This window comes from Brassica napus, chromosome C7, assembly GCF_020379485.1.
Source record: "Brassica napus cultivar Da-Ae chromosome C7, Da-Ae, whole genome shotgun sequence".
In the NCBI taxonomy this organism is placed as follows: domain Eukaryota; kingdom Viridiplantae; phylum Streptophyta; class Magnoliopsida; order Brassicales; family Brassicaceae; genus Brassica; species Brassica napus.
Window position 1 is genome coordinate 32,272,181 of NC_063450.1, and position 142,028 is coordinate 32,414,208.

General features: G+C 34.2%; 16 protein-coding genes, 1 long non-coding RNA gene and 2 other non-coding genes across 25 annotated transcripts in view; 7 read left to right on the forward strand and 12 right to left on the reverse strand.

Moving 5' to 3' along the window:
* Positions 1–3,705: 3,705 nt before the first annotated feature.
* LOC106409021 (mitogen-activated protein kinase kinase kinase 20) lies at positions 3,706–10,504 on the reverse strand. Its single transcript, XM_048762334.1, has one exon. It carries the CDS (start codon positions 6,149–6,151, stop codon positions 5,249–5,251), a length of 903 nt encoding a protein of 300 aa, XP_048618291.1. The 5' UTR covers positions 6,152–10,504; the 3' UTR covers positions 3,706–5,248.
* A 4,078-nt stretch (positions 10,505–14,582) lies between these two features.
* Positions 14,583–18,831, reverse strand: LOC125589811 (mitogen-activated protein kinase kinase kinase 20-like). The gene has a single exon (XM_048762335.1). It carries the CDS (start codon positions 17,040–17,042, stop codon positions 16,140–16,142), a length of 903 nt encoding a protein of 300 aa, XP_048618292.1. The 5' UTR covers positions 17,043–18,831; the 3' UTR covers positions 14,583–16,139.
* An 11,488-nt stretch (positions 18,832–30,319) lies between these two features.
* LOC125589812 (mitogen-activated protein kinase kinase kinase 20-like) lies at positions 30,320–34,190 on the reverse strand. Its single transcript, XM_048762336.1, has one exon. The coding sequence runs from the start codon at positions 32,689–32,691 to the stop codon at positions 31,777–31,779; it is 915 nt and encodes a 304-aa protein (XP_048618293.1). The 5' UTR covers positions 32,692–34,190; the 3' UTR covers positions 30,320–31,776.
* A 121-nt stretch (positions 34,191–34,311) lies between these two features.
* Positions 34,312–35,379, forward strand: LOC106409031 (mitochondrial amidoxime-reducing component 1-like). Its single transcript, XM_048764157.1, has 5 exons — positions 34,312–34,429; positions 34,547–34,636; positions 34,707–34,758; positions 34,854–34,959; positions 35,242–35,379. Exons 1-5 carry the CDS (start codon positions 34,312–34,314, stop codon positions 35,377–35,379), a joined length of 504 nt encoding a protein of 167 aa, XP_048620114.1.
* On the reverse strand, positions 35,161–37,232 carry LOC106391110 (haloacid dehalogenase-like hydrolase domain-containing protein 3). Of its 3 annotated transcripts, XR_002660277.1 has the most exons (6): positions 36,992–37,232; positions 36,368–36,651; positions 36,070–36,276; positions 35,662–35,977; positions 35,493–35,549; positions 35,161–35,371 (listed from the first exon to the last, which is right to left on the reverse strand). XR_002660277.1 is itself a non-coding variant. In XM_022707294.1 (5 exons), the coding sequence occupies exons 2-4, from the start codon at positions 36,638–36,640 to the stop codon at positions 35,684–35,686; spliced, it is 774 nt and encodes a 257-aa protein (XP_022563015.1). In that variant the 5' UTR covers positions 36,641–36,651; positions 36,992–37,232; the 3' UTR covers positions 35,161–35,549; positions 35,662–35,683. The 3 variants fall into 3 exon arrangements, 2 of the variants coding, with proteins under 2 accessions (XP_022563015.1, XP_013687132.1); XM_022707294.1 differs by having other exon boundaries at positions 35,161–35,549; XM_013831678.3 differs by lacking the exons at positions 35,161–35,371; positions 35,493–35,549 and having other exon boundaries at positions 35,586–35,977.
* A 595-nt stretch (positions 37,233–37,827) lies between these two features.
* On the reverse strand, positions 37,828–41,777 carry LOC106391119 (DNA polymerase eta). 3 transcript variants are annotated; one of them, XM_013831696.3, is made up of 14 exons: positions 41,569–41,777; positions 41,219–41,339; positions 41,018–41,129; positions 40,758–40,928; positions 40,511–40,675; positions 40,329–40,432; positions 39,961–40,080; positions 39,643–39,766; positions 39,450–39,563; positions 39,135–39,350; positions 38,932–39,031; positions 38,720–38,850; positions 38,412–38,516; positions 37,828–38,318 (listed from the first exon to the last, which is right to left on the reverse strand). In XM_013831696.3, the coding sequence occupies exons 1-14, from the start codon at positions 41,642–41,644 to the stop codon at positions 37,968–37,970; spliced, it is 2,010 nt and encodes a 669-aa protein (XP_013687150.1). In that variant the 5' UTR covers positions 41,645–41,777; the 3' UTR covers positions 37,828–37,967. The 3 variants fall into 3 exon arrangements, with proteins under 3 accessions (XP_013687150.1, XP_013687142.1, XP_013687158.1); XM_013831688.3 differs by having other exon boundaries at positions 38,412–38,528; XM_013831704.3 differs by having other exon boundaries at positions 38,412–38,528; positions 41,518–41,692.
* A 200-nt stretch (positions 41,778–41,977) lies between these two features.
* On the forward strand, positions 41,978–48,625 carry LOC106391142 (DNA repair protein REV1; the record flags this gene model as incomplete). The annotated part of the gene is made up of 22 exons (XM_013831717.3): positions 41,978–42,069; positions 42,256–42,391; positions 42,481–42,596; positions 42,676–42,752; positions 42,899–43,359; positions 43,498–43,641; positions 43,883–44,015; positions 44,115–44,203; positions 44,280–44,330; positions 44,410–44,613; positions 44,778–44,897; positions 45,223–45,315; positions 45,456–45,515; positions 45,614–45,700; positions 45,843–45,926; positions 46,058–46,130; positions 46,590–46,658; positions 46,790–46,888; positions 46,976–47,786; positions 47,944–48,004; positions 48,137–48,261; positions 48,360–48,625. Coding segments are annotated over 21 exons (3,105 nt in total), but the record flags the coding sequence as incomplete, so codon positions are not given.
* Positions 48,626–49,451: 826 nt separating this feature from the next.
* On the forward strand, positions 49,452–52,537 carry LOC106391150 (multiple organellar RNA editing factor 4, mitochondrial). Of its 2 annotated transcripts, XM_013831738.3 has the most exons (5): positions 49,468–49,875; positions 49,953–50,050; positions 50,131–50,196; positions 50,275–51,923; positions 52,045–52,537. In XM_013831738.3, exons 1-5 carry the CDS (start codon positions 49,523–49,525, stop codon positions 52,054–52,056), a joined length of 2,178 nt encoding a protein of 725 aa, XP_013687192.1. In that variant the 5' UTR covers positions 49,468–49,522; the 3' UTR covers positions 52,057–52,537. The 2 variants fall into 2 exon arrangements, with proteins under 2 accessions (XP_013687199.1, XP_013687192.1); XM_013831745.3 differs by lacking the exon at positions 52,045–52,537 and having other exon boundaries at positions 49,452–49,875; positions 50,275–51,935.
* Positions 52,538–54,329: 1,792 nt separating this feature from the next.
* LOC106391164 (protein OSB3, chloroplastic/mitochondrial) lies at positions 54,330–57,614 on the reverse strand. 2 transcript variants are annotated; one of them, XM_013831757.3, is made up of 12 exons: positions 57,129–57,612; positions 56,915–57,053; positions 56,673–56,784; positions 56,362–56,526; positions 56,058–56,170; positions 55,811–55,958; positions 55,658–55,722; positions 55,401–55,566; positions 55,245–55,309; positions 54,990–55,155; positions 54,835–54,899; positions 54,330–54,712 (listed from the first exon to the last, which is right to left on the reverse strand). In XM_013831757.3, exons 1-12 carry the CDS (start codon positions 57,470–57,472, stop codon positions 54,587–54,589), a joined length of 1,674 nt encoding a protein of 557 aa, XP_013687211.1. In that variant the 5' UTR covers positions 57,473–57,612; the 3' UTR covers positions 54,330–54,586. The 2 variants fall into 2 exon arrangements, with proteins under 2 accessions (XP_013687211.1, XP_013687219.1); XM_013831765.3 differs by lacking the exons at positions 55,245–55,309; positions 55,401–55,566 and having other exon boundaries at positions 57,129–57,614.
* A 5,529-nt stretch (positions 57,615–63,143) lies between these two features.
* Positions 63,144–65,181, forward strand: LOC125589813. The gene is made up of 2 exons (XR_007325994.1): positions 63,144–64,595; positions 64,734–65,181. It is a non-coding gene; the product is annotated as an uncharacterized LOC125589813 (long non-coding RNA).
* Positions 65,182–66,092: 911 nt separating this feature from the next.
* On the forward strand, positions 66,093–79,148 carry LOC106391176. Its single transcript, XM_048762337.1, has 2 exons — positions 66,093–73,882; positions 74,021–79,148. Exon 1 carries the CDS (start codon positions 66,193–66,195, stop codon positions 71,779–71,781), a length of 5,589 nt encoding a protein of 1,862 aa, XP_048618294.1. The 5' UTR covers positions 66,093–66,192; the 3' UTR covers positions 71,782–73,882; positions 74,021–79,148.
* On the reverse strand, positions 66,703–66,809 carry LOC125590845. The gene has a single exon (XR_007326847.1). It is a non-coding gene; the product is annotated as a small nucleolar RNA R71 (small nucleolar RNA).
* Positions 79,149–87,727: 8,579 nt separating the features above from the next.
* Positions 87,728–90,501, forward strand: LOC106419118 (probable polygalacturonase At3g15720). The gene is made up of 10 exons (XM_013859879.3): positions 87,728–87,757; positions 87,880–87,999; positions 88,736–88,873; positions 88,973–89,116; positions 89,222–89,251; positions 89,338–89,545; positions 89,644–89,725; positions 89,847–89,955; positions 90,058–90,171; positions 90,274–90,501. Exons 1-10 carry the CDS (start codon positions 87,728–87,730, stop codon positions 90,499–90,501), a joined length of 1,203 nt encoding a protein of 400 aa, XP_013715333.2.
* An 8,454-nt stretch (positions 90,502–98,955) lies between these two features.
* Positions 98,956–100,063, forward strand: LOC106409061. The gene is made up of 2 exons (XM_013849751.1): positions 98,956–99,110; positions 99,436–100,063. Exons 1-2 carry the CDS (start codon positions 98,956–98,958, stop codon positions 100,061–100,063), a joined length of 783 nt encoding a protein of 260 aa, XP_013705205.1.
* Positions 100,064–111,313: 11,250 nt separating this feature from the next.
* On the reverse strand, positions 111,314–115,338 carry LOC106391183 (copper-transporting ATPase RAN1). The gene is made up of 9 exons (XM_013831781.2): positions 114,910–115,338; positions 114,127–114,741; positions 113,623–114,049; positions 113,227–113,537; positions 113,091–113,149; positions 112,669–113,011; positions 112,391–112,585; positions 112,035–112,292; positions 111,314–111,954 (listed from the first exon to the last, which is right to left on the reverse strand). The coding sequence occupies exons 1-9, from the start codon at positions 115,204–115,206 to the stop codon at positions 111,478–111,480; spliced, it is 2,982 nt and encodes a 993-aa protein (XP_013687235.2). The 5' UTR covers positions 115,207–115,338; the 3' UTR covers positions 111,314–111,477.
* A 222-nt stretch (positions 115,339–115,560) lies between these two features.
* On the reverse strand, positions 115,561–115,632 carry TRNAK-UUU. Its single transcript has one exon. It is a non-coding gene; the product is annotated as a tRNA-Lys (tRNA).
* Positions 115,633–125,600: 9,968 nt separating this feature from the next.
* LOC106391205 (uncharacterized protein At4g15970-like) lies at positions 125,601–127,722 on the reverse strand. The gene is made up of 3 exons (XM_013831809.3): positions 127,355–127,722; positions 126,387–126,752; positions 125,601–126,198 (listed from the first exon to the last, which is right to left on the reverse strand). The coding sequence occupies exons 1-3, from the start codon at positions 127,577–127,579 to the stop codon at positions 125,716–125,718; spliced, it is 1,074 nt and encodes a 357-aa protein (XP_013687263.1). The 5' UTR covers positions 127,580–127,722; the 3' UTR covers positions 125,601–125,715.
* A 231-nt stretch (positions 127,723–127,953) lies between these two features.
* Positions 127,954–131,292, reverse strand: LOC125589814. The gene is made up of 2 exons (XM_048762338.1): positions 129,673–131,292; positions 127,954–129,573 (listed from the first exon to the last, which is right to left on the reverse strand). The coding sequence occupies exon 2, from the start codon at positions 129,512–129,514 to the stop codon at positions 128,690–128,692; it is 825 nt and encodes a 274-aa protein (XP_048618295.1). The 5' UTR covers positions 129,515–129,573; positions 129,673–131,292; the 3' UTR covers positions 127,954–128,689.
* A 10,108-nt stretch (positions 131,293–141,400) lies between these two features.
* Positions 141,401–142,028, reverse strand: part of LOC106391197 (uncharacterized protein At4g15970-like) — a 1,430-nt gene continuing 802 nt past the window's right edge. Inside the window, exon 3 of the mRNA XM_013831798.3 lies at positions 141,401–141,974. Coding sequence (XP_013687252.1) covers positions 141,492–141,974 — 483 coding nt within the window. The 3' untranslated portion in view covers positions 141,401–141,491. The remainder of the gene's footprint in view (positions 141,975–142,028) is intronic.

The following is a 142,028-nucleotide window of genomic DNA, read 5'->3' on the forward strand; positions in this document are numbered from 1 at the left end:
ATTATATTTTACTATTAAAGATACGCTATCATAGCGTTTTTAAATAAACTACTTTATCATAGCGTTTCCAAATATACAAACGCTATCTAAAATTAAGCGGTATGTCAACCATAGCAGAAAAACAAAAAACGCTATCCTGTACTGCTATCAAAACTCTTTTTTCTTGTAGTGATTTTTCATAACAGGGAAAAAAACCACGATGCTTTTGATCAAATAATCAGAGGAAAAAGGCTTACTTTATTGTATAAGATGTTAGCTGATGAAGTTTTTAAGCAGACATTGATAGAGTTAAAGAGAATTAGGTTTACAGATAGTCAAGTAATGAGAGAGAGAGAGAGAGAGAGAGAGAGAGAGAGAGAATTCGCCATTAGTAGAGTTGATGTTTAATAGTGATTGACCTTTGGGATTTGGTCGAATTGAGGCTGTTCATCGCAGGGACGGAACACATTTACGGAGCTTCGAACGGTTACGTTGGTGGATGATGAGGCCGAGTTAATGCGAAAGAGTGGGAGGAGTGGCAGGATCGACGTTAATGCTTGAGTAAATGGTATATGTTTGCCGAAAGCTGAATACGTTACAGAGCCATTGTTTGGTGTTTCGAGCTTCAGAGAGTGAAGGTGCTGGTGATGAAGATTAACCAAACCAAATAACAACTGGGCCTAAGAGAGTGATAGCCCATCAAAGTATTAATCGTTTCAACATCGAAATCGAAACAAAATGAAAATAAATGAGGACAGGTGTCACAAAATGCTCCAAGCACATTGGTGAGATGGTTCAAGGAGGAGAGAGGCAAGCCAACTTTATTGTATAAGATTTATGAGAAGCTGAGTCTGTTACAAGTTGTTCACTATTTTCTTTTTAGTTGTATCTTTCCCTTTTTCTTACTCCTCAAAATTTAAATTGATTTTAAACTGATTTTTATTGCTTTTTAGGTTTTGGTTTTTGATTTAGTTTTAAGATTTTGGCTTTTTCAATTTTTAGTTTCTGATTTTTCTGTAGATTTTAGCTTTTCGAAAAACTTGGACGATGATTTAGATTTTAGAAAATTTTAGTTGAAAAAATTTAGATTAAATTAATAAAGAATAAAAATAATAAGAATAATAAAAAAAAATTTAAAGCAATTAAAATACAGTATATTATCACCAAAAACATACATACAAAGAGAATTATATAAAACTGCTATTAAAAATTTCAATTTTATTGAATATTTCGAAATTGATATTTAAAAATACTACAATATGTTATTTAAGTAATTAATTATTAAAAATAAAGAATTAAGATCAGACTGTAATGGATTTGGGCACAAATATTTCTATGATTATTTATTTTCTGTAAGTACTTTCTATAAAAGTTAATTAAAATAGTAAGGTTTAAATCAAATTTTCTTTTGAAATTTTCTGAATTTATTTAATTTATAAAAACAGGAACTTTGTTATTGTATATAAAATGATACTTTTCTAAAATCTGAAATTAATAGCAATATTAAAAATTGAAAAACCGACATAATTTGATGAAAAACTTAACAGATGTAGTTTTTGGATTTTCTTTAAAAATTAGGAAAAATAAAATAAAACCAGTTTCCTTTGATTGAAGGAAAACTATTTATCTTTTCTTCTTTTTTTTGGTCAAAGGAAATCTATTTATCTAAGAGTTTGATTGGGTAAAAGGTGGTTATTTTCAAAAACATACCCAAAACTACTTCAAGATCAGTACATAATCAACACCTTAACCTGGCTTATGAACTTGTGTTTGTACCAATAAACGTTTTACTTCACAAAATCGTATTTTAATCCTCAATCATTAGCTCACTATACAAGTTTGAGTTACAAACCTTTACACCGGTTCAATAAACCACATTCATTTAAGAAGAATCCAAAACTGATATAATAGATGGCTCGGCAGTAGATGCAGCCCTGACTCCAAGTTTTGAGTCTTTGTTTTGTGTTACTAAGTTTCGAGTCTTCCACTCCAAGTCTCAAGTAAACTAAAAAAGGGAACCTTGGGGTTTCATTCTGAAGACAACATGCAAATTTGCCATTTCTAGTATGAGAGTACAACACAAAGTTTTGGTTCATTACCTTCATACTGTGGACAAACTGAACAATACTAGACTTTGCTCAAATGAGCTTTATTAAGATAGAAAAGAGATATTGAAATAGCTCATGAGAGCTTTATTGAATGCAACAAACTAAAGAGAGGGAAGCTTAGATTGTCACCAAGATAAGAAGGTTTTGGATTAATTCATAAAGATAAAAGAGAAGCTGCTTGAAAGGCATCCAAAGTTGCATACTAGCAAGTATTCTAACGACATATATAGTGGTTTATAAAACCCTAGTTACATAGTTACAAAAGCTTCTTAATGGATCATAAGTTGGGCTTCACTATGGGCTTCAATATCCTCCCGCAAACTTGGCATCGGGTAGTGAATCAAGCAGCTGAGCCAAGTTTGAAAATGCAAAAGAAGCTGGATTTGAAGGGAGCATAAGCAGTTGAAGGTCCATGGCAAGTAGGTAGATGACTCTATTCAGCTTGGAGAATAGACATAAGTGTGAGAACATCTTCAGGTTCTTTTTACCTATTTGTCTCACAACAAGTTGGGGATTTTTTTTTTTTTTTTATCCTCTTAACTGGACTAAGCTATCTCACAGCCAAAGAGAATATCCATCCTACAACAGACTAAACCTCAACTCTCTATTTCCTATCCATATGCCACCAAAACTCCTCGTTCTCACAATCTGTTTTTCTCTTGGACATTTAACCAAACATCTTGTGTGCACTCATCAAAAAAACATAAACTTGCTGCCACTAATCTCATTATAATCAAACCCAAAACATTCCAGTTGCAATCTATAGCTTCATGAGTTCAATCCTAATATCTAAACCATCAGCAGACAGCATCAAACGAACCATAAAACCATCGAGTTTTATCCCCTTAAATCAAAGTCTGATGTGTGTGCTGTCTTCAAAGCTTTTCAACTTCAAGTAGAAAACCTGGCTCTGATACCATGTGGACAAACTGAACAATACTAGACTTTGCTCAAATGAGCTTTATTAAGATAGAAAAGAGATATTGAAATAGCTCATGAGAGCTTTATTGAATGCAACAAACTAAAGAGAGGAAAGCTTAGATTGTCACCAAGATAAGAAGGTTTTGGATTAATTCATAAAGATAAAAGAGAGGCTGCTTGAAAGGCAGCCAAGGTTGTATACTAGCAAGTAGGCCTGGGCGTTCGGGTACCTGTTGGCATTCGGGTCGGGTTTTTCGGATTTCGGTTCTTTTTTATAACACCTCATAGATCTCATTCTTGTAAATTTGCAAGTACGGGTCGGGTTCGGATATAACACATCGGGTTAGGATCGGTTTTGTATCACATCATAGAACCCATAAAGTAACCATATATCATTTGGATTCAGATTATATCGGATCGGTTCGGATATACCCGAAATGAAATCTAAAATTTAAAAACAAAACATAAGAAATATATACTTATTTATATATAATTAAGTATTTAAAGTGGTTATTTAAAATTTAAATACTTATTGTTAGATACCATATCAAAATAAATATGAAATTGAATATTTGAAATATATATTCATGTTTCATATAATTACATTGTATACTCCCTCCGTTTCATAATACTTGATGTTTTGCCTAACTGCACAAAGATTAAGAAAATTAATTTTTTCTTAAAAAAAAATTTAAAGATATAATTTTAAAATCAGTTAACCAATTATAAAAAAGACGGTAAAATCTAATTGTTTGAACAGTTTCCAATAAAGTTAAAGTTAACCTTAAAATCTCAAAACTTCATGTAAATTGAAACAAAATAATCCTTCTAAAACATCATCTATATTGAAACGGATGGAGTAGTTTGGACATTCGGACCGGTTTCTTCGGATATCTTTTCGGATTTTTTTATTTTTCTTTTTTTTCGGGTTACCCGTTCGGGTTCGATTAATAACACTTCGGGTTCGGATATGTTTTGTACCACCTTACAAGATCCATTCGGGTATTTTTTACATTTCAGACCAGGTACGGATCAGATTTTTCGGTTCGGGTTCAGTTCGGATTTCGAATTATGGATTTTATGCTCAGACCTATTAGCAAGTATTCTAACGACATATATAGTGGTTTATAAAACCCTAGTTACATAGTTACAAAAGCTTCTTAAATGGATCATAAGTTGGGCTTCACTATGGGCTTCTATACATACAACGGGTTCGTGTAATATGGCATCGTTTATTGTTTTCTTTTATAAGTTTTGTTTGGTATTAATATATGCTGCAATTATTCAACATAAATCATGGTCCTACAGTTTTAATATCGGAAAAATACTAAAAAAATATGTTTCATATAATATTCTTTAGATATCATTTTTCTTCTTCTGTATGGTGGAAGTGATGGACATTCACTGAATGGGGTTAGTCCAGAAAAGTTAAAAAAGAAACGAATTTTTGTATGGTTGTTAACTTGTTATAAGCAATAAGCAATGTATTATTGAATATCAAAAGTGAATTACAATCCCAAGGACCTTTCTCCTTGAGTAAACTGAATCGCAGAGACAAACCCTCTCACGACTTCAATCTTCTCTAACAAACTTTCATGAGAAATTATCTACAACAGACTCTCATTATTTATACTTCTCTCCACTCACCATCAATTATCTTCACTTCCCTCCAATTCCTCTGCCACGTCATCTCATATTAAGCCTTTTTTTCTCAACTCCTCTGCCTCTCTTCCTGATGTATACTCTCAAGGGTCTATCAATACCCCCATCCCCCCTTCCCCTTCAGGTAAAATCTGGTCTCTCACATGGATCAGCCGATAGGATTTATTGAAAAAAACACACATAGAGCCATGATTGCTCATAACCAGGTAAACCTTTCCACTGGATTAACGCCTCCAAATGAATGTGTGAATGTTTTTCTGTTTGACTAATTTAAACTGTGTAATAATACTAGTATATATTAGATTCTTTTAAACATTTCAATAGCAATCATCAGGCAAAGACAAAGATACATTATAAGAATATTAAGTCAAGTACCAAAACATGAATTATACTGTTCTTAACTGTGCAACAACAATCAAATCAAGACTCAAACTCAACTGAATAAAATTAAAGACAACTTTATTTAACAACCGAGACCTAACGGTTGAGAACTCAGCAGATCGAATCTCTAGCTAGATCTTGGATCCATCATCATCGGTCTCCTCCTTGTCTTTTACCACAATATTCTCTCATAAACATTATTGTGTCTTATGACAGGAGGAGGAGGACAGTACTGAAGCATATGATGTAGCCTTGGTGCAAACAAAAGGATGTTTCAACAGATCCGCTGCGGTGGCTCTGCGTGAGGGCTGCAACGCCATGCACCGCCTCAAGAAGTCGTTGGCCAGCGGAGATACTAGTCTCGGAAGCCTCCACTTGTAACAACATTCTCCCATCTTCACTGGACGGCCTCCATACATCTGAAGCACAACACACCCTAGAGCCCACATGTCAACAGCCGGTCCAATCATCTTCACTCGGTTGGGTCCCAAAGACTCAGGGGGCATGTACTCCTTTGTACCGCCAGACAAGGAGGACCTTGGATTCGTACAAGAAGGCTCCTTAGATAGACCGAAGTCAGCAAGCTTGAGATCCCACGGCTCTCCGACAATCTTGGAAGGAAAGAGGAGAACGTTAGCCGGCTTGAGGTCGCAGTGAACGTAGCCGTGAGAGTGAAGAGCCTCGAGTCCTTGAAGGATCATGAGAGCAGCGCGTCCGATCATAACCTCAGGCATTGGTTGGCCAGAGAAGTGGGTGATGAAGTTGTGGAGAGTACCTTTGGAGGCAAACTCCATGTACATGTAACAATGGTCGAGGTTGATACCTATGTGAAGATTAGGGTTTGTGGTTTGGACGATGCGTGGATGGTTACGGAAACGAAGCATGATCCTATGCTCTTTCTTGAGACTCTCCATGTAAGCTATCGGAGATGATTTCTCAGCGTGTAACCGGTGTTTGGAGTCTCTTATGAGAGTGACCGAACCAAAACTACCTCGGCCAAGTACACAGACAAACTCTAGTACTGAAGAAGATTGGCCAACAACATTCGGAGCTTTGCTGATGTTGTTGTTGTCTTCTCTAATCATCACCATCTTAGTCATTCTCTGTAACTAGGGTTCTTGACTCTATTGTGTTTTGTTTTTGGTCTGAGAAACAAGTAATCGAATCAATGATAGCTAGAGGAGTCTCTAGCGTTCTTATATATATGAAGCTACTTGAGTACGTTGTTCACTATTCGCTTTGGGTTTTCACTCTTTCCTTTTGTTTTTGTTGTTTATCGTGTTTAGTTTTTTAAACTAAATTATCATGTTTAATTTCCTTTTCAGTTTCTTATTCCTTTTTTTTTGGTTATTCCTCAAAATCTAAATTGATTTTCAGATTTGCATTCTTATATATCTTACTAGTAGTATTCCGGCGCTGCGCGCCGGATTTGTTTATTTTATTTTTACTTTAATTTACAATTTATTTTATGGTCTTAATAAATGTTCAAAAATATGAAAATGAAAATATTGCAAAAGAGTGATATTTTCCGATCCATTGGTTAACGACTATAGAGTATTAATTTATTTTGAAGTTGCTTAGTTCAAAGTGGAATAGCATAAGTGGTAGTCACTAATGGATTCAATAAAAGTAGAATAAAAGCCGATAGTTGTAAAAAAGTTAATTTAGTTGAAATTTAAATATAAAGTAAAGTTAATATTTTAAATAAGCAAATGGGCGGGTGAGCAAATGAGCAAATAATATAAATATTATTTAAAGTTTAACAAAATTTTGAAATTTTAATTTATTTTAATTTAGAGATTATATACTTGTTCGACCTTTAATATTTTTCATTAAAATTATTTTTTTTAATTTTTAAAAAATGCTTTTCTAATTTGACTATGATAATAAAAATAATATTTAAAAAAATAATTATTGTGGTAGATTGTGTTAGCATATATTGTTTTTCCTTTTATATGTTTGTTTTACCTTTTATTTTATACAAATTTTTTTTTATCAACTTATACATTTTTATTTAAGCTGTTGCTTTATATGATGTAGCTGATTCTTTATAATAAAAAAATATTTCTAGACATTGATAAACAGTGTAGTAATAGATTAGCTGGACAAACTTATTAAAAGCAGTGACATGGTTTAAGAAAAATCTCTTAGTTCATAGAAAGTGAATTTTTTTTAAAGAAAGTCTTCAATGCAATGTTCATGTGGGCGCGTTTTCGTTGTCGATGAGTCTTCAAACTTGTTAATAATCTCATTGTTTCTATGTGGAGCGCTCTTCCTCCAGAACTGCTGCATCCTCTCCTGTATTCTTGTCAGTTACATGTGACTAATTTAGATCACTTGGAGCAGCTGTTTGCCCATCACCATTCCCATCAGCAGTGCTTCCTCTAATGTCCGAGTCCGTCATGTTCTCACATGGATAACTTCTTTTCACAGCTCCACCACCAGGCATGTAATCACCGGGTTGTCATTGCCACCTTAGTGCATTAACAATATTAAACAATGATCAAAAACTTTCGTAGTTTCCCGACAGAGCACCACCAAAACATAAAGATGACAAAGGTTGCCTCACCACCACCGTCATCACATACTTTAACCTCAAGTCAGTAAAGTACTTGGGTGTAAACTTATTAAAGAATTTCTACGATAGCTAACCCCTTTGCCACCTTGGTATCTATCAACCAGTTTCAGTGCTGCTTAAAGATGACAAAGGTTGCCTCACCACCACCGTCATCACATACTTTAACCTCAAACCAATATCTATATATATATATAGCACACGATTAGTCGCATGACTTGCGAATAATATATATAAGACATAAAGGGGAGCTGTAGATTCATAGATGATGCTAACAGAACTGTTTGAAAACACTTACGTGGAAGCTATTGATAGCTGCGGAGGAGCTTTTGATAGCTGGTGTGGTATCTCCATTTGCTCCAAACCTAGCTCGAACATGGTTGAATATGAAATGTGTTTATATAGAATTAATTTCGAGAGCGGTGGACGACGACATGGTTTGGCATTCATATTTTAGTACTTATAACTGGTGTGACGGTGGAGAAACATGCTGACCAAAACTAATGAATAGTGGTGGAGTATGAAGCATATATAGTGGACACTCTGAGGATTTTTTTTTGGTGAGAAGGGAAGATTTTTTCACGATTACCTTGATAGATATTTTTCGGTCACACTGCCGTCGGAATCAAAGAAGAGTCGTGGGGAATCTGTGAAGCTAAGGGTTACAACACCTGAAAGTATAGATGGAATGGTATTAGTAATGATACACATCCGTAGAGAAGTCTTTAAATGTGTAACTTTTCAAGTCTATGAATAACTACAATTACTATATGAAACATAAAAATGGAAAGAGACGTACCTCCAAGTATTTTTTTGAATTTAGAGTGGTTAGCAAGAGTATTGACGTTTTTGTCTCAGTATCATTCCACCTACCTCGGAAAGTGGCTGCAAAACCAATCTAGACCCACTTTTAATCTTCTCACAGAGTCGGAACTTCTCTAACTGCATTATGATTTGTCTCGATGCTTTCTCCTAAAGTATTCACTGTCTAAATAATAGAACTCGAAGCAATGCTTATAGCTTCAACTCTGTCCATGAAAGCAACCTTCGGGAAGAAACAGATATTGTTTGAATCCGCAAGAAGAACCCATAAGCTTTTCTCTTTGCGGAAAGGTAAGCCGAATGAAGAATACCGCCTAATATTCCAGTGAGGCGTTTCAGAGTGGTCACTGTCGTAAAGTTGCTTTCTCGAAAACTTCTTCACCTTTTGTTTTGCAAGTGACTTCTACATTCAGAGAGGTATCATTCTCGATGTCCACAACATCGCTCTCCATCAAACCAGCAACCTCCGTGAGTGGTTAAGAATGTTCTTCCAGGTGCACCTCTTGAAACTCTCAAAATAATCCAACCTGCAACCCTATCCTTTTAGCATTAAATTTATTTAAATAAGGAAGTTGTAAGAAAGGAGCACTGAGAGAAACATCCTACAATCAAAGAACAACATTAATATACCTGAAAAATCCTTAAACGTTTTGGGCAAAACTGCAAAAGTATATTTGCAGAAAAAATCTTAATTCCTGAACAATGCACTGAGAGAGCTCCATTAATCAGAGTTGAGGATTTAACCATCCATGGCCTTGCTTATAGCGGGACTAACCCACCATTTGCAATAAACTCCATGATCAAGCTTCCGTGCACCTGATAAACCAGAGATAATTTCACAATTTTTTTGATTTTCAATCAAACCCATTCACTACAAGAAAAATGGGTTTTATTAGCGGACGGAAAACGCTATCTAACGATACGATAGCGGTTTTAGAAGCGCTGTATCATCGCTCGTCATAATAGGTCAAGTACATTAGATAGCAGTTTTTTGCATTGCTATCATATTGCGACAAACAATAACGTTTTATTGCAAGCAATTAAATATTTTATTATAACGTTTTTTTATTGTTATTATTTATCTTACTAAAAATAAAAATAAAAATAAAAAAATTTTAAAAGATATTTATAAATCGAAATTGGTTACAAAGTTAAAGACCGGTACACCAAATAAAGCAAACTTAACCAATTTTTTTTAACAAAATAAAAGCTAAACCTAAAAGAAAAACCTAGTCTACGCCTCCATGAACTGTCCCCCACAACGCCGTATACATCCCGTCGTCCTCCTCCTCCATTTGTCGTCGCCGTCCTCCTCCATTGCTGTGTCGACCAAGCTCTCGCGTCTCGGTCTTCTCTCCTTCTCCTCCACCACCACGACTAGCTTTCTCTGCCATCTCCATGGAACTACTTCAGATCCGGTGTGTCAACGAAGCCCTCCTCACGTCTCTGTCTTCTCTCCTTCTCCGCCTATCTTCTTCTTCTTCTTTCTGGGTTCCACCTCCACCACCACCTGTAGCTTCTTCTGCCATCTCCACACCACGGCTTCTTCAGATCTCGGGCTCCGTCGCAAGATGTTGTTGATTTCGTTGGCTTCCTTTCCCTACAAAAGAATCCAACACAAACACAATTAGAAAATGAGAAGCCAACACATGAACTTTATCAATCTTAAAACCAAATAAAAAAAGAATTGAATAGAAACAGAGATGGTCGAAAGGAAGGAGAAGATAGAAGAGAGATTGATAATTTTTTAGAAAGAGAAGATGAAAGATCTACAAATCTGAAAAAGAACAGACCTGAACCGTCGGATTTAATCTCATCCAACGGATAAAGAGGTGATCCATGTGCTTAAAATTCTGACCAATAAGAACTCTTCATCATTCTTGCACACTAAAAAGGAACTTGTATTGTTTTTGGTTATTTATATATGTATTTTAATTTTAAAAATTTAAAACATATGAATATTTAAATGATTATGTTTCAAGTTTCTAAGTCTTAAATAATGCTTACGTGCTTGTAGTTATGACTAAATTTATATAATTATAATTTCAAAATTGCATCTTAGTGTTTATGTTTATGAGTTTAGAGTTTGGAGTATGGAGTTTATGATTTATATGTAAGATTTTATGTTATGAGTTTAAGAAACATTGGATTTAAAGAGTACACTTAATATTTGTGGTTAAAGTTTAAATTTAGATTTGAAGTTTATATATTAGTGGATGTATGGTTTATGCTGAAGTTTTAGGGTATAGAGTTTGATAGGAGATTTAAGGTTTATGTGTTTGAAAGTTACATATTAAGATTAAGAAAAAATTGAGTTTACGTTTAAGATTTGAAGTTATAATATGAAAATATTAGAGTTTTAAGTTTGTGTTTAGAGTTTAGGGTTCAAAAACTTGTTTAGAGTTTAGGGATTCAAAAAGCCAAATATAGCGTTTTATTATATTTTGCTATTAAAGATACGCTATCATAGCGTTTTTAAATAAACTACTTTATTATAGCGTTTCCAAATATACAAACGCTATCTAAAATTAAGCGGTATGTCAACCATAGCAGAAAAACAAAAAACGCTATCCTGTACTGCTATCAAAACTCTTTTTTCTTGTAGTGATTTTTCATAACAGGGAAAAAAACCACGATGCTTTTGATCAAATAATCAGAGGAAAAAGGCTTACTTTATTGTATAAGATGTTAGCTGATGAAGTTTTTAAGCAGACATTGATAGAGTTAAAGAGAATTAGGTTTACAGATAGTCAAGTAATGAGAGAGAGAGAGAGAGAGAGAGAGAGAGAGAGAGAGAGAGAGAGAATTCGCCATTAGTAGAGTTGATGTTTAATAGTGATTGACCTTTGGGATTTGGTCGAATTGAGGCTGTTCATCGCAGGGACGGAACACATTTACGGAGCTTCGAACGGTTACGTTGGTGGATGATGAGGCCGAGTTAATGCGAAAGAGTGGGAGGAGTGGCAGGATCGACGTTAATGCTTGAGTAAATGGTATATGTTTGCCGAAAGCTGAATACGTTACAGAGCCATTGTTTGGTGTTTCGAGCTTCAGAGAGTGAAGGTGCTGGAGATGAAGATTAACCAAACCAAATAACAACTGGGCCTAAGAGAGTGATAGCCCATCAAAGTATTAATCGTTTCAACATCGAAATCGAAACAAAATGAAAATAAATGAGGACAGGTGTCACAAAATGCTCCAAGCACATTGGTGAGATGGTTCAAGGAGGAGAGAGGCAAGCCAACTTTATTGTATAAGATTTATGAGAAGCTGAGTCTGTTACAAGTTGTTCACTATTTTCTTTTTAGTTGTATCTTTCCCTTTTTCTTACTCCTCAAAATTTAAATTGATTTTAAGCTGATTTTTATTGCTTTTTAGGTTTTGGTTTTTGATTTAGTTTTAAGATTTTGGCTTTTTCAATTTTTAGTTTCTGATTTTTCTGTAGATTTTAGCTTTTCGAAAAACTTGGACGATGATTTAGATTTTAGAAAACTTTAGTTGAAAAAATTTAGATTAAATTAATAAAGAATAAAAATAATAAGAATAATAAAAAAAAAATTAAAGCAATTAAAATACAGTATATTATCACCAAAAACATACATACAAAGAGAATTATATAAACTGCTATTAAAAATTTCAATTTTATTGAATATTTCGAAATTGATATTTAAAAATACTACAATATGTTATTTAAGTAATTAATTATTAAAAATAAAGAATTAAGATCAGACAGTAATGGATTTGGGCACAAATATTTCTATGATTATTTATTTTCTGTAAGTACTTTCTATAAAAGTTAATTAAAATAGTAAGGTTTAAATCAATTTTTCTTTTGAAATTTTCTGAATTTATTTAATTTATAAAAACAGGAACTTTGTTATTGTATATAAAATGATACTTTTCTAAAATCTGAAATTAATAGCAATATTAAAAAATTGAAAAACCGACATAATTTGATGAAAAACTTAACAGATGTAGTTTTTGGATTTTCTTTAAAAATTAGGAAAAATAAAATAAAACCAGTTTCCTTTGATTGAAGGAAAACTATTTATCTTTTCTTCTTTTTTTTGGTCAAAGGAAATCTATTTATCTAAGAGTTTGATTGGGTAAAAGGTGGTTATTTTCAAAAACATACCCAAAACTACTTCAAGATCAGTACATAATCAACACCTTAACCTGGCTTATGAACTTGTGTTTGTACCAATAAACGTTTTACTTCACAAAATCGTATTTTAATCCTCAATCATTAGCTCACTATACAAGTTTGAGTTACAAACCTTTACACCGGTTCAATAAACCACATTCATTTAAGAAGAATCCAAAACTGATATAATATATGGCTCGGCAGTAGATGCAGCCCTGACTCCAAGTTTTGAGTCTTTGTTTTGTGTTACTAAGTTTCGAGTCTTCCACTCCAAGTCTCAAGTAAACTAAAAAAGGGAACCTTGGGGTTTCATTCTGAAGACAACATGCAAATTTGCCATTTCTAGTATGAGAGTACAACACAAAGTTTTGGTTCATTACCTTCATACTGTGGACAAACTGAACAATACTAGACTTTGCTCAAATGAGCTTTATTAAGATAGAAAAGAGATATTGAAATAGCTCATGAGAGCTTTATTGAATGCAACAAACTAAAGAGAGGGAAGCTTAGATTGTCACCAAGATAAGAAGGTTTTGGATTAATTCATAAAGATAAAAGAGAAGCTGCTTGAAAGGCATCCAAGGTTGCATACTAGCAAGTATTCTAACGACATATATAGTGGTTTATAAAACCCTAGTTACATAGTTACAAAAGCTTCTTAATGGATCATAAGTTGGGCTTCACTATGGGCTTCAATATCCTCCCGCAAACTTGGCATCGGGTAGTGAATCAAGCAGCTGAGCCAAGTTTGAAAATGCAAAAGAAGCTGGATTTGAAGGGAGCATAAGCAGTTGAAGGTCCATGGCAAGTAGGTAGATGACTCTATTCAGCTTGGAGAATAGACATAAGTGTGAGAACATCTTCAGGTTCTTTTTACCTATTTGTCTCACAACAAGTTGGGGATTTTTTTTTTTTTTTATCCTCTTAACTGGACTAAGCTATCTCACAGCCAAAGAGAATATCCATCCTACAACAGACTAAACCTCAACTCTCTATTTCCTATCCATATGCCACCAAAACTCCTCGTTCTCACAATCTGTTTTTCTCTTGGACATTTAACCAAACATCTTGTGTGCACTCATCAAAAAAACATAAACTTGCTGCCACTAATCTCATTATAATCAAACCCAAAACATTCCAGTTGCAATCTATAGCTTCATGAGTTCAATCCTAATATCTAAACCATCAGCAGACAGCATCAAACGAACCATAAAACCATCGAGTTTTATCCCCTTAAATCAAAGTCTGATGTGTTTGCTGTCTTCAAAGCTTTTCAACTTCAAGTAGAAAACCTGGCTCTGATACCATGTGGACAAACTGAACAATACTAGACTTTGCTTAAATGAGCTTTATTAAGATAGAAAAGAGATATTGAAATAGCTCATGAGAGCTTTATTGAATGCAACAAACTAAAGAGAGGAAAGCTTAGATTGTCACCAAGATAAGAAGGTTTTGGATTAATTCATAAAGATAAAAGAGAGGCTGCTTGAAAGGCAGCCAAGGTTGTATACTAGCAAGTAGGCCTGGGCGTTCGGGTACCTGTTGGCATTCGGGTCGGGTTTTTCGGATTTCAGTTCTTTTTTATAACACCTCATAGATCCCATTCTTGTAAATTTGCAAGTACGGGTCGGGTTCGGATATAACACATCGGGTTAGGATCGGTTTTGTATCACATCATAGAACCCATAAAGTAACCATATATCATTTGGATTCAGATTATATCGGATCGGTTCGGATATACCCGAAATGAAATCTAAAATTTAAAAACAAAACATAAGAAATATATACTTATTTATATATAATTAAGTATTTAAAGTGGTTATTTAAAATTTAAATACTTATTGTTAGATACCATATCAAAATAAATATGAAATTGAATATTTGAAATATATATTCATGTTTCATATAATTACATTGTATACTCCCTCCGTTTCATAATACTTGATGTTTTGCCTAACTGCACAAAGATTAAGAAAATTAATTTTTTCTTAAAAAAAAATTTAAAGATATAATTTTAAAATCAGTTAACCAATTATAAAAAAGACGGTAAAATCTAATTGGTTGAACAGTTTCCAATAAAGTTAAAGTTAACCTTAAAATCTCAAAACTTCATGTAAATTGAAACAAAATAATCCTTCTAAAACATCATCTATATTGAAACGGAGGGAGTAGTTTGGACATTCGGACCGGTTTCTTCGGATATCTTTTCGGATTTTTTTATTTTTCTTTTTTTCGGGTTACCCGTTCGGGTTCGATTAATAACACTTCGGGTTCGGATATGTTTTGTACCACCTTACAAGATCCATTCGGGTATTTTTTACATTTCAGACCAGGTACGGATCAGATTTTTCGGTTCGGGTTCAGTTCGGATTTCGAATTATGGATTTTATGCTCAGACCTACTAGCAAGTATTTTAACGACATATATTGTGGTTTATAAAACCCTAGTTACGTAGTTACAAAAGCTTCTTAAATGGATCATAAGTTGGGCTTCACTATCGGCTTCTATACATACAACGGGTTCGTGTAATATGGCATCGTTTATTGTTTTCTTTTATAAGTTTTGTTTGGTATTAATATATGCTGCAATTATTCAACATAAATCATGGTCCTACAGTTTTAATATCGGAAAATACTAAAAAAATATGTTTCATATAATATTCTTTAGATATCATTTTTCTTCTTCTGTATGGTGGAAGTGATGGACATTCACTGAATGGGGTTAGTCCAGAAAAGTTAAAAAAGAAACGAATTTTTGTATGGTTGTTAACTTGTTATAAGCAATAAGCAATGTATTATTGAATATCAAAAGTGAATTACAATCCCAAGGACCTTTCTCCTTGAGTAAACTGAATCGCAGAGACAAACCCTCTCACGACTTCAATCTTCTCTAACAAACTTTCATGAGAAATTATCTACAACAGACTCTCATTATTTATACTTCTCTCCACTCACCATCAATTATCTTCACTTCCCTCCAATTCCTCTGCCACGTCATCTCATATTAAGCCTTTTTTTCTCAACTCCTCTGCCTCTCTTCCTGATGTATACTCTCAAGGGTCTATCAATACCCCCATCCCCCCTCCCCCTTCAGGTAAAATCTGGTCTCTCACATGGATCAGCCGATAGGATTTATTGAAAAAAACACACATAGAGCCATGATTGCTCATAACCAGGTAAACCTTTCCACTGGATTAACGCCTCCAAATGAATGTGTGAATGTTTTTCTGTTTGACTAATTTAAACTGTGTAATAATACTAGTATATATTAGATTCTTTTAAACATTTCAATAGCAATCATCAGGCAAAGACAAAGATACATTATAAGAATATTAAGTCAAGTACCAAAACATGAATTATACTGTTCTTAACTGTGCAACAACAATCAAATCAAGACTCAAACTCAACTGAATAAAATTAAAGACAACTTTATTTAACAACCGAGACCTAACGGTTGAGAACTCAGCAGATCGAATCTCTAGCTAGATCTTGGATCCATCATCATCGGTCTCCTCCTTGTCTTTTACCACAATATTCTCTCATAAACATTATTGTGTCTTATGACAGGAGGAGGAGGACAGTACTGAAGCATATGATGTAGCCTTGGTGCAAACAAAAGGATGTTTCAACAGATCCGCTGCGGTGGCTCTGCGTGAGGGCTGCAACGCCATGCACCGCCTCAAGAAGTCGTTGGCCAGCGGAGATACTAGTCTCGGAAGCCTCCACTTGTAACAACATTCTCCCATCTTCACTGGACGGCCTCCATACATCTGAAGCACAACACACCCTAGAGCCCACATGTCAACAGCCGGTCCAATCATCTTCACTCGGTTGGGTCCCAAAGACTCAGGGGGCATGTACTCCTTTGTACCGCCAGACAAGGAGGACCTTGGATTCGTACAAGAAGGCTCCTTAGATAGACCGAAGTCAGCAAGCTTGAGATCCCACGGCTCTCCGACAATCTTGGAAGGAAAGAGGAGAACGTTAGCCGGCTTGAGGTCGCAGTGAACGTAGCCGTGAGAGTGAAGAGCCTCGAGTCCTTGAAGGATCATGAGAGCAGCGCGTCCGATCATAACCTCAGGCATTGGTTGGCCAGAGAAGTGGGTGATGAAGTTGTGGAGAGTACCTTTGGAGGCAAACTCCATGTACATGTAACAATGGTCGAGGTTGATACCTATGTGAAGATTAGGGTTTGTGGTTTGGACGATGCGTGGATGGTTACGGAAACGAAGCATGATCCTATGCTCTTTCTTGAGACTCTCCATGTAAGCTATCGGAGATGATTTCTCAGCGTGTAACCGGTGTTTGGAGTCTCTTATGAGAGTGACCGAACCAAAACTACCTCGGCCAAGTACACAGACAAACTCTAGTACTGAAGAAGATTGGCCAACAACATTCGGAGCTTTGCTGATGTTGTTGTTGTCTTCTCTAATCATCACCATCTTAGTCATTCTCTGTAACTAGGGTTCTTGACTCTATTGTGTTTTGTTTTTGGTCTGAGAAACAAGTAATCGAATCAATGATAGCTAGAGGAGTCTCTAGCGTTCTTATATATATGAAGCTACTTGAGTACGTTGTTCACTATTCGCTTTGGGTTTTCACTCTTTCCTTTTGTTTTTGTTGTTTATCGTGTTTAGTTTTTTAAACTAAATTATCATGTTTAATTTCCTTTTCAGTTTCTTATTCCTTTTTTTTTGGTTATTCCTCAAAATCTAAATTGATTTTCATATTTGCATTCTTATATATCTTACTAGTAGTATTCCGGCGCTGCGCGCCGGATTTGTTTATTTTATTTTTACTTTAATTTACAATTTATTTTATGGTCTTAATAAATGTTCAAAAATATGAAAATGAAAATATTGCAAAAGAGTGATATTTTTTCGATCCATTGGTTAACGACTATAGAGTATTAATTTATTTTGAAGTTGCTTAGTTCAAAGTGGAATAGCATAAGTGGTAGTCACTAATGGATTCAATAAAAGTAGAATAAAAGCCGATAGTTGTAAAAAAGTTAATTTAGTTGAAATTTAAATATAAAGTAAAGTTAATATTTTAAATAAGCAAATGGGCGGGTGAGCAAATGAGCAAATAATATAAATATTATTTAAAGTTTAACAAAATTTTGAAATTTTAATTTATTTTAATTTAGAGATTATATACTTGTTCGACAATTAATATTTTTCATTAAAATTAGTTTTTTAAATTTTTAAAAATGTTTTTCTAATTTGACTATGATAATAAAAATAATATTTTAAAAAATAATTATTGTGGTAGATTGTGTTAGCATATATTGTTTTTCCTTTTATATGTTTGTTTTACCTTTTATTTTATACAAAATTTTTTTTATCAACTTATACATTTTTATTTAAGCTGTTGCTTTATATGATGTAGCTGATTCTTTATAATAAAAAAATATTTCTAGACATTGATAAACAGTGTAGTAATAGATTAGCTGGACAAACTTATTAAAAGCAGTGACATGGTTTAAGAAAAATCTCTTAGTTCATAGAAAGTGAATTTTTTTTAAAGAAAGTGTTCAATGCAATGTTCATGTGGGCGCGTTTTCGTTGTCGATGAGTCTTCAAACTTGTTAATAATCTCATTGTTTCTATGTGGAGCGCTCTTCCTCCAGAACTGCTGCATCCTCTCCTGTATTCTTGTCAGTTACATGTGACTAATTTAGATCACTTGGAGCAGCTGTTTGCCCATCACCATTCCCATCAGCAGTGCTTCCTCTAATGTCCGAGTCCGTCATGTTCTCACATGGATAACTTCTTTTCACAGCTCCACCACCAGGCATGTAATCACCGGGTTGTCATTGCCACCTTAGTGCATTAACAATATTAAACAATGATCAAAAACTTTCGTAGTTTCCCGACAGAGCATAAAGAAGTTAATGTAATGACTTGGTTCTCAAAATTTGGTTGGGCTGGGCGCTAGTGAGAATCATAAATGAACTCTGCTGTTTAGATGAGAAGTTGAATCTGGAAAGCTTCAACTGGAAGGTGAAGGTGCGGCCGACAAAATTTTCAATGCATTCTAGAAGGGCCGAACTCCGGGGGTCTTGGAGCCTTGCGATCTGGTGAGTTTATAAACCTAAACCCCCTTTATATACAAAACTTTAGTCAAATCACTAAATACTAAACCTAAATGTTATGATATTTTTGATTGAAGATTTTTTTTTAAAGATGGTAGCCAATTTATGGTATTTCAACCAATTTCTCATTATTATTTTTTTTACAAAAAAAGACCACCTTAATCCCAAAAAAAATTCACCTTTTTCATTTTATGTTATGTATTTTAACTAAATTTTAATTTTACGATTTTTTCTATTTTTATTTTTACTTTTCAAAATTATTATTAAAAAATCTATTATATGTTAGTTTTTGGTTGTGGCTGATGAAATGTGGATATTATTGAAATTTTATTATTCTTTTTCGAAGTTCTTAGATTTTAAATTATATTACGTATTTCAGTAAATTATTATTTGTTGAGAGACTGATGTACTGTTGGATTGACAATGACTTATCGATTTAAATAAATGATAAATTATTAAATGTTTTGTTTATAGATTTGATCTTAAAAATGAAAAATGGAAGACAATTCATAAGTTGCTCAAAAAAAAAGGAAGACAATTCATAAATTCTTTAATAAGTTTACTGACTTGGTGGTGCAACTAAGAAATAGATACCAATAGTACTTGGGTGTTCGAAATCAGAATTAAAAACATAAACTGGAAGGGGTTAGCTATCGTAGAAATCAGAAACAAAAACTTAAATCTGTCTACCGCATCATTGGTTTGTAAGGTTGGTGGAACCCTTTTAAATGGTATCATCATAATACAGAAGACCCTGACTATATTGCGAGTTAACTTGAAATTAAAATCCGTGAGCTTGACTTGAAGTTGCATAGGCGTCCAACTATGTCTTGGAAACACTGTGGTGTTGTTATGGCTGCTTCTTCGTTGGGAGCACTCTCAGGAGACACATAGATATCTAGTGTTACACTTATTGATTATAAGTATCTCTCTCATCTCGTTCATGACCAATGGCGCTTGTCCACCAACCAGTTTCAGTGCTGCTTAAAGATGACAAAGGTTGCCTCACCACCACCGTCATCACATACTTTAACCTCAAACCAATATCTATATATATATATAGCATACGATTAGTCGCATGACTTGCGAATAATATATATAAGACATAAAGGGGAGCTGTGGATTCATAGATGATGCTAACAGAACTGTTTGAAAACACTTACGTGGAAGCTATTGATAGCTGCGGAGGAGCTTTTGATAGCTGGTGTGGTATCTCCATTTGCTCCAAACCTAGCTCGAACATGGTTGAATATGAAATGTGTTTATATAGAATTAATTTCGAGAGCGGTGGACGACGACATGGTTTGGCATTCATATTTTAGTACTTATAACTGGTGTGACGGTGGAGAAACATGCTGACCAAAACTAATGAATAGTGGTGGAGTATGAAGCATATATCGTGGACACTCTGAGGATTTTTTTTTGGTGAGAAGGGAAGATTTATTCACGATTACCTTGATAGATATTTTTCGGTCACACTGACGTCGGAATCAAAGAAGAGTCGTGGGGAATCTGTGAAGCTAAGGGTTACAACACCTGAAAGTATAGATGGAATGGTATTAGTAATGATACACATCCGTAGAGAAGTCTTTAAATGTGTAACTTTTCAAGTCTATGAATAACTACAATTACTATATGAAACATAAAGATGGAAAGAGACGTACCTCCAAGTATTTTTTTGAATTTAGAGTGGTTAGCAAGAGTATTGACGTTTTTGTCTCAGTATCATTCCACCTACCTCGGAAAGTGGCTGCAAAACCAATCTAGACCCACTTTTAATCTTCTCACAGAGTCGGAACTTCTCTAACTGCATTATGATTTGTCTCGATGCTTTCTCCTAAAGTATTCACTGTCTAACTAATAGCACTCGAAGCAATGCTTATAGCTTCAACTCTGTCCATGAAAGCAACCTTCGGGAAGAAACAGATATTGTTTGAATCCGCAAGAAGAACCCATAAGCTTTTCTCTTTGCGGAAAGGGAAGTAGGCCGAATGAAGAATACCGCCTAATATTCCACTGAGGCGTTTCAGAGTGGTCACTGTCGTAAAGTTGCTTTCTCGAAAACTTCTTCACCTTTTGTTTTGCAAGTGACTTCTACATTCAGAGAGGTATCATTCTCGATGTCCACAACATCGCTCTCCATCAAACCAGCAACCTCCGTGAGTGGTTAAGAATGTTCTTCCAGGTGCACCTCTTGAAACTCTCAAAATAATCCAACCTGCAACCCTATCCTTTTAGCATTAAATTTATTTAAATAAGGAAGTTGTAAGAAAGGAGCACTGAGAGAAACATCCTACAATCAAAGAACAACATTAATATACCTGAAAAATCCTTAAACGTTTTGGGCAAAACTGCAAAAGTATATTTGCAGAAAAAATCTTAATTCCTGAACAATGCACTGAGAGAGCTCCATTAATCAGAGTTGAGGATTTAACCATCCATGGCCTTGCTTATAGCGGGACTAACCCACCATTTGCAATAAACTCCATGATCAAGCTTCCGTGCACCTGATAAACCAAAGATAATTTCACAATTTTTTTGATTTTCAATCAAACCCATTTTTCATAACAGGGAAAAAACCCACGATGCTTTTGATCAAATAATCAGAGGAAAAAAACTTACTTTATTGTATAAGATGTTAGGTGATGAAGTTTTTAAGCAGACATTGATAGAGTTAAAGATAATTAGGTTTACAGATAGTCAAGTAATGAGAGAGAGAGAGAGATAATTTGTGGGATTATGAGAGCTTATATGTGTTTTAACCGTGATGAAGCACACGAACAAAGTAAAAAAGAGTGAAGTAACCGTAAGTATTTGAGAGAGAAGAGAAATTTGAGAATTTAAGAGAATGAGAGGATTTGTGAGATTGAAAGAATGAAAGAAATGTTTGTATTGAATTGTGTGTTTAATTGTGTAACATACATGGTGTATTTAAAGGAAACAAAAGCAATAAGCACTCAATGGTGGAAGAATAAATAACTAGTAGTGGACTAGCCACTCCTCCCCATTTGGTAAGTGATATGGCCACTCCTCCCACTTCCTCCACTAACTAGTAGTGGACTAGCCACTCCTCCCCATTTGGTAAGTGATATGACCACTTCTCCCACTTCCTCCACTACTTCCCTTTGTTTAATTCTTCATGTCAACACTCCCCCTCAAGCTTGACAGTAGTGAGTGTCAAGCTTGGAAAGCCATGAAGTATTCCCTCATTAAAATATTTTCTTGGAAAAACCACTTGGGATAAAAACCAAGCAAGGGAAAAAGAGTAGAATACTCCACGGTGAGGAGATCATTGACATGGAAGGTTTATGAGTCCAAGTCTTGGAAGAATGGACTCACAAACTTTGCTACTGGCCGCCTTGGTGAAGATGTCAGCCAGCTGATCCGCACTTCTTGTATAACATGGGAGAATCACTTGCTGCTCTACTGCTTGTCTGACCTTGTGGCAGTCTACTTCTATGTGCTTTGTCCTTTCATGAAAGACAGGATGCAATGTGTATTGCGGCTTGGTTGTCACAGTGCATGGTCATGGGAGAGGTGATCTCAATTCCCAAGTCGCCTAAAAGCCCCTTTATCCAGATAAGCTCACTGGTTAGCTTCCTCATTGATCTGTACTCTGCTTCTGCGCTTGAACAAGATACTACTTTCTGTTTCTTGCTCTTCCAAGTGACAAGATTCCCTCCAATGAATATACAATAACCGGTGGTTGACCTTCTGTCTACTCTATCTCCAGCCCAATCTGCATCACAGTATCCTATCACCTCAGTGTTCTTGTTGCAAGCCATCCATACACCTTGTCCTGGCGCTTCTCTTAAGTATCTTAGAATCCTCTCCACCATGTTCCAGTGATGAACCTTGGGAGTTTGCATGTGCTGGCTCACTTGATTAACTGCGAAACACACATCTGGCCGAGTGATGGTTAGATAGATCAGCTTCCCAACCATCCGTCTATACTGCTTGACATCTTCAAATGGAGTGTCTTCATACTCCCCCTCTCGCAATACCTTGTAACCTTCTTCAAGTGGTGTCTTGGCATGTCTTCCTCCAAGATCTCCTGCCTCCTTTAATATGTCCAGGGTATACTTTCTTTGGGACATGAATAATCCTTCCTTTGATCTGCACATCTCAATGCCAAGGAAGTACTTCAGTTCTCCCAGGTCTTTGATGTCAAATGCGGCCTTGAGAAATGTCTTGGTTAAACTGATCCCCTCCTTGTCACTACCCGTGATGATGATGTCATCCACATAGACTAGAATTACCGTAATTCCTTGCTTGCTGGTGAGAGTGAAGAGTGTGTGATCCGCTTGAGACTTCACAAATCCCCTTCCATTCAATGTAGTGCTTAGCTTGTGGTACCAAGCTCTTGGTGATTGCTTCAAGCCATAGATTGCCTTTCTGAGTCTAAGGACATTCCCTGGTTTCACCATTTCTTCCATCCCCGGAGGTGGTTTCATATACACTTCATCTTCTAGTTCTCCTTGCAGGAAAGCATTCTTCACATCCATTTGCCAAAGGTCCCATTCTAGGTTCACTGCTAATGAGAGTAGAATCCGGATTGTATGAAGCTTGGCCACTGGTGCAAAGGTGTCTAGATAGTCCTCTCCATACACTTGTGTGTATCCTCTTGCCACCAGTCTGGTCTTCTTTCTTTCTGGCTTCCCATTTGCAAGATACTTAATGGTATGTATGAGTCTGCTGGTCACGGCTTTCTTCCCTTTTGGAAGTTCTGTCTCATACCAGGTGTTGTTCTTCTCCATGGCCCTCATTTCATCATCCACCGATTTCCTCCATTCATCATCTTCCATAGCTTCTGCATATGTTCTTGGTATCCATTCCAGGTCCAATGAACTCATAAAGACTTGATGTTCTTCTGGATAGTGAGCTAGGGAGCATAATCCACTTTCTGGATGTGCCACAGCTTGAGCATTGTAGTAAACAAAATCATTTTTAACCCAATCTGAGGCTGGTCTTCTGATCCTTGTACTTCTCCTTAGGACTTGTGTCTGCTCAGGTTCATTACTGCTGCTTGGTTTTCCTTCTTGAGCTTCAGTGTCTGGTTGTCCCATCTCATCTTGATCATGAGATAATACTGGGTTTTCTTCAGGTTGAGCTTGCGCCGGTTGATCTTCATTCCCCCCTTCATGGTCAGGATGAGAGTCTTCACTGTTATGAACCATGGTCTCTTTATAAGGAGTAGTGTCCCGGCCTTTCTCTGGTTCCTTTTCTAGGTTAATGCCGAGTCTTTCCATAAGAATCTTCAGGTTGTTAGCTCTGTCCGAGGCAGAATGAGATAGATCTTTGAGTTCCTCCCAACTCTTCTCATCATAATAGGCCTTGGATTCCATGAACTTAACATCTCTGGATACTAGGACTCTCCTTGTCTCTGGTACATAGCATTTGTACCCCTTTTGGTGCGTAGAGTATCCAATGAACATTGCCTTTGTGCTCTTTGCCTCCAGTTTGTTTCTTAGTTCTCCTGGAATCAAAACAAAGCACACACACCCAAACACACGCAAATGATCAATTGATGGTCTAGATTTGTTTAGTACCTCATATGGGGTGGCATCAAAGAGGACTCTTGTAGGTGTGCGGTTGATTAGGTAGGTGGCTGTGACTACTGCATCCCCCCAAAACCGCTTGGGTACATTTGTATGGAACATCATACTCCTTGCCACTTCCATCAAGTGTCTATTCTTTCTTTCAGCCACACCATTTTGTTGGGGTGTGTAAGGACAGCTGGTTTGTTGAATGATTCCATGTGAGGCTAGATGTTGTTTGAAGGTTGTGCTAGTATATTCACCACCATTATCTGATCTAAGAATTTTAATCTTAACATTGAAATGGTTAGTAATATAGTTCTGAAAATTTTTAAAAGCTTCTAGCACCCTATCCTTAGATTGCAACAAAGTGATCCATGTGTATTTAGATTTTTCATCAATGAATGTCACAAAATATTTATGTTGTTCTCTAGATACACATGGAGCAGTCCACACATCAGAGTGAATCAAATTAAAGCAGTTTTCATATTGGGTTTTTGATTTAGGAAACACAGTTCTGCAATGTTTTCCTAATATACACGCTTCACACTCATTTTTAAAAGAAATACTAGGCAACATGATGTTCAAGGCACGAGAATGGGGATGTCCTAGTCTAGCATGCCAGATTTCATCTTTAGGGAATTCAGAAACAGAATGAAACACACACGATAATTGAGATACAGGTCTTGTGTCCTCAAGTAAGTACAAGTCTCCCTTGGTAACACCTTTGCCAAGCAACTTACTAGAATCAATATCCTGAAAGTATACACTGTTAGGCGTGAAAGTAACTTGACAATTGAGATCATTAGTTACTTTTTTAACAGACAGTAGGTTTGAGGCAAATGTAGGCATATAGAAAGCTTTAGATTCTTTATCAAACAATCTAAGTTCACCTACACCTTTTATTGGAATTTTATCTCCATTTGCTATCATCACATTTCCTAAAGCCGGTTCTATGTTCTTAATCAGTTCTAAATCACTTATCATGTGATGAGAAGCACCAGAGTCTATAACTAAGGGCTTAGCCGATTTAAAATTATTCATAGAACCATTTGCATTGTGAGAAGCATTAAGGGAGATACCAAGAGTTTTAGATATACCAGATTCCTTGAGAGCCTTGATGAGAGCGGTTAAGTCAGACTTCTTGATGGTCTCATCTAGATTGGCTCTTGGCGTGGCATAGCCTGATGTGGAGGCAGTAGCTCTTCCCACACCTAGGTTGCTTATACCCATGGTGATTGGTGTTGTTGGCTCAGCACCATCAGTTGAGAAGTTGACTCTTGCATCTTGGTATTGAGGGCGGTTGTCCCTAAATTTGTTGGGCTTGAGGTGCGGATGTAGTATCCAGCATTTGTCCTTCATGTGGCCCTTCTTCTTGCAGTGATCGCAGGTCAAGTTTTTCTTCTCATCTAGCTTGTAAGCGGCCTTGTTTGACACGGCTCGTTCAGCTTGATGTGCCATGTTTAAGTCTCCCTTGCCTCCAAATAAGCCCATAGAGCCTTCTTCCTTCTGAATTTGAGCGCATACTTCATCCAGGTCAGGTAACTTGTCAGCTCTCAGGATGTGCTTGATTAAGCTCCCATAAGATGGATTAAGCGTGAGCAGTAGTCCAAACACTCTGTCCTCTTCACGCTTGGTTAAGAGAGTGGCGGGGTCGGTAGTATGTGGTCTGAGTAGTTCCATCTCTGCCCAAAGAGACCGGAACTTGCCAAAGTGAGGCTGGAACTCCATATCTCCTTGGTTGAGGGTATTGATAGCTCTTTTTACTTCAAAGACCCTTGTAAGGTTGGACGTATTTCCATACACTTTGTAGAGTGTATCCCACAGCTGCTTGGTAGTTTCACAATAGGAGTAAGACTCCATGATGGCGGGTTCTAGGGAGCTAAGGAGCACTGTGAGAACCATGAGATCTTCCTGAGCCCATTTGTCTTCATCAGTAGCTACCACAATCTCCTGTCCATCTTCTCCTTGGGTGGTTTGTTTTGGAGCTGCTTCTGCTGAGACATGACTCCACAAACCCTTTCCTCCAAGGGCAATCTTCACCATCCTGGCCCACAAGAGGTAGTTAATCCCCTTCAGGGTCACAGGTATGCTGATGCGGTTGTTGTTATTGTTGTTGTTTTTCTCCATCTTGGGGATTTACTTGGTCAGAGGTCGAGTTTAAGAACTAGAAACAGAGTTTTGATTTTGCGGAATTTAGAAAGGTTTCAAGATTGTTGCTGCTCTAATACCATGATAATTTGTGGGATTATGAGAGCTTCTAAGTGTTTTAACTGTGATGAAGCACACGAACAAAGTAAAAAAGGAGTGAAGTAACCGTAAGTATTTGAGAGAGAAGAGAAATTTGAGAATTTAAGAAAATGAGAGGATTTGTGAGATTGAGAGAATGAAAGAAATGTTTGTATTGAATTGTGTGTTTAATTGTGTAACATACATGGTGTATTTAAAGGAAACAAAAGCAATAAGCACTCAATGGTGGAAGAATAAATAACTAGTAGTGGACTAGCCACTCCTCCCCATTTGGTAAGTGATATGGCCACTTCTCCCACTTCCTCCACTACTTCCCTTTGTTTAATTCTTCATGTCAACAGATGTTAGGTGATGAAGTTTTTAAGCAGACATTGATAGAGCTAAAGATAATTAGGTTTACAGATAGTCAAGTAATGAGAGAGAGAGAGAGAGAGAGAGAATTCGCCATTAGTAGAGTTGATGTTTAATAGTGATTGACCTTTGGGATTTGGTCGAATTGAGGCTGTTCATCGCAGGGACGGAACACATTTACGGAGCTTCGAACGGTTACGTTGGTGGATGATGAGGCCGAGTTAATGCGAAAGAGTGGGAGGAGTGGCAGGATCGACGTTAAAGCTTGAGTAAATGGTATATGTTTGCCGAAAGCTGAATACGTTACAGAGCCATTGTTTGGTGTTTCGAGCTTCAGAGAGTGAAGGTGCTGGTGATGAAGATTAACCAAACCAAATAACAACTTGGCCTAAGAGAGTGATAGCCCATCAAAGTATTAATCGTTTCAACATCGAAATCGAAACAAAATGAAAATAAACGAGGACAGGCGTCACAAAATGCCCCAAGCACATTGGTGAGGTGGCTCAAAGAGGAGAGAGAGGCAAGCCAACTTTATTGTATAAGATTTATGAGAAACTGAGTCTGTTACAAGTTGTTCACTATTTTCTTTTTAGTTGTATCTTTCCCTTTTTCTTACTCCTCAAAATTTAAATTGATTTTAAACTGATTTTTATTGCTTTTTAGGTTTTGGTTTTTGATTTAGTTTTAAGATTTTGGCTTTTTCAATTTTTAGTTTCTGATTTTTCTGTAGATTTTAGCTTTTCGAAAAACTTGGACGATGATTTAGATTTTAGAAAATTTTAGTTGAAAAAATTTAGATTAAATTAATAAAGAATAAAAATAATAAGAATAATAAAAAAAAATTTAAAGCAATTAAAATACAGTATATTATCACCAAAAACATACATACAAAGAGAATTATATAAAACTGCTATTAAAAATTTCAATTTTATTGAATATTTCGAAATTGATATTTAAAAATACTACAATATGTTATTTAAGTAATTAATTATTAAAAATAAAGAATTAAGATCAGACAGTAATGGATTTGGGCACAAATATTTCTATGATTATTTATTTTCTGTAAGTACTTTCTATAAAAGTTAATTAAAATAGTAAGGTTTAAATCAAATTTTCTTTTGAAATTTTCTGAATTTATTTAATTTATAAAAACAGGAACTTTGTTATTGTAAATAAAATGATACTTTTCTAAAATCTGAAATTAATAGCAATATTAAAAATTGAAAAACCGACATAATTTGATGAAAAACTTAACAGATGTAGTTTTTGGATTTTCTTTAAAAATTAGGAAAAATAAAATAAAACCAGTTTCCTTTGATTGAAGGAAAACTATTTATCTTTTCTTCTTTTTTTTGGTCAAAGGAAATCTATTTATCTAAGAGTTTGATTGGGTAAAAGGTGGTTATTTTCAAAAACATACCCAAAACTACTTCAAGATCAGTACATAATCAACACCTTAACCTGGTTTATGAACTTGTGTTTGTACCAATAAACGTTTTACTTCACAAAATCGTATTTTAATTCTCAATCATTAGCTCACTATACAAGTTTGAGTTACAAACCTTTACACCGGTTCAATAAACCACATTCATTTAAGAAGAATCCAAAACTGATATAATAGATGGCTCGGCAGTAGATGCAGCCCTGACTCCAAGTTTTGAGTCTTTGTTTTGTGTTACTAAGTTTCGAGTCTTCCACTCCAAGTCTCAAGTAAACTAAAAAAGGGAACCTTGGGGTTTCATTCTGAAGACAACATGCAAATTTGCCATTTCTAGTATGAGAGTACAACACAAAGTTTTGGTTCATTACCTTCATACTGTGGACAAACTGAACAATACTAGACTTTGCTCAAATGAGCTTTATTAAGATAGAAAAGAGATATTGAAATAGCTCATGAGAGCTTTATTGAATGCAACAAACTAAAGAGAGGGAAGCTTAGATTGTCACCAAGATAAGAAGGTTTTGGATTAATTCATAAAGATAAAAGAGAAGCTGCTTGAAAGGCATCCAAGGTTGCATACTAGCAAGTATTCTAACGACATATATAGTGGTTTATAAAACCCTAGTTACATAGTTACAAAAGCTTCTTAATGGATCATAAGTTGGGCTTCACTATGGGCTTCAATATCCTCCCGCAAACTTGGCATCGGGTAGTGAATCAAGCAGCTGAGCCAAGTTTGAAAATGCAAAAGAAGATGGATTTGAAGGGAGCATAAGCAGTTGAAGGTCCATGGCAAGTAGGTAGATGACTCTATTCAGCTTGGAGAATAGACATAAGTGTGAGAACATCTTCAGGTTCTTTTCACCTATTTGTCTCACAACAAGTTGGGGATTTTTTTTTTTTTTAATCCTCTTAACTGGACTAAGCTATCTCACAGCCAAAGAGAATATCCATCCTACAACAGACTAAACCTCAACTCTCTATTTCCTATCCATATGCCACCAAAACTCCTCGTTCTCACAATCTGTTTTTCTCTTGGACATTTAACCAAACATCTTGTGTGCACTCATCAAAAAAACATAAACTTGCTGCCACTAATCTCATTATAATCAAACCCAAAACATTACAGTTGCAATCTATAGCTTCATGAGTTCAATCCTAATATCTAAACCATCAGCAGACAGCATCAAACGAACCATAAAACCATTGAGTTTTATCCCCTTAAATCAAAGTCTGATGTGTGTGCTGTCTTCAAAGCTTTTCAACTTCAAGTAGAAAACCTGGCTCTGATACCATGTGGACAAACTGAACAATACTAGACTTTGCTCAAATGAGCTTTATTAAGATAGAAAAGATATATTGAAATAGCTCATGAGAGCTTTATTGAATGCAACAAACTAAAGAGAGGAAAACTTAGATTGTCACCAAGATAAGAAGGTTTTGGATTAATTCATAAAGATAAAAGAGAGGCTGCTTGAAAGGCAGCCAAGGTTGTATACTAGCAAGTAGGCCTGGGCGTTCGGGTACCTGTTGGCATTCGGGTCGGGTTTTTCGGATTTCAGTTCTTTTTTATAACACCTCATAGATCCCATTCTTGTAAATTTGCAAGTACGGGTCGGGTTCGGATATAACACATCGGGTTAGGATCGGTTTTGTATCACATCATAGAACCCATAAAGTAACCATATATCATTTGGATTCAGATTATATCGGATCAGTTCGGATATACCCGAAATGAAATCTAAAATTTAAAAACAAAACATAAGAAATATATACTTATTTATATATAATTAAGTTTTTAAAGTGGTTATTTAAAATTTAAATACTTATTGTTAGATACCATATCAAAATAAATATGAAATTGAATATTTGAAATATATATTCATGTTTCATATAATTACATTGTATACTCCATCCGTTTCATAATACTTGATGTTTTGCCTAACTGCACAAAGATTAAGAAAATTAATTTTTTCTTAAAAAAAATTTAAAGATATAATTTTAAAATCAGTTAACCAATTATAAAAAAGACGGTAAAATCTAATTGGTTGAACAGTTTCCAATAAAGTTAAAGTTAACCTTAAAATCTCAAAACTTCATGTAAATTGAAACAAAATAATCCTTCTAAAACATCATCTATATTGAAACGGAGGGAGTAGTTTGGACATTCGGACCGGTTTCTTCGGATATCTTTTCGGATTTTTTTATTTTTCTTGTTTTCGGGTTACCCGTTCGGGTTCGATTAATAACACTTCGGGTTCGGATATGTTTTGTACCACCTTACAAGATCCATTCGGGTATTTTTTACATTTCAGACCAGGTACGGATCGGATTTTTCGGTTCGGGTTCAGTTCGGATTTCGAATTATGGATTTTATGATCAGACCTACTAGCAAGTATTTTAACGACATATATAGTGGTTTATAAAACCCTAGTTACGTAGTTACAAAAGCTTCTTAAATGGATCATAAGTTGGGCTTCACTATCGGCTTCTATACATACAACGGGTTCGTGTAATATGGCATCGTTTATTGTTTTCTTTTATAAGTTTTGTTTGGTATTAATATATGCTGCAATTATTCAACATAAATCATGGTCCTACAGTTTTAATATCGGAAAATACTAAAAAAATATGTTTCATATAATATTCTTTAGATATCATTTTTCTTCTTCTGTATGGTGGAAGTGATGGACATTCACTGAATGGGGTTAGTCCAGAAAAGTTAAAAAAGAAACGAATTTTTGTATGGTTGTTAACTTGTTATAAGCAATAAGCAATGTATTATTGAATATCAAAAGTGAATTACAATCCCAAGGACCTTTCTCCTTGAGTAAACTGAATCGCAGAGACAAACCCTCTCACGACTTCAATCTTCTCTAACAAACTTTCATGAGAAATTATCTACAACAGACTCTCATTATTTATACTTCTCTCCACTCACCATCAATTATCTTCACTTCCCTCCAATTCCTCTGCCACGTCATCTCATATTAAGCCTTTTTTTCTCAACTCCTCTGCCTCTCTTCCTGATGTATACTCTCAAGGGTCTATCAATACCCCCATCCCCCCTCCCCCTTCAGGTAAAATCTGGTCTCTCACATGGATCAGCCGATAGGATTTATTGAAAAAAACACACATAGAGCCATGATTGCTCATAACCAGGTAAACCTTTCCACTGGATTAATGCCTCCAAATGAATGTGTGAATGTTTTTCTGTTTGACTAATTTAAACTGTGTAATAATACTAGTATATATTAGATTCTTTTAAACATTTCAATAGCAATCATCAGGCAAAGACAAAGATACATTATAAGAATATTAACTCAAGTACCAAAACATGAATTATACTGTTCTTAACTGTGCAACAACAATCAAATCAAGACTCAAACTCAACTGAATAAAATTAAAGACAACTTTCTTTAACAATCGAGACCTAACGGTTGAGAACTCAGCAGATCAAATCTCTAGCTAGGTCTTGGATCCATCATCATCGGTCTCCTCCTTGTCTTCTACCACAATATTAATTGTGTCTTATGACAGGAGGAGGAGGACAGTACTGAAGCATATGATGTAGCCTTGGTGCAAACAAAAGGATGTTTCAACAGATCCGCTGCGGTGGCTCTGCGTGAGGGCTGCAACGCCATGCACCGCCTCAAGAAGTCATTGGCCAGCGGAGATACAAGTCTCGGAAGCCTCCACTTGTAAAAACATTCTCCCAACTTCACTGGACGGCCTCCATACATCTGAAGCACAACACACCCTAGAGCCCACATGTCAACAGCCGGTCCAATCATCTTCACTCGGTTGGGTCCCAAAGACTCAGGGGGCATGTACTCCTTTGTACCGCCAGACAAGGAGGACCTTGGATTCGTACAAGAAGGCTCCTTAGATAGACCGAAGTCAGCAAGCTTGAGATCCCACGGCTCTCCGACAATCTTGGAAGGAAAGAGGAGAACGTTAGCCGGCTTGAGGTCGCAGTGAACGTAGCCGTGAGAGTGAAGAGCCTCGAGTCCTTGAAGGATCATGAGAGCAGCGCGTCCGATCATAACCTCAGGCATTGGTTGGCCAGAGAAGTGGGTGATGAAGTTGTGGAGAGTACCTTTGGAGGCAAACTCCATGTACATGTAACAATGGTCGAGGTTGATACCTATGTGAAGATTAGGGTTTGTGGTTTGGACGATGCGTGGATGGTTACGGAAACGAAGCATGATCCTATGCTCTTTCTTGAGACTCTCCATGTAAGCTATCGGAGATGATTTCTCAGCGTGTAACCGGTGTTTGGAGTCTCTTATGAGAGTGACCGAACCAAAACTACCTCGGCCAAGTACACAGACAAACTCTAGTACTGAAGAAGATTGGCCAACAACATTCGGAGCTTTGCTGATGTTGTTGTTGTCTTCTCTAATCATCACCATCTTAGTCATTCTCTGTAACTAGGGTTCTTGACTCTATTGTGTTTTGTTTTTGGTCTGAGAAACAAGTAATCGAATCAATGATAGCTAGAGGAGTCTCTAGCGTTCTTATATATATGAAGCTACTTGAGTACGTTGTTCACTATTCGCTTTGGGTTTTCACTCTTTCCTTTTGTTTTTGTTGTTTATCGTGTTTAGTTTTTTAAACTAAATTATCATGTTTAATTTCCTTTTCAGTTTCTTATTCCTTTTTTTTTGGTTATTCCTCAAAATCTAAATTGATTTTCATATTTGCATTCTTATATATCTTATTTATGATAAGCTGAATCTGTTACAAGTTGTTCACTATTTTCTTTTTAGTTGTATCTTTCCTTTTTTCTTACTCCTCAAAATTTAAATTGATTTTAAACTGATTTTATTGCTTTTTAGGGTTTGGTTTTTGATTTAGTTTTAAGATTTTAGTTTTTTCAATTTTTAGTTTCTGATTTTTCTGTAGATTTTAGCTTTTAGAAAAACTTGGACGATGATTTAGATTTTAGAAAATTTTAGTTTAAAAAATTTAGATTAAATTAATAAAGAATAAAATAATAAGAATAATAATAAAAAAATTTAAAGCAATTAAAATACATTATATTATCACCAAAAACATACATACAAAGATAATTATATAAAACTGCATGCTCTTAAAAATTTCAATTTTATTGAATATTTCGAAATTGATATTTAAAAATACTACAATATGTTATTTAAGTAATTAATTATTAAAAATAAAGAATTAAGACCAGACAGTTAATGGATTTGGGCACAAATATTTCTATTATTATTAATTTTCTGTAAGTACTTTATATAAAAGTTAATTAAAATAGTAAGGTTTAAATAAAATTTTCTTTTGAAATTTTCTGAATTTATTAAATTTATAAAAACAGGAACTTTGTTATTGTATATAAAATGATACTTTTCTAAAATCTAAAATTAATAGCAATATTAAAAAAATTGAAAAACCGACATAATTTGATGAAAAACTTAACAGATGTAGTTTTTGGATTTTCTTTAAAAATTAGGAAAAAAAATAAAACTAGTTTCCTTTGATTGAAGGAAAAATATTTATCTTTTCTTCTTTTTTTTTGGTCAAAGGAAATCTATTTATTTAAGAGTTTGATTGGGTAAAAGGTGGTTTTTTTCAAAAACATACCCAAAACCACTTCAAGATCAGTACATAATCAACACCTTAACCTGGCTTATGAACTTGTGTTTGTACCAATAAACGTTTTACTTCACAAAATCGTATTTTAATTCTTAATCATTAGCTCACTATACAAGTTTGAGTTACAAACCTTTACACCGGTTCAATAAACCACATTCATTTAAGAAGAATCCAAAACTGATATAATAGATGGCTCGGCAGTAGATGCAGCCCTGACTCCAAGTTTTTGTTTGGTATTTAATATATGCTGCAATTATTCAACATAAATCATGGTACTACTGTTTTAATATTGGAAAAATACAAAAAAAATATGTTTCATATAATCTTCTTTGGATATCATTTTTCTTCTTCTTTATGGTGGACGTGATAGATATTCATTGAATGGGTTAGTGGTAAGAGCTCCAGGTATGAGTCTATTAAAGATCCCAATGACTAAACCAAGCTCAGTGGCTCAAGGTGTGTCTATGTGGGAATGGTCTGGCTCTGCATTTGATGAAGGAGAAAAAGCTGCTAAGTGGTTTTCAGATTATCTTGGCAAACAAAGCCGTTGGTTCGGTTTGATAAAGGTCTTGGCCTTTTTTTTTTTTGTTCTTGTGAATATTTTATTTGTAACATATTTTGGATGCATAGATTTGACGTCAAGTTTTCTTAATTTTGATACAGAAACTGAAACTAGGCCTTCACCTCCTCAGTTTGCACCAGATTACACCACAACATTTGCAAATACGTTTCCCTTTATTGGTTGCCTCTCAGGTAAGCCTATATTGATATCTGTAAAGTATAGTATGCATTTAATCTTCCTCTTCTGTTGTTTTGTGATTAGGGTTCTTTAGACTAACTGAATACACTTCTTTCAGAACCGGTGCCTATGAACCGTTTTCGACCCAAGTAAGCTATCTTTGTTCCTGAATTCTATCTTCAAGGATGGTTGTTTTTCTTCCTAATCTTGATTTTCTTGTTTCTCTTGTAGTATTATTGTGGATAACTGTGATCCTTTCGGAGAAGATCTCTGGGATGAAGTCATGATAAAAGAACTTGTCTTCCAAGGAGTTGTTAGGCTATGTAGCCGCTGCAAGGTGAATATGACGTGAACAAGTAAAACTAAAGTCAGATTGTTTCACTTGAAGTGTTTTTTTCAACTGTTTTGTTATTTCAGTTACCATCTGTGAATCAAGAAACTGGTGTTTCCGGATGCAACTGAACCAATTGAAACTCTGATGAAATTCTGATCAGACAAAGTCTTAATCCCACACAAGAAACCGCATGGAAAGGTGAGATATTGAAAGACCTATAAAAGATCTCAAGTTATCTTGTTTGTACATTGATGCTAAATCGATTTCGATTTCGGTTTATGACAGGTTTTCTTTGGTAAGGATATGGTTTGGAATTGGCACATTACCAACAACAACCAAGGCAAAGGTAACAAGACAATCAAAGTTGGAGATTCCATCTCTGTCATAAGGAAGATCCCTCCCAGGGCTGAAGCACCTGTTTAAGTCATAAATGTAAACATATGTTATGTTGTGTAATAATCTCAAAATAAAGTAAGGAGAGGCATGCTTTCTTGCTTATGTAGATTATTAAAAACTGCACTTGTTAAGTGATTCACCAAGTTGGAATTGTATTTTCTGTTTGAATAGATCTTGACCTTTGAGAACCTGAAGAACTTGGAGCAAATATACTATCAGCGAAGAAACCAAAATGGGACATTTAAACTCTTTTTACTCATAAGAAGAAAGAGCCAAAATGTGCAATACTACAATATATCAGATTCTTACTTAAGATAAACTCTATTTTTTTTTAACATTTCAACTTATCAGACTCCAAAAGCTGTTGAACAGCAACCAAATCAGGAAGCACAATAGCTCCAGCTTCCCTCCAGTCTTTAGCAGCTTCTGTCTTAAACCTATCAAGCAACAAAGCATGCATCCCAATACTCTTTGCCGGAACATAATCTTTACGCATACTATCTCCGATATGCAAAACCTCTTCAGGCGCAATGTTCCCAGCTCTCTCTAGAGCCAACTTGTAAATCCTCGGATCTGGTTTCTCCACCCCTTCAATACCAGAGAACACCCCAAAATCCCACTCTCCCTAAAACAAACCAATCAAGCATATGAGAAAACTTGAGAATCAACTTCGAAAATCACAAACATATTTCACAGTGAGAGAGACTTGTTCAATACCTTGTTCAAACCCAAGGCAGGTAAAATAACTTCTTGATATCGATACTCGGCGTTGCTAACAAGTCCAACTATAAGACCTTTCTGGCGTGCCCATCTCAAGAAGGGGCGAGAATCTTGAAAGACAGAGTAAGGTGCAGCAGAACCAAACGTTGAATAGATTCGTTTGAACACTTTCTCAAATGTCTCCTCATCATACTCATATCCTGCCTAATTTAAATATCAAAACCCTCCCTTCAACATCAAAGTAGGTAACATATGCTTTAACATGAAAATCTAAAGAATCAAATTAGCATATTACCTTGACAAATGAGTCTCTGACAACGGTTTTCCACCAGACAAGGTTTGGTATTTTGGCGGAGAAACCGAAACAAGGGTACTTTTGAGCCATGTCAGTGTAAGCTAGCTTGAAACCTTCATGGACACGTTTGTAATCAGGACAGGGCAAGCCAATGGCTTTAGCAGCCATACAATAGTAATCACCAAGCTCTCCTTTGTAAGCTATGAGTGTACCAGTAACATCTACTGTGATACACCGTAACTTGGATAAAAGAGACATGGCTCCTCCTGTCATCTTCTCTCGCACTGTAAAACCAAAAAAAAAAGGGAGATCAATTTAGTAACACAAAAGATTTGAAGTTAATAACACAAAAATATGATCAATTTATAACACAAGTGAGCTCCCTAATGGCTAATTTTAATTTCTTCGCCTGCTGCCAAAAAAATTATTTTTGATGTGAGTTTCATTGGACGAAGATTTACAGAGAAAGATCTGATTCTATTTCATGGGTTTTGCCCAAAAGTGCTCTGATTGATTAAGACAAGAATCAAAATAAATGATGGAATCGACATAAATGTAGGGACACAAAGAGGAAAGCTTTATCGCAAGAAAGCAAACAAAAAGCACGAAACTTGAAGTACCCACCAGAAGCTGAGATTCGGGGGAACACTTTGGTTTCTTCTTCAATTGGGTTATATATCTTCGAAAGCTTTAAAGCTACACTGAAATGAGATCACCCAAGTCCCTTTGTTGTATGTATATATATTACACGAAACACACAGAGAAGTTGTTGAATAGATGCGTGCTCTCACGTGTGGGTTGCGCACACAGAGACAAATTAGGCTGGCAGCTAATGGATTTTTTTTAAAACAAGCTTCTTTGATTTTGGTGTTAAGATAGATTTCTTGAGATATCGGACACTCTTAAAGGTTACATTAATTGCTTATTTGGAGACCAAGTTTGAGGATATTTTCGTAATTTACACACAAAATGAAAATAATTAATCCATTGGATGGCATGATAGTGGCCTGCTGTTTTGTCTTTAAACCAGAAACCGGGTTCAGGTTTTCTGTTTATTCCTATAACACGTTTTTTTTGTGTTTCTACAGATTTTTTTTTTAACTGTACAACTATTAAATGATGTGAAACAATATTACACAATCTGGCAATATAAACAACGACTTGATCATTCTCTTTTTACTTTTTGTTGTCGTAAATGTTAAATTTTATACCGAATTTTCTTTTTTTGACAGAAATTAAAAAGATGACTAATACCAAAAAGACCAAAGATCTAAACAACTACAAAGGAAGAGAAGTATGTGTTGGCAAGAAAATAAGGCAAGTCTTGTTTAGAAGAAGTTTGATATATAATAGTTAACAGTCTTGACTTTCTTAGAATAACGTTTTATACAAAATTTTGATTGGGTACACAAGTAAAAAGGTCCCCATACTAAGAAATGAGAGAGTAATTAAGTAGGATGTTTAGCCTAACCATTTTTCTAGAATATTGAATAATAATAATATAACTATTGTATTTGTAAATACAATATCATATTATCTCAAACAAGAAATAAAGACTACGCAATACACAGTTTAACCACAGAGACACAAGAGCCTGAACCTATCTCTTCAGTGGTGAAAAATAATGAGCAATGCTTGAGGAAGCAGAACCATCACCTTTGCTTTTACCAGCGTTAGGCCGTTTATTAGGACGTAGGAAACTCCTGAATTCTCTTTGAATCTCATAGGGCAACTCGTCGAAAACAGACTGATCGATTTCACCAACCTTGTATCCCCATTCTGTTTCTCTTCTATCTTCCACCTCTTGATTCACTTCACTACTATGGTTTGTGGAGCTACTCAAGTTGCCTCTGTTACTTGTTAATGACACTGTTGAATCTTCTCGAGTCTCTTGCTGTGATTGAGGAGTTGCATTGTAATTCTTAAAAATATCGACAATTGAAGGCATTCCCTAAGAACATATAAACAAAACAGATTCTCAGAAAAAGGCTGAAGGTTTGTGTATTACAGAAACAAGCAAAGAAACGGTTATAAACTAGCATACCCGATTCTTCTCCTTGGAGTTGTTTATCTTCCGCCCAATTGTCTTCGTTTGTGTGCCTGATTGGGTTGGAAACTCCTTTGCTTCACTTGATTGACAAGAGGCATCCTGACAAGGAAACTGCACAGTTGGTTCTTCAATGGTACAACAGTTACTTGATAAAATAGCTTGATAAGCTCTTGAGTCATTCAAACTATACACAGAACCTCTTCAAATTTCTAATCTCTTGAAACTGATAACTTAATTGTGCCTGGTTGTGTTTGGCCTTTTTTTCTAGAGAGATGAGAGTAAAAACTTTCGGGTATAGATACCTTTTCAGGGACCATGTCCATGTTTCCATATGAATTGTCTAAATCAGGCGAAGTATCAGTTATGCTGATGTCTTTATTAGGCATTGCTGCTTCGGTTTCTGCTGATTTCTGTTCAGAACAACTTTCACTAGCTACACAAATTGCAAGACAAAACATGAAATTAAGTTGATTCAAGAACAGTTCTGCAAATACACAGGAAGACTCTGGAATACCTGAGGGAGTCATCGCTACATGTTCTTGAGGACAACCACTTTCTGAACTTGAAGGAATAGTTGATTGACTTTGAAAATATCTCATTATCGAGCTTGTGCCCTACGAATAAAACATCACTTCTACCAGTACAGTGTAGAAAACAAGCTACATGTTCGATAGTGGGAAATATATAGAAGATATTTTAGATGCTATGTGAACTTACAGATGGTATATCCACGATCTTGCTTGCTGAAACAGAGAGTCCTGTTATTCTCCATGTTTCTTTCTTATTGCCTTGAGGTTTAGTCCCGAAAGGTCCCATGTATTCACGCAACGCAGCTTGGAACAAGTTAAAGGCATCTTCCTGAATCTTGGTTACCCCATATCTCAGAGGACATGATTTTGAAGGAAACTTCTTTTGCGAATCTGAATCCTTTGACTGCATAGTATTTTACCAAAAAATGATTTTAACTCCACAAGGGTATATAACTAAGCAAAACATTTGTGCAAACAACAAATACAGGAGAAAAATAAGTACTCTGAAAGCGCTAGCATGAAGGGTAAGGGTGCTTGCAATCCGCTTATTCTGCTCCAAGTCAGAACTGAGACGCTCGTATAGTTCTTCAGAAAGCTGATTCAGCCAATGCTGGACCTAAAAGTATTAACAGATTTTTATTAAGATAACAGTTATATGGTATAAGTAAATAATCTGGCTGAGATTCAAGTCTTACATTTGAGAGTGACCTCAAAGCACGAGGTCCAGGAAATGTCTTTCCAGAACCATGGCTTTTGGGGAGAAGACGGCCTTGCACTTCTTCCCCACTGATCCCTCTTGCAATATTCCATAACCATGTACTACAAGGCACATCAAAACAAGTATTGATAACCTTAGTTACAAACAAGCACAAGTCCCACATCCTTTTAAGTTTATGTTATAAAGCACATAAGTGGTCTTTTAGGTAACCAGATTCATATTTTGGCAGGCTAATCTTCACTAGCCTAAAGAGTCGATGAGAACAAATTTCTATCTTTTCAAGATTTATTATTACCCAGTATTTATTCCGTAATGTTCTTGCAGCTTCGTTTCAGAAAACTGCAACAAGTCACTCACAGTGTCAATTCCCAAGTCAGTTTGCAAGCTAGTTCCCAGCTTTCCTCCCAGTTGTTTCCTGCAAGATACATAATTAGAGTATCTAAATAATTGCCGACAGCAACTAACAATCTTATGATCATGGGACAGAGATCAATGATGCAATTCCAAGGTTAAGACATGTTTAAACTTTTTTAGAACATACGGATAATAAATACCAAACCTTACATGTTTATACATAAATTAACATGTGTATAACACAAATGATTTAATTCTTATAAAGAAAATATCCACTGGGGGTCAGTAAATAGGGTCTAGCTTACTTACATTTTCTTTATTGGCAAAGAACTGAGAAGTTCCTCTACAGCTGCGTATGGTACAACAGTTTGCTGGGCAGGTTTGTTCATTCCACTAGCAAGTTTGGCTAGCATCTGCTTGTTAAGTTACATGTTGTCACTAAAAGTAGCAATAAAAGGAAACTAAAACATACAAAAGAAATCGCTTCTTGCCTTGTTATGGGCAATGCCAGCAGAACAGCTAAACTCAGTCTCCTTCAACACTTGTTTCCGTAGTTCTGCAACAATGATGATTCCACAACCTAATAACTTATCACGACGATCAGCATCTTTTCTACATATCCAATCACGGACACTCTCCTTAAAATCATCTCCATCCTGAATCAAAGCAAAAAAAATCTGTATCACAACAGTAGAAAACAACTTAGGATCAAATATATTAGAAGAATCTCAATCAAACCTCTCTGCTCATTCCAAGAATATGGGATTTAAGAGCTTCTTCATCTATAGATTCCAAACCCTCTGGAGGCGCATCGGCGAGCATGCTTTCAGCTGCATCGGTGAGGTCAAGATACACTTCGTCAATGGAAGCCCTCTCACATTTACCGCTTTGTGCTAGAATCGAAACCACCTACGGAGAGACATAGAAGGGGATAACTTTAGCATATAGTTAGAGACACAAACACAAACATTTTAAGCATACTTCCAAGTTCCAACAACCTCTGAACCGGCACTGCGATAGGTATTCAGGTCAGCTTTACCACGAGCGACAGGAACTTGAACCAACTGAATCTCAGGGCAAGCAGCTTTAGCCTCTTCACCTCTCATGGACCTGAAAATTTCATCCTTTAGACACACAATAAACAAGATTTGATACGATTGGGAGGAGGGGAAAGAAGCATATTATTGAATTAGACTAACCGCTTGACGCCACAACTACGTGCTTCGTAGCTAACAGCAATCAAAGCACCACCTTGCCATTCATTGTACTGTACAACAGCAGTAGGAAGTCCTCGCAGCTCCGGTTGCTTCCGTTGCTCCACTAATCAGGTAATAAAAGGGCACAATTTTAGACAAGAAAAAGGAGATAACTTAACATATAATCCCTAAACGAAGTCAACAGAGGAAAAAAAAAAACAAAACCCTTTTTCCAGAAGTTGGAAACCCAGAACGCCAACAGTTATTCAAATTCGAAAGAGCTTATAGTAATCCATTGGGACCTTCTCTCACTTAAGTGTATAGCGACATTAGGGTTAGATAGGTAAGGAGACCTTGAACGTAGAAGCAATCCATGTCGACATGAGCGATAACTCTTGCATCCGATGTCTCTGGTCTCGCCACTGGCATTTTTTTCTATAGCAAAATTGAATCTTTCTTTCTACATAGTAATCTGAGAAAATCGAGAGGGGAACAAGAAAGGGGTTAACTTTTTCTGAGAGGGTTTTCTTTTTTTTTTTCTCGGGATAGCGCGCGAAAATAATAAATAGCAAAAACCCCTCAAACTATTCGCTTTTGATAGAAAGCCCCTGAACCACTACCTAACCTACAAAACACCTTCCATCAAATCTAAACGAAACTTTAAGTAAAAGATTATTCTCGACTTTAATATTTGTTTACTTTTAATAACACTACTAGGCTCGAATAGCAAAGAGGAAATTTAAATCATTAGGGATGATATAAGAAAGCAATATAAATAATGATCAATTTGAAGGTTCTTCTTCTCGTCCTCCATCTTCTTCTTCTCGTTCTTTTCCATTTTCCGATTTCGGAAGGTTCTTCTCTAATTCTATGTAACTAACACTTGTAGTGTTGGGTTTTTGAAATTACCATGTAAAGGTTTGGACTTTCCCTCATAAAGTGTTTGATTTGGCATTTTAATGTCTTATTCTCTGTCTAATCTTTACTTGTCTTATAAACGGTGAGCATTGTTATCATTTTATGTTGTGTGATTTTTGTAGTTACATGGAAGTGAAAAATCGGAAACTACAGAAGCAATTTGAAACCAAGGCTTCTAGTGGTGTTTCGGGTTCTGAGAAGCTTATATTCCAAGGGGTTTCAATCTTTGTGGATGGTTTCACCATTCCTTCCCATCAGGTTTACCTCTACCGCTTTGGTTTAAATTACTCAGGATCCAGTATTTATTTGTACAGATCTGTGGTTTAACTGTGTTTACATCTGTCTAGGAATTGCGAGGTTACATGCTGAGGTATGGTGGGAGATTCGAGAACTACTTTTCTAGGCGTTCTGTAACACATATCGTCTGCAGCAATCTTCCAGATAGTAAAGTCAAGAATCTACGGTTAGTGTCCTTCTCAGTTTCTTACAAACTCCCATGTTCGTTTATTGAAAAAAGGTTTCTTTTTTCTTTTTCTAATCAGGGCATTCAGCAGAGGGTTACCTGTTGTGAAACCCTCATGGATAGTGGACTCTATCTCTTCCAACAGACTTTTGGGATGTAAGTCTACACCAGACGATCCAGATTCACTTAAAACCATGCAAAACATATTTAGAAATTTTTTGATTTTATAATTTTTGTCATAACTGCACAAAACTCTTTGGTCATCTGGTTCAATGCTCTTTTCTGTCTTTATCACATCACAGGGGTTCCTTACCAGCTAGATCAACTGAATGATACCCAGCCAAAGTTGTCTGCGTTTTTTGCACCCAGAAGACTTTCCAATCCGCCGGTTACATCTTCTCAACCTGAAACTGGATACAGTGAAGCTGAAGACGGAAGTTCAATTATAGCAGGAGATTCAGAGGAATCAAGAGACCACGTTGCTGATGAAATTGATGGCGTTTATACTGAGAAGACTACCCCAGAGATGACTGCACAAACAATAACTCACGATCTTAAATCTTCTGAAGTGAATGCAGACATACTTGGTAGCTATGACAACGATGAGAAAGAACTTAGTAGTGAACTCCAGTCCACCACCAATCTGCCTTCTGCTTCGGACAACAAATCCTCCCATGGAAAACCGGTTGCACCTGCTGGTGGATCCTCTGTAAGGCGCCATTCAACTCTCGAGGACCCCAATTTTGTTGAAAACTACTTCAAGGTAAATCTTTATAGAAACATTGTTAGCTAGGGTATCTCTTACGAGGCAATTTCTATAACTTGGTGTCTAGGATGCATGGTCTTACAGCAAAGCAGACTCTGAAGATGCATTTTTCCATATTTAATTTTGTTTCTGCAGAATTCAAGGCTGCATTTTATTGGAACATGGAGAAACAGATACCGTAAAAGATTCCATGGCTCTTTTAATGGACTTAAATGGGCAGATTCTGGCCAGAATACAGCTGAAAATGCCAAGAAGTTAACCATTATCCACATCGATTTGGTAATTTGCACACTCTAAGCAGTTTTCTTTATCCTATGTAGGGGAAACAAAAGAAAGTCCTGGCCTATTCTCTTTTCTGTATTTTCCCACAATACAATAAATATACGTTTAAGCATGAAATTAGCCACTAAAGAAAGTGAAGAACAAAAAAATGCTTGAAGCTTGCGATTAGGATTGCGTTTTTCTGTTCTCACTTTCAGTTGTTGCATTCTAATTATTTAAATCTGTGATATGATCCCAGGATTCCTTCTTTGTGTCAGTGGTAATCAGGAACCGTCTTGAATTACAAGACAAGCCCGTAGCCGTATGTCACTCAGATAATCCGAAAGGAACGGCGGAAATTTCCTCTGCAAACTATCCAGCTCGGGCTTATGGTCTGTCTTATACTAAAGTAATCTTTCTTAAGCTTAGTTAAGCTATGGGTCATTACTTTTCTGCTTATGCACTAACTTGATGCAATTTTCTAATTCTAGGAGTCAAGGCAGGTATGTTTGTAAGACATGCCAAAGACCTTTGTCCTCAGCTTGTTATTGTTCCTTACAACTTTCAAGCCTATGAAGAGGTATTTTTTGGAGTTTAGTGTGTCTTGTTTGTTGTCGAGTCGGTACAGCATGTATGACATTGTAACTCAATCGCAGGTAGCTGATCAGTTTTATGACATCCTGCATAGGCATTGCAGAAAAGTTCAGGTCAGCCTTCAAATAGATCCTTTTTCCAGTTGCTGGCGTTAACCTAATGTTAAAAATAATGTTTCTTTTTTGGTGTTAGGCGGTAAGCTGCGATGAAGCCTTTTTAGATGTCTCGGATTTGAGAGATGTAGAACCTGAGTACACAGCATCAACAATAAGAAGAGAGATCATTGAGACTACTGGATGCAGTGCAAGTGCTGGGATAGGCGGTACTATGCTAATGGCTCGCCTTGCTACCAGAGTTGCTAAACCAGCCGGTCAGTTTCATATCTCTGCTGAGAAGGTGATTTCTGTAAACTGCTTTCTATTTTTAGTGTATATATGTTTGTTCAGTGACTTGTGCTAGTGGAAAGAGGTCTATGGACTATGAGCTGTGGTTATTTTCTTGAATGTAGAAGCCATTTTGTATAGAAGCTCGGTTCATGATAGTGTGTGCCGTTTTTGCAGGTAGAGGAGTTCTTGGATCAGCTTGCAGTCGGCACACTTCCTGGTGTAGGTTCTGTGTTGAAGGAGAAGCTGGAGAAGCAAAATATTCAAACCTGTAGGCAGTTACGTTTGATATCCAAGGTAAAACATCTTTGTGGTTGTAGACATGTCTGGAAGCCAAAAAATCGTATTTTCCTTAAAAGAGCATGTGATTCTCGTTTAGTGCGCTGGCCTTATACATAGTTAAATATAAATTTTCCAAGAAACAGTTTGGCACCAATATTTTACTTTGGTTAAGCTTTACATCGAAATAGCTTTTGAAGTTGAGAAAATCACCATATACAATTTTACTTACTACAAAACTTATTTTGAGAACATTCTACAATTACAAGGAAAGTGGAATTGTTATTGAGAAAAAGTGAAATTGTGACAATCATGATAAAAAAAAATCTATTGGGATTTGCAGGATGCTCTTCAAAAGGATTTTGGGGTGAAAACCGGTGAGATGCTTTGGAGTTATAGCAGAGGACTAGACCTTCGGTCTGTTAGGGCGGTGCAGGTCTGCTTAGCAGTTGACTCACTCATTTGTTTTACATTTCCTAGTTTTTCTCTCTATAGGTGATATTTTTCTTTTGACATGTCTTAAATGTGAGCTTTTAATTTAGCTCAACCAGTAACCTGGAGATTTTTTATTTACAGGAGAGCAAGTCCATAGGGGCTGAAGTGAATTGGGGCGTAAGGTTTAGAGATCAGCAAGATGTATGTATTCTCGTGAATTATGCCTTTTCTTGCTTTTTTTCCAAACATAATTCATTTGATGTTGAACCAAGAATGGCTATGGTTGCTGACGGTTGCAGGTTCAGCACTTCCTCCAATGCCTATGCAAGGAAGTTTCTCTGCGTCTGCAAGGATGTGAAATGATAGGACGCACTTTTACTCTTAAGGTATTATGCCTTCTCTTAATTTTATTGCTTTAAAGATATGTAGTATTATGCTTTTTTCACAGCATCGCATTGGGTATTATATGCCATGCTGAAAGCATTTATCATGAGATAAAAACATTGAAAGTTCGTGGTGCTGTTTCAGGTAAAAAGGAGAAAAAAGGATGCCGAAGAACCTGCAAAGTATATGGGTTGTGGAGACTGTGATAACTTTAGCCGTTCTATCACTGTGAGTGGGTACCATAAAAGTTCGAAACTAGGATGATAGTTTTCTTTTATCTCACAGTTGCTAAGTGCTGTAACTTTTCATATATGCTTGTGCAATCCTTAAAGCCTGGCTGATTAACATTGATGCTATAGGTTCCTGCCGCTACTGATGACGTAGAAGTTCTACAGAGGATTTCAAAGAAGTTGTTTGGGTCATTTTGCTTGGGTAAGTGGGCCTTATCTGCTTTTTTGAAGATGGTTTTGTTGTAGCTTTTACCCTCAGTTGAGCCTATTTAAGTCCTTCACATGAAATGCAAGAAGCAGCTTATCTGAATTTTCAAATGTTATAGAAGATGGATAAGAGTCATAAGATTAGTTTGAAAGATTAGATGAACCTGTGGCTAGCTCTTGGCGATTATCTCCCTTATTGCCACTCTATCATTTCCTCAAGTAGATGCATTTAATTATTTTATCGATTTTCTGGGACCATTTTATTGACTTGTAGAAGCTTAAAAGTTGCAAATGATATTTTACAGTACACGACTGTGAGAAATCCCTGAGAAATCTATTCTTTTCTAGCAAACTGTTGAATTGCTTGCAGCTTTTGCTATTTTGTTTCTTTTTCGTTTTAGCTATTCCTTGAATTTGGATTATTAACCCTCAACTTTTGTTTCTCTCAAGATAGATGTTAAGGAAGTTCGTGGGGTTGGGCTTCAGGTCTCTAAGCTTGAGGGTCCAGATCCTTCTAATAAAGGTAGTTTCCTAAAACTCTTCACTATGACTTGTCTGTATGTGTGTTTATCTAGAAAATCAGAAAAAGTTAATTTAATTCCCAAACACTGTTGTCTCGACATTCATTTGATATTTGTTCCCATAACTCTCAAGGTTCAAAGACTCTGACATCATGGCTCAACTCTGCGCCTGCCTATGTCCAAACAGAAAAAGATGATAATGTCTTTGCTGCAGAAGTTAGAGAAATCCCAGGTAATAAATGCTCTTTTTAGTCCACACAATGTCTTGGTTAAGTTGATAGCTGTGAAAGCTGCTTCCTTAATTACTATCTTCTAGCAGATTGTAAGAGGCGTGATACTGGTGGAGTTTCTAGTCTCCGAGAATGTAATTCAGCAGAACCCTCAGTTCAGTCAGATGATACAAATTCGTCCCTGCCGCCCATGTGTCACCTTGACATGGAAGTTCTAGAGAACCTTCCTCCAGAGCTCCTTTTGGAATTAGATGGAACCTACGGCGGGAAGTTGTTTGAGTTGATTGAGAAAAAACGAGGCAAAAGAAAAATCAACAGCGATTCTTCACACGTCTCCTTGGATGAACCTCATGTAGCGCATCCTCCTATTGCAAGAGAACCTAAAGAGCGTGGCATCGAAATGAATGATTTGGTGCCGTTATCCCTTAGTCAAGTCGACGTCTCTGTGTTACAAGAATTACCTGAAGAGTTGAGAGCTGATGTACTGGGAGCATTTCATGCCCACCGGAGACAACAGTCATCGTCAGATGCTCCCATGGAGACTGGTAAGAAACAAGATAAGGAGACAACATATATAAATGACGCTGAGAATGAGATTGGATTCTCAAGTAGCTCTCTCTGGTTTGGGAATCCTCCTTTGTGGGTAGAGAATTTCAAAGTTAGCGGCAATTCTACTTTGGAGAAAATGTCAGAGATATATTACAAGGTGGCTCAGTCAAGGCCTATGTTATCTACGGTGCTTCAACGTGCTATTTCAGAAGTCGGGAGTTTTCATGATGAAAGTGCCAGTGATTTGGAGAAAACTGTATACGATGTGTGTGAATTTCTTAAAGAGTACGTTAAGATCAAGGTAGAAGGTGATATTGAGGAGATATATCTCTGCTTCCGCCTTCTGAGAAGGTAAAATTCTATTCATAGATCTTTCTTACACCTGTAATCAATCATGAATATGCCTTTGCATTTTTGAACATTCTGACTATTCTGATTCCGTTCAAAGATTTATTTTATTGTTCATAGATTCTTACCACTTTTGGTGATGATTATACTTTACCTTCAGATTAGCTGCAAGGAGCCAACTCTTCCACCAAGTCTGTGAGATTGTGTCTCCCTTTATTCAGGTCAGTGCAAGCTTTCCATCTACATTATAAATGACTGTGTAGTTCCACTTTGGATAAGCTACGTTTTGAAATTAAATCATTTGTGAATATTGGAAAATGGCAAAGTAATCAGACTTCTTTTTCTTCACATAGGCCTTGATCAGTGAACACTATGGAGGAAGCTTGAGCATACCTTGAAATGTCTTTTTTCCTGGAAGAAACCATATGCTTTCAAATTGCTCTTTGGCTGGATGCTACTGAAGAATGCATACTTGCAGGTGCATTCTCATCCCTGTTTATCCATCAATTTCATTTGTTGCCTTCCTTGCCGACCAAGAAAGCTGTGAATATAGAATTTTGAATTTGGACATTGCAGAAGAATGTGGATCCTCAAGGGCATCGTGGTGAATGCACATGAAGCAGTTTAAACAGTCATATGGAAGTGATTCAGACCTTAAAGAACAGAGCCACCACTCTCTTTTTCTGTTGATAGAAATGTGTATATTCAAGAAACAAACACCCCCATTGTATTTAATAGCACACTTTACAAGTATAGTGTTGTTCATGACTTCTTGTCATGTAAATTAACTACACTCCTTTGTATATTTGTAGCTTTATATATAATTTAAAGTTATATATGAAGAGTTGAAGATATTCATATTTTAAGTTAAAACTATGGTTAGCAAAAGGGCTGCATAATGATTTTCCTCAAAGGTATCACCAGCCTCGCAAGCAACATTGATCCCGTCAGCTTCGACATCAGCATCATCCTCACCATCGCTCAAAGTTATTTCAGCATTCGTCTCTTCTTCCTCCAGGCTCATATCTTTTAGGATGAAAGAAAGCTCCTCATCACAGAAACTTCCTTTGAAGAAAGGCCAAGTGGCAACACTATAATGCCTTGGCTGAACAAGAAATGTAGCAAGATCAAGAAGATGACAAAGCTGGACTTATACAAGGACTCAACAAATAATCAGATGTCTAAAGACGCTGAGCGAAAGCGTTCTAGAAAAGGATATGAGATCAACAAAAACGACTCTTGGGCTTATATATTCCTCTTATCCATACCATATGCAAGCTTTCATTTGTGTGTTTTGGGTAGATGTGTTATGTTCTTCAACCTGAATGTTGTATCAACGAAGGATGCTCAGCTTCGTGGGATTTTTGCTCTTCCTTGAGGCGCAAATGTATTTTCAAACAAATTAGAAACCATCCTCTGATCATCTCTGGAACAACCTGTTTAAGAAAACCAACCTCCTGATCGTTTTTAGTTTAATCATTTCAAGCACTGACTTCTTGTCATAATCTTTTAGGTTCTATAGTCATGATTCTCATGAACAACAAGTGCTTGTGAATGTTACTACTGTGTAGCTGTAGGCCCAATACCAATAAATGTGGTTAAAATTGATAATCATAAAATGTTGGCTCATTTTTCATAATATCCCAAACATATAAGGGTATTAGACTAAATAGTAAATATTAAAAAACCGCACGAAAGCCCTAAACCCATCACTGTGTAGAGGAAAGTCTCCGGCATCAATGGCCGCCATGCTCTCCCACCGTCTCCGGCGAGTTCTCCTCGCTTTACCCTCCTCTTTCCAACGACCCTTCACTCCAGCTCGCGTCTCCCATTTCCCTCCCGTATCGCCTCTGTTACGGCAAACCCTGGTGAAGCAACCAACGGAGTTTACTCAATCTCCGGCGAGATTGTTCTCGACGACTCAATATCAGTACGATCCTTACACCGGAGAAGACTCATTCACGCCAGATAACGAAGGATGTGATTTCAACCATTGGCTAATCACAATGGATTTCCCAAAGGAGAATCCTCCGTCCAGAGAGGAAATGATCTCCATCTTCGAGCAGACCTGCGCTAAAGGGCTTGGTCTAAGGTTCGAATCTGAAGCTTCCTGTTTTTTTTGTAAGATGTTTGTTAAAAGTTGATTGCTTTGTGTGTGTGTTTGTTTAGCTTGGAAGAAGCTAAGAAGAAGATATATGCAATTTGCACAACTAGTTACCAAGGCTTTCAAGCGACTATGTCTATAGGAGAAGTAGAAAAGTTTAGAGGTAATGATTAGGAGAGAAGCATTTGATGCTTTGAGAATGGACTGGATTTGATCTTTGATTGGTGTTTTTTTTTTAAACAGATTTGCCTGGGGTTCAGTACATTATTCCTGATTCTTATGTTGACGTTGGAAACAAGGTGTATGGAGGTGAGTTGTTTTGTTTCTATAGTCTAGAACGTTGTGGAGTATTGGTTTGTAATTAAGCTGTGTGTTTTCAATTTTCAGGAGACAAATACGAGGATGGTGTGATTACACCTGGTCCAGTTCCTGTCCCCACTAAAGAAGGATTTGATTCTTTGGAGAAGGAGAGTGCGTCGGAAGAAGGTAAAACTCAGGAAGCTCAAACGCAGCCAGTTCAGGAGCTAACCTCAGGACAAGTGTTAGGTCAAGGAAGTCAAACGCCTCCAGAGCAGATATTGTTCAAGCAAGATCAAGGAACTCTGGCTCCAATACAAGGGCAAGATCAAGGAAGTCGAATGCCTCCAGAGCAAGAGAGGAGTTTCAAGCAAAACCAAGGACCTTTGACTCCAATACAATGGCGACCGACCCCAAGACAATGGAAAGGTCGAGGTGAAGTGTCAACCTCAAGACAAGGGCCTTCATTTCAATGGAATTTCAATCGAGATCAAGGAAATCCCACCTTAGGACAAAGGCAGGTTCAAGGTAATCAAATACCTTCGTTTCAAGGGAGTTTCAAGCAGGGCCAAGGAACTCCGTTCGTAGGACAAGTGCAAAGTCAAGAAAGTCAAATGCCTTCATCTCAAAGGAGTTATAACCAAGGCCAGGGAACACCAATTTATGCACAAGAGCAAGGGAAAGGTCAAGGAAGTCAAACATCCTTCAATCATATGGGTTATAGCCAAGGACAGGGAGCTCAGGCGCCTCCATATCAAGGATCGCCAAGCAGTTACAGTCAAGGAGCAGTGGTGAACTACAACCAAGGGCCACCACAAGGCAACCTTACCCAAGGGACACATGAAAACTACAACCAAATAGGCAGAGGGAATAACACTCCGCAGAGTGGTGGAAACTATGGTCCTTCACAAGGAGCAGGGAGTCCAGGATATGGACACGGGCAAGGTCAAGGAGGAGGTCAGTTATTGTCTCCATATCAAGGGAGTTACAACCAAGGCCAGGGAAATCCGATGCCAGGGCAAGCTCAAGGAGGTCAAATACCTTCATATCGGATTGGTTACAGCCCAGGTCAAGGAGCTCCGGTGCCTCCATACCAAGTAAACTACAACCAAGGAACACCAGGAAATAATGGTCAATGGGCGTTTGTGAACTACAACCAAGGGCCACCACATGGTAACTTTCTCCAAGGACCACATCAAAATTACAACCAAGGAGCTCAATGGAATTTCAGTCCACCTAATGGTGGAAACTATGGTCCTCCACAGTTTGGAAATCAAATGCCCCAATATCAGTGGAGTTACAATCAAGGTCAAGGAGCTCCATTCCCTGGACAATGGCAATGTCCAGGATGTGGAATGCCTTTGTATCAGGGGACTTACTATCAAAGCCAAGGTACACCAAATCATGGACAATGGCAAGGTCAAGGATTTGCAATGCCTTCATATCAAGCGAGTTATAGTCACAGCCAAGGAGCATCGGTGCCTCCACACCAAGGAACACCAACCAGTAGCGGTCAAGGGACATCTGCAAACTTCAACCAAGGGAGTCCGGTGAAGTATATCCAGACGGGGGAAGGGAATTACAATCTGCAAAGTGGAGGAAGCTATGGTCCTACACATGGATCAGCAGGGTTTTCCGGACAAGGACAGAATCAAACATTTCCACAGAAGGATCAGAGAAATGTAGTAGGTGATTGGAGCAACAACAATAATCCTAAAGACCCAACTGAAACCGGCAAAGTAAGTTCTTGAACATAAGCGTTTAAGCTCATTTCTTGCTTAAAACTCCATAAAGCAGAATTATTCTTGTCTCAATTTTTGTTATGTATTTATGTTTATTCGATGGTTCCCTTTGTTTCAGATTCCACATTGAATAAGATCTATCTGAGGAGAGGAATGAATAAATTATGAAATTGGCAGCCGAGCATGAATCTTTCTGATTAGTGTCGGCCATCAATGAGAAGTTCTGTTTTGTACAATTAACTACAGTGGTATCTGCAGGCTGGTCTTAGGCTACACGGGTATAACCACTAGTGATGATTTTGGCGGACCCGAGTAAAAAAAGTTCATGTTCACAACCCAGCTAGCTAGCAGCTGTTTTTCTGTTGCCGTCGAGCAATTTGAACGTAGTTAGGTCTCAGCTTCTGTTTTATCTCTTCACAAGCACATGATGTACGTATTAAGGACAGTAAAGAGTCTAAAGGCTAGTGACACGGGGTTTTTGTCCTTTTATACAGTTGACTACTTGTATTTTCAATTTTTTTAAGTTACATTATCATCATTGCAAAGGCATTTTGCAATTAGTTCGTCCCTTTGTATTCATTTTCCTACAAAATATGAGATTCTTTCATTTACTTGGTTTCAGTTATCATGTTACTGAAGCATACAAATTTGAAAAGCAAGCTTTGCTCGAGTTCAAGTCTCAGTCTATAGAAAAAAGAGTTGTCGTCCTCTGCAACTAGAATTGTCAAATGAGCGGACTACCAATGGGTGGTCCGTGTCCAGATGATATGGCCACCCATATTGAATCCTAATTAAATAAATTTTGTCCAAATGGGCGAACCCAATTACATCCATCGACAAAGTTGAGCTTGGGCTTAACCAATTGGACAATGGACGGCCAAATAAAATAAAATATATAGGTTTAGCAAATTGGGGGAAACACACAATTTTTCTTTGGCTTCTTCGATTTCTTCGATTCTTCTTGGCCTTTTTCGATTCCTCTTCGCCGTTTTCGATTTTGAGTCTCCGATGAATCAATAGATCTGATTTCGTCATCTTCGGACTGTTTATGTGTGATTTGTGTTATGGATTTTCACTATTAGCTACTGATTCATATCTTATGTGTTAGATGGGTCTGTGCATTCTCGGTTATTGAATCACAAGAGCTCAATCCAAAGTCACGACTCACTACTCACGAGGGATCGATTTAGTCACGGATAACAGAATAAGGTGTGTTCTTCATGAGATCTATTTGATTTTGAGAGTGATCCACTTTCTCTGATCTTCTCGTGAATTTTGTACGTTATTTATTGTTGTTTGTGTGAATTTGTATGTTATTTCTCGGATTTGGTTCAAATATAAAACACATTACGAATTCGGTTGAACCAATTTTAAATTTGGGTTCAATCCTAATTTTGATTTTATTTGCAATTCAAAAGTATAAAATTTAGTTCACAAATTTGGCACGTTTAACCAATTTACGCTAATAAAATCTTGGTGGCATGATTAAGAATTGATTATTAAAAAGAGGAAAACATAAAGAATTTAAAATTAGTAACTAACAATTTCATAAATTTATGATTATTTAAACTTAAAAATGTACATTGTTTGAACTTATTCATAATTTAACTTCAAATATAATTTTCAAAAACACTCTTTTTTATGCAGAGCGCTAAAATATTAAATTTGTGGATCACAAATACAAAAATCAATTTCCTCTCTCTAGTATTGATAAAAATATAAAAAAGTAAAGGATGTGATCATTATATTTGGACGTTTATGTGTCCAATTAGGTACGATTCAGGTTCAATCAGGTTTTAATTCTTCTGGGGCATGAAATTTAGCTCCATTAGAAAATTTTTAACGTTTGGTTCATATTTTGGTTTAAGTTTTCTCGGATTTGGTTCAAATATAAAACACATTACGAATTCGGTTGAACAAATTTTAAATTTGGGTTCAATCCTAATTTGGATTTTGTTTATTCAAAAGTATAAAATTTAGTTCACAAATTTAGCAAGTTTAACCAATTTAAACTAATAAAATCTCGGTGGCATGATTATGAAGTAATTATTAAAAAGAGGGAAACATAAAGAATTTAAAATTAGTAACTAACAATTTCATAAATGTATATGATTATTTAAACTTAAAAATGTACATTGTTTGAACTTCAAAATGAAACTTATTCATAAATTAGCTTCAAATACAATTGTTAAAAATATAAAATTCTTAATATTTAACCAAATATCAGAAATATGCATTAACTGAATGTAGTTAATTATTCGTGTAACAAATAATTAGCTAAATACTTATTCAGTATTAAATTCATGTTTGCTATGGTTTCCCTTTTTGGTTTTTGAATTTTTTGGACTTGATCAATATCCATTTGAGTTTGGATTTAGTTCAAGTAAAACATAAAATCCAAAATACTATAAAACAAGATCTATACGAATTCACTTAGTGGTTTGAATTTTCAGATACATTTTCTTTTCCAGCCCGTAATCATGATTTTAAAAATATACTAATGTTGTTACTTTTGATGATCTCTCATTAACTCAGGATCAATGAGTTAATCTACCAATAAGGGTTTAAATATGTAGAAATAAAAGTCAAACACCCTTTTTTACATCGTGGGTCACCAAGATCAACATGTGGGTATGTTTCAATAAGGCTGCAAAACGAACTTAGGTCCGGTCTGGTATTTCTTCATTTAGTGGTGGTAACTTTGACAATACCCAAGTTGGAGAATTGTCCAACCACAGAGCTTCACCATTCTCCTTATGCTTGAAATCAGGAGCTTTCGCGTTTGTCTACACGTAGTTTCCATAATGTTAATGAGAGTAGAAAATGAACACAAAGAAGCGAAATGGGAAGAGACGAGATCTTCAAGGTTTCTAAGATGCCACAAGCAACAAAGCTTATTATTTATTACCCTTTTTAATCTGTTGTCCCACCATTTGTCTGGATTCTGAACCAAGTCCTTCCACAGCTCCTCTCCTACATATATTAAAACGGCTTATTTTACAAAACTGAGACAGTAAGTAAACGCCACATAGCTGCCTAAGACTTAGTTAAATGAGAACTTACTTTTCTGATTTTTCAATGCTGGCTGGGAGACTGTATTGGCCATTAGAGGTTGTTCATGATTCGTCTTTAGAGGTGGTAACTTTGGCAGTACCCAAGTCGGAGAGTCGGTCATCCACAGTGCTTCACCACTCTCTTTATGCTTAAAGTCAGGGGATTTAGCGTTTGTCTACGCTTGGTTCAAAAACATTATTGGGGAATGTCAAAATGAACATTAGAGGAGATCTGGGCAGAGACTAGTGTCTTCAAATATGTTACCTTTCTTGATCTGTTGTCATACCATTTATCAGGGTTCTGAACCAAGTCCTTCCAAGATTCCTCTCCTGCATCTCAAGACAATGTCGTTATAGTAAAACGAGACAGTAACAAAATGTTACATAGCTGCCTAAGACTTGATAAAAAGGAGAAATTCACTTTTAGCTTGTTTGGGTGTTGGCGTTGAGATAGTATTAGGCATGAGAGACTGTTCTTGATTCTTCTTTAGAGGCGGCAATTTTGACAATACCCAAGTAGGAGAGTCAGTCATCCACAGTGCCTCACCACTCTCTTTATGCTTGAAGTCAGGGGCTTTAATGTTTGTCTACACGTAGTTTTAGAAACGTTACCGGGAAAGGTCTGAATATAAACATGAGGGGGATATGTGCAGAGACTAGTGTCTTCATATATGTTACCTTTCTTGATCTGTTGTCATACCATTTATCGGGGTTCTGAACCAAGTCCTTCCAAAATTCCTCACCTACATTGCAGGACAGATCGTTCGAGGAAAACGAGATCGTAACAAAATGCCACACACCTGACTACTAGTTTCCAAAAGGGAAACTTACCTTTAAGGTGTTTCAATTTTCCTTTAGGGAGAAAAACATCAAACTCAAGCTCATTGAGTTTTTGTAAAACCCAATCAGGAGCATCGTTAAGCCACAGAGAAAGACCACCACCAACCTTGCCCTTAAAGTCAGGATGTTTAGGTTTCACCTGCACAGAAGATTATCAATAAACGAAAAGATTTTTAGTCTCCAAGGTATCAAGTATCATGACTGAGACAAAACTGAATCCAAATCAAAGTGTGTTTACCAATCCGCTGGCTTTACTCCCACGATAGTCCAGCCACTCTTTAGGATTTTCAAGTAGATGATTCCAAGGATTAGAGGTCCCTTGATCCAAGACTGTAACCTTGTTAGATCTTGCTGAAAAAAAAAATACAACAGAATGAAACTGTTACTTGAACAGTCAATGAAAAGAATCATTATAATGAAAACAATGTATAAGAAAAAACAAAGGTAGCGCATAAGAGAGTCGATCAGGATCCACAAGTTGAAAGCAACAGAGGAGTAACGTTAAGTTTAAGAAAACGTCATAAAGAACATAAAAGACACACCAGGCTGCTTCTTGGTGGTGAGTTCTTCTATTTCAGGCAATGGGATGCTGATTTCTCCTGCCTCAGGTGCGTTTACCAAATCCAACAACTCTTTAGGATTTTCAAGTAGATGCTTCAAATCATCAGAGCTTTCTTCAACCATGACTTGAACCTTCATTGTTCTTGCTGAAGGAAAAAAAAACCTGTTAACTCGAACATTGTATAGAAAAGATAGAAATCTTGAATTGTTCAGGACCCAACACCACTTTAGTAAGTTTAAGAAAACAGGAACTGAACATAAAACAACATCATAAAAAGAACAAAAGACATACAAGTCTGTTTCTTGGTGCTGAGTTCTTCAATATCAGATGGTGGGAAGCTCATTTCTTCTATTTGGGGCGGTGGGATCGCACCCTGTACGAAGTTGAGATTCTGAACCATAATCTGTTATAAATGAACAACCTTCATATGTTATTATCATGAAACCAAGGAACTATACATATAAAAGGGATGGAGAAGGATGAGACTAAAGAATCTAGACTCAACTTCTTGTTTTTAATTTAAAAAAATTCACCTGGACATTGGATTGAGGATAGGTGACATTGGGAGGAGGTGAATCTATAAAGAGCTTCCCGGAGATATGAATCCGATCATCTTTCTTGACATGGTGAGCTGCTATTTTAGCTAATTCACCTTCGAATATAATCGGAATCCTGCAAAAATCTCAACTTTGATTCATCAAAGAGACGAGAGCCAATAATGCTAACAGAAACAGATGAGAATGTTACCAGAAATCAGATGATTTTAAACCGGAGCGTTGAGAGATAACCGTCCCAGCCCAGGACTTTCCGTCGGAGTAAGACTTGAATTGAACCGGTTGATCCACGAATCCGGTTAGGTTAACCTGTTTCGCTATTTCCGGTTGGTACTCAATCATCGTCGGCCGAGCCAATTCTTTCTCCGCCGTAACATCCTCCGATGATTCCGCCGCGCGGATGATTTTACCGGTGGTGGCTGTGTATAAGCGGATTTGGTGAGAGATCACCCATTTTCGAGTTGGGAGTTTGGCAGCTCTCGAGTGGTAAAGTGAGGAGCAGAGAGCTCTTGTCAACGTCCGAGAAACCAAATACATGGTTTCATACGAATCTGATGAAGGTTCGGTCAAGTGTGGCCGGAGAGATGATGAAAAGCCCTAATTATCGGCGCCAAGGGGTTTAAGGGAAACCGAGTCGAAAGTGTACAATATTGGAAAGTATATTCTTACATCGATCATAAATGTAATTCAATTGCGAGCTAATATTGTTTTTATTTATTTCTGGTAAAGCCTTTAACATTTTTAGATGGACAATTCATTTCTATTTTTATTTTTTTTTATCAATGATGCCGTGATGGACAGTTCTCTCAAATAGATTTTTAAAATTTTTGTTACAAAAATAGCCTTAAAAAAAAGACCAAAATATTTTTTTTTCTATTTTGAATTTTTTAATATTTATTTTTATTTTTAAAAATTTGAGAACCTATTCCCAAAACCTCACATCTTAACTCTAAATTCTAAGTCTAGATTAATTAATCTTAGGTAAAAATGTATTTTTACATTTACTTTGATCATTTTCTTCAATTGAATGATATTTTTGTGAAAATAAACTAAAAAAAACTATTCTGCCATTCTAGGAAATTTTTATTTTTTTTAGATTCAAAGGCCAATTTAGATTATTGCGTCATTTTCAAATTTGGAGTCGTGTTGTTCTCTTTTTCTTTCCTATTCCTTGTTTACTTTTTCTTTCCTATTCCAAATGTCACTCGCAAAATTTAAAATGATCTTTATTAATATAAAACTGATATTTATTATAATAATGCTTACAATTTTATTATGTTTAGAAATTTAAATAAAGATAAAATTTTATACCAATAGAATTGAGATAATACTGATATAAGATAAATATATATGAGAGAGTTGATTACGAAGACAACGAAAAAAAATGGTGAGGTGCAAGTTAGAGATGACTGAAATTGATCATATATATAAAAGTGAAAAATAAGTTATTGTGCGTGCTTAGTAACAGTGGGCTCCATCTAACTTCTTCTGCACGTTTTTGTCAAAGTATCGGCATTGACATTTGGATGGAGAAAACTTTGTTGACTTTCATAAAACTCCTTTTTGGAGACCGGTGTCACTATTCTCTCTTGTTTAACATCTTTGTTACCTCGTTAAAATTTTTTCTAGGAAATCCAGTGGAAAATGCCATAGTAAAGTAAAAATTGTACAATTACGTAAGTTTCCACTCGATTGAATAATTTTATAGATCTTGTAAGTGGCGAATTCTTATATTATAGACATGTTTTTTTAACACCGAGGTATAAAATGATTTTGTGAAGAGGTCTGCAGCATTGTCACATGACTGAACATACTTGACTTCAATTTATTTATCCATCTCGAACTCTTGAGTAAATGAGAAGAACTTTGGAGGTATATGTTTGGTTCGATCGGTTTTGATATATTCTTCTTTCGTTTGAGTAATGCATGCTGCATTTCCTTCATATAAAATTTTTGGGGGCGTATCTTTGTTATTCCTACGACTTGATCAGATATATCAATTTATTGATCTCAACCATACACATTAAGGACTTTCTTTATGGAGTACAATAATCTCAGCATGATTTGAAGAAGTAACCATGAGAACACCAAGATATGGTGGTGCTTCCGATTGTGAAAATGTATCCCGTCTGTCAACAATCTTTATGCGGAGCTGACAAATAGCATGCATCTGCAAAACCAATCATTTGACATTTCATATTTTTAGGATAAAATAATCATAAATAAATAGTCCCTTGGAGATATCGAAAGACATGTTTAATTTCATTCCAATGTCCTCGCGTAGGAAACGAACTGGATCTTGCGAAAAGATTGTTGGCGAAGGATATATCAGACCGAGTACAATTTTCAAGATATATACGAGCTCCAATTGCACTTAAATGTCGAACTTCACAATCAGATATTTTAGATCATTTTTTTGATATAATTGATCTAACGACCATCAGGGTGCTAAAAGAAGTTTATATATCCATGTTAAAGAGTTTTAGTACTCTTTTGGTGTATGTAGACTGATATGAATTTTTTTTTTTTAGAATGCTCGATTTGTAAGCGTAGACAATATTTTACCTACACGAGATCTTTCATCTTGAATTCTCATTTTAAATAATCTGATGTCTTTTGTATTTCTCCTTGAGTTCCGATAATGTTAAAATTATCAACGTCTACTGCGATAATCAACGTATACTGTGATTATCACAAATCAAGATGTTGTTATCTTTATGAAAACACATGGGCGTATATGGAAATTTTAGTATCTTTTTTGTCAAATGCTCACTGAGACGACTGTAGCGCATACTTCCATATTAATTTAGCACATATAATGATCTTTACAACTTATTGCACATAAATGTTTAGGTTTGGAACTTAATGCTTCTTGCATTTTAAATACATCTGGCATTATCATCGGGTAGAGAAAGACAGGAGTAGATGCCCCTTCTGTGGAGCCGTTCTTTCTTAGAGTTGTGGATGATCTCAAATTATGTAAGACATTTCCTTGGGGAAGATTGTTTGAACACATGCTAAGAGAGATTTTACACACAATGTCTCATTTTGGTGGGGTTGTTAAGAAAGGTGTGATATGGCCGATTCCAAGTTTTTGTATTCATAGGTAAGTTTTGTAAGTGTGATTTGGTGGCACTAGGCATTCTTGCTCTTTTACCAATTTGTAACTATATGTTTCATGTGTAGCTTTTAGCCTTCAAGGAAATTTAGGAATTGGGCACAAAATTCTGCGAATCTGTTGAAGGCTTAGACCCAACATGTCCAAAGATGTGCAAATCAAAGTTCAATAAAATTGAAATGAAAAAACTTCCACTATCAAAAATAAATGAAGAACTTGGTGCAACTGAGGTTAGTAGTCCTTCTTTATGAATATATTTGTTTGGCTTTCTAAATTTTTTTAATCTTTATTCCTTGTTAAATGAAGGACATTGATAGCATCTTGAGCGCTTCTGCTGATGAAGAAACTTTACTAGCTCGGATAACAGAAAAAGATGACATAGATGATAAGAATGACGTGGTTGACTGTTGTTGATATTTGGATGCATAGGCTTGGTAAAAGATATATCATAAGGTTTCAAGGGTTGTTCGATGAAGACGTGGCTGCCCGAAAAGCCCCTCCCCTTGAGAATGATGTGAACGAGAGAAAATCCACCATTGGAACACCGGAGAACACGGTAAAGTTAAATGATTGGTAGAACTCGTTAATGGTATGAAATAATAAATGGGAGAGTGGATGAAGAAAATTGTAGAAAAGGTTGATGAGTTTGACATATGACTCGCTGCCTCAGAAGCTTATATGAAGGAGCAATTAAATGGTAGGAATGCTCAATGTGGAGGAAGAGGTAATAAGTGAAGTGAATGCTCATGTTGAGAAAGTATGTGAAAACTCACATGAGGATGTGAAGAAGAGGAAGAAAAAGGGAAATGGTGTTAAAAAGGCGGTCCACACACTGAATGACAACTTAAGCAGGCCAATGACGAGGTCTACGAAGCAAAAATGAGATCCTTTTAGCTGTTTTAAACTTGTTTGTTGCTTTTTGTTGGTTTTTGAAATAGCGGTGGAACAATGGTACTACTGCTATGATTATCTCGCTGTTTTTTATGTTTAAAGCTTATGTTGCTTGTTGTTGGTTGTTGTATAACTAGCATAACTAAGGAAAACTATGTTCTTGTTTAACTAGTAGGACATTTCAACAAATCACACTACATTTTAAAACTTAAGATTTTGAAAACTGAATATTAAAATTTAAATATTAATAATTAAAATTTTAATTAATTTTATAAATACTATCTTTTAGTATGAAAATCAATTTTCATAAAGTTTACATGTAAATGTTTTAAGTATATTTTGATATTATGGTTTTATAATTTGAAATTTTATTTTATTTAAATTTTAAAGTTTGGAGTTTGGAGAATAAGGTTTGAAGTCTAGTTTAAAGGGTCTGGAGTATATATAGTGTTTGGAGTTTAAAATTAAGATTTGAGATTAAAATTTGAAAGGATTAAGTTTTGAGTATAAGTTAAAGATTGGAGGTTAAAGTATTAAAAGATTAAAGTTTTAAGGTTTGTCTTTAAAGTTTAGGCGTTAAAAGTCTAACTAGGGTTTATAGTTATAAATAGACATGAACAATTTTGTGGCAAATTAGTGATTATTTTATAAAAACCACAAAACATTACATGACTAAATCGAATGATTTTTTTTGTCGATTACCAGGATTATAGACAAGTTTTATTTCGTGTACAATTTGTCACAAAACGTTTGTGGATAATTTGTAGCTACTTTATAAAAAGTCCCAAATTTTTCGTGACAAAAGAAAAGCTTCACAATTCACCATGATTTTAGTCACTTTTTATTTCGTGAGCACTTTATCAAATTTATGACAAAATCGTAACTATTTTTAATCACATTTTATTCGGTGATTATTTCATGGCTTTTTGAGCCACAATTTTAACACAAATATTTACGTTTTGCATTTTGTGTCCATTTCATGACTATTTCGTGGCTAATTCCAAAATAGTCATGATTTTTTTTGTGACTATAGTTTAATAGCCTCTCTCTCTCTCTCTCTCTCTCTCTCTCTCTCTCTCTCTCTCTCTCTCTCTCTCTCTCTCTCTCTCTCTCTCTCTCTCTCTCTCTCTCTCTCTCTCGTTGCTTAGCCGTTCGTCGGTCGTTCATCGCGGGTGTTCCACCACCGAGCCTTATCGCTTGTGTGTTAATGTTCGTTTCTCTTTGTTCTTCCTCTTCAGATATACTTCTTTTCTGCTGATGTATATCTTATTTCCAAGTAGGGGGTGTAGAAATGAGCATGAGCTCATGAGCTTGATAGTATAGAGTTTAAATTACTTATATATATATATCAAAAAAAAATTTCTTTTACATTTTAACTATATAAGATGAAATTAAGTAATGTATCACATTTTTTAATTTCCCAAGAATTTTGTACGTAAATATACATTACACTTACAAATTAGGTAAATCTTCCTATATAAATACATATTAAGTCATCGTTTACGAATTTGGATAACTTCTTTCTCTATTTGCCCTGTCTCCTCTCTAAATTTTTGTTAATCAAAGTTAAGTTCCGGTGCCGCCGGTCACCGTTCACCAATCCCTCTCCTTTTGCTTTTTGTTGTAAAAAGTTTCGATGACAGACATTTCTTTCGTTTGGCGATCTTCTGGTGTGTTTCAATCTCCCAGCGAAGCAGTTCATCAAGATTTTCTATTTTATCTTCGTTTATGTTGAAGTTAATAAAATCTCTGAACGTTTGCTTGTTTTCATAGCAATATGGTATGTTGAAATTATTTTCAGATTTCAATAATTATTATTTTGAAATTATTTTAATATTTAGTTTTAAAATTACGTTCTAAATTTTATTTTAAGATTTTATGATACATAATTATTATTTTTATTTTTAATACCCCGAGTCAATTTATTTAACTTCTGATCAAGACAATTTGAGTTCAATTTTACATACTGGAAAACATATAATAAATTAGCCGAACTTAACTATTTTATGAAAGATCTAAGTTCATCATTAATTAAGCTGAGTTGAGCGAGTTAACTCATTTTTACACATCTATTTCCCAGGTATGGTGGTTTTGAAACTAGTTTATTCTCTTGATCTTCCATACCATTTGCTGTTATTGCTTAGCTTGATTGTTGTTAGGTTGTTAAATCTATATTCGTGATGTATAAGAAGTCTCATACTGTTTAAAAGACTAAATGGACTGTGTTGTATTGATATGATGAACTAGTTGATGATATTTTTGTGATGTGTATTAAATGAGTTAGGTTGTTAGATAACTGTAATGGACTGGATTTTGAAAGTGAATGTAGTTGTGATCTTCGTCACACCCAAATCCCTCTGATCTGATCTTCGTTTTTCCCCCGGTGGCGCTTGTCGCTTATGCCGGGGGAGATCTCTCTTTTCTCTTTCAGCTTTTTCATCAATTTGCTCTTTTTTGTTGCTTAGATTTATTGTTTTTTTAGATCTTTTCGTCAGTTGTGACAGGTTGTTCTTCCGTGTGTTTCTGAGCGGGCTTTTGAAGGTTCTGGTGGCTCTTCTTCACTCTCCCATACGTTTCTGTAATGGAGTTTCACTTCATATAAAGGAGCAGTGGTGGTGGTGATAACAGTTACAGGAGTTCGGTGGTATTAGTTGTGGTTGTTGTGTGAACTCAACCTCCTTTTCAGTGATTTTGGTTTGAGTGTTTTGCAACGGATCTGGTTGTGTTCCGGATTGGAAGTTCAACGGTCGGGTGCCTGGTTAAACTTATACCGGAGCGGAAGATCGACGGTGTTCTTATTGGTGTGCTTATTTTCTTTGGAAATTTATCTTTACCATAGCCCCTATTGGTGTGCGTGGAATCTTTAGTTTCTAATCTATTGTGTCCGTCTATACCTTCATGGTAAACGGTTAAGTGGGCTGTCCTGAAAAATCCGCATTGGTTTCTTGGGCTGTCCAATACTATTAAGCGTACTCGGCAAGCACTGAACTGCTTCCAACACTAATGTGGTGAAGTAGTGACTGTGGCTGCAAATAGAGTAGCAACTGAGATCGCTGTAGTATAAGAATGGACGAGTTCAATCCTATGTAGCTCGTGGAGGTTTAAGTTGGCTTACTGATATCATTCTTGTTGATGATGTCTCCTCTTCGTCTAAATATTGCAGATGAGCCTTCAATGGCTTCACCTAATGGAGTATGAAGCCATTTATATCTTCAAAAACTCATTTCTCTCTTTAGGTTTTTTTTCTTTCATTTAAGCACCTACTGGTGTATGTTTTTTATATTTGTTTGTCTTTTCTTTGTTTCTGATGTGTTGTGATTTTGCATAGTTTTAGCTTTGTTATTTCATATATATTCATGAATTAACCTTACATTTATTTGCATTTAGAGTCTATTGCATGTACATTTGCATCTTGTAGGTGTTGGATGAATTGTTTGGAGTTTTGGAGGTGATTAGAGCACAAAAGGAGCTTTCGAGGAGTCTTGAACCGAACGTGTGAAAGACAAGCATGGATGAAGGTCTTAAAGATATCTTTTGAAACTTGTCTTTTGGGAAGACATGGTAAATTGAGTTAGCTTTACAATGGAGGTGGTTTCAAGTCGTTTGGAGCTGTATTGAGGGATTTATGATCAAAATACTACACACATATCAGTATGACATTCCTAGCGGCCACCCTAGCAACATCAACAATAGCCTTCGAATTTTAAGCCTTTAGACTCATTTTTATTCACTTAAAACCTATAAAACTCATTACTATTCATTATTCTTCTTATTTTTGGTATTCTAAAGGTGTGTGCAACATGGAGAAAGTGGAGAAAACTTTAATGAGTGAGTTTTATCTCTTTAAAGCTTGCAACATGGGGGATGGGTTGTCTATCATGAGTTTGGTGGTTCTTTTGGCCTAACTTTCTCTACCTTTTCTGAAGAGGCAAGACTACTTTGGCCATATGAAGGGGCAAAAGGTGTTCTATAATGGAAGAAAGTGGAGAATAACTTTTATGAGTGTGTTTTATGCTTTATGCTTTCACATGATGGATGTGTTGTCATCCTCCTTTACTTAGGCTATAAAAGAGACTGCAAGGGGAAGGAGGAAGACACAATACACAGAGTACAATACAACAAAGAGTAGAGAGTGAAAGTTTTATAGTTTCATATTTTGTATTTTGAGAGTTTGAGAAAAAACATTTGTTCTTGGAGTGTTCTTGAAGTTTATGTTATAAAGTCTTGTTTTCCTTTAGCCATTCTCTTCATCTAATTTCTGTTTTTTTGTTTTCATATATCATATCATCTTGGTTATGCTTCTATCCATCATGGGATTAAGTGTAAACAAGATGATTAGTGAGTAATCACCCTTAGGATCAATGGGTTAGGTAGATTAATGGGTGATTAGGGAAGAGTTAAGGTGTTCTAATGGTTAAATGCTTAGATTTCTATGCTTACTAAGTATTCTTAATGCTAGATTAATTTTGGCCATTTTAATTTAGATTCTAAGTGTTTGTAGGGCATCGAAAGTGTTTGCATAATGCTTGAATGGACCTAGTAAAGCTCTAGCTTGAATAACCAAGGAATTGTTGTTAGGATTGCTAGATGGTTAGTAGACTAGAACTTAATGTATGTTTGAGTGAACAAAACGAACGGAAGTTGATGTTTAGTTCATAATTGCATAAGGGTTTCTACCACGGGAGTGGATTAATCTAAATTGAATGAAATCTAGACCTATAGAAAGTTAAGATTATTTGAAGTTAGACGCCTTGATTTAGAACTATCACCTTGAAATCAATTGCCTATATACCCATTGGTTCTTCTTTGTTATATTTGAATTAAAACTCAAGTTATTTCGCACTATTACTTGTTACAAACAAACATCATTTGATTGCACTTAGATTGAGATAAATGGCTTGCATTCTTAGTGCTTAGAATCACTAGAGATTGGATTGACATCTTAAGTACTACAACACTTAAGGATTAAACTTATCCTTTATCAAGTTTTGGCGCCGTTGCCATTCTCTAGATTGATTTTGACATTAGGATTTGGTCATTACTTGAGACTAAGTCTTATTTTTCATTTTTAAGTTACTAATTATCTATCTTCATCTCTATTTGGATGACAGGTGCATGAACTTGAGAAGCAAAGGATCAACAAAATCTTGCACCAAGAGTGGACAACATCAAAGCCTTAGAAAGAGAGTTGGGAAGACAGAGAAGAGAAAGAGAAAAGCAAGCCCACTTACATAGATTGGGGCTTGAGATGGAGAGAAACCCGAATCAACCGGAAGGTGTCTATGAAGTTGATGATCATAGACAAAATGTCCAAGGAGTTCCTCCTGGAGCTGCTCAAGAGGAACATGGCCAAGGAGCTGCAAACCTTAGGCCTCAAAATCAACAACGCCTGGGAAGATCCATTGGCACTTATGATCAACCTAACATAAATGGGAATAGGTTGGGCATTAGGGCACCGCCAGTTGCCAACAACAATTTCGAGATCAAGTCAAGCCTCATCAACATGATTGAAAACAACAAGTACCATGGACTTGCCTTGGAAGACCCACTAGATCACCTTGACAGATTTGATAAGTACTGTGGCTTGTCAAAAACAAATGGAGTTTCAGAGGATGCTTTCAAGCTCAGATTGTTTCCCTTCTCTTTGGGAGACAAGGCTCACACTTGGGAGAAAAACATCTCAAGTGATACTATCACCACTTGGGATGAATGCAAGAAGGCCTTCCTCAACAAGTTCTTCTCAGCTACAAGGACTGCCAACCTTAGAAATCAGATCTCTGGTTTTCAACAAAGAGGACTTGAAGGATTTTTAGACGCATGGGAGAGATTCAGAAGCTACCTGTCTCAATGTCCTCACCATGGCTTCAACAATGAGAGCTTGCTAAGCACTTTCTACAGAGGAGTCTTGCCTAAATTCAAAAGCCAGCTTGACACTGCAAGCAATGGAAACTTCTTGGGGAGGACTGTGGAAGATGCTTTAGAACTCTTGGAGAACATGACACAGAGTGACTCTGTCTACAATGATGAATATGATAGAAGAGACAGAGGTGGTGGAGGAGAAGATATGACCACAAAGAGAGAGCTGAAAGCACTTCAAGACAAGATTGACATGCTACTATCAGAAAAGACCAAGAAAGAGGAGTTACATATGGTTGCTGAAGTTGATAGAGTAGAATGCCAAGAAGATATGTACTATGTCAATGCTCAGGGTACATGGTACAAGAAGGAGCCTGACTATCAATACCAGAACAACTACCAACAGAAACCCTTCTACAACAACCAACAGAAGCCATTCAACAACTACCAGCCAAGACCATTCTACAACAATCAGCCTAAGCCATTCTACAACAACAACCAAGGTGGTTACCAACCCAAACAGAACTTCCCTCCTGGATTCTCACCAAAACCAAGTCAACCTGCACAAGACCAAGCTGGATCATCAACACAACCTCCACAAGAGAGTAGTACTGAAGCTATGCTGAAACAATTATTGGAGGGACAAGCAAGAAGTGAGAAACAATTAGGGTATGAGCTGAAAAATCTCCACAACAAGATTGATGGGAATTACCATGATCTAAACAACAAGTTCAAAGCCTTGGAGAACCAGTTTGTCTCTATGACAGCCAGCTCAAGTCGCCAACAAGGTTCCCTACCTGGAAAGCCTGAACAAAACCCAAAGGAGACAATAAAGGCAATCACCCTAAGGAGTGGAAGAGAGTTGCCTCCTAAAGTTCTCATTAAGGATAATGAGAAACAAGGTGGGGAGGTGGTCATCAATGTAGATGATGATGTGGTGATTGTGGATGAGAAGACTAATGAGGAAATCTTGGAGAAGATAGTTGAAGCTAAGGGCAAGAGAAAGATTGGAGAGGAGAAAGTTGAGAACAAAAATGAGGCTGCTACATCAACAAAGGAGAAATTGTTCACTCCTCCTCCCTATGAGCCAAAGCTTCCCTTTCCTGGAAGATTCAAGAAGCAACTCCTAGAGAAGTACAAAGCCTTGTTTGACAAGCAAATGAGTGAAGTTCATCTCACCATGCCCATAATTGATGCATTTATGCTGGTTCCACAATACAGCAAGTTCTTGAAAGATGCTGTAGAACAAAAGAAGAAAGAGATGGAAGGGATGGTGATTCTTACTCATGAGTGCAGCGCCATTATTCAGAGACTGACTGTCCCAAGGAAGCTAGAAGACCCTGGTAGTTTCACCCTGCCATGCGCCATTGGACCTTTGACATTTGAGAGATGTCTATGTGATTTGGGAGCAAGTGTCAGCCTCATGCCACTATCCATTGCCAAGAAGCTTGGGTTTACACAATATAAAAAGTGCAAGATCTCTTTGGTGCTAGCTGATCGATCTGTCAAGCTCCCCATTGGCATCCTAGAAGATCTTCCTGTCAAGATAGGAAATTGTGAAGTGCCTACTGACTTTGTAGTGCTTGAGATGGATGAAGAGCCTAGAGATCCTTTGATCTTTGGAAGACCTTTCTTGGCAACTGCTGGAGCAATGGTGAATGTGAGAGATGGCACAATTGATCTCCACCTTGAAAAAGATCACACTCTCCATTTTGATATCAAGGAGATGATGAAGAAGCCCACAACTCAAAGAGAAATATTCTACATTGATGAGATGGATGTCTTGGCTGATGATTTCCTTGAGGAGTTAGCGATTGAGGACTCTCTTCAACATGCCCTGACCATTGAAAGAGAGACCCAAATGATTGAAAACAAGGAGAGTGATGAGCTAGTAAGAAGGCTAGATGTTCACCTTGAGGAGGATGGAGAAGATGAGTTCATGGAGTTGCCACAAGTGACTCAACATGCTGCCTCAGCAGACATTCAAGAGAACCTCCATGAAGCTGATTGGAGTGAGCTCAAGGCACCAAAAGTGGAGCTTAAACCTCTTCCCGATGGTGTAAGGTATGCTTTCCTTGGACCTAATGAGACATATCCTGTCATTGTGAGTAGTGAGCTGACTGAGAATGAATTGTCTATGCTTTTAAATGAACTTAAAAAGTATAGAAAAGCACTAGGATACTCACTTGATGACATTAAAGGAATCTCACCATCTTTGTGCATGCATAGGATACATCTAGAGGATGAATCTAAAACTTCAATTGAACACCAAAGAAGATTAAATCCTAATTTGAAAGATGTTGTTAAAAAAGAGATAATCAAATTGTTAGATGCTGGTGTGATCTATCCTATCTCTGATAGCAATTGGGTTTCACCTGTGCATGTAGTTCCTAAAAAGGGTGGCATAACAGTTGTTAAGAACGAAAATGATGAGTTAATACCAACAAGAACAATAACTGGACATAGGATGTGCATTGACTATCGAAAACTGAATGCAGCCTCTAGAAAGGATCATTTCCCTTTACCATTCATTGATCAGATGTTAGAGAGGCTAGCTAACCATCCCTATTATTGTTTCCTTGATGGATACTCTGGATTTTTCCAAATCCCTATACACCCAAATGACCAAGAGAAAACGACATTCACTTGTCCTTATGGTACCTTTGCATATCGAAGGATGCCATTTGGACTGTGCAATGCACCAGCAACATTCCAAAGAGCAATGATGTCGATTTTCTCTGATCTTATTGAGGATGTAATGGAGGTGTTTATGGATGATTTTTCTGTATACGGTTCTTCGTTTGCTACTTGTTTGTCAAATCTTTGCAGGGTATTACAGAGATGTGAGGACACTAACCTGGTGCTCAATTGGGAGAAGTGTCACTTCATGGTCAAGGAAGGGATTGTTCTTGGACACAAAGTTTCTGAGAAAGGAATTGAAGTGGACAAAGCCAAGATAGATGTCATGGTTGGTCTAGCTCCACCAAGAACAGTGAAGGATATAAGAAGCTTCCTTGGCCATGCTGGTTTCTACAGAAGGTTCATCAAAGACTTCTCCAAAATAGCTAGACCATTGACCAAGCTGCTGTGCAAGGAGATCATCTTCAACTTTGATGAAGAATGCCTAGAAGCCTTTAAGAAGCTGAAGGAGGAGCTCACCAGTGCCCCAATAGTTCAACCACCAGATTGGAGTCTACCCTTCGAAATCATGTGCGACGCCAGTGACTATGCTGTGGGGGCAGTCTTGGGGCAAAAGAAGGACAAGAAGACACATGTGATCTACTATGCTAGTAGAACACTTGATGATGCCCAAATGAAGTATGCCACAACTGAGAAGGAGCTGTTGGCAATTGTCTATGCCTTCGAGAAGTTCAGGAGCTACCTGGTAGGGTCTAAGGTCATTGTATACACTGATCATGCTGCACTACGACATCTACTAGCCAAGAAGGATGCCAAGCCAAGGCTGCTCAGATGGATATTAATACTACAAGAGTTTGATCTCGAAATCAAGGACAAGCCAGGAGTGGAGAATGGTGTAGCTGATCACCTTTCAAGATTAAGAGTGGAGTGTGGGATTCCTATTGATGAGGGACTCCCTGAAGAGCAGATTATGGCTATAGAAGCAATGGTCACAGCTTGTGAGACTGGAAGGAAGATTGAAGAAATGAAGGCAATTGATGAAACAGGCCCATGGTATGCTGATCTAGTGAACTACTTGGCATGTGGAAGGGAACCATTGAATCTGACAGGCTATGCAAGGAAGAAGTTCTTCAAGGATGTGAAGAGATACTACTGGGACGAGCCTTACCTCTACACTCTTTGCAAAGATCAAATCTATAGAAGAGTAGTAGCTCAAGAGGAGGTGGAAGGAATCCTCACACACTGCCATGGATCAGCCTATGGAGGTCACTTTGCCACCTTCAAGACTGTCTCCAAGGTGCTACAAGCAGGATTTTGGTGGCCCCATATGTTCAAAGACACACAAGAGTTTGTGTCAAGGTGTGACCCATGCCAAAGGAGAGGGAACATCACCAAGAGAAATGAGATGCCTCAAAATCCTATCTTGGAAGTGGAAGTGTTTGATGTGTGGGGCATTGACTTCATGGGACCATTCCCATCTTCCTATGGTAATGAATACATTCTTGTTGCTGTGGATTATGTCTCCAAATGGGTGGAAGCTATAGCCAGCCCAACCAATGATGCTAAGGTTGTCCTCAAGATGTTCAAGAGCATTATCTTCCCAAGGTTTGGAGTCCCAAGAGTTGTGATCAGTGATGGAGGCACCCACTTCATCAACAAACTTTTTGAGAACCTTCTTAAGAAGAATGGTGTCAAGCACAAGGTGGCAACTGCTTATCATCCCCAAACAAGTGGCCAAGTTGAGATTTCCAACAGGGAGATAAAGTCCATTTTGGAGAAGACTGTGGGGACAACAAGGAAGGATTGGTCTACAAAGCTTGATGATGCACTTTGGGCCTATAGGACTGCTTTCAAGACACCCTTGGGAACCACTCCCTTCAATCTTGTCTATGGGAAAGCTTGCCATCTGCCAGTGGAGCTTGAGTACAAGGCATTATGGGCTGTTAAGATGCTGAACTTTGACATCAAGAGTGCCAAAGAGAAAAGACTTTTCCAACTCCATGAGCTTGATGAGATTCGACTTGATGCTTTTGAGAACTCAAGGATTTACAAAGAAAAGACCAAGGCATTCCATGACAAGAAGATCCTGAAGAGGGAGTTCAACATTGGAGATCAAGTGTTGCTCTTCAACTCTCGATTGAAGTTGTTCCCTGGAAAACTTAAGTCAAGATGGTCCGGCCCTTTCAAGATCAAAGAAGTGAGGCCATATGGAGCAATTGTGCTTTGGAACAAGACCGGTGGGGACTTTACAGTGAATGGCCAAAGAGTCAAGCTGTACATGGCGGCCACACCTGAGAAGGAAGGAACCTCGGTTCCACTTACCGATCCCAAACCAGCCTAAACCAAAAAGGGGTAGTCAAGCTAGAGACTTAAAACAAGCTCACTTGGGAGGAAGTCCCACATCTATCCCTATATATATTACTGTTTAACTTGTGTGGTTTTTCTTTTGTGTGTTTGATAAGTGTGTTTAAAATTTTCAGGTGATTCTCCACTTAATCAAAGAAGAAAGATGGCCATCCAGCAAACCTACAAGTGTTAAAATTATTCAACTCCATCTAGCAACTCCAAGCTAAGTGTCTCTACAACCATTGGAAATATATAGTTTTCATGTTTGTTTCTTCTAGACCTCTTCTTTCACCTTGCTCTCACACAAGAGACTGTGTGAAGTAAGTGTGGGGGGGAGAGTCTACTTATCTCACATGTTTTCTGTTTTGTTTACTTGTCATAAGCATTGCATATCCATTTGCATAGAAAATCCATAAAAATTTGCAAAATTCCAAAAATTACAAAAAAAAAAACATTTAGTTATATCATTTGCATCTTTAGGTTTGAGTCTAGATCATATAGAATGCATAGGTAAAATCCTTACAAAGGACTCATGCAATGAACTCATTGTTGATACCCTTTTGAATCATAATAAGTAGCTTGAGCTTCTTCTGAATTTCTTGTAGACTTCGAGCCTTGAAAACTCCTCTTAAGACTCATTGAATCTTACTCTTTGAAACCAACTCCGATCTTAGTTGACTTAAATGAACTTAATGCTTCTTGCTTATGGTCTCTTGAGTACTAAATCATGGCTTTACACACACTTGAGCTTGTATAAACCGTTTTACCAATCTTTTTGACAACTCAAGTGGTAGTCCATACCCTAAACCCTTCCCTTCTTTCAAACCATCATTAATTGTTGAGTGAGGTCTTTTTGTGAAAGCTTGTCATGTGCAAAATCTTGAAAGTATTAGGAGCGACATTGATTTGTTCTCATCTCTTGCTAGCATTAGGACCTCTTTTGGGCTAGCATCTAGGATGGTGGTTGGAATGATGTGCTTTAATTATTTTGATCTTGGGGATTGAATTGGGAAAGATTATGTAAAGGAAATGAATCAAAAAGTGTGTCTAAAACAACTAAAAAAAAAAAAAATTAAGAAGATAGCTCAGATTGTGTCAATAAAAACCCCAAAAAGAAAAAAAAAAAAGAATGGGGAAAAGAAAATTTTGAGCTAAGATACATAGTTGTTAAGACAAAGAAAAGAAAAGAGTGTTCATTGGGTAAGAGATGAAAATGGGTGTATATTTGGGATTTGAGATGAAGAAAAGAAAGGGTAGAACTTAAAAATTGTCTAGGAAAATGGTAGAATGATGAGAACCGATTTATGTATGCATTAATTGCTTCTTTTCTTAGATAAATTTTGCATAATGATCAAGCTCCTATTCTTGAGTGTAAGTCACCATAGCAAAAAGTATTTGGACCCTTCTCATTCTTCACATTAAGCCATTTTTTCTCACCAAACCAAATGATTTGGACCAATTGGCAATTTGCGAGAATTCACTTATGATATTTCTTATTGAATGTGAGAGTTGGTTGATTTGAGGATTCATGATAATGAGTTAAAAGATCAAAGGAATTGATAGGCCTAGAGAAGTTAGAGCTAATAAAAACATTTTGCTCTTGCTATTTGGTATGATTTTGTAAGGATATCACAACGATGGCATTGAAGAGTTTCTTAAGGTCATGAATTTCCATGTGTGTATTGAAACATCACTTCCCATGTTCTTGAAAGTTTACTTGAGGACAAGTAAAGGACTAGTGTGGGGGAGTTGATGTGTTGTGATTTTGCATAGTTTTAGCTTTGTTATTTCATATATATTCATGCATTAACCTTACATTTATTTGCATTTAGAGTCTATTGCATGTACATTTGCATCTTGTAGGTGTTGGATGAATTGTTTGGAGTTTTGGAGGTGATTAGAGCACAAAAGGAGCTTTCGAGGAGTCTTGAACCGAACGTGTGAAAGACAAGCATGGATGAAGGTCTTAAAGATATCTTTTGAAACTTGTCTTTTGGGAAGACATGGTAAATTGAGTTAGCTTTACAATGGAGGTGGTTTCAAGTCGTTTGGAGCTGTATTGAGGGATTTATGATCAAAATACTACACACATATCAGTATGACATTCCTAGCGGCCACCCTAGCAACATCAACAATAGCCTTCGAATTTTAAGCCTTTAGACTCATTTTTATTCACTTAAAACCTATAAAACTCATTACTATTCATTATTCTTCTTATTTTTGGTATTCTAAAGGTGTGTGCAACATGGAGAAAGTGGAGAAAACTTTAATGAGTGAGTTTTATCTCTTTAAAGCTTGCAACATGGGGGATGGGTTGTCTATCATGAGTTTGGTGGTTCTTTTGGCCTAACTTTCTCTACCTTTTCTGAAGAGGCAAGACTACTTTGGCCATATGAAGGGGCAAAAGGTGTTCTATAATGGAAGAAAGTGGAGAATAACTTTTATGAGTGTGTTTTATGCTTTATGCTTTCACATGATGGATGTGTTGTCATCCTCCTTTACTTAGGCTATAAAAGAGACTGCAAGGGGAAGGAGGAAGACACAATACACAGAGTACAATACAACAAAGAGTAGAGAGTGAAAGTTTTATAGTTTCATATTTTGTATTTTGAGAGTTTGAGAAAAAACATTTGTTCTTGGAGTGTTCTTGAAGTTTATGTTATAAAGTCTTGTTTTCCTTTAGCCATTCTCTTCATCTAATTTCTGTTTTTTTGTTTTCATATATCATATCATCTTGGTTATGCTTCTATCCATCATGGGATTAAGTGTAAACAAGATGATTAGTGAGTAATCACCCTTAGGATCAATGGGTTAGGTAGATTAATGGGTGATTAGGGAAGAGTTAAGGTGTTCTAATGCTTAAATGCTTAGATTTCTATGCTTACTAAGTATTCTTAATGCTAGATTAATTTTGGCCATTTTAATTTAGATTCTAAGTGTTTGTAGGGCATCGAAAGTGTTTGCATAATGCTTGAATGGACCTAGTAAAGCTCTAGCTTGAATAACCAAGGAATTGTTGTTAGGATTGCTAGATGGTTAGTAGACTAGAACTTAATGTATGTTTGAGTGAACAAAACGAACGGAAGTTGATGTTTAGTTCATAATTGCATAAGGGTTTCTACCACGGGAGTGGATTAATCTAAATTGAATGAAATCTAGACCTATAGAAAGTTAAGATTATTTGAAGTTAGACGCCTTGATTTAGAACTATCACCTTGAAATCAATTGCCTATATACCCATTGGTTCTTCTTTGTTATATTTGAATTAAAACTCAAGTTATTTCGCACTATTACTTGTTACAAACAAACATCATTTGATTGCACTTAGATTGAGATAAATGGCTTGCATTCTTAGTGCTTAGAATCACTAGAGATTGGATTGACATCTTAAGTACTACAACACTTAAGGATTAAACTTATCTTTTATCAGTTTCCCTCATAGCATTGGCTTTGGGGATCAAACTTTTGGAAGTTATTTCAATGACAAAAAAAAAAAATCCTAAATTTAATCTGTCAAGTTAAGTTAATTTGTTGTCAGAAAATAAAATAAAAATTTCTATCGGATCTCAATTAAATTTGTCGAACATCATGTACGTAAGTCAGTGGAAAATATATCTATGCAATCCTATATTAATTTTTCAAAATTAAGTATTTAAAATTAAGTATATATGTAGCCAAAAAAATGAAATCCAACGAATCTTAATTAAATAATAAAAATAAATAGATTTTTGGTTAAATATTAAAATTTTAATAAGGAACCGCTAGTTGCAAAGAAGGAGAAAATCGCAGATAAAAAAAAGAGAGAAGAAACAAGAAAAGAAGAAAATGAAATAAAAAACTTTTGGCAGCTCTCTTTTATTAGATTAGGTTAAGGAAGAAAAGGGTAAATATGTAATTGTATTAATTTACGAATTAAAAAAATCAATTTATAAATAAAATTAGACATGGTCCTTTGAAGATTGCTCCTTGAGATATAGGGCTAGGAAAGATAATGTTCCGTTGGTGTCTCGAGCTTTCATCCAACGAGAAGACGATGGCCAAGACACAGCAAGGGAGAGGTGATGATGGAGGTTTCTGCTGATGGAGAAGGTTGATCGGTACTCTATGGTGGAAGGTCGCATATCGAGTTAGCCATGTCGATGGAGGTGAAGCTAGGGAAACAGAGGGCTCACCGCGAGTTGAGAGCACTGATAAGGACTTTATTTAAATCCAAGTATCGAATCAATGTAGTATTTAAGAGTCAATCCAATTCTAAATGGTTTCAATGCAAAGATAATACAGGTTCATACTTAATCTAAGTGCGCTCAGTGTAATGAAGCGATATGATTTAACTAACAAGACTCTAAGACAATAAATTAACAAACTTTCAAGCAATAGGATAAAGGAGGACTCATGAGTCTAGGAATTTGACTTCAGATTATTAAACTTCAATCTAGAATGGCAAGGTATCAATCAACATATTCCCTTAAGTCTAGACAACAAGGCTAAACAAGTTCTTTGTCAAGATAAATGTTCATTTAGTTTCATTGATCAAACATCAAATGCCTTTGGTTTGTGTCATTCAAGTAATCGTTAAGAGTGGGTCTATTAACTATCTAAGCTCTCCTAACATCAAATGCCTTTGGTTAAGCTAGCAAAGAGCAAGTTGAGTTGGCTCAGACATTTCATCAAACACCTCCCGGGCAATGAAATGTCTAGAGTTCTAATCTAAAGAGGTCAACTCTAAACTAGCATTAAGATTACTCAAACAAGCAATTGAATAGATTAATATAACTCTAAACACCCTAGATCATCATTTAATTATCCTAATCATCCTAACCCATGAATCCAAATATGACTACTCACTCAAAATCATTGGTTGATTTAAGACCAAACATGATTAATGATCAAGGTAATCAAGCAAACACAAAAGAAATAGATCAAGATTAAATCTTTATCTCCAAAATGGTTTTTTATTTGATAAATAACAAGATATCCTTCTAAAATTCGGTTTACAATATATTTATACTAGCTTAAAAACACAAGGATAAAATGGAAAATGATCTGTTTCGGATGACGGCCTCGACCATCTCTAGCCCGCGAAGTAAGCCCGCGAAATCAAGTACTTCGATCGCGACTAGGCCTGGGCATAATATCCGTAACCCAAAATCCGAACCGAACCCGAACCAAAAAACCCGATCCGTATCCGGTCCGAAATGTAAAAAATATCTGAATGGATCTTGTAAGGTGGTACAAAACATATCCGAACCCGAAGTGTTATTAAACGACCTAGAACGGATAACCCGAAAACCAAAAAATCCGAAAAAATATCCGAAGAAACCGATCCGAATGTCCCAAATAATATACAACTAGGTTAAGACCCGCACCTTGCGCGGGATCAACATTATATATAAAAATTATTTTATGTATTAAATATTTTTACATATTATAAAATAATTAATATATATTAAATAATTAAAGTTCAATAACTATTAAATATACAATTAAATTGGTGCGAACATATAAATTAATTTTATTAATCCAAAAAATATTTTTTTTATATTTGATAAGATATGTAATTAAATTTAAATGATACTAACATAAATAATATATTTTAGTATATTTTTAATATTAATATTTATTAAATGATGATTTCTACTCATATAGTTTTTTCGATCATTTATCTTTTTTATAGAAAAAAATTTAAATTACTGATAACAAAATTTTCATTGTGGGATTAATAGTTTTAGTAATTTATAATTAAAAAAAAAAGTTGTCAATGATCGTTCAAAACTTTTATCAAAAAAATTGTTCAAAGTAAATTTTGAAACTAAAATATTGTATTTTATATAGTTTATAGTTTAATTTAAAATGATATATATATATCAATCTTAATAATTAATTAAATTAGACTTTTTACTTATATAATTTTTGTATTCATTTGTATTTTGTCATAACAAAATTTTTAAACCATGGATCATAAAATTTGAATGTGAGACTCTTAACAGTTTTTGTAATTTATAGCCGTTTGTAAAAATTCAAAATATAACATATACATAAAAATCTAAATTTTTATTATATGGTTATTGTGGTTGTTTAATTTATTTAATAGTTTAAAATTAAACAAATATGATAGAAGATATACTATTTTTTTATCAAATCTTTATTATTCAAAATCATTAATTGCCATATATACTTTAGCCACATTAGGCAATTCCGTAAATTTTATTTAAGGAAATAATAAAGTACATTAATGATGAATTTATTGTTAGTTTAATAAAAATCTTATTATATAATTAGATGGACCAACATAATTCTCTAATGATTCTAAGAATCATTCTAGTGATGACATGTGGCTACAAAAAGAAGTTGTAATGCTTCTCAAATAATATATATGGGATATAATTATATGAAACATGAATATATACTTCAAATATTCAATTTCATATTTATTTTGATATGTTATCTAACAATAAGTATTTAAAATTTAAATAACTACTTTAAATACTTAATTATATATAAATAAATATATATTTCCTATGTTTTACTTTTAAATTTTAGATTTTATTTCGGGTATATCCAAACCGATCCGATATAACCCGAATCCGAATGATATATGATTACTTTATGGGTTCTATGATGTGATACAAAACCGACCTGAACCCGATGTGTTATATCCGAACCCGACCTGTACTTGCAAATTTACTAGAATAGGACCTAGGAGGTGTTATAAAAGAGAACCGAAATCTAAAAAATCCGATCCAAACGCCAACGGGTACCCAAACATCCAGGCCTAATCGCTACCCACACATCCCGCGGTATCACCTCGCGAAATGGCCTGGTCGGATTCATCGTAACACGGCCGCGGCCTGCCTTCACCTGCGACGTCTACCCGCGGTTCTCCCTGGAGCTCTCTGCCACGAATCCGCGGTGAAGCTCATCCCGTGTCTGTGGTCCGGGTCCGCTTCTTCCCATGCTCGAGTCTCTGCCATGTTTCCGCGGTCGCAACCAACCCGCTGTGTGAGTCCGCGGCGTCTCTCCTATCCACCGCAGCCAAGCTCAGCCCGTGTCGTCAACCAGTCGTGCTCCACCACAAGATCTCTGGTCCAAGTCGTCTCTCCTCTGCCAAGCTCAAACCAAGCCGTAAATCTACTTCGTCTTTGTCCTAGTCATCTTCGCCGTGCTCAGTCGTCATGCTCAGCTCTGTCATGGTCGTGCTCTCAGCTTCACTCCGTCGTCGGGGAAGTCGCAGTCTTCTCGTAGCGGAGGAACCACGAAGCAACATTGGTGGATTTTGGACTTTTTACACATCTGGCCCTTTATCTTTTCGCTATGTATGATGTGACCCCAAAACTATTAAATTTACAGACAAGTCCTCTCGAATCACCCCCAAACTTTAAGATGCGCAGACCAGACCTTCTATAATTTCACAATGGGTCTCTCGTCTCTTGATGGTTTTCAAATCGCCCATAACCTTTATAAATTGTAAGAATGACCTCACGATTTAGCCCCAAACTTCTCATGTGTGCACTTTACTACTTTAGCCCCTATTATATGCAATTATGAATGTAAATGCAATATGTACACCTAATATGCAATTTAAATGATCAATATGAGATAAATTGAAATGCTAAAAGTCACTAAAAACACTATATATCAAGCACAGCGGTGGAGGAATCACGACGTGACACTGAGGGCAGAATCGACAGAGATGAAGCCGGTATGGAGCAGAGCACGGCGGCGGTGAGGAGCTAAAGATGGTCTCCAATCTCGAGATGCAGAGCGATTTCATGGAAGCTGGGTGCTGAAGTTGCTGTAACTCGGACGGACCATAGAGCGGATGAACAGAGCGATGAGACCAAACCGTTCCAGCACTCGAGCAAGTTAACGCATTTTCAGATCATCACAAAGTACTAGAGCGGACATCGTATAGCGGTCTGAGCACATTGATGGGAACCCAGCACATCCTGGAGCGATTATCCACAGTGGGGAACATGAACCGCTCTACGACTCAGACACGACCACATCGAGGACAAGAAATCAAGCGCCATTTGCAGCGGGAAGGTAGAACCGATGTATCTCACACGACCTTGACAGCGGGAATACTAAGCCGCTCCATAATTTCTATTTGGTTGCTTTTCATTTGTTTTATGGGCTTTTTATATTTGTTAACGGGCCCACTCGTTTTTAGAAGTTCTATAAATACATTTTAGACTTAAAAGTTGGACTAATCTCATTATCTCTCAAGACTTTGTCTAAATCTGGTAAAAGCTTGAACCTTTTCATCATTTTAAAAAGTAATTCATCTTATACTTGTGTTTCTTTTTCTCATTAACATGATTAGCCTTGATCCTTACATGGGTTTAAGGTTTCCCATGGAGATTATTGAGTAGTGACTTAAAAGTTGGACTACTCTCATTATCTCTCAAGACTTTGTCTAAATCTGGTAAAAGCTTGAACCTTTTAATCATTTTAAAAAGTAATTCATCTTATACTTGTGTTTCTTATTCTCATTAACATGATTAGCCTTGATCCTTACATGGGTTTAAGGTTTCCCATGGAGATTATTGAGTAGTGACCTTGTGATTCATGGGTTAAGTGAATTAGGTAGATATTTATGATGCTTCTTTCTTGATTAACATTGTTTGCTAAGTGCTCTTAATGCTAGATTAGACTTGATCACTCATATCTAGACCTAAAGCTATTTTTTTTCCCGGAAGGTGTTTGTTAAAATGTTTGAATGAACTTAGTGTTGCTCTAGCTTGAATAACCAAAGAGATTTGATGTTAGGATTTCTAGATGGTTAGTAGACTTTAACACAATGCATGCTTGAATATGTTAGGCCAACGGGAGTTGATGTTTAATGCATGATTAGCATATGAATTATTGTCACATGAGTGGATTAATCTCTTTGAATGAGTTCTAGACCTACAGACTTGTTGATTGTTTTATTTGAATATCCTAGATTGAACCTTGATCACCTTATATCAATTATCTTTGCCCATGGATCCATCCTTAGCATTTGATTGAAAGGTTAGTTCTTGAACTTGTTTCTTGATTGAATTTGAGATCACCTTGTTTATATTTCTAGGATTTTAGCTTGTTACCAATCATCCATCTTCCTATTTTCTTAGATTAGGAAAGTTTGTGTATTCTTAGTGTTATAGATCACTATTTACTTGTGGATTCGATCCTTAAGTGATGTATCGATATACCATTCGATTGTGGTAGCGTGCACATTAGGTTAATTGGCATGTGGTAAAACGCTGTAATCAGCGTGAAAATAAAACTAGTAAATAAAATTATAGCTAATCTAGAAATAAATTAATAAATAAAGGTTAAACTAATTTTTTTCACATTAATCATCTATATATTAAAAGAGAAGCATTGTAATTTAATGCTTTCACACTACATTTGACACGTGGCGGCCTCACATTACTCTGAAAATACGGAAGCTGACGTGTCGCCTTAATAGAGCTTCTATTTTGCTTACAATTAAACACAACCACGTTTTATCATTTAGCTCATGCCGATGGACATGATGAGAAGCTCGTTTTGCTCATATCAATTCATAGATCTGATTGCTGAAAATTGAACTAATTTATTAAGATTTTATAAATTCATTATTGTAAAGGAGACATCTCAATCTCGACAAAAGGTACAAGAAAGAGAAGAGAAAGTGAGTCTTAAAAAGGGCCGAAAAAATCAGCAACAGATATGAAGAGCTCAAAACAAGAGTGCTTTATCCAAAATAAAACAGAGGCCATTACCATTCAAGAGAGTCGCTACTTTGAAAGGCTTTGACGAGTTCAGTCTGGTGCAACGGCTGTAGATGCTTCTCCTTGGATTAATTGGTTCAAGCACGACTGACCAGCATGTGCTATATAAGACTGATACCGTTGGTCACGAGTAATGCCGAAATAGATCGCATTAACGCAACGGTTCCCTTCACTATGGAAAGCAATGCTCCAAGGTTTAAAGCTTTGAAGTTGTCTTTGAATGGAGGAGAGTAGAGCTTCAAACTGAGGAAAAGCTTATATCGGCAGAATCGCTTCACGTGAAATATGTCAAGGCGATTCAAAGACCCCTTTCTGTATATGGAGTGTTGCGAAGCACTTAACTGCCCAGAGAAAAAACTTAGAAGGTCGGCTAATTAGTAACTAGAGGCAGCTAATAAATAAAGTTCTCGAAAACTATGTGGGATGAGATTTCGTTGATGTTATAGCTTATGATCCTATGTGAAATATTTTGTCAGCTAAGAAATCAAGTTCTCGATACAGGGCACAACTTTTGTTTCAGTCATAGCTTAGGATCCTACGTGCAAGATTTTGTCAGTTAAGAAATCAAGTTTTCGACACAGAGCACAACTTTTGTTTCAGTCATAGCTTATTATCCTACGTGCAACATTATGTTGATGTTATACATTTTGGAGTTCATTATGTGAGGCTGATTATTTATGCATGCAAGATTTTGTATTTAAGAGACTGAAAAGGATCAATTGTCGTAAACAAAATTTATATTATCATGGTTAAGACTATTAAACCGAAATACAAAATTGGTGGTTGTAATACCAATGGGAACCGCTGCGTGAGTGTTTCACTACAAGAAAACACGCCGATTGCAAGGGAAATTTGCGAGCGAAAATTTTTCTTGCAAATTTGCGACAGGTTTGCAACGGAATTACAAGAAAAATTATTATCCTCGCAAATCTCTCGCAAATTTACGAGGAAAATTATTATCCTCGCAAATCTCTCGCAAATTTGCGAGGAAAATTTTTCCTCGCAAATTTGCGAGAGATTTGCGATGGAAGTTACAGCGTCCTCGCAAATCCGTCGCAAATTTGCAATGAAACATTTCTCTCGCAAATTTGCAAGGGATTTGTAAGAATTTTGTATGTCTATCTTGTTTCCTCACAGCTCCCTTGCAAATTTGCAATAGATTTGCAAAGAACTTGCATGGTATCTACATTTTATCATTTTTCTCCAAAAATCAAATAAAGTTAGTAAAAAATTATTAATTAAAATATTTTGTGTTTAACAAGTACATCGATGAATATTTTTGGAAATTTAATCAATATCAGTCAACTAAATATTTACAGGATAAATATTTTCTGACACTTAAAATTAATATTACAAAGTACTAAACATCAAAACTCTATAATTTATACAATAAATACACGTCAAATAAGTTTCCAAAAAAAAATTGAAACAAAATTTCACGTCAATTATTTTTTCAAACAACAAATACAAAATACATATTAGTCCACCAAAAATATACCAATACCCCAAACGAAACCCTAAAGTCATTGACTTATGAATTTGCAAGGAATTTGCGAGGGATCCCTCGCAATTCCATTGCAAATCTCAAATTTGCGATGAATTTGCAAGGGAATCCTCGCAATTCCCTTGCAAATTCATTTTTTCCCCAATTACTCAAAATTTATATAATATCTCAAACTATATTACAAGTAATTAAGACCAAACCCTTATAACTTATATAACTCATATACGTAAACTAAAATTTTGGAAAATGTTAAACATATTTGCACGTTAATTATTTGTTTTGAACTGAATCAATAAATACATATAGTTTACCGAAAACGTAACAAAACCCCAAACGAAGCCCTAAAATACAATATTTATGAATTTGCAATGGATCTGCAATGTGAGGGATCCATTGCATTTCCCTTGCAAAATCATTTTCCCAACTAAAATGAAAATTCCAAAACTAGTCACGACTAGACACATTTTTTTGTGTGACTATTAAATCCCTAAACCCTAAATTAAATTTTAACCCTAAACATATATAAAAATTGTAAAACTCTAATCTTTTGAAATTTAAATTTTAAATTTTAAATTTAAAGTCAAAATTAATATTTCCCAAATTTAATTTCAAATCTTGAAATCAAAAGTGCAAACACCATAATCCAAACTTCATCTCTAAATCTTAAACTCCAAATTGCACTCCAAATCTTATATCATAAACACTAAAGTATAAATTAAATAGAAAAATTTGCAAACTTATTATATAAAGTTAGTAGGATATAATTCTTACAAACATAAATTATAGTTTAACTTTATAACTTTAATCTACTTTTAATTAATAAACTAGTTATAAAGCCAAAATATAATCAAACGCATCCACTAAATTATCTACCATTAACTAAAATGTTTAAAAAATTTTAAAAGTAAAACTCTCATTGGTCAATGCATAGATGCAATCTATGACCATTGATTAAACTTGAATCAATGGTTCAGATGCTGTTTCGTTTCAATCTCCGCCTCTTCTCCTCATTGGTGGAATATCTAAATGCTTTTTTTTTAATCTTCTTCTCTCCTCCTTTCACGTCCCGGAGTCTCCTCCTTAACACTTCTTCTTGCTTAACTCTTCCTCATCTGCAATTCTTCATCTTTATTTCCTTAACATCTCATAATCTAGTCTACAATTTCTTCTTATCTCTCATCCTTCACGAGCCTTTAACCGTTCATCTTCTTTTCCACGCCTCCCTTCCTCATATGCGAATCCAGATCTCCTCCTTTGATGTACTGCCAAATTCGCGAACGCCTCCCAAATCTGAAGCTCTCTCTTCTTCACCGGATTCTCCCGCCTTTCCTCACTCACCGCCTCTGACCAGGTCCCTGAAATCTGCAGTTTTCGCCGTCGTTCGTGACTCTTGCCGGTGATGAAGAAGAAGCAAGGATAGAGACATGGGAAGGACATCGGCCGGCGTCTTTTTTTTTATTAGTTTTTTTTTTACTTTTTCTTTTTGAAAAAAAAATTAGGTTAAGTTGTAAACAGGTGTGAGGTGCCAACAAAAAAAGAAATAAAAAAAAAAGTTGTAAACCGGTTTAATATATAGGACTATGTATTTGTAAATTTATATTATTCATGATATATTCTCATATGTACACATATTCACATATATATACAATTAATATATTTTTGGTAAGAGTGAAATTATTTGTTAGTTATATAGATGCTATATATTTATTTTATTTTTCAATTTCATAATTTTTTTTTAAATATTTTTCGAGAAATTGCGAGGGAACTGTGTTTCTTAAATCTATTGCAAATTTGCGAGAAATCATTTTCCATTGCAAATTTGCGAGGAAACATTTTCCGTTGCAAATTTGCGATGAAACATTTTCCGTCGCAAATTTGCGAGGAACCTTTTTCCCTCGCTAATTTGCAAGATAATTGCGAGCGTTTTTAATTTGCGAGCATGGATTTGCGAGAAATATGTTTTCCTCGCAATTTCCTTGCAAATCGCAATTTGCAAGAGAATTGCGACGGTTTTTTCCCTTGCAACAGACATGTTTTCTTGTAGTGTTTGGACGATATTTTGCTATATTGAGTGATTGGCAAGGTTATTAACGATAGGGGATTTGCATATATTTCACATTTGCGGTTTATGGCATATATGTCGAAGTGTGATGAGCAAGGTACAAATATACGATATTTAATTTATATTTTTCGGAGATACGACTTGACTTGAATTAGGTTTATTAGATCTATGTAAGACTCACTTCTCCCATTCTTTTTAGTCATAACCTAAACGAGAAACCTGAGGAAACTTAACTCATTGTTCTATAATGGTTGCGATAACTGATGTGTCTGATTTGAAACCATCCAAGTCTATGTGGATGATTAGGGTGAAGATTATACGTTTGTGGAAGCAGTATTCTGTTGCTTGTGGCATAACGAAATATTTATCACAAGTGAGGATTCTAATTCAGACATAATATATAATATTTTTATTTTTAAATCTTCATTTCACCATTAACCAAATTAGAATGAAATGATTTGTCTTTATAATTTTTCGCTTGTTTTCTTTAACAATTATCTAGATTTGAGTTTATTACGAATTCGTTTAGAAATTATAATATGAAACGATTGGTTGACATTAAGATTGTCTAAAATTCATATAACATGAAACCAAACAAATACTAATAGTCTTTCGTTTATCACCAAAAAATCAAAGACCTCAACCATTTTAACCAAACAAAAAATAAATATTGATTTAGAATGTAGTTATATAATAGGATATTATAACCCGAAAACAACCCAAAACCGAACTGATATCCAAAGTAAACCTAACTAATGTTTTAATATTTTAAAAATAACAAAATTAATAATCTCATTTCGCGCAAAGCTCAGGATACTACCTAGTTGATATTACAAGGTACTCTCTTCACTATCTAACAATAGTAATGTTTTAATAGACTAAGAATCAGAAAATATTATGTCACATCAGGTGATCCCATCTGGCCAGATTCTTTTCTTCTAAATAATTTTTCTTGCCGAAGTAGTGTAGCCTAGTGATCAAATTTTAAATGTTTTTATGACAGGTTTGGAATTAGATTTCCAGAAAATGCAATTTTTTAAATATTAGAGGATGCAGAACATATCAAAAGTTTTAGAGTGTTATAGGTATAACCGTTTGTGATGTTCGTGTGCTATGAAGAAATCATGTTCATCAAAAATGTTGTACATGCAAAACCGTCCGTAGATCTGAATGCTACAGACGAAATTGTTGTCCGTCAAATTCTTCAATATCACATATTTACAAGTAGTTGATCATCATAAATTATAAAAATTAAAAAAATATAATGCTGTAATTGACTATTTGACCATTATTAAAAAGACATTTATCCTTCTTTACTTTTCAGTGGATTAAATTGTTATTCGTTATGGTAAAGATCATTTTCTGAAGTATACTATCCTATTATATAAAAGGGACTAAATTCAAGGCTTTTGGGACTATCCACCTCAGCCAAAATATTCTCATCCAAAAAGAATTAGAAATAAATGTCATTTAGAAGATAATTAACTAATAAGATAATTAACTAATATACGACTTTTGATATTTCTAGAAATGTCAAATTTGCAACTGCTAATTTATTAATAGAATCATATATCTATATTGAATTATGTTCTATTTTTAATTGTTAGACTTCAAGGGTAAATAAATTATTAATTTATAATATATATAGTTTATAACTTTATATTGTAGTTATAAATAAAGAAAAAATAAACGGGAAGGGTGAAGAAGCTCCTGTAAAATTATGTAATTAAAATGGTAAAATGGTGAGTATGATGAGGTGAATCTAAGAAAAATTGTTGTACAAATTATGGTGCTTTATTTGTCCATTATAATGATTTAAAATAAAATATATATTCACATAAATAAGTCAACATTTGTTTTTTTTTGTAAGATGTTAAGATTATCATTTTCTGAAAGGTTACACTGTTGTTTTTAAACAACTTATTACATCAAAGAAACAAAAACAACCAACAACAATTCAAAGTAAAAAAAACCTTAAGGAGGTCTTATACAAGAAAGATAAAAAAAAAGTAGAGAAGAAGAGAAAGAAGAACTTGTGTTTTCTAATGAAGAATAAATCTTTGCTTTTATTACTAAAAATCAAAAAGATAATTTTTAATATTATCTTTCATAAAATTTACTAGAAAGTAAAGTCAGTATAAGAATGAAATGGGCTATCAAATAATTTCAATTTTATCTTTTACCTTAAATAATAATCTATATATTAAAGTGTAAAAATTATTAAAATATAAATATGTATATTTTCCATGTCAATCTCCATTAAGTTACATATAAGTGATGATTGTAAAAATATCATTAGGTTAATGTATTCTGATTGTACTATACATCCAATCTAATTCTACTTTTGAATGTTTCTATGCATTTTGTTTTCTGTTTATGTATTTTTATCTCGCTTGCAACTTATATTCTTGATTATTTTATGAAATATATTTCTTAAATTTTTGAAAAGATTTACTTCTAAGTCTAATCATCTAATTGGATTTAGTACATCCCCTATATGCGATTTTCAGAATTACATCTATGATTTGTAAGTATATAAATATGTCATAAACAACACACACATAGACACAATAACTTACAATCAATCATCTGATATCAACATCTTTTTCTTTTGTCAATGAAATCATCGTATCATCCTCACATAATGGTACATACGATGTTAAATATATATATATATATATATATATATATATATATATATATATATATATAGTTTCTCTTTTACTTAATATTTTTATTTCCATCTGACCTTGTTTTTGGATGTTCTAGGAAATTATAGTACGTGTTGTGTTTGTGTTGACGTTAGTCAATTTTGGATTTTTAAATGGCCAAGTCTATGATGTCCTTAAATTTGGTGCTAAGGGAGATGGTACTACCGATGATTCAGAGGTATAATATTGCAAAACATTATCTCGATTTTTCCATTATAGTATATTCAATTTTTTTTCATAAAAAAAATTATAACACAACTCTTCATTTTGAGCTGTATGAAGAGAAGCTTTAAGCCTATAAAGTTTAGAATCATGTTTATTTTACAAAACAAAATGATGAAACTGAAATTATGATATAATTTTCTTGCAGTACAAACATTTTGGAATCTATAGTTTTATTTGTATATAACTTATCATATAATTAAAACGAATTTTTTATTAATAATATTAAATTTATATGTTATATTAGATAATTGATTATGAACTAATATAATAAAATTTTCAAAAATAAAAACATTCTTTAAAAAATAATAATTTATATATATATATATATATATTGTGTTGTTATCCAGAATAATATTTTAATTATAAAGTTAAAAATTAAGATATAAAACAATTTGTAATTAAAAGCCAAACAAAATAATTTCGAATCGCGATTCTATTCATTAAATGAATGCGCTAAAGGATTGGCCATGATTCCCCAGCATGATTGGCGCCATGTTTTTGTATAAAGGTTTTCTTGTATAAAAACTTTTTGTAGTCAAACCAAAAAAATATAATAACCAAGCCATATATTTACTATTTATTTTCTATTGTTACTTGTTCCTACAAGTAGATCATAATTATTTTACAAATATTTAGTTATTTATCCACTAATTCGTATAAATTTGTTTTTCTTTTTTTCTGGAAAAAAGGCGTTTGTAGAAGCATGGAAAGCTATGTGCAGTAGTGGTGGGAGTAATAAAACCCTCCTTGTTCCTTCAGATAATACCTTTTTACTACAACCTCTAGTGTTTCAAGGTCCTTGTAACTCTCCATCTGTACAAGTTCAGGTAACACTGAAAGACTTATAATTTTTAGATACATTTGAAAACTTATTTATTGAAAAAATTATGAGTTCATTTGGAATGTATTTGTGATCAACTTTACAGTTGGAAGGAAAGATTGTCGCCCCTCTTAACAAAGCAGTATGGTCAGACTTTAAGTCATACGAGTGGGTCAGTTTTAATAAAATCATCGGTCTAACGGTCCTTGGTTCAGGAACAATCAATGGACGTGGTTCATCTTTCTGGGAGGTGAAATATTTTTTATATATTAAAAGAAACGAAATTTGTTTAGCTGTATTTATAATCAGAAAATGTGGGTCTAATGTTTTTTTTTCTCATATTCATTCAATCTAGGCCAATATGCCAGCTTCTAAACGCCCTACTGTGAGTACATATAGTTGTTCTCTATTATATTGACTTCAAATTCTGCTACTAAGAGCTCATAGCGAAAGGTTCTCTTTTTATTGTAGCAATTGCATTTTCAAGGATGCAATAATCTTGAAATAAATGGAATAACCTCATTCGATAGCCCGAGAAACCATATCTCACTCACCGACTGCAGACAAGTGAAAATCACGCAAATAAAACTTATTGCGCCTGGTGATAGTCCTAACACCGATGGAATTGATATTTCAACATCAACTGATGTAGAAATATATGACACCATCGTTGGAACTGGTACGTAGTTAGATATCTCTCCTTTTGGAATCACTAAATTTCCAATTTCAAATGGTATAATAGGGTTATTCGTATTTCAATATGTTAAAACATTGCAGGAGATGATTGTGTAGCTTTAAACAGTGGAAGTATAAATATCAGCATCGCAAGGATGCGATGTGGTCCTGGACATGGAATAAGGTATATCTTTGATTAGTTTTTTTTCCAACTTGTATGTGATTTTGTTAATGCCATCAAATATATATTAACTTTAAGATTTAATAACAATTTTTTTTTTCTTTACGTTAATGATTATATATAGTGTGGGAAGTTTAGGAAAAGATGGAGAAGAATCTATAGTTGAGAACGTCCAAGTGACCAACTGCACTTTCAATGACACGAACAATGGAGCGAGAATTAAGACATGGCCGGTAATAAATCTTTAACTATATTTTCTTATATAAGAATTAAATGAAGTGTTATTATAATGATAAGATTTGTTTTACTTATTTGTATTTAATTTTAATGTTTAGAATGGAAAAGGATACGCAAGGAATATTGTTTTCATGGATATTATGCTCACTGAAACCAAAAATCCAATTATAATCGATCAACAGTATATAGACAAGGGACGTATCGACGTAGAGGTAAATTATTTTCTTTCTTTCAGTAAAGTATAAAACTTCTAAGCAGACTTTAGGTTATTTTTATTTATTATTTTTATTTTTTGTATATCTTTTACTTAATAGGAATCATCAGCTGTGGCGATTAGCAACGTGACATTCACGGATTTTCATGGAACGTCCCGACAAGATGAGATTATAAAGATAGATTGCAGCGAAGTCACATGTTGCAAAGATATCGTTCTAGATAGAATTAATATTACTACGGTCGACGGAAATAAGCCAATAGTTGAATGCAGTAACGCGTATGGAAATTCAACCAATGCTTATGATGGTTGCTTGAAGACTCAGTAATATATCTTTTTATATCAAATTAGTTTTATTTATAAATTGGGAATAATATATCAGATGAATGTAATAGTATATTATCATTTATCAACTATTATGTATTCATGATTGAATAAAATGTTTTATGTGTTAGATCATGTTGGTTTATTCATGATGATGGTTGATGCGATCAAAACATGTCTGATTTTTGGTGTGTAGAAAATTATAAAACCATATGAATAAAAAGGAAACTTAAATCGAAAGACATATGGAAATAACTCGCAAACATGACCGCGAGTAATTTTTTTAGAATGAAACATACATTCGTTCTCTGGAGGTTTACTTCCATACGATTGTATAGGTGACTAATGATGGGATTAAAATGGTTTTGGTCAACAAAAATTAGTTTTTTTTTTTAAATTTAATTTTTTTAAACAAATTCATAAAATATTTTCTTAATTTTAAATAAAATAAGTAATAATTATGACAGTGAAGAAAAAAAATTATAATTAATAATATATTCAAAATTAAAATTAAAAGTCATTATATTTATTTACATATTTATATCAAGATTATCTTTCATAAACACTTTTTATTCTTAAATGTTAACATATAGTGGGAAATTATATGCAAAATCAAATGATGACTTTTGCCTTTTGTTGGTATAATAATTTAATTTTTCATTTACAAAATAAAACAGACATATCCAAAATAAAATAAATATGGTATCATGGACTTATGATTCCCACCCCGGACTATCAATACACCAAGATAGATTATCTGATAATATCATGACTAGCTGAAGACCCGCGCCTTGCACAAGATGAAAACGCGGAATGAATATTATATATACAATTTACTTTTACATATTATTATTTATTTTGTGTTCATTACATATTATGAAATAATAATATATTGAATAATTGAGAAGCGAGTAACAATTATGTATATAATAAAATTGGCGTAATCACATAGATCAAAATAAGCTCTCTTGTTTATTTTGAATGTTTTTATTGGTAAATAAATAAAAATAATCATTTTATTTATTTTATATGTGATATTGACACAGATATATATATATATAGTATATATTAATCTGGATATTTATTAAGTAAGGCTTCCTACTCATATAATTTTATTAATATTTGTATATTATTTGTACCAAAAAAATTAAACCATCAATCACAAAATTTTCAGTTTGAGATTTTTAATAATTTTAGTAATTTTATAATTGTTTTTGAAAATTCAATGCAAATTTTAAAATTAAAATATTAAGGTCTCAATACTTTTGCAATGAAAATATTGAAATTAACATATTTATGTATTTTTATGGTATATAGTTTAATTTTAATAATATATAAATATATTTATATATATATATATATATATATTTAATCTGAATATCTATTAAATGAAACTTCTTATATATATGATTTTATGAACATTTGTATCTTGTTATAACAAAAATATTTAAACCATTGATCACGATTTTTTTAATGTGAGACTCTTAACAATATTAGTAATTTATAGTCACTTTAAAATTTATAAAATATAACATATTATATGATTAATGTAATTGTTTAGTTTTTATTTATTTATGTTAGTCATATTAGGTAATTCCGTAGCTTTTATTTAAGGAAATAAAGAAAAATATTTTTTTTGTACACTACTAATCAATTTTATATTTAGTTTAATAAAAAATACAATATATATTTAGATGGACCAACTAATTTTTATAAGGATTCTAAGAATAATCCTTGTGATGACACATAACTACAAAAGAATGATTGGTGTAGTGCTCCTCAATTTATATATTAGGGATTGGTCACTCGAACCTATGACTGCGGGTTGTAGGATGAACGTGTTTAAAACTTTCAGCATTGCTCTGGTTTCAAATTTATATATATGTCTTAAATATTATGTATTACAAGATGAGGAAAGACAGAGACGGATGTAAAGTTTATTCAAGGAAACTGTGGAATTATGGTTTCCACTTTGGATCATTACTTCAGAGAAATGTTTTTTTTTATTGTAGCAATTGCATTTTCAAGGATGCAATAATCTTGAAATAAATGGAATAACCTCATTCGATAGCCCCGAGAAACCGTATCTCAATCCACGACTGCAGACAAGTGAAATAAAAGTTATTGCGCCTCGTGATAGTCCTAACACCGATGGAATTGATATTTCAACATCAACTGATGTAGAAATATATGACATTATCGTTGGAACTGGTACGGAGTTAGATATCTCTCCTTTTAGAATCACTAAATTTCCAGTTTCAAATGGTATAATATGTTTATTCGTATTGCATGTTGAAACATTGCAGGAGATGATTGTGTAGCTTTAAACTGTGGAAGTATAAATATCAACATCACAAGGATGCAATGTGGTCCTGGACATGGAATAAGGTATATCTTTGATTAGTTTTTCTTTCCAACTTTTATGTGATTTTGTTAATGCCATAAATAGATATTAACTGCACCTTCAATGAGACGAACAATATAGCGAGAATTAAGATATGGCCGGTAATAAATCTTTAATTATATTTGTCTTTTTTTTTGTGTGCAACAGATGGTTTATTTTAATTATATTTATCCATATAAGAATTAAATGAAGTGTTATAATAATGATAGAATTTGTTTTAGTTAGGGGATGATTGTAAGGAGCTGTAGCTTTATATTTTTGCTTTAGAAATAAAACTGTAGATTTTTTTTACTGTGGTTGTAGATAATTTTGCTGTAGAATATTAGCTGTAGGTTTAAAAAAAATTAATAACTTACATATAAATTTTCTAAAGCAAAAAAATAAGTGCTCTAGATTTATGGCTTTCCACAGCTAAAAATAAATTAAAAAGAAAGAAAAATCTATAGCTTTAAAAAATCTTTACAAAGCATGATTGACAAAAATTTGAGGTGTAGAAATAATTTAGGCTGTAGAGAGATTTTACGACACTTCTAAATCACTTGCCAATCAACCCTTTAATTTTAATGTTTAGAATGGAAAATGATATGCAAGGAATATAGTTTTCAACGATATCACGCTCACTGAAACCAAAAATCCAATTATAATCGATCAACACTATAACAAGGGACATATCAACGTAGAGGTAAATTATTTTCTCTCTGTAAATGTAAGACTTCTAAGTAGAATTAGGCTTTTTTATTATTTTTTTATTTTTTGTGTATCTTTTACTTAATAGGAATCATTAGCAGTGGTGATTAGCAACGTGAGATTCACGGATATTCATGGAACCTCACGACAAGATGAGATTTAAAACCGGACCAGATACCGATTCGGTATAACTACTGGTTCAGTGGTCGGATCGGTTCAACCGGTCAAACCGGGTTTTCTATTTAAAAATAAATAAATATATACAATCATATATTTACACTATATGTATATGGACCTACAATGTAGTTATATATATACCACGTTCTATGTTCTCTTTTATTAATTAGATGATAAATAATAACTATAAGTTTAGTTATATATACAGTTAACAAGTGAATAATATATCAATTGAAATTGATAAAAAAACAAATGATCGACCATTTAAATTATGAATTTATTTATTTTTACAATTAAAAGTTTTTACAATTAAAAGTCTTAAATTTTATGAATATGCATGTCAAAATGAAAATAGAATATGAGGGTCAAAATGAATTTTTAAAAAATATTTTTTTCTTTTAAAGTAGATTAAAAAGAAAATTAATTAAAGAGTGAAAGTTAATCATTGGTAATAAAATATTAAATTTTAATAACAATTGAAAAACATTAATTATATGTTGATTTCTTTAGAATCGGGTTTTGAAGTTGAACCGGGTCACTGGTTTTACCGGTTTTAGCCGGTTTCACCAGTTTTTCTCAAATCCGGGTTTTAAATCAAACCGGACTCGGCTTCTTCAACGAGTCACAGTCAAACCGTATTGACCGGCCGATCTGGCACAGTTTTCAAAACACTGGTAAAATGTAAAACTTCTAAGTAGAATTTAGGTTTTTTATTATTTTTTTCATTTTTGTGTATATTTTACTTAATATGAATCATTAGTAGTGGTAATTAGCAACGTGACATTCACATATATTCATGGAACGTCACGACAAGATGAGATTATAAAGATAGATTGCAGCGAAGTCACATTTTGCAAAGATCTAGTTCTAGATTGAATTGATATTTACTACGGTCGATGGAAATAAGCCAGTAATTGAATGCAGTAACGCGTATGGAAAATCGACCAATGCTTATGATGGTTGCTTGAAGACACAGTAATATATCTTTATATATCAAATTAATTTAATTTATAAATTCAGAATAATATATCAGATGAATGTAATAGTATATTATCATTTATCAACTATTATAAATTCATGATTAAATAAAATTGTTTTATGTGTTAGATCATGTTGGTTTATTCATGATGATGGTTGATGCCATCAAAAGATGTCTGATTTTTGGTGTGTAAAATATTATATCTTTTCTGGTCATCTTAGTTTTGCAATTGACTATTTTGTGTGTTTTCGTAGGAAGTCTTCTAACTATTCTTTATAACCAAAAAATAGAAGTATTCTCTAATAAGCATATTAGTTTTGCAATTGACCAAAGTTTTAGATTTTTGACTTTTCAAAGAAACATGCCGTATAAATATTTTCAGGGAAGAATTCTATAGAAGTTTTAGTACCGTCACATGAAGTCTTCGAAGTGTCGCAAGAAGTCTGCGTAGATTAGTATTGCAATTGACAATAAAGAATTAAACATCCCTATATATTAATCTTGGAGCATTACAACATGTTTTCGTAGCCTTGTGTCAACACTAGGATGATTCTTAGAATCCTTAGAAAAATAAGTTGGTCTATATAAATATATATTATTTTTTTATTAAACTAACTATGAAATTGATCAGTAGCGTACAAAATAATATTCTCAATTCTTTCTTTAAATAAAAGCTACGGAATTACCTAGTTTGATTAACCTATATATGACAATTAATGATTATGAATAATACATATTTGATAACAATTTTTGTATCCTCTCTCTTTTTTACTTAATTTTATATTATTAAAATAAATTTAAATCACATTAAGCATATAGTAAAAAAATTAGATTTTTTCTAATAATTTATATTTTGAGTTTTTAAAATGACTATAAATTGTAAAAGTCCCACATTGAAAACTTTGTGATCAATGGTTTTTTTCAAGCAAGTGACAAATGATCGTAAATCATATGAATATGAAGTCTCACTAATAGATATATATATATATATATATTAATATCATTTAAATTAAATTATATACTATATAAAAATATATAATATGTTAATTTTCAAGTTTGCATTAAAAATATCGGGATATTAATAGTTTAATTTTGAAATTTGTATTGAAAAATCTCACATTAAAAGTTTTGTGATTAACGGTTTATATTTTTGTTACAGAAAACATACAAATGTTAATAAAATCATATGAGTAGGAAGTGTCAATAATAAATATTTATATTAAAATATACTCTATATATATCAATGACAATATCAATAAAGTTTAATTATATACCATATAAAGTAAATATAATGATTGTTTTGATTTATTTACCAAAAACATGATTGTAAATAAACAAAAGGTATGGGTTATGATTTATGTGCTTACTATAATGTATATACTTTTATTTATAAAACATATTTTTTAAATAGGTGGTTTCTAATATATTATTTGATCTTGCCAATGCTAGAAATGCACTTCTTCAAATCGAAGTGTTTTTTAATATTGAAAGCACTATATACATATTATTTCATTCAGATTAAATAATTTAGTCCTGATTTTTATTCCTAAAAAGCTTTTAATGAAATATCATGACAAGATTTCAATCACCTCTTTTTGAGTTTGTTCGAAGAATGAAAGATTTGATCATTTGTCTAATATTTGTTTCTCCCTAATATCATATCTTGATATTATAATTGTAAGAATAAGAGATTTGAACTATTTATTATAATTTTTTTGGTTCATCATTTAATAAATCAAACAGTTCTTAGTTTATACATAGCTTACATATACTAAAATTGTAGAGTATTATATATACATTTTTATCGGTATACTCTTAAGTAACTAAACCTCAAAAGCATAAGTTAATAAAATAAGTAATTTATTTTGTTGTTTTGGAATTAGATGATTTTTAGACTGAACTGGTGAATATATACTAAACAGACATTTATATTTATAGTATGCACTTACATTCTATAACAGTTTGATATATTAGATTTGAACATTAACCTGTGAATAGAGATTGGCGGTGATTTTCTTGAAAATTTTGATTCATCGATATGTATATGGAGTGGAACTAATTTTTACAGATGTCCATCTTTTTAAATTGACACTTATGTAATTCACCGAATTAATAGAAGAAGTTAAAAAAAAAAAGAAACAAAACTCATATCAGTGAAACAGAAACAAGAAAGAAAGCACAAGTGTATAGAGGTAAAAAATAAAATAACTTATGGAGAGTCAATAGTAAACAAATCGAGAGCAGAAAATCTTATCTACTTTCGTCATTTTACAATCGATGTTGCATATCTGGTTTTGATGATCTGATCAGCCGCAAAACTTAATTTTTCTTTTGTGCATATAAAGTCTTAAAATAATTAAAATGAGTTGTAATATGTTCACTCTTCAACAACGATGATACATTTAAGAGACCAACATTTGTATTCGTCATTTTACAATCAATAAAAAGTTTAGTGTTGCAAAATGTTAAAACCATATAATGACCAATCATTAGCATAAAACTCACGCCGCACATGCACACGGGTTATCATCTAGTTTAATATTAATTAGAAGACTTCTTAGGAAGTTTTTTGGCAGCCTTCTTTTGTTTTACTCAAGGATTCTGGTCAAACCTGTAGAAGAGTTCTATAAAAGTCTTCTCTCAAAAATTCAAACATGGTCAAGTGCAAAACTAACATATGAAGATTTCTTGCGACACTTTGAAGACTTAGAAGTCTTCTTTGGAAAAGTCAAATATCTGAAAACTTTGGTCAATTGAAAAATTAACTTAATTATCGGAGAAGACTTCTCTACAATTTTTCTCTTGTATTTTCGAAAAAAAAATCAAAAAAAAGTAAGCCAATATTTATAAAGAAAGACTCTTCCTCCGTAAATTTACAAAGAAAGACTCTTCCTTCGTTAATTTTCAATCGCAAAGGAAGACTTCTTTCTACGTCAATATTTAATAAACTTACATTTCTCATAATTTAAAATGAATTTTAAGATTTTCTTGTTATTTCAAGTGTATTGGTCAAAATTAGGGCTCATTAATGAAATTCATAACTTAATTGGTTTATAATTATGAGGTTACAAACATTCATGTTTATTAATGTTTCTAGCTATTGAGAGAAGACTTTTTAAGAAGTATGCTGGGAAAAGTCTTCTCCGTTAGTTTTTGTAAAACTTGTATTTCAAGAGTGTTAAATAACGACAAGATATATTTTTAAACTTTTAAAAATATTAAGTAGTTTTAAGAATATCAAGTCTGGTGGTGTAGCCTGGTGATGGAGTGTGTCTCTTCTGCTCAATATCAAGTTCTGATCAATGGTACACCCTATGGAGACATTAAACCGACAAGAGGGCTGAGGCAAGGAGACCCACTGTCCCCTTATCTATTTGTAATATGCACAGAACTGCTGATTCAAAGGCTGAAAAAAGAAGAGAGCACAGGAGAGATTACAGGACTTAAAGTGGCAAGGGGTGCACCGGCGGTATCACATTTGTTGTATGCGGATGACAGTATGTTCTACTGCAAAGGGAACAACGAGGAGCTAGAGAACCTCACACGGATTCTGAGAAGTTATAGTTTGGTGTCGGGGCAGCGTATCAATTATCAAAAATCCAGCATCTACTTTGGCAAACCCCTTCCAGAGGAAAGGAGACCCGATATCAAACAACTACTTGGGATAGAACAAGAGGGAGGAGATGGAATCTATCTCGGCCTTCCTGAAGCTTTTGGTGGGTCAAAGGTGTCAATCCTGAGCTATCTGAAGGAAAGATTGAGCGAAAAAGTGCAAGGGTGGCAGACTAGGTTCCTCTCTCCAGCAGGAAAGGAAGTTCTGTTGAAGGCGGTGGCTCTGGCTCTACCAACCTATACTATGTCGTGTTTCCTTTTACCAAAGACGGTCTGCAAAAAAGATAGTCTCAGTGATGTCTGAATTCTGGTGGAGGAATAAGAAAGAATCCCGAGGAATCTATTGGAAGAGTTGGGAGTACCTCTGTCAACCGAAAACAGTTGGGGCTCTTGGATTCAGGGACACATTTTCAATATAGCACTGCTAGGAAAGCAACTCTGGCGTCTATTGTCTCATAAGGATTCCTTGCTCGCGAAAAATTTTCAAGAGCAGATTCTACGCAAAATAAGACCCCCTAAATGCTAGTCTGGGATCGAGGCCGTCTTACGCATGGAGGAGTACTCACGCAGCTCAACAGTTAATAAAACAAGGAGCAATAATGGTGATTGGGAATGGCGATGATGCTAAAATTTGGCAAGATCAATGGCTAGACCAGAAGCCTGCAAGGAAGGCTCAGGTTATGAGAAGTTCAGGAGAACTAGTGCTCGATTATGTAAGCCAACCTGAGAGTCAAGGATTTCCTGATCAACCAAGGTAGGGAGTGGAACCACAGTGTGTTAGAAAGGTTGTTCCCAACGGAGGAGAGGAGGAAGATTGAATTGATAAGACCCTGCGGGAATGGTAGTAAAGATGTATTGGTCTGGGACTTCAATAACACATGACATTACTCAGTAAAATCAGGATATTGGGTCCAGTTCAATATCATCAACAAAAGTAACAGCAGAGAGGAGTTAACACAGCCGAGCCTAGACAGTCTCTATCAGCTAGTGTGGGCCAGTACTGAGTCAAGCCCAAAAGTGAAGCACTTCCTTTGGAGATGTATCAGTAACTCTCTACCAGTTGCTCACAATATGTCCAGGCGACACATTGCAAGAGATGGGGACTGCCTTCGTTGTGGTCAAGTTGGAGAAACAGTGAATCATGTTCTGTTCCAGCGCCCATTCGCAAGATTGGTTTGGGCCTTGTCTCCGATCCCAGCGCCTCCAGAAGATGTCATGGGGAATTCTCTGTACTCAAATATCGATCACGCTTTAAACATCAAGAAAGCCTACCCAAGAGATGAGGTACAAAGTGAAATGGTTCCATGGTTGCTATGGAGATTATGGAAGTGTAGGAACAAACTGTTGTTTAACGGAAAAGAGTATGAAGCGATGAGTATTTTGAGGAAAGCTCGTGAGGATGCAGATGAATGGGAAAGGAGAAAGCAGGTTAACTTGAGTGTGGAAGGAAATAAGAGGGTGACACACCCCATTAACACTTCGCAGGCAAAACCGTGGAAACCACCTCCCACAAATTGGTTGAAATGCAACTCGGATGGAGCTTGGCATAAAGATAGGCTTAATAGTGGTGTGGGGTGGTTATGCAGAGATGGGGAAGGTCGGTTGTTATGCGCGGGAGCGAGTGTAGTTACAGGGCTGGAATCGAGTATTAGAACAGAGGCTGAGGCACTTCAATGGGCAGATGAATCTATGGCAAGGTTCAGGTAGGATAAGATTATCTTTGAATCTGATTCCTTGTCACTGGTTAAGATGTTGAATGAGGAAGAAGAGGTCTGGCCGATGCTATTACCGGTAATAGAAGCGATTTGTCAAGCTCTGAAACAAATCTCGAGTGTCGAAGTGAGGTTTTATCCAAGAGGTGGTAATAAGGCAGCTAACAGAATAATAAAGGAGACTTTCACATTTGTGTCCAATGTCTCTAAGTTATATTCTGTAGTGCCAGAGTGGATAAAATTCCAAGTAGAGTCTGACAAAAGTTGTATGGTGAAAAAGTTGGTTAATTGAAGTTGATGTTGAGTTAAAAAAAAAAGATCATAAGATATTTTTAATTTTCATGAGATTTAAGTAACTTCGAAGTCATATATCTATACATATTTAGTGTTATGAACTTATTTTATGATTGTTATGTTTTGGAACTTATATCATTGTGTTACAAACTTATTTTTATGTTGGTTATGTTTTTGAACTTATATTATTGAGTTATGAACTTATTGTTATGTTGAACTTGTGTCAACTGTTATATTATAAGGCTCTCTTTTAATTTTCACAACCATAATCTTAACAAAATATTTACAGTGAAGACAATAGTTTATGATCAGATGAACATGAATAAATGAAACAAGCATTAAAATATTTTTTTAATATATTAGAGATAAAATAAATATATTATTTACAACACTATATAATCTATCAAAACAAGAGTCTCGTAACCATAAAAGAAAACTAAACTTTAAGTGAAATTTGACCGTAAATTAGAAGCCATCTAATTCGCAATCAAATTTCACTTAAAATTTAATCCTATTAAATTTTAATTTTCCACTTAAATTTTTCGTTTAAATTCTAATATTCCTCTTAATTCGTGTGAAGTCTTCTGAGAATTCTACTTGAGAAGTCTGCTCGTGAAGTATTTCGAGAAGTTTTCTGAGAAGTCTTCCGAGAAGTCTTCTATGAAGTCTGATATATGATCTTCATTTCTTTAAAAACTGCATATCTAAAAATGTTTAAAATGATTTCAAGCAAAGAAAAGTTTCAAAAAATAAAACTTTTAAACTTAAATTAGAAAAAAAAACAATTACAAAAACATAAAAACACAAAAATACAAGTCCAAATTTATAGATACCTTTAAAGGAGTAGAAGATAACAACCATGAAATAAAAAACCTGCAAAAACAAGATAAAGTAGTGAGAAAAACATGAAACAATACATTTTTGCTGCAGCCATTTGAGAGGAAGAGAGAGAATAAGTAAATTTTCTTTATATAAAAAAAATTTCAATTTGGCTAAATATTTTCGGTTCAGAAGACTTCCTGGAAATTCTTCTAACATAAAATGCACTAGAAGACTTCCCAAGAATCTTCTAAACCCTATTTTTACTATTGTCACAAAAGGCTTCTGAGGAAGATTTCTCCAGAAATCAAAAAGACTTTTGGAGAAATCTACTAATGAAGTCCGACTCAGATCTGAAAAACATGCATATCCAAAACAATGAAATGGCTTCAAATAATAAATAAAACAATCACATTAGGTTCAATTTGTAACTTTTTAAAATCTAACATATAAAAACACAAGAATACATATCCAAAATTTATAGATCTACCTTTAAAAGAGTAGAAGATGAAAAACATGAAATTAAAAACCTGCAAAAACAAGATAAAGTAGTGAGAAAAACATGAGACAAAAATATGAGAAATTGATGTAAAATTTGGTGTTTTCAAGTTTAAAGAGATTGAAGAGAGGTTGGGGAGTTTTATAGTGGGAAACATTACATTTTTTGTTGCAGCCATTTGAGATGAAGAGAGAGAGAATGCGTAAAAAAAATTTATATAAGGAGACAAAAAATCCAATTAAGTTAAATATTTTTGGTTCAGAAGACTTCCTGGGAAGTCTTTTCACATAAAATGTACTAGCCTATATTTACTATTCGACTTAGAAGATTTCTCAAGAAGACTTCCAAGAAGAATTTATATCTTTCCGTATATGTTATATTTTAAATTTTTGTAAAACGACTATAAATTACTAAAAATATAAAAATATTCTCAAATTGAATTTTTTTAATCAGTGGTTTAACTTTTTGTTATACAAGATACAAATGATCATAAATTTTCTGGTTAAAAATAGATATATATATATATATATATATATTTAGTATTGTGTAAATTAAACTATATACCATATAAAATACATGTTATTTTAATTTAAAATTTTGCATTAATTTTTTAAAATAATTATAAATTACTAAGACTATCAAAAGTCTCACATTAAATTTTTTGTTATCAATATTTAAAAAAAATACAAATGATCATAAAAAATGTATGAGTATGAAGCTTTATTTGATAAATTATCATATTAAAATATTATATATATATGTTAATCATTTAAATTTAATTATATACTATATAAAACAGATAAAATAATTTTTTTGATTTATTTATTATAAAATGATTGTAAATAAACAAGAGTAATTATTTTGATTAATGTGCTAGCACCAATTTAATTATATACATAATATTTACTGAATTTCCAATTTAATATATATATTTATCATTATATTATTTCATAATATGTAAAAAATAAAATAAATAATAATATGTAAACTAATTTATATAGACAATGTTCATTCCGTGCAAGACGACAATATTAACCTATATAATATGTATGCAATCATTCATAATATGTATGTATTAATCTATTTCGCTATAAGTTAGAAGCCCAAAACTCTTGCTTTTTTACTAGAAGGGTGAGCACGACCTGATCATATACTGTAGTGTTACATAATATACTGTGGTGTAGATCACCAATAATTATATATTTTTTTTATAAAGTTATGATTCATCTCTCAACTTTTCTTTTGGTTGTATTCTGAAAAAATAGCAACTATTCTAACCTATATCTTCTATACATAATTACCAACACACACTAACTACTCTTTCATATGATCTCATGAATCCGCACACTAAAAGTCTAACTGGTGACCATTACAGGAACATTAGGAATAAGTAGGAAAAAAATGATATTAGTGAATAAAAAAAAATGATTCCTTATCGATTTTAGTGAGGAACAAATTTGTTCAATATTCCTCTAAAATAAAAAGAATGAGAATGAATGCAGAGGAAAAACAATTCCTTGTAAATGGTAAATTTTTTTAGGAATTGTAAGGAATACATTATTCTCTTTCATTGGTCACCAGTTACACCCTAATACTCTTTCATAACAATATACACATCAATTTCACTGATATTTCATAAAATTGGGCCAACGCTGATGAGTTAAGAGAAAACTCTAGAGTTAAAATCAGCAAAAAATAAAATTTTATTATAAAGATATTCCGGCGATCTTAAGTGGATTAGCAAAAATTTAGAACACAACCAACAAAAAATCATAATCTTAAAATTACACCATCTTAGAGGTTTATTTACAATTATTTTATAAGAAATAAATCACAAACATTTATTTTATCTGTTTTATATGGTATCTAATTAAATTTAAATGATTAACACATATATAATATTTTAATATGATAATTTATCAAATAATCCTTAAAAAACATCTTAGAGAAAAACTTCACCATGACCAAAACAGGGCCGGTTTAACCAGGCAATTTTCAAAATAGGCCCTTAACTAGTATTGTTTATTCGTACCAAAATTGTATATAGTTTATCAAAAACAATATTAAACAAAATGCATAAAATATTATCATGCTTACATAAGGGATTATAAGTGATTAAAATCGTATTAAAACAGTTATCTCACAGAAAATGTTTTTATACCATCAGATTTTAAATTTTCAAATTTGTATTAGCACTTGTTTTCAAAAATTTGTTAAAATGTTCAGCATGATACAATCTAATTGTCCCATGCTAAAAAGAAGCGACACGTATTGAAGAATGAAATTCTGATTTGTCTAAAATATAAACCTAGTTACTAAATGTTTTATTTAAGAAAATAAAATAATATCAAATAAAACAGAGCATGATCTCATAAAACAACAAAACTATGAATAGTTTATGGGGAATGAAATTTAATGGGGAAAAATAATTTTAGTGGGGAAAAGAGATTTTGGGGAATGTGTTAATTGAAGATAGAAATCACTATATATGGACATCACTGATTTTTTTTCTACCTCTAATTGTTCTGCCACATAAATTTCTAATACTCAAAAAACATTATGGACCCCTGTTGCTCCTGGGTCCTGGGCGGTCGTCATGCTCGCCACTGTACCTGAGCCGGCCCCAGACCAAAAGTATAACAGAAGTAAAATTTCCACATATTGTACAACTTTCATCAAAGCTAAACTTTATAATATTGCTCCAAAAACTTAAGGAGCCAGGAGCAAATCCTTTGAAAACAAAACAAAACAAAACAAAGACAAAGAAACAATTTTTATCATTCGTTAAATATTATGGAACAGTTCATTAAATACAGAAACAACGATTTGATTGTAGTCATGTAGTTGTTATTGTATTCATATTTTGAAATCATATGATTTATACTACTTCCAAAAGTGGTCAGGACCAATGTTAATCTGTAGTAGAAAAACGTGTTTAGATGCCATTCATGTGGCAGTGATTTATATGGCTTGTCCATATAAACATGCTTTTCAGTGTAAGCTGTGAGATGATTGTTTATTACTATACGAAATAAGCTCAGTTTGGTGCTGGGGAAAAAAGTTAAGGGACTTGAAGAAGTGCTACAGTTCTGGTTCAGTTCTGGTTCAGCGAAAGACTGTAAATAACTTAGGCAGTTTAGGAGTTTTTGAAACCTGTAAAGTTAGAGTAGTTTCTCTTTTCAAACAAGGTTTCACTTGATGTACAAAAGTTTTTTGACGAATAAATTTAGCATTTATTCAAAAAAAAAGATTGTCTATTACTTAAGTCAGTTGAAACCCTTGTTCTAAAACTCGGCCGAGTCACCGATTTTGCGGCCGAGAATACGGTGATCGGAGCTGCACCGTGGCGAGTCAGGGGTGATCGGTATCATTATACGGTGAGGCGAGTTATGTCCGCCTGGACCGTAGAATTACAGAACGCGGCGTATAAAAAGTAAAAACTCAGAATCTCAGATCAATTAGAATTACAACGATAGCGTGATTCTCAAAAAAATAATGAGCCCGGAAGTGTTGCATAAACATATGATTCGAAGTTGTACACATGATACCGTTGATGATTGATACCGTGGTGGTTTCTGTCATGTCCGGTGGTTCGATAAATCAATCCAAACGAAGAAGACGACATTCCTCAAGCTTATTATGAGGACTTCACGATTTTCAGTTTATTTTCTATAGGCCCAATTAATTGTAATATTCATAAGCTCAACACATTAACCGTAAATAATAAGTATTTATACTTTTAATTTGCATGTTAGTCTCATGATCCAAACTATATATATTTTTGGTAATTCTTGTGAGTGTTTTATTTTTTTATTTTTGTTTTTATATTATCTATTTTGCTATTTGATGAATCTTTTGTATTTTTTTACAACAATAAACTCACTAAAAATTACTCCCCGCGTATACTCTGAGTTTATCCCGATTTTTTAACAACTCGGGGTTACCGCACGGATAACGCGTAGCGTGATTCCGAACAGGGGTAAAAAGTAACATAACAGTATATAGAAGAAGTCGGGACATAAATAAAAAAATAAGATCATCACATTTGGCCACTAGGAAACAGCGATCACATTGTTATTTTGCGCATATGTTAATATATAGGCATATACATATGAGAAAAATTCAAAACTAGTCTAAGTTAAGGCATCACATATACTAACAATTAACTTTTGTTAAACCCATAAATATAAATTCAATAATAACATACAAAAAACTATTATATTCTAATATGTTTATATTTTATATTTAATTTAAATATAATAATAATTAAAATAATAATTAAACTAGGCCTCGCGTATACCGCGATTAATCTCTGATTTTCTGGTAACTCGCTAGGCCCGTGATCGCCGCCCGACTAGCGCCTAGCGTAGTTTCGAACCCCGAACCGGGGTTGAAACTAAATATATTTTTCTATAACCACATTTTTGTTGTTTCAGAAAGAAAAAAAATGTCAAAAAGCTAAAGTAACTAATTCTCATATTCACACCTAGGTTAAGAGATGTCAAAGTGGACCACAACCCACAGATTATGTATAATTAGCCCAGTAGCAGAGCGAATCATGATAAATATATATATACAAACCGCAATCTGCAACGGGCTGGTCCCCCCGGACCAAACTAAAATCTAGTTTGCAGAGGGTTAGACTACTTGAACGGGTTGCTTTATTTAATATTTCTAAAGTAAAGAGTTTTGATGGAGCGTAAAGATTATAAATAACTGAAAACATAAATTTTTTCTTAAATATTTTAAATACTATTTTCTACTATAAACTTTAAAAATAATAGATAGAAAATAAATTATAGTTAAATATTATTCATATAAAAACATTTGTATAATTTTATTTCTAAAATATTTCTAATAGGTAGGTGTTTATAAAATTTCAACCAAAAAATAACCATATATATATTTTGATGAAAAATATTTTCATATATAAAAAATTTGATATGATGTTTATTTAAAATTTTGAGAACATAAATAATAACTTATTATACTGGTTTTTGAATTAATAAAACATAAACTAATAAGTATTCATAAGAAGATTATGTCCGCATGTGTAAAATATAAGAGTAGTGTAAAATATATTTATTTGTGATCTTTCGTTTTTCTATAGTTTTTTATCGTATCTTTTTGAAAATGAACGCTTTTCATCTATGCATATCATTTACTGAAAAAAATCCATAATTTATTTCTTTATAAGGCACATTTATTCTAAAATGACATTAATAGCATGAAACTACATAGCATATTTTAAATATTATGAGTGGAGATCCGCGGGTTGGCCCGCAAAACCGCTTAGCTATACGGGCGGGTTGGACATATGTATGCACACAGCAACCCGCGGTGGACCAACCCGCGCGATCCGTTAAAAGGTTGACCTCGCTTCGGGTTGGGTTTGGACATATATTTTGATTTTTAGTTATTTTCTGATTTGTTTTTAGTTATTTTATTTTTTTCTAATTTTTAATTATTTAAAATATAAAGCAGACATATCATCACATTTTAATAGTTCTCGTGGCTTTATTGACTTGATGAACATGTAAATTAAGATGAAGTTTTTTTTGTGATATATATGTTAGTAAAAAACTTGAAGGTTTACAATGTTGACGAGTGCCACTTTGAAGTTTTTTTAAGCAATTTTCCCAATAGAAAATTCACGGGCTTGTTAACTTAAATCTTTGCAAGTTACATTGGTTACAAATAGTTAAATCGAGGTTATCGTAACTACTATATTCTAATGAGCAAAAGCAGATGAAATATGTCGTCTTAAATCACTAGTGAATGTCTTGTAACATAGATTTTGGTGTTAAATATACAATCGTATTGTCCGGGATCTTGTGGTCGAGTGGTAGGAAGACACAAACTTGAGATACCAACACATTTCAAGTTTAAACCACATGTTGGTAAAAGTAAATTATATTGTCCATAAACACCCACATGGATTTGGGCATTTGCATTCAGCCCACTTAAATATCCACAAAAACAGAATATATCCATAGACTGCATCTCTCTTTAAATATTAGTCTTAACCCTTAGATCTTGTTTGTTGTCGTTCTTTTCGTTTACTACTTTGTTTTTTGGCAACATTTTCTTCTCCAACCAGTGACGGATCTAGAAATTCTTTTAATTGGAGGCACAATATTATAAATATATTATATAATTTAATATTAACGTTTTAGATAATATTATTTCTGTTTCACTAAAATAGATATTTTAGAGAAAAAAAATTTGTTTCACAAAAATAGAAGTTTTATGTTTTCTATAAAAAAATTGTAAACTTCAATAAAATTAATTGACTTTATTGAATTACTATTGGTTAAAAGTTATTGAAACTTGAAAATTACAGAAAACGATACATTTAATATAGTGATTTAATATGTTTTCTTAATATGTGTGAAAACACTAGAAAATATATCTTTGTGAAACGGATGGAGTATTATATATTAGCCAAATAGTAATTAAATATTTATTTTAAAGTATAATTTTTTTTTATTTTTTGTGAATCATCTTTTTGTTCATGAAAAAATACTTAGGTTGTTTTAAAAATTTATTCTCTATCGACTCTAGTATAAAAATAATTGAATAAAAGTATGAAATAGTTTCAAAGAGCAAGAAGGAAAAAAATCATGCAAAACAAATTAAACACACAGAGAAAATAGATTACGTTTCATTTAATGGGACCGCAAGAAACTAATATGGCAGGAAATAAAATGTTATATTAAAAGCTTCTGGCCAGGAAAATCGAACCTTTCACACAAGCTAGAAACAGGGCACACTTAAACAACTGATATATTTGACCAAAGAGCACTAACGTTAAACACAAAATTTATATAATCAGTCAGGGGGCACGTGACCCCGTACCCATCAACGTGCGTCCGCTCCTGTCTCCAACTGCAGTGGTGTCAACAAAAGGTGGGCTGGAGTGTTCTCTTTTTGGTGTGGTGAATCCTCTCTTCATGTGCCTGTTTAACCTCATCACTAGGATTTCAGATCGAGATTGAGGTTTCGTGGCTGTTAATTTATTGGCTTATCTTTTGTTTACGTTGTTGGTTCTTGACTTCTTGGTGATTTGATGTTGGAGTTGATGTAGCTTTGCATGTTCTCGGTCATAATGGATCTTCTAAGCTCCTTTTGAATGAGAAGTGTGGTCGGATTGTCTCCAAAATTGTATGAAGCCCGTCTTGTGCGAGAAGGCCTCTTGAATGGTTATGTCGTTGTTTATGGTTCTGTTTCATCCTTTTGCCTTGGTTCTTTCCGGCGCGGTATATGTATGCATTGTTTGTTGTTATTTCAAGTGGTGAAGAAGTGATGTTTAGGAATAGTGCTTTCTCTTGGTCTTGGTTCAACGGTTCGGTCATGGTGTTGATCGTGGCTAATCTCCCTTCTTGGCTGATTTTATACAGATCCAGGCCAACAATTTGGAGTTATGGCTCATATGGGAAGTTGCAAGGAATAATCGTTTCTCTCCTTATCGTCCTTGTTGATTTCCAAGGTTTCAAATCCCAATAAAGTTTGGTTCTGATTGGAAGCACTGCAAGGTTTGCATCATGGTGGTTCTCATATCGGCTGCATTTCACCTCTTTGAAGATATCCTTTGAATCATGAAGGCTTGAGGTCTATTACATTATTTTCTTAAATGGTACCTACTAGTATCGATCAACTCTCTAGTAGTTAATGGTTTTCCCTCTCTTGAATTGGTGTAATTCTGCAGTATGTGATATAGTACGACCAGTCTGGTCATGAACTTACTTCACTTAGACCATCATTAAAGCTGAAACCGTGAACCGGTTTCTTAGGAAATTATTATTATTATTTTTTTTTGTCTGGAAAAAAGAAAAATTAAAAAGCGAACTAATCGCGGGCAACCACGTGTCGGTGGGGCCCGCGAACAGTGCAAAAACCTTTCCAAGATCGGTCCTTATTTCACACCTCTAAAAACCGATTTTTGCAAAAATAATGGAACCCACCACTAAGAAACCCACTTAAATCCCCCGTTAATTATGCTCTTATACCATCATTAAAGGGGATCCTTAACAATGAGATCCTTAACAAAAAATAATTAAATATTTGAGTGGACCCCACAAAAAGTTAAGCATCAGTGATAGAAAATACAAAACAAGGATCGATCTTGGACTGTGCGAGGGCCCACCGACACATGGCGGCCCGCGATTGATTTGTTTTCTGATTTTTTTTTTCAGACAAAAAACAAAAAAAAAAAAAAAAAAAACCAAAAGGGTTTCCTACGAAACTGTGCCACCGGTTTCAGCAATAATTGTGCTCTTATTGATAGAATGAGTGATTGTAATGTTAAAAAAAAGAAGAAAATTTTATGCCTAGGCCTACACGGTACACCTTATTCAAAGATTTTTGTACTGAATTTTTGGTTAAAATTTTGTCCAAATCGTTTATCAAAAAAAAAAAGGGGTTTGTCCAAATCATCTTTAACTTGAGTTTTTTTTTCGCTTAAAACCCACATTTGGCTATATAAACCAATTTTAACAACGAAGACCGATAAACTTAACCGTTTTGTGGGAAAAGTGCCAATTTCGGCCCCAACAATTTCAGTTGTGCCAAATATACCCCGAACAATTGATCAGTGCCAAATACGACCTCAACACAATTATAATTCAAAAACACTACCCGAACTTTTTAAAACGTGCCAAAATCTACATTGACTCTAACAGAAGTTATTCAACCGTTAATAAGATAAAACGACGTCGTTTTGATATACGAGGAAAAGTGTCAATTTCGACCCCAACACTCTCAGTCGTGCCAAATAGAACCCGAACAAATGGCCAATGCCAAAACGACCTCAACTCAACTATAATTAAAGAAAAATTACCCAAACTTTTTAAAACTTGCCTAAATCTACATTGACTCTAACAGAAGTTAGTCAACAAGATAAGACGACGTCGTTTTGATATATATATATTTAAAAAAAATATGTTCATTTCGGGACTCAAACCCGTGCCGGAATATCCTTTTAAAGGGGCACACTAACAACTAGACTAAAGTAATTTTTTGAAATATTATTACAAATTGAAATTCCCCATTATATAAACTACTATTCTTCTTCATCTTATCCAATTCAAAACTTGGGTGATTGCTTTATATATTTTAGTTATTGTTTAATATGTCTAATATTTTGTACAACATATCTTAATGAAAGAAAGGTAAAAGGTCTCTTAACATTTTTGAACAAAATATCAAAATATATAATATTAACTTTGAAAAATAAAAAAATTTCCACTTAAGTTTTAAGAAGTTCAGGTAGTTTTTCTTAAATTATAATTAAGTTGAGATCGGTTTTGGTACTGACCATTTGTTCGGGTCATATTTGGCACGACTGAGAGTGTTGGGATCGAAATTGACACTTTTCCTCGTATATCAAAACGACGTCGTTTTATCTTGTTAACGATTGACTAACTTCTGTTAGAGTCAATGTAGATTTAAACACGTTTTAAGAAGTTTGGATAGTTTTTTCGAATTATAATTGAATTGAAATCGTATTTGGCACTGATCAATTGTTCGGGTCGTATTTGGCACGACTTAAATTGTTGGGGTCAAAATTGACACTTTTCCCCCGTTTTGTAGGAGAAATAAAAATTAACTAATTTGCCATTGTACATCAATCGATCACAAGAAAGGACGCCATTTTTTTACAACAAAGGCCGAGAAAATCTCTTACATAGCGTTAAGAAACATTGCAAGACCCAATTTTATCGTCGTTACATGATTACAAACAACAAACCAAAACAAAAGTAAATCACTCGAATTAAGAAAGAAAAAGAAAAAGACTTTTACTCCTTGGTGATCTCCAAAATAGTGGTAAGTCTCGGCTTCTTGTATCTTCTAAGAAGCAAAGACGAGCAAACAACACTCACCGAAGAGAGCGCCATGCACGCTCCTGCGGCCCACGGCGGCAGTTGCACCCTCAGGACCGGGAAGAACACTCCTGCTGCTATCGGTATCGACACCACGTTGTAAGCCATGGCGAAAACGTAGTTCAACCTGATTCGTGTTAAGGTTTTGCGAGAGAGATCGATGGCTGTTATAACATCTTCTAAGTTGTTTCTCATCAGAACGTAATCAGCTGCTTCTATTGCTACATCAGTCCCTGCACCAATGGCCATTCCCACGTCAGCAGCGGCTAGAGCCGGCGAGTCATTGATTCCATCTCCAACCATCGCCACTGTGCTTCCGTCTTTTTGCAGTGAACGGATCACTTCAGCTTTTCCTGCTGGCATTACTTCCGCTCTCACATCTTCAATACCAACCTACTCATGCACAACCAAACGGAGATAGAGAACCAGAATACACCAACCAAACCGGAACCAAACAAAATCATTTTCTTTACCTCTTTGGCGACTGCTCTTGCTGTTCTCCAGTTATCACCTGTAACCATTATGGGTCGAACACCCATTCTAAGGAGACCTTCCACGACTACAGCAGCTTCTCGCTTTAGCGGATCAGCGACTCCCATCACACCTACTAATTGGCCGCTATAGGCTACAATGACTCCTGTCTTTGCGCTTTCTTCAAGCTCCTCAACAAACTTCTCGACGTGGTCTGGGATGGTTATGGAGTTTTCTGACATAAGTTTACGGTTTCCCACCTGATCAATGAGAAAGATAAAAACTTTATTACAGTTGCGAGAACAGGACCAGAAGCAAGAAGTTGATATAAACATGTTATGGAGTTTTAAACTCAAACCAGAATCAGCTTGTTGTTGACTAAGCACTGAATGCCTTTCCCAGGAAGAGCAGAGAAGTCTGATGTGTCCAGTAACCATCCAGCGTTTTGAGAGACTTTGTTACTTGTGTCGCCGTCCTCGGCAGATTCATCAAAGAAATGGAAATGCCGAGCGTACTCAACTATAGCTTTTGCCAACGGGTGTTCACTGCTAGCCTATGGATAGTGAGAGATGCGATGAATATCTTTAGTTACCTCACTAACAATGTAAGAAGCTAAGGGAAGAGGATTCAGCTTACCTCAGCGGAAGCAACAAGCGTGAGGAACTCTCCACGGTCCATCTCCGAGAAGACTTTAGCGGTTGTCACGGTAGCTTTCCCTTGCGTTAAGGTGCCTGTCTTGTCGAAAATTACATATTTCACTTTGTGAGCTTTCTCCAATGCATCACCTCCTTTGATCAATACACCATTGGTTGCTCCAACTCCTGTTGCCACCATGACAGCGGTCGGTGTTGCCAAGCCGAGTGCACAAGGGCAAGCAATTACCACAACGGATATTGAGAACATAAGCGAGAATACAAAGTGGGTTCCGTTTTGGGGCAGCCATTCGTCTGGGTAAGCTCCAACAGCTCCACCAATTGACCTACATTATCATTTGATTCAAGAACATGAGAACAAACTAATCCCACATGTCTTCCATCATCTAAGGAACAAGATCTCACCAGCCTACTAAAGTGAACAATGCCAAAGTGATCACCACCGGAACAAATATACTTGCAACCTGAAAAAATGAGGATACATTTATTCACATGCTAAAGATAATATCACATCTGTGACATGTTTATATAGTCTACTTACATAGTCTGCAAATTTCTGGATAGGAGCTTTGGACATTTGGGCTGTCTCCACCAAACTAATAATCTGGCTCAGAACTGCATCAGATCCCACTTTTGTAGCTTTAATGTGAAGAACACCATGCATATTAATAGTACCACCGATCACTGGTGAATCAACCTCTTTAGATACAGGAACTGATTCACCAGTCACCATGCTTTCATTGACGTAACTTGAACCCCACACCACAACACCATCTGCAGGGATCTTTCCACCAGGTAGAACTTTTAATGAATCACCAGGATGGATCAGTAATGCATCTATCTCTCTTTCTCCTACAAAATGGAAGAAAAATATGGACTGAGCCGAAACAAACCTGAATAGCTGATGTTGTTAAGGAGCAATTCAGTGATAAACTACCTTTGCCTTCGATTAAAATTGCTGTTGCTGGAGTAAGCTGTACTAGCTTCTTCATAGCATCTGAGGTTTTCCCCTTTGCAAGAGATTCCAAGTATTTTCCAAGCAAGACAAATGTTATCAACATAGCACTTGCATCAAAGTAAGTTGGTGACCAAAACCCAGTGACTGCCCCATATAAAAGAGCCCCAACAGAGTAGAAGTAAGACGCAGACGTGCCCAGAGCGACCAGCACATCCATGTTAGTTGAACCATTTCGAAGAGCTCTCCATGCGGCAACATAGAAACGCTTGCCAATAACAAACTGAATAACACTTACCAAGGCCCACTTCAACCAATCACCAACCATGAAAGGTCCACATCTCCATACCAGCACGGTGTCAAAAAGAGCAATGTGGGGGCAGATCACTTGAATGAAGAAGAGTGGTATCTGTATTCAAAAGAATCATAATCAATACATCATAAAATAAGTGTATGTGTGCATTCCATAAAGGATAAGCAACTCACACTGAGGGAAAGACTTGAGATAAAACGACGAAACATGTTTGAGGCCTCTCCAGTATCTTTCGAAGTCAGCCTCTCGTAAGGACTCATGACACGCAACTTGAACTTCCCATACCCTTCTCCTTCAATCCCATCAACCAAAGATCTCGAACTCACAACTTCAGGATCAAACACAAGCTCAAGCTCTCCCGTTATCCTGTCAAGACGAAACTGTCTAACCCCATTCAATCTAGTAAGTATACCTTCAAGAACCTGAGCATCAAGCTCGTTCAACACACCCTCAACCCTCAAAAGGAGCTTATCCTGCTGATTACTCTGCACAAGCGAACCCTCAAAGCCAGCATCTACAATCGCAGTCACAATATCATCTTTACTGATCACGTTAGGATCGTACTCAACTTCTCCTAAGGACGTAGCTAAAGCCACAACAGCTCGTTTCACTCCAGGGAGATCTCTTAGAATGCCTTCAACAGAGTTAACACAAGCAGCACAAGTCATGCCTCCAATAGTGAACTGACCCACCAAAGTAGCTTGTGTCTTGGTCCCAGAAGTAACAGGCTCAGCCAAAATCTCGGCTTCAAATCCAGCATCCTCTATAGCCTCTTTAATGTCCTCTTCCTATAAAGATCAAATCTTTAAGCTTAACGCGTTCAAGATCTAAATTTGGAAACAATTATTAAAAAAGAAAAAAAAAAGCTTCAATCCAGCAAGAACACAGCTTAAGATTTTTCAGACAATAAATTAAAATGGAAAAAAATTATTTAAAAAAAAAAAAAAAAGCAAAACCTTGACTAAGTTAGGGTCGAAGAGGACATCGGCTCTGTTCTGTAATAAAGCGACGGAGGCTTTGAAGACGCCGTTAACGCTCATCAAAGCACCTTCGACGGAATTAGAACAAGCGGCGCAAGTCATACCGGTTACTCCGACTTGAATCTTCCGTAAACCGGAATGGCCGCTTCCTTCCTCGATCTTACTGAGAGAATCATAGGAATCGAGGAGACGAACTTCCTCCATGGCACCGATCTCCGCAGCACTGTCTCCGGAGAGGGGAGTAAGCTGTAAATCCCGTCTACTCGGCGCCATGACGGAGAGAATGGATTTGATTGATGATGTTTGAAATCTCTCAGAGAACCATTTTGTTGGATCCTTCTTCTTATGTAGAGAAGAAATAATAATAATGGAGGATTTGGTTTTCTTTTCGAGAGATGGAGGAAGGAAGGTGGAGAAAGCAATTTGTCAACTAAAACACGCACCTAATTTTGACTATTTTACCCCTGGGCATTGTGCTAATTTCATGTATGTATGTATGAGATGAGATTCTTGTTGTCGTCATTGCACACGATCAAAAGTAAAAGAAAGGAAAACAAATATTTTTTATTTTACTGGCTTTTAGAGTATCATATGGGTTAAAAAAATTAAGAAAAATTAAAAACATGACGCCGTCTGTGGGGATCGAACCCACGGCCACGGGATTAAAAGTCACGCGCTCTACCACTGAGCTAAGACGGCTTGGGTGATCTATCACTACCTTGTATTTTATTAATATACAACTTAATATCCTTGGAGAATTTTGAATAGTTTGTTTTTCGCCATAAATAATATTGAATTTTCTTTTTTTTTTTTGCATTTTACAAGCCACTAATAAAAATACTTCTATATTATTTGTAAAACATAAAAGAAAGTGAAAATGATAGGAAGAGCTTCTAGAACCTCATCCAATTGTATGTGAGTTTGTTGAAATATTCTTAGAAACATGTTAAATGACACTTATTGTTGATTACAGTTGGACTTGTTGAGTTTGTTATTAGATAATGTACTCTTTCAAAACACGTATGCTACGTAACTGTTGTTTGACGTCGTCATCTACTAAATCATGATTTATTTCCTAAGTTCAACATCTCATAGATTCATAGAGGTAGACGAACAAAAAGAAGAAAAAAACACCATGGTGGTAAATGTTTTTGGCACATAGCTATTCAAGTTTTTTTCTATAGCAAATTAGTTACAACTACTATTATTATTTTTTTTTTTTGTAAACTAAAAACTACTACTATTACAACTACTATTATTTCCACAGCTAATTACTACTACTTACTTTTAGTGGTTCGTTGAACGGACCTACTGCGATTCCAACGAACGGTGGACTTATGGGATATATCTTGATGTTTAAATAGTACTACAATAAATGCTAAACGAAATTATTTTATACAGACAACATGTGATTACAATCCAGTAATTAAATCTTCATATACGAATTATACGATTTGACCAATTCAAAACATGAGTCCGTTTGTTAAAACATGAATTTTTGTTGACCGGTGCATTTGGTCAAGGAAGGTTTGTGATGCAGGAGTGGGCGCAAATCCGGATTTTTGAAAGTATTTGTGATTCGATATGTTTTGTCTGAATAATCAATTATTCAAATCGATTATATCTATAACTATCTAGATATTCGATGTTTGGATTTTTTTATTTTAATTGAGTATCGAATTTATCCGTACAGATAATATAAATTTTAAAAAATCAAACAGCTAACTTAATTAATTTAATCAATAAAAATATTTTTAACCTAGGGTGGAGTGGGTTTTTTTATCCATGCTTTACTCCGCAAAATAGGGTTTGATCTTTAATAGATCCAACTAATGATGAAATGTATACTTTCTTCGGTACAATATGGAGTACTATTAAATGTTCATCCAAGAGGACACATAATCCCACAGAGAGGTTTGCGCCACGGTGATCCACTTTCTCCTTACTTATTCATTATGTGCACAGATGCCTTAATCGCGAATGTTAAAAAAACTAAGAAAGAGAAACAATTGACAAGAATGAAGGTTGCAAAGGCCTGCTCGATGATATCTCATATGCTCTTTGCAGATGAGATTCTCTTCTTTTTTAAAACACATAAAGAAGAATGTCAAATCATTCTCAGAATTGTGAAGGAATATCCGAATATGAAGCAATATCTGGTCAGCTGCTAAATTTCCAAAAAATTATGTTCAATTTGGACATAAGATTGAGGAACCCATTCGACAATAGCTTCGGGATATATTAGGGACTCGAGAAAATAGGCAGAATGAGATCATACTTGGGAATGCCAGAGAGCTTGGAAGGGTCAAAAACTCAAGTTTTTGGTTTCATCCAAGACAGCTTAAGCAATCGGGTTAATGGATGGACTTTCAAGTTTTTCACCAATGGAGGAAAGGAAGTGATTATAAATCATGACTTTTTTCGACTACCAAAGGCTGTAACAAAAAAAATTGACGAGTGTGGTGGCACAATTGTGGTGGAGTTCAAGGGGAAATATAAAAGGCATGCATTGGAAATCATGAAACAAATTATGTTATCATAAGGATGAAGGAGGGCTAGGATTTAAAGACCTCATGGATTTCAATATGGCTATGCTGGGAAAAGAATTTTGGTGTTTGATTAAGAAGCCTAAAACCTTATTCTCTCGAGTTTTCAAAGGATGATATTTTAGGAATGCATCTCATGTAGAACCGATTAGATCATAGTCACCATCATATGGATGGCGCAGTATTTTCTATGCTAATCTATGTTTAGCAAAGGACTAATCAAAAAGATGAGATCATGATCATCTATTTCAGTATATAATGATCTTTGGCTCCCAACCATTCGTCTCAAACGAGCAAACAGTAATCAACACAACCTTTACCATTATCTTACAGTGGACTCTCTCATCAATAGAACATCACAAACATGGAATTCACAGGCAATTTGGTCTTTGGTGGATCCACATAATGCGAAGAGTCGGACTCAGATAGTCGATAGAGATGGATGACACTTCACCAACAATTGAAAATAATGGTGAAATCTGATTATCAAGTGGAACAAGTATATCCTGGCAGAGAAAAATGATGCCAGTGTATGGAGCCATTGTCTCTCCTTTAAAGGCCTATTGTTGCAAAATACGATGTCCACTGAAAAAAAAAACACTTTTTATGGAAAATAGTGTCAGGATGTATAGCGGTAAAGAAAAATTTACGAACGAGAGGGACTCAAGGTGATATACAATGCACAAGATGTGGAACAACCGAGGAATCACATGTGTTATTGAATGTACCGCGACGGTCCAAGTTTGGGCTCTTTCACAGATTCCATCAAATCCAGATATTTTTCTTTTCCAATCGCTTTTCGAAAATATGGATCATTTGTATTGGAGTGTTTATCCGCATATGGAAGATCATCAATTTGCATGGATTTTATAGTACATTTGGAAAGGACGAAACAACAAGGTTTTCAGCAACATGGATATTGATACTACTAGAGATATTCTTAAATTGACAGAAATTGAATCATTATTTTGGGCCAAGGCATATGTCTCCCTCACACAAAGGGTCACCCAATCTAGGGAGCTAGAGGTGACAAATTTACCTTCCATACCAGGAAGATTGTTTTTTACGGATGGGTCATGGAAATATCATGATAATTATTCGGGACAAGGCTGGTATAGCACGCTAAAAAACTTTAATACACTGATGTGGGCAAGGAACACGAGAGCTAGTCTTTCACCCCTTCACTCGAAAATAAAAGCACTCGTCTGGGCACTGAAATGTTTGAGAAATTTACGACAGTTTCAAGTTACATTTGCAACGGATTGTTCTCAATTAGTAAAAATGGTTTCGGAACCAGATGAATTGCATGCCTTTGAAAGTTATTTGGAAGATATCAAGATCCTGAAAAGAAGTTTCAACCATTCAAAGCTAATTCATATACCCCGAACGCAGAATACAAGGGCAGACAGCCTCACACGCAGTGTTAGGAAATAACTGTCGTTTGTCGTTCATATGGATACGGAGTTACCAGTTAGGTTTGTAGAGTCTTAGTTGAATTTGTTTATGTTGATGACAAAAAAAATATTTTTAACCTAAAATTAAATATAATTATATAACTTATATATATATATATATAACTTTAAATATATGTATATATATGCATATAATGGATCGGTAATATTAGTATATTGTAATTATTTTGTTTTATCATATTAATATTTTTTTTGTTTCGTAGAATTACATATATCTGAATTTTTTGGTTTGAATAAAAAATGGATAACGAATTAAATCAAAATTTACGGATATTTTTCCGAGTCCTAAATGTAACTATGGATCCCCCACAAGTTCATTGAATGTTGATTCAAGATCTAATTAATAACATGACTTTCCTCTACTATTGTCAAAACCGAAAACTATTTATGATAGTTATATTATGTTTGAAGATAATGATTTAAAATTTTGGTTCACTTTTCTACATTTTTATTCTGAATTTTTTTTAATTAAAAAATTAATGATTAAGTGATTAAATGATTATTTGTTTTATTTTTATAAATTACAATTTCTTAAACGAATTAAAACAAAATTAGAAAGCAAATCAATTCAACTAAACCGACAATAGACCAAACCAAACTAAACCAAACCAAACACAAACTAATTTCAGTTGGTTTTAGTATAAGTTTTTTGGAATCAAATAAACCAAACCGAACCTGAATTCAAAACGAAATGCCCATTATATAGCATTTTATATATAACCACTGTATTTCTAAAATTCATTCATATGGATATATGTTACTCCTTTTCTTTTTCTTCTTTTTGCTATAATATAGGAGGGGTTGCTTTATTAAATTTGGAATTATTATAGACAACCAAATTTCTGAAACATTAAAAAGTAAGTAAATTTAGTAATAGGGAGTTTCTTTTATTGGAAATGTGACTTCCACTCCACTGATCAGAAAGCAAATACACCAAATATACTTGTTCTCTGTCTCCATCATTATGCTTTCTAAGAAAAACAAAGGAAAAGATAATAGCATTGGAAACTTCCACTGCTCCACTTATAATTGGTCAAGAGATAAGCTTTGACCTAAAAAGTATAGTTTAAGTAATCATAGAACGAATTTAGAATGCATTATTCATATTTTTATTTCGCATAAACGTAAAGTTAAGTAATTAAACACAACTTCAGAACGGTAAAGAGATTTAAACATAATACAATACTACTCTATTAACAAAGAAATCTTTTTTTTCTTAGCAACTAACAAAGAAATCACTATATCTTTTTCAGCTTTATAACCAAAAATGCATTGCTTGCCAAAATAACCGACGACATGAATTATGTGCGTTTAAAATTATTAAAAGTATCTATTTTTTTTGTGCAACTATTAAAAGTATCTTTTATTTCTTTTTATCGCTGTTTTCTTTTTATTCTCTACATTTTTCCTTTTCTTCTGAAAGCAACTCTCGCGCAGTTTCAATATGTTTCCATGTTTTGAAAATAATTCAAATAAAAAGTTATCTATTAAAAAAGATTTATATCAGACCAAAAATTACAAAACACGCATAATCAAAAACTTCACTTTGGTGCATGACCCACCAACCAAATGAATATTATTTTAATGCAAAATTCCTTTCTAATCTCGTGTGCATCTTTTTATCTCAATAAGAATGAGTTGAATACTTAAATAAAAAAGAAAACAATTAAGTTTTCGTAAGTCAAAGGCAAGTAATGTTATACAATAATGATGTTATAGAAATTAGGTATTAGGTATATCACATCCAGACCAGAAGGCCGCTGAAGTGCTCTTGATTAATGTCTTAAAAGCCAGCTTACTGTATGTACATGCGTTACATTAAATTAACCGCAAACCAGAAGAATAAAAGTCAACAAGTCGTTGAACATGGTTAGGGGCAATCTAGTATTTTTCCAGAACTTGAGATAAATGATGTTCTAGTTGAACAAAGATATAGGTTTAGTTGAGCGAACATGGTTAGTGCGTCAGTTTCTCGAGCTGTTGTTTTTTGACCTGTAAAGTCTCCAGCCACAGTCAACCTGTGGAATTCATGATCATCAAAGCATATTAAATGTTGGGGAAAAGGTAACCTTCTAAACTACTCAGAGACTTTCCATCCTTCACATCCTGACAGTCAGAGCAACACAGCTGAATAGGGGTGGGCGAGTACTTGTTTTTTAACGTATACATGATACTTAACTTGCCTTGCCTTGAACGAGTAATGAATTTTTTGACTTGTACTTGACTTGTCGAAAACGAGTACTTGTCCAAAAATATGTTACTTGCAATTTACTTGCCTTGTTCGAGTACTTACTACTTACGAGTACTTATTAATTATTTGGATATATTTCCAAAATTTTAAAAATTACTTGATAGATAATAATCTATGAGAGAAAATTATGAAAGTTTGTTTTATTTACTCGACTTGTTAAAAAAATGAGAGTTATTATAAATAAAATATTTGCACCTAATATAAAAAGAAGAAGAAACTTAATACATATATTTCGATATGAAAGTATTTTTTACTTCTTACAACAACGAAATATCTGTTTAGGGCTTTGGTTTATATTGTTTCATTATCATTTTGTCAGTCGTAAAACAAGTAACGAGTAATATCAAGACGAGTCGTAACTTTTTGGTGATACTTGTTACTTGCCTTATACTTGCAAGTAGCAAAACTTAATGATTTGATACTTGCCTTGGCAACGACGAGTAATTGAAAAAACGAGGCGAGTACGGATCAAGTAGAATTCCTTTTGACCGCATTATATTACTGATAATAACAACTAATTACTAGGGGCAGGAGGTGGCGGCTCTGGTATCACAAATGATGGAATGGTAGTTGAATCTTTACCATATAAAACTCCGACCGACTGAGCTATAGCTGACACGGTTGGAGGTAAAGAGGGTAGTTCAGGTGATTTTGCAGCGGGAACAGTTATAACACTCCGTAACCAATGAGGTAGGCTGTTCTCTAAAGTCTGAAGAGCTACAGAGCCGTGACGTCTTGCCCCATCGGATTGGAGAGATTCAACTCTCGGTTTGGATTAAAAAGAGATGGATTAACTGAAGATCTTCCCAAGAACACATTGTTGCTTGAATCAAGCATTGGAGGTAACGGCATATCTAGAAACAAAGGTAGTTTCCCGTGCTTAATGGCATCACGTTTCTCGATCGTTATCTGTGCGTTTAAGGAGCTCGAACTATCCAAACCCAAAGAACCTAAGTTTCCCATTCCAAGAGAGTTGAGTGGAAAAGGTTTCTCAAAGGGAATATTTGCCGATCGTTCAGATGGTCCAGCAGAAGGATCCCCGTAAAAGGTTGTCGCTGCACGGATTTACCACAGGAGAAAAAGGCTCACTTGGTAAACCCAAGTGATCACACGGCTCAAATAACGGAAGGGTAGATGCTCGATTCATTATACCTTGCGGAAGTGGGATCCGTCAACCGATTCGACCTAGTTTTAAATTTAAACTAGGAGTTACCCCACTCTATTTCGATTTTCAGATGTTAACTATATAGTTATTCTCTTCGACGTTGTATTCTGAACAACAACAAATTGTGAATTCTATGTTTGTGTGAATACATATTTCTTTAGAAAAAAATAGAAAACTATACATTTTTCAGATATATGTTTGATATAGTTTTCCCTTTTTTATATTGTATATTTACTTATTATTTATTTTTTCTTATATTATAGGACAATTTTCTCAAATAGATCTTTTAATTTTTTATCACAAAAATAGCCTTCAATAAGAGAAATGACCAAAATAGCATATTTTATTTTGAAAATTTAATTTTAATTTTTTAATTTTTAAAATTTGAAACCCTATCCTCAAAACCCTATCCCTTAACTATAAACCACAAGTATGTATTTTTACTCTTTAATAAGACTTATTTTGGGTCATTTTTCTCATTTAAAACTATTTTTGTTACAAAAACTTAAAAATGACCATGTTAGAAATTTTCTCTATATTGTATATTTATTTATTCTAATTTTCTTGCTTTTATATCAAATGGTAATATTACGATATATGTTATTTCTGTTTCTTGTATTGTATATTTGTTTATTATTTATTTAACTATACATTTTCCATTTAACTATATATTTTTTAGATAGATGTTTAATTTAGTTTTTTCATTTTTATATTATATATTTACTTACTGTTTATATTTTCTTATTTTTATATTTACTTATTCTAAATTTCTTGCTTTTATATCAATGATAATATTACGATATATATCTAATGTAACATTTTTATTTCTTATATATTATATTTACTTATTATTTATTTTTTCTTATATTTTATATTCACTTATTATAATATGTAACATTTCTATTTCTTATATTGTATATTTACTTATTACTTATTTCTTTTAAATAATAAAAATGTAAAACAATACATTTTTCAGATAAATGTTTAATGTAGTTTTTGCATTTCTTATATTGTATATTTACTTATTCTATTTTTTTTTTTGCTTCTATATCAAATGGTAATATAATTTATAGATGTTTAATGTAATATTTATTTTTCTTATATTGTATATTTACTTATTATTTATTTTAATGTACGTTTTTCAGATGTCTATTTTATTTTTCCTTATATAGTATATTTACTTATTTTAATATTTCGATAGATGTTTAATATAAGATTTTTATTTCTTCTATTGTATATTTACTTATTGTTATTTTACTATACATTTTTTCAGAGAGATGTTTAATTTAATTTTTTTCAGTTCTTAATTGTATTTTACCTATTGTTTATTTTTTATATTGTATATTTTTTATTCTATTTTTTTACTTTTATATCAAATGATAATACCGTGATAGATGTTTCATGTAATATTTATATTTCTTATATTGTATTCTTGTTTTTTTATTGTATATTTACTTATAAAAATATTTGAAAGTAATCAAAATGTAAAACTCTACATTTTTCAAATAGATGTTTAATGTAGTTGTTTTGTTTCTTATATTGTATATTTATCTTTTTATTGTATATTTACTTATTTAACTATTTTATTTTATATCAAATTGTAATATTACGATATATGTTTAATGTAATATTTTTATTTCTTATATCATATATTTAATTATTATTTATTTTATTGTAGATTTTTTAGATAGATGCCTAATGTATTTTTTTTTTGTATTTCTTGTATTGTATATTAACTTATTATTTATTTTTTTATATTTTTTATTATAATAGATGTTTAATCTAATATTTTTATGTTGTATATTTACTTATTATTTATTTAACTATACATTTTTCATATATATGTTTAATTTAGTTTTTCCATTTTCTATATTGTATATTTACTTATTGTTTATATTTCTTATTTTGTATATTTATTTATTCTAATTTTCTTGCTTTTATATCAATGATAATATTACAATATATATTTAATGTAATATTTTTATTTTTTATATACTATATTTACGTATTATTTATTTTTTCTTATAGTTTATATTTATTTATTTTAATATTAATATAAATTTATAATATAAGATTTATATTTTTTATATTTTATATATAGTTGTTATTTATTTTACTATACATTTTTTAGAGAGGTGTTTAATTTAGTTTTTTCATTTCTTAATTGTATATTTTCTTATTCTAATTTTTTTGCTTTTATATCAAATGATAATATTATGATATATGTTTAATGTAATATTTCTATTTCTTATATTGTATATTTACTTATTATTATTTTTCCTTATATTGTATATTTACTTATTATTGTTTAATGTAATATTTCTATTTCTTATATTGTATATTTACTTTGACCAAAAAAATATTGTACATTTACTTATTATTTATTTTTTCTTATATGTATATTTATTTTTTATTATTTTTTTAGTAATGGCACATGTTATCTTTTAGAAGAATCTCTTTTCGTTGATGTGGACGCTCTATGGAGCCTCAAAAAATTCATTTTATTAGTATATATTTTATTTTAAATTTAGGAACATATATATATATATATATAACTCTAAAATTATTTTTATAAACTTTATATCGTTGTTAAAATCTAAAAATGAAGATAAAATAAAAAAATTTAAAAATAATATCAAAATGTAATGAAAATAATATATATATATAAACAATGTCGTCTTTTTAAAAGTTTAAATAGACTTAAATTTATGGAGTTGCTAATTGTTATTGTTAATTTCTTTATGTTTCATTATGTCTGATTTTTGTTCGTAAAAGATTTGGTTTGTCATGATATGTCTGATGTTGTCACATATAATTTAAGGAAGAGTTCCTCGAAGTGATTTTGAAGGACAACAATATGGTTTTAAAAAGTCACATACAAAAATTTATTGAAAATATCGGAAATATTTTGACTTTAGTCAAGTACAAATCAATATTTTTGGAACTGATAACTCTATTAACATCCAAAACCGAATTTTTTTTGGGTTCATTCGGCTCTTTAACTTGTAACTAAACCTTAATCAAATCCGACTACACCCGAGCCAAATCTAACCCAAACTTTTATAATATCCGAATGAAGCTGATATTTATGAACTCGAAAAACCGAAACTCAAAGGAACCTGAAGCAAAACCCGATTGTGGAGTCCTACTCTAAACATATAATCCTTCAACCCAGAACAAAAAAAATCATTTTATTTTCTAGCACATAAAAATTAATCTACGACTCAGACAAATAAGATGCATCAACATTCGAAGATTATAAAAAAAAAACAAGTTGATTAAGTTAGAGTGTAGAACAGTTTTCCTTACAAAAATTAAACACATTCTTAGTTTTCATCGAATAAATTATTATTTCTCCAGGCACCTCAAAGGAGCACTCCAAGTCGTGTTCTGCACATGCTTTGACAACGACATATACTTTCTCCAATCATCAAGAATAAGATTCAGATCCTGAATCTTCTTCTCCAAACCAAGGCAACAATTACCATGCATTGTGCAAACCAAGTTTATGTCTTTGCTAGGTTCACAAAACCCACAAATGTAGACCGTATCAAAGAATTTAATCTTGACGCCAATCTTAGATATCAAAGGGTCGTTCTTGATCCTGTTGAACACATCTTGATCGTGTAACCATGAATAATTCTGACGAGATTTGTACCAGAATTTGTAAAACTCAATGCTTCGATTGTTTGATCTCACGTATACGAAACCTCCGTTGGCCCAGTTGTCAAAACTGGTAGGGTTTCCAAAATACTTATCACACGCCATTTGAAAGTCTCCATCTGGATATAGTCGGGGAAATGGATCTCTAAGCCACATTACATCAGTGTCCTATATATATATATATATATATATAGTTAAGTGATTAGCTCAGATTAATAACAATGTAAAAGCATACTGACCCTTTGACCATTATGCTATTTTTTTATGCAACATATTACTAATTATAGCAATTGATTCTGTATATATCTTGAACAAAATCAACAGAGGGATGAAGAATTAAGATCATAGTTTGATACCGTGAATATGAAGTTAAAACCCATTTCGAGAACTTGAATAAGCAGCTCGATTCTGCGCCACATCATGTTGACATAATCAGGAGTGTTGTAAGCTTTATCCCCAGAGAAATCAGTGTTCGTGGTTTTAAGGTAATAGCAATTAGAATGAAGTTGTGTGCATCGTTCAAACGCCTTGGGATCCAAACAAACCACTACCACATGTTTCAGAAGCTTTTGTGTTCCTTGTCCAATACGAAAACTCTCTAAGAAGAGATCAAATATGGATTTTGGTTCTGCCCAAGCTTGATTCAGTGTCGTTATAATCACTGTATTGTTCTCATTCGACGCATTCTCCAAAATCTTCCTTAAAGCGATATCTGGTTTTATCTGAAAAACAAGTAAAGCAGATGGAAGCCAAGTTACAAAAAAAAAACAAGTAAAGCAGATGGACTATTTTTAGAAGACAAAGAATTTTGAGAATATGAAACTGAAAATTTTTAGGCGTTACAAAGTCTTTTAATATTTTAATTTATTATAGGGTGCTAAGATTTTTCGATTTTAATTTTGGTTGCCAACTTAATTCATTAATAGACAAGAAGATCATCATACAAAGGATTACAATATATGTGTGCTTTAGAATAGAAAATTCACTAAAAATAATTCAGCTACACACATAAAAAGGTTACTCAACTATACTCTCAAGTCTTACCCACTACTAGCAACGTTGAATCATACAGGAAATTATACAGATGAAGCCTACTAAATCAACTAAGCTAGTTAAAAAGACATTCAAGGGCTATAATTCAAATATAATAGCTCCTCTAAATCTAAACAAGTATATCGATCAAAACAACTGGATTCCACATGTGCAAATGGGTTCAAAATAAGGTAGACTCAAATTTATTAGTTAAAAAATGAGATAAGACAGATACACAGAAGACTAAGGGGCAAAATATTTGAATCAGATCTGAATGCTGATGAGAGCTTACCGTTTCTGGAGATGGAGAAGCGAGTAGAAAGGTGAGATTGTTGAAAGAAAGTCGTTGCAGAGGATACGCTGTTTTGTATAAAAACAGACATGAAGCCGTCAAAACAAGAAACAGAATCAAGATTCTTATTATTTCTTTTTGTCCGATCGCAAATCCTGTATCCAGAAATTTCCTGCGAGAAGAAGATGAAGAGGAGGAAGATGAAGAGGAGGAAGACGAATTCATATTTTTTGTTGGACTTCTTATTCTTCTTCGTTTTTGTGGCTTCTTGTAATAACACCCTAAGGTAAAAAGTCGTCATTGGTATACTTGTTACAGAAACGTGCATTATATATTAAGGCGTTTGTAATATATTGTATACTAAAAGCTAATACAAGTTGTAGTAGAATATTCCATTGTTTATGGATCTTGAACAATAGTTGATTTTTCTTTAATGTTTTCGTTAGTTTTCAAACTGAATGAAATGGTTTCTTATATTACCAGGACGACAAAGAAAATGTTAACCTTCTAAGCACATTTTAGCATGACACCAAAAAAAAAATTGATGTTTATATGTTGCTTTGTGATGTAAGCAATCTAGACCAAAGAGGTGAGAGTTGGAGAAATGTAAATAATTTTTTTCAAATCCATGGAACAATCCGAATCTCTTTTTAATCGCATCTTCCACATTGTGCGAGAAGTGGAACATGCATGTTACTTCTGCATCTATAAAAGTTTTTAAGTTTCTTTTTTTTTTGTAAAAGGCTTTCATATTTAAATTGCAATGCTGAAAATAAAGTTACAAGGCTATGAATTTGACATCATAGAGTTCAAAGTAAAGCTTGTGAAAGAAAGATGATTGAAAAATCATATGGAGCTAGAGAATTACAGCATAAATCTCTAAGCATTTGAAAAAATTGAGAGAGGGATTAGCTCACTAAATAACTTTAGTGTTGGTCTCCGTGACGACCTCTGCCTCGGCAGTCCCGGCTTTTGCGACCTCTTACTGTTTGCCACTGCATATCTTGGACCTTCTGAGATGGTTTCAGCTCTCTTCCATGTCGTGATCGTTGGGCCATTTCAAATTCATTAAAATAACCTGTGCAATCACCTGTGAAAGGAGTAAAAGACAAACCTCCGGAATATGGTGGAATATCACTTGAAACTTCGGGTGGGGGCGTTAAAAAAACACTCCATGTGGCTGGAAGATCTTCCAAAGTAGTTGTATGGTCTGTATTAAGCGGAGCATTTTCAGACAAGGCTGAATTGCTAGAAGGAGTGGCTGTTGCTGTTGTTGTTGCTTTAAAGATGGTGGCTGGAGTAGATGGTTCTGACTCGGTAGCTGTAGGGAGGATCTCAAAAAAGGATGAAGGTGAAGAGGCTAGCTAGTACTTGGCCATCAGATACTGATGTAGACTTTAGAGTAGCAACTGATGTAGTAGGTAATGCTTCTATGGCTTGAATGACTGTGGTCGAGACTAAAGTGGATGGGACATGGACTGAACCAATATTCACAGTAGGTGAGGGAGCCATTAAAGTAGGAACATGTTCTGTGACTGATGCAGCGGAAACAACATGAGTTCCTGTGATGGACGCTACTGCAGCAACTGGAGTTCTTGTGACTGACGCAACGGCAGCAACTGGAGGAGAGACTGTTGGAATAATGGCTGAATCAGTCCTTGCCACAGTAACAGAAGCAGAAATACTCATATCATCTGTAGCAACTTCAGGGACAAAAACAGAAGGGTAAACACTTGCAGAAGCAAGCGAAGCTCCTATTTGATCATTAGACGGATGACTCGAGTTCCTAGGCTGAGCAGATTTTTGCAGACATCTTGAGTCTTTATGGCCTAAGTGTCCACACTTACCACACTTTGTTGGGATCCATGAATACTTTACATCAACCAATGATATAGTACCCCTTTTGTCATTCAAAGTGATCTTCTGCGGGAATTGCTTGTCCAATTCAACTTCCACCAAGATTTTTGCCTCACCCATGAGAGTAGGGTCAAGTCTGGGCTTATTTGTCAGCATTAGAGCTCCCAGGGCAGAGGCAATTCGGCTTATTCCTGGATTAGAGTATAACCTACTGGGGATATTTTTTAGAGTTACCCAAACTGGAATAGTGGAAATCTCTGGAAGAGATAATGAAGCTGCAGGACTCCAAGGAGCTACAAACATCAAGCAGTCATCCACATGTCATAATCCCCTCTGAAGAATCCAAGAACGTGTAGATACATCTGGAATGTGGAATAAAAAAGAAGAATCACCTAGTTTCCTAGAAAGGATTCTGCATTTCTTACCCCAAATCCTATTAACTACAGCATGAACAAGCCCACCTGACGGAATAGAACAGCGATGAAACTGGCCAATAATATACTCTTTCTGATTTTCAGGACCATGAAGCAGAAGTTTGCTCGGAATTGTTACCATTGGAGTACCATCTTCCAAGTATGTGGGAGATGTTGTTTTGTAGAGGTTCCTAGCAGATGGGTTCATCTTCTCAGCCCAAGGGAATCAAAGATTTCCATCTTTCTTTACTTCAGGAGTAGGCAATTTTAAATTTCCAAATCGCTTGTTAAAGTGCTTACATATTTTGTTAGGAACATGTTACTTCCCCATCCTCAATCTTAGCCATATGCATTTACAGCTCAATAACCAGACATTTGAGTTTAGCTCATTCATATTATATATATGTACAAGTCCATGTGAACTTCCATAAGCATATTGTTTGTTTTTGGGCACGTATTCAAGCCGGCATATATTTGTTTTAGCTTCTTTTTCTAAAAGTCACCCAAATATTTGTGTTGAGAAAGTTTCAGATCAGGTTGACGCAGTCGATGATCCACTGGAATCTTTGTGTTGTATTATCACATCACAATAATTTATGTTATTCTCTGAGGTTTCTATTAGCTTGGTGACATGTTAAGTTGTGTAGTTGGTGGCGTCATAGGCAGATTTAGAAGACAAAATATTAAATGGATATTGTTATTGATAAAAAGGCACCAGAGACTCAGGATGCACAATGTCACAATCTAATTATTTGAATATTTATACGGGCTGGACCATAATAATTGACACATTATCCGTTTCCTTTTAAGTTTTCTTTTTTGTATTTTGGTTGGTCCATATATAAATATTTAGAACGTTATAATAATTTATATGATTTAAAGATACATCTAAAATGATTGTCATCAATATATAACTGAAACTAGGTGATTGTCTGCGAATTCGCGGATATAAGTATTGTATGAAAATATATATTATGTATACAATGTCATATAATTTGATACATTAAAAATATAATTTTTAATTTCAAATAATTTGAAAAACTATCGTAAATTTTCTACAAATTTGATGTAAAAATAAATGATGAATATTTAGTAATAACAAATGCTTGTGGAATTATATATGTAATTATCACATTAACTTCACTAACACATATTATGCATCTTCTTCGGTTTCTTCTTATTTTTTGCCAAATATTTTTTTTTCTCTAAATAGTAATACAAAACATACAATCAATAAACCAAAAATCCCTTAGAATTCTTTGCAATCATAACATTATCTTATTCAGTATATTATTTGACTTAAATGCAAAACATTTTTTAAACCAAAGTTCTCACATGTTCCATTAAATATAATCCGTCCAATCTTCAAAACCTAATTATTTATAAAGTATAATGGACATTATAAGAGATTAATAATTATTATAGAAACAACTATATTTTTATATGCATATGAAATCATTATATAGATTTCTATATATATTTTTCTATTCATTTTTATGTAGTATATAAATATAAAATAATTGATCAAACATTATTACACTTTCTATAACTTTGAAAATTAACTACCTTTAATTATTATTTGTACTATCATTTCGGTTATTTGGCAAGTGATAATAATTAGTTTTACACTTATCTTTTATTTTAGATCTAATAAAAATAATTTAAAATTATAAAAAGTTTCGTTCATTATATTATTTAGTTTATAAATATAAAAAATAATTGATCAAACCTTATTATTTTTTATAAAATTTCAACAATTAGTTCCATAAATCATTATTTGTAATATAATTTAGATTATTTGGAAAGTGATATTAATTGGTTCTAGATTTATTTTTATTTTAAATCTAATCTAAAATAAATAAAATTAAAATTTATCGACCAAGCAAATCATAACAAATTTTTTAAGACTTCACATATGATCGGCATGTAAGTAAAAATTACTTAAGTGACTTCTCGTTTAATATATAGGAGAATTTTTAGTTTTTATAAAATTTTTATAATCTCATATAAATCATTTAAATTAAGATAAAATAAATTTGTAAGCCATGATAGATAGTTTTGTAAATATTTTAATTTTTATAAATGACATATAAGATGTATATGGACACTATAAGACATAAATAATTATTATAATTCCTTATATACGAATATAATGTTTTATATAAGAAAATCAAATCATTATATCGATTTCTATAAATTGTGTTCTACTGATTATTTTATGTAGTATATAAATATAAAAAGAATTAATAAAAAAATATTACACTTTCTATAATTATGGAAAATTAATTACCTTAAATTATTATTTGTAATATCATTTACACTATTTGGTAAGTGATATTAATTAGTTCTAGACGTATTTTTTTTATTTTAGATCTAATTAAAATAATATCATTTACACTATTTGGTAAGTGATATTAATTACTTCTAGACTTATTTTTTTTATTTTAGATCTAATTAAAATAATTAAAAATTTAATATCTTTCAACTAAATTATAACAATTTTTTAAACTATTTCTTTGATTGACACCTAAGCAAAATAAGCAAAAGTCAATTAAATGACTTCTCGTCCCTTTTTTATTATTTGAGGTGCATTATTAACATTAAACCTTGCTCTCATGTGTGATTAACAACTTTGCCATTGCTTAGGTGTTCTCACTAGAATCCACCTCACATCCTTTATTGAATAACCTCTCTTACCTAGACTAATTACATGTTATGTCATTGCCAAATAATACTAGAAAACAAATATAATATATGTTTCATTTTATGCATCGTTTTCCAATGTTTAAAACCGGACCGGCTAGCGAACCGAAATTCTTTTGGGTCATAGGTCATTGTGGTTCGACCGGTCTGAACCGGGTTCGATCGGTCTGGACCGGGTTCGATCGGGTTTACTTAGATTAAACTAAATTTAATAATATTTTATAAATAATATTCATATTTTATAAATAATATTCATATTTTAAAAAAAAAAAATAGATCATATCAAATAAAATGTTACATAGCCATAATGTGTAGAAAAACTTAAAATTTAAAACCAATATGAAAAGCACATTTAAACTTTATTCGCAGATTTTATCACTCTAAATCTTTATCACCTTTAAAAAAAATATATATATATATATATTAGGTAAAAATTACATTTTGAAATACAAATTTCAGAAACGCAAATATTTTAATTATTTAAAGTCTTCAAAACAAGTGATCATGGAATAAAAATTTAAACAGGGTGAGAAGTAGACAAAACAATATCTTGACGTGAATATTAAACTTTATGAATCTTGTAATTTATAAGTTGTAGAAACGACAAAAGAAAAAGACGAGAGACGATACTTTATTAATCTTTGATAAATCTTATTTTTACTTAAAAAGAAGAAAAAATAATTGTTTCATTAACAAAAGTTTTTGCATATATGCGAACCGGCGTTTGGGCGGTTCATTGGGTCGCCGGTTTCCGGGTTTTTGACGGTTCGATAGGGGTTTTTAACTGGTTCGATTTTAGTTGGGTTTTAGCATTAACCAACCCGGATTATTTTTGGTTCATGGTTCAATCCAGTCCGACCACCGGTTCGGTCCGGGTTTAAAAACACTGTTTTTTTCCTTCTCCTGTAAACCCGAACTAACCAGTGTTTTGATGGTTTCATATATGGCATATATTAGAATTGTACTTTCAATTTTGGTCATTACCTAATCCAAAATATATGTTTAACCAGAAAGGAATTATGTTCAAGAAATGGAATAAGTGCTTAAAGTGAATTTGGCCAGAATATTTTTCGATGTGTATGCTGTATTGTTGTATATAAGTGATTCTTTATTATATAAGTTAGCATAATATTATTGTTTTTGCTATATGTTCCAAATGATATATTTATGTGTCATGTGTGTGATTTTTTAATTGACTGGAATATAGTATGGGTCCAATAAATTTGGAATGATATAAAGAAGATTAGCATGCACAAGAAATCGTATCACCATATATTATTTTCATCATGCATAGTATTTAGTCTTATGGGTCCAATAGGACATTATACTTTTGTAGTTTTTATATGAATAAATTTCCTACAAACTTATATCGTTTTTGAATATATATCATGCTCATTTCTAAATTATCGTTTACAATTTTACAGTGTAAGAATTTATTGTAAATGAAAACCTTGACTGATGGGACAGAAAATTCAAAACAAATAAGGACAGAGTAAATTCAATACTTAGCTTAAGCACCAATACTTTATAATTATGAAATCTTCATAAATGTTAATAGACAAATAAATAGAGATGAAATTTGTAAAATTGTGAATTTATCGAAAATAATGTCATTTATGTCTTGATTAAGCTATATTTTCCTATTGGAATACTAATATTTTCTGTAGTTTAGTGTTATTTTGATTATGGGATGTCGAATTATTTATTTCCATAATTTAGATAACTATATTTGCATATTGTTTTGATATTAAGAAATCTTAAATGTGATTATCGCAGATTGTTTTGCAATGATATTTGTTTTTATGAGCATGATTTAAAGCGATATATGAGAGTTACCAAAGATTTGAAATGTTTATGGTCAAATATCTGAAGCTGTATACTTTCCACATATTTAAATAATTAGACGATCAATTAGGGATTTTTAGGAATAATTTGTGGCGCTATAATATTCAATCGCTTAAATCTTACCTTGCCTAAGCCCTATCATTCGTATGACTATATATATCTGACTAAGCTATTCCTACAATGGCATCACAACCTAAACGTTTCAAAAGTAGCACGTAAATGAGTGGCATGAATTTCATCTCTGATTTGAAGCCAAAAAAGTCTAAGTGGAAAATTAAGATGATCAAATCATAAGACTTTGGAAGTAGTACCCGACTGCTGGTGGAGAGACCATAGAAATGGTTTTCGTTGATGCAAAAGTAAGTTGTCCTTAGTATTGAAATTGTTTAAAGCTTTCATATTATGTATTTTGTATCTGATGCTTTTGTTTTTTTCTTTTGCAGAAAGATAAAATATATGCATTGATTAAAACGGAACTGGTCTCACAGTTTGATCCTTTATTCAGACAAGGATGTTCTAAGATTCTGTTTAATTCTCCTTAACACCCTCTTGCGGTTCATACCAGACAGCCAACCATGCTTATAAGATTGACTTTCTTCCTACAACCCGTGTCTGAATATGTGAAGATCTCGCGGATCATGTCTCTGGGCTCCAGCCTGTTCCGTATCGTTCAATTTTAGATGGAACACTTAATTCTGATTTTTTGGTTGGTAAGTAGTCCTTTGCTATATCTTATAACTTAAGAGATTAACATACTAATATGATATTCGTTAATGTTGTTATTGCAGATGTTATTGAAACAGTTTAAAATTGTGCAAAAATATAACATAACAATTTATTAAGCAGACTATTACAATTATTTTAATTATTTTCACCTTAAACCCGGATAGCCCGGTAATTCAGAAAGTCAAAATTGTTTGTTTTGCATTGATTTGTATATCATAAAAATTTAATAGTAAGTTTCATAATGTGCAGTTTGTATATCTTGAGTCAATATGCCTTTTTATTTTTTAATACCTACGAATTGAAAATTATAATTTATTTTAATCTATTCACTCCGTACAAGGCGCATGTACCACCTGGTTATATATATAGGAGGATCTGTCTTAATAGTAACTAGACCCTGACCCGCGCGCCAGCGCGGATATAAATTTTCAGTTTTTAATTATTTATTTTATTAAATGATGTATTTGTAATATTCGTTCATATTATATTCATTAAGTAAATATTTTTTTTGCATCTTAAACTATCTATTTTTTTACGAATGTGGGATATCATATAAAAAAATATAAAAAAATGAGTATATAGAGTTAATTAGATAATTGTAAAAACATAAATTTTCTTTCGTGTGCGATATCATATAAATAATGATCCACCCAGTTAAAAAAAATCATGATTTTTTTAATGTGTAATTTTTTTTATTTTGACCATTTTTTTATAACTATATTAAATTTTACATATTTTAATTAGAATATTTTTAATATATTTACCTTTTTATTTGAAATGTAACTCAATATTTTTTAAAAAAATTATAAATAAAAAATTTAAAAAAATATTTTTAGAATTTCTTTGAAAAATATGAAAATTAAATTTAAATTAAAATTATCCTAAAATATGATAAGTTTTGATGTAAACGAAAACTTAAATTATGTCAAAAATAATTATATTCAATGATAATAACAATTTAAATTGATTATTTTAAAACAAAATACAAATTTCAAAAATATTGTTTGAAAGAAAATTCATTTATCTGTCGAATATAAAATAAAAATATTATAATTAAATAATAAAAAATATAAATAAAAACCATAAATTTAGCATATGACAACTGAGTTATATTATGCTAAAAAATTTTTTCTAACAATTTAGCAAATGACAAATGAGTTTTGAGCAAATAATACCATACAATTTTTAAAAACATAGCCATTCTTAAATATTTTTTGAATAAATAATTATTTTTAAATTTAATCAACTGAAAATAATATCCGTACAAGTGTGTGAGTCAAATTCTTGTTTTATTGAAGCATGTTATATATTAGTGCTGCATTTTTTAGGTAACATTTTCATGATGCACGTTTTTAAAAATCTCCATTATTAAAATTATGCACGTAAGGATAACTAATAAGTTTTTTTGGTTGATTAAATGACATTATGTCCAAATTTATTTAAGGATATTTTATTAAGGTAACCGAAAAGGACAAACAATAAAATAGGAAGTTTAAATTCATTTAAGCATATTTCATTAATGTAACTGAAAAGACAAGTAATAAATTAGGCAGTTTTATTCGTTTTAGGATATTTCATAAATGCAACTGAAAAAGACAAGCAAAAAAATAGGGAGTTTAATTAATGAAGTAAGAACATTTTCAAATGGGTACTTCTCTTTTAATAATATAGATATCAATTCTTATAAATCAGCTTTTATTTATGAATATCTTGTAATCAAGGCTAAATTTCAGTATTGACCCTTAAATTAGATCCATACTCATCATCTAATCATGAAGGTATTTTGTATAAATAGGGATGTTATCTCTTATTTGTAAATAATCACCTTTTCAACAGAAGAGCATTAGAAATACTTTTCATCTTTTCGTAGTTTTTTTTTTAACATAAAAGGTCAAATTTTCTTGTTGGCAACGCTGCTACCCATTTGTTGAAGCAAATAAACGCTAACTATCAAACCCGTGATACGTGCTATCACATTGAGTTTTTGTTTGGAGGGGCTGAGCCATGACCAATGAGTATAATGTTATTAGGGATGATATTGAGACCAAAGATCTTGGCAGGCATGTTGTCCTTGATGTGATTGTTCCTAATAGGAATAGGAAACACAACAAGAATAAGGTATGTGATGAAGTATGGACGATGAGTTTAACCAATATAAAAATGGTGAAATATTCGAGCGAGTTGAACACTCAACTACCAAATATTAATCTCAGAGAAACTTTGAAGAAGGAAGCGTTTCTTATGTTTTCTTAACTTTTCAACTTGCATTCATCATACTACGTCATACACATAATAGTAGATCTTGTTCTTATCCTGTAGCACACCTCAACACATGAGCCAAGACAGTGGAATCTATTTGTTGTGGTCATACATTGAGCTGGCATACTAGTCGCTGCAGTCGTACATGGTTCTCTGCTTCTACGTTGAACGTTGAACATCTCTTTGTCATGAGCTGAAGAGAGTAAGCTGAGCTGAGGAATGGACTTTGATGTGGGCTTAACGCTTTGATCATTCGGTCCATTAAGACCTGAAGTTGTAGCAGATGGAACCGGCTTGGTTCTGTTAATATATCCCCTCAAATTTAAGATAAGAAGAAGAGAGATACCAAGTTTGGTACACCGCTTGAATATTATTTTGGGTTTGTCTAATACCAAACCCAAGAACAAGATTTTCAAAAAAATTACATATGTCAAGAGCAGATTTGGTGGAATTAAAGCGTGATTCACCAAAGCAGAGAAATAGTGTGAAAGGTAAGATCCAAGATTATGCAAAGAATTTTACTATTCTTCATTAAATAAAGCAAGAAGAGACCTTATGCTTTTCAAAATGGCGGTTGCCAACAGAGAGACCAACAACCCTTGGATTAAGAAATGTATATTTCCCATGACCAGAGCCGGGCCTTATATATGTTGGTACAGAAGCCAAATTCTTTTTTGGCCGCCATTATTTAAAAAAACTGAATAAATACTTAATAAACATACATTTTTTGGAGTATCGAAGCCGTTTTACCTGTAGAATTACTTATAATCTTGTAATTATTGGCCCTTTCAATCGCGACCATCATTGTTCGACAGATCAATGGAAATAGAAAACTTTCCATGACAGATAGAGCAATACTTTGACAATATTCTTATAAACGAGTTGGCAAATATTAAAATAGCCACATCCAATCCAGTAGTGAATGTAGTTCATTGGGAGGTGGTTCATATGACCCATATGAAATTAAGGAGAACATTTCTTTACTTGTGTTTTTACAGAGAAAATAAAAAAAGGACTTATTGATCCTTGTAATATATGTTGACTCTAAAACTGACCCTGGAAAACATTTTGGATGGCCCCGCCACTGATCCTATCTCCAATATACAACCATACTATAGTGGTGAAATGTACTTAGGACGAGTTAAAGAAAGAATTTAAGCAGTAATTCTATCTAAAATGTCATATATGAGGCAGACAGGAAGCTGAGGGAACTCTGACAGAAAGGTAAGATCCAAGATTATGCAAAGGGTTTTACTACCCTTCATTACAGATTCCCAATAGCCCCAACCAAACTATGCAAAGAACTTTACTATTCTTCATTAAATAATTCTCCAATATTGTCAGTTATGACCCATGTTCGAAAACTCGCTGGGCGTTACGCGTGCGCTCGGGTTAGAATTAGCGATTTATGAAAAAATCAGAGATTAATCGGGGATTAATTTTAGGATTTTACCGTAGTTTATGTTATATATATTATTATAGATAAGTCGAGTACGAGAATCTGAAGCGGTCTAGTGGTTTTTCCCTTTACCAAACATTCACCAGGCCAAGGTTCGAAGGGCAGATAGAGGCGTTTTTTCTATTTTCTATTCTTTATCATTAATACATGCGAAATTACCATATTACCCTCTTCTTCTTCCCCAACCCTGTCGATTGAAAACCCTAATTTTTTTTTTTGGCTCAACATCTACTTTCATTATCCAACATTGTTAGGACCTACATCATAGTTTGATCCTAGAGAAGGCATATAATCCTCTATGACATGGATTAACCAACTTGGCATAACAGAATACAACTTAGGAACATGATTCATAAAAGAAAAAGCTTCCTTCGCTATCCTATCTGCCGTTTTATTACCTTCATGGGCAAAGTACTCGACCCTGTAGCTCCGGTTTGTTGAGAGGGAGTGGGTGATCTCCTGTATGATTGGCTTCAGTTTTGGCCATGTCTCCTCCTTACCATTAATCATCTTGGTCAGAACCAGAGATTCTGTTTCGAACTGGACATGCTTGTAACCGAAGCGAATCATCGACTGGATTGCCCATTGTAGCGCTGTTGCCTCAGTTTCTATTGGTGAGCCCACTCCCTGAAACCTTCGAGCTCCTGCCCACAGCATCCGACCTGTGTAGTCTCTACTCACCCACCCAACTCCCTGATTTTGCCGGTTCTTGTGCCAACTCCCATCAGCATTGCATTTGATCCAACCTTCTGGTGGGGGTTTCCATTTGACTCGCGGTCTGTCTACTGTGGGCTTTTTCACCTCCTTTTTTTCTTCCTCTGATCTCTCCAACCATTCTTTCATGTCCTCGAGGGCTTTGTTGACTGCGTCTTGAGCTGCATAGTCTTTGCCCTGGAAAAGGAAATCGTTTCTGTTTTTCCAGAAGCGCCATAACAGCCACGGTACGAGATCAGTGCATGCTTCTTCCTTGGGATATCTATCTTGGAGGCTCATCACACGCCATAAATTAGAGTATAGGGAGTCAGACATAGTACCATCGACAGGTGCGTGAACTGGAGATAGTGCCCAGACAAGGCGAGCGTAGGGACATTCAAACAAGATGTGATTTATTGTTTCATTTTCCATTGAGCAGCGCATACAACGCCCATCCTTTGTGATGTGTCTGTGCTTCATGTTTGCTGCTGCGGGGAGGGCATTGTTAACACATTTCCAAAGAAATGGTGGATCTTGGAGCCTGTATTTTGTTTCCAGATTCTCTGGCTTAAAGCGTCGAGGCTCGGTTGATCCATCTTTTGTTTTTGCTCGTTTGTCTCAATGATGTTTAGCTGCACCCAATAGCATGACTTGACTGTGTAGTGACCGGTCTTTGTGAATTCCCAACTGTAAGCATCTGCAGCTGTTGCTCCATGTGGATTTGTTGAAATGATCTTTGTTGCGATATCTTGTGGAAATAGCCTCAAGATCATCTCCTCGTTCCACTCCGTTCCAGGATTTGTCATCAGGTCACTGACTCGCATGTCTAGGCTGAGTGAGTGCTGGAGAGAAGCAGCTAGCCAGTTTGTAGCTGTGATGGGCAACGCAGGTTTGCTTCCCAACCATCGCTCATCCCATATATTGGTGTTTCTCCCGTTTCCAATGATCACTTTTGCTCCTTGTTTGATCAGATTCTGAGCAGCATGAATACTTCTCCAAGCGAAGGAGGGTCTGGATCCCAAAGTGGCATTGAGGGGGTCTGTGTCTCTAAAGTAACGGCTCTTGAATACTCTGGCTAGCAAGGATGTAGGGTGGGTGATCATACGCCAGAGTTGCTTCCCTAGAAGCGCAATGTTAAAAGCTTCTAGGTCCTTGAAACCGATTCCTCCTTTGTCCTTGGGTCTACATAGATAATCCCAATTGCGCCAGTGCATCCCTTTGGATTCCTTGTTGGTCTTCCACCAGAAGTCTGACATTAAGGATGCTATCTTCTTGCATATAGTCTTTGGGATGAGGAAACATGACATAGTATATGTCGGGAGAGCTAAAGCAACCGCCTTGAGGAGGACTTCCTTACCGCCTGGGGATAAAAACTTATTTTGCCATCCTCCATTCCTTTGTTCCATTCTTTCTTTGAGATAACTGAGTATTGAAACCTTGGAACCTCCAAAGGATTCAGGTAGTCCTAGGTAAATGCCTTCTCCACCCTCTTGCGCCATTCCTAACTTCAGTTTTATCTCTTCTCTTCTATCACTCGGAATGTTTTTTCCAAAGTACAAGCTTGATTTCTGGTAGTTTATGCGTTGACCTGAGGCCATACTGTTTTGGTCTCTGTTTTTCGTTTTCACGATTCTAACCATTTTAAACTTTTTTTTTGACGATCCTTCTCCATTTCTGATAGATTTTCACAACAATACATGATTTTAAGCTTGAAATTTAGAAAAAAACTTGATTTTTTTGCTTAATCTCAGAGTTTTTGAGCGTTTTGTTCCAAAACGCCACAGTAGAGGTGCGGATAGCGTTTAAGCGCCGATTAAACGTTCATAGGCGGCGCGTTTCAGAATAGGGGTTAAGACATGCCTAGTCTTATATTTGAAAATGCAGAACTCCTTCAATGTTATGGATTTCAAACAGTTCTGAACTTGAGTTTAGCCCAACTCAGCCCAAGTTTGTCATCATTATTGGTATCACCATCAGGCCATTAGAACCAACCTACACGTATATAAAATTGAATTGCTACTAAAAACAATTAACTTTTATGAATTGCGACTCAAAACAATTTAGCATTTATGAAGTTTCAGAGAACTAAAATCAGAAAGAAAACCAATGTGATTAGATTAGAGTCCTTAAAGACACTTCATTCCCAATACACTTTTCATCCAAATCTATATTAAAAATATCCTTAATCCTCCAAACACTTCATAGGAGCACTCCAAGTCGTGTTCTGCACATGTTCCGACAAAGACAGATACTTTCTCCAATCATCAAGAACAAGATTCAGATCATGAAGCTTCTTCTCTAATCCGATGCAACAATTTGCATGCATCGTGCAAACCAAGTTGATGTCTCTACTCGTTTGACAAAACCCACCAAAGTAAACGGTATCAAAGAATCTCATTTGAATCCCAATCTCAGTCATAAAAGGCTTGTGCTTGATTCTATTGAACACATCTTGGTCGTGTAACTCTGGATAGTCTAGACGAGATTTGTGCCAGAATTTGTAAAACTCAACGCTTCTGTTGTTTGATCTCACGTATGTGAAGCCACCATTGACCCAATTGTTTGAATCGAAAGGATCTCCAAAGAATCTATCACATGCCATTTGAAAATCTCCATCTGGATATAGCCGGGGAAATGGATCTCGAACCCACATTATATCTGCGTCCTATAAATTTACATAAACAAATCAAAACCATTAAATCAAGTCCAGTTAAATAAT

Bases quoted from the DNA above. Each gene is read 5' to 3' on its own strand.
- LOC106409021 (XM_048762334.1), bottom strand. From the start codon at position 6,151: ATGACTAAGATGGTGATGATTAGAGAAGACAACAACAACATCAGCAAA.
- LOC125589811 (XM_048762335.1), bottom strand. From the start codon at position 17,042: ATGACTAAGATGGTGATGATTAGAGAAGACAACAACAACATCAGCAAA.
- LOC125589812 (XM_048762336.1), bottom strand. From the start codon at position 32,691: ATGACTAAGATGGTGATGATTAGAGAAGACAACAACAACATCAGCAAA.
- LOC106409031 (XM_048764157.1), top strand. From the start codon at position 34,312: ATGACTAAACCAAGCTCAGTGGCTCAAGGTGTGTCTATGTGGGAATGG. The intron at 34,759-34,853 runs GTTTTCGACCCA...TTTCTCTTGTAG, and splicing joins AGAACCGGTGCCTATGAACC to TATTATTGTGGATAACTGTG. The intron at 34,960-35,241 runs GTGAATATGACG...GGTTTATGACAG, and splicing joins GGCTATGTAGCCGCTGCAAG to GTTTTCTTTGGTAAGGATAT.
- LOC106391110 (XM_022707294.1), bottom strand. From the start codon at position 36,640: ATGACAGGAGGAGCCATGTCTCTTTTATCCAAGTTACGGTGTATCACA. The intron at 36,277-36,367 runs GTAATATGCTAA...TATTTAAATTAG, and splicing joins TCAGAGACTCATTTGTCAAG to GCAGGATATGAGTATGATGA. The intron at 35,978-36,069 runs GTATTGAACAAG...GGTTTGTTTTAG, and splicing joins CTGCCTTGGGTTTGAACAAG to GGAGAGTGGGATTTTGGGGT.
- LOC106391119 (XM_013831688.3), bottom strand. From the start codon at position 41,644: ATGCCAGTGGCGAGACCAGAGACATCGGATGCAAGAGTTATCGCTCAT. The intron at 39,564-39,642 runs GTAAGACTTGAA...TAATACTTTTAG, and splicing joins CTTTGAGGTCACTCTCAAAT to GTCCAGCATTGGCTGAATCA. The intron at 39,351-39,449 runs GTACTTATTTTT...AATACTATGCAG, and splicing joins TTCATGCTAGCGCTTTCAGA to TCAAAGGATTCAGATTCGCA.
- LOC106391150 (XM_013831745.3), top strand. From the start codon at position 49,523: ATGGCCGCCATGCTCTCCCACCGTCTCCGGCGAGTTCTCCTCGCTTTA. The intron at 49,876-49,952 runs GTTCGAATCTGA...GTGTTTGTTTAG, and splicing joins GCTAAAGGGCTTGGTCTAAG to CTTGGAAGAAGCTAAGAAGA. The intron at 50,051-50,130 runs GTAATGATTAGG...TTTTTTAAACAG, and splicing joins AGAAGTAGAAAAGTTTAGAG to ATTTGCCTGGGGTTCAGTAC.
- LOC106391164 (XM_013831757.3), bottom strand. From the start codon at position 57,472: ATGTATTTGGTTTCTCGGACGTTGACAAGAGCTCTCTGCTCCTCACTT. The intron at 55,567-55,657 runs GTAACATATATG...AACTACGTGTAG, and splicing joins ATGACAACAGATCAAGAAAG to ACAAACATTAAAGCCCCTGA. The intron at 54,900-54,989 runs GTAAGTTCTCAT...TAATATATGTAG, and splicing joins AGCATTGAAAAATCAGAAAA to GAGAGGAGCTGTGGAAGGAC.
- LOC106391176 (XM_048762337.1), top strand. From the start codon at position 66,193: ATGGAGAGAAACCCGAATCAACCGGAAGGTGTCTATGAAGTTGATGAT.
- LOC106419118 (XM_013859879.3), top strand. From the start codon at position 87,728: ATGAAATCATCGTATCATCCTCACATAATG. The intron at 87,758-87,879 runs GTACATACGATG...TGGATGTTCTAG, and splicing joins CGTATCATCCTCACATAATG to GAAATTATAGTACGTGTTGT. The intron at 90,172-90,273 runs GTAAATTATTTT...TTTACTTAATAG, and splicing joins AGGGACGTATCGACGTAGAG to GAATCATCAGCTGTGGCGAT.
- LOC106409061 (XM_013849751.1), top strand. From the start codon at position 98,956: ATGGTGATTGGGAATGGCGATGATGCTAAAATTTGGCAAGATCAATGG. The intron at 99,111-99,435 runs GTAGGGAGTGGA...CAATATGTCCAG, and splicing joins GGATTTCCTGATCAACCAAG to GCGACACATTGCAAGAGATG.
- LOC106391183 (XM_013831781.2), bottom strand. From the start codon at position 115,206: ATGGCGCCGAGTAGACGGGATTTACAGCTTACTCCCCTCTCCGGAGAC. The intron at 114,050-114,126 runs GTGAGTTGCTTA...TTTTGAATACAG, and splicing joins TCTCAAGTCTTTCCCTCAGT to ATACCACTCTTCTTCATTCA. The intron at 111,955-112,034 runs GTAAAGAAAATG...GTGCATGAGTAG, and splicing joins CAAGAGCAGTCGCCAAAGAG to GTTGGTATTGAAGATGTGAG.
- LOC106391205 (XM_013831809.3), bottom strand. From the start codon at position 127,579: ATGAATTCGTCTTCCTCCTCTTCATCTTCCTCCTCTTCATCTTCTTCT. The intron at 126,753-127,354 runs GTAAGCTCTCAT...CTTGTTTTTCAG, and splicing joins CTTCTCCATCTCCAGAAACG to ATAAAACCAGATATCGCTTT. The intron at 126,199-126,386 runs GTATCAAACTAT...ATATATATATAG, and splicing joins GTTTTAACTTCATATTCACG to GACACTGATGTAATGTGGCT.
- LOC125589814 (XM_048762338.1), bottom strand. From the start codon at position 129,514: ATGTTTGTAGCTCCTTGGAGTCCTGCAGCTTCATTATCTCTTCCAGAG.